Source organism: Myripristis murdjan, chromosome 11 (genome assembly GCF_902150065.1).
Source record: "Myripristis murdjan chromosome 11, fMyrMur1.1, whole genome shotgun sequence".
NCBI classification, from domain to species: Eukaryota; Metazoa; Chordata; class Actinopteri; order Holocentriformes; family Holocentridae; genus Myripristis; species Myripristis murdjan.
Window position 1 is genome coordinate 2417516 of NC_043990.1, and position 122101 is coordinate 2539616.

A 122101-nucleotide genomic window follows, 5' to 3' on the forward strand; every position below is an offset into this window, starting at 1 on the left:
CGCCGGGAGAGCGAGCAGACGCCCGTCGGCATCTGTGCTCTAAGGACCTGAGCCAGATCCCAGGACGGACTTCAACACACACCGCACTCGCTCCGGAGAGCGAGCCAAGTAAGAGGCTTAAGTCTGGGCAGAGTTAGCGAAAGTAGAGTGTTGATGAACTTGTTTTGTATTGTTGCTGCTGAACGTTTTGCTTGCACATTTGTTAGCATAGTTTGCCACTGTGGGTGAGACCAGTGAGCTGCATTTATCCCCTAAAGGCCAGAGACACTGCAGATCGAGCATAGCTTGTTTGCTGTTTCTCTGAGTGATAAAGGCAACTACTGCGTCTCTTCCCCCTACTACTAGAGTCTTCTACTTTTCTGTCCCCTATCTCTTCCCTTTTACTAACCCTGCATGTAACAGACAATTTGGTGACTAGCCTCAAGTTGAACACTCGCTCAGAAGCGTGTTGAGCCGGCAGCCACCATTAACCATTGTTCTGTTCAAACCTGGTGGTCACTCCCTCTGACCACCCCCCTTTTGGTGGCAACGTCCGCCATCTTCCTTTCCCTTTTTCTCACACCTCCCCCACTACACACACACACACACACACACTCACACACACACACACACACATACACACATATACACGCCCACACATACGCACACTCACAATTGCTTGGTGTACATAATTGTTGTTTCATAGAATAGCCGATAATAGATGTTTGTTCCCATAATCATTATTGATTTTGATTGATATTGTGAAGGTGAATAAACTCTGTTATACTGCAACGAGAAGTTGTTTGCCATTTTCTTGCACAGGTACTGTTTTAAGGGCTGGTTGAGAGGGTCAGTGTTCGAATTTAACCTTCAGCGTTCACTTTAGGAACCTGATATCTCTCAGATATCATATTCCTAAAGGAACACCCCTTTTTGTTGAGACTGTTCTTTATTTGGTTAATTGGTCCCTGATTCCAGGGTGGTGCCCCGTTATTGTTAAACAATTTTAGATAACATTTCGTTATCTGAGTAATCAATAATTATCTTAATAATCATCGATTACTCCCCATTTAACCAAACTCGCTCCTAAGGCCCAACAATGGCAACAAATACACTCCATAACTGAAAAAATAAAATTAAGATCAAGTTCACTGACAGGAATAACTTTTCTAACTCACTGATTTAAACCACTTCAGTATTTTGTTGAGAATTTATATTGATGATAGAGGATTATTATTAGTACTAATGAAGATGTGGCATGCTGTTCAAAGCATTAGTCTTGTAGAATGGTCGAGTTAAACACATTGAATGTTTTCATATATCACACCAATAAAAAAAAAAAAAAAAAAAAATACACAAATTGTCAGGCAGAATGCACACCCTTTTTCTGTTATTTTTTATTTTTATTTTTTTTGCTTTTTTGTAATGATATTGCTTCACATTCAAGAGTTTATAGAACTGTTTTTTGTAGACAATAAAATTACCTGACTCCATAAACTGTAAAATGAATTTTCCATAAAAATCAAACAGCAAACTTATTCTATTTTTCCTTTTCATTATCTTTCGTCCATATTAAGAGACATATAAGATGTCATTGTTACTTAAGCACCATTTAATTTTAAATATCAGGCTAAAGACTAAGGACCGAAAGAATGGAAGAATAAAAATCAAAGAATAAAAACCATAAAGAGAGAATAGAAATTGAATTTGAGTTTATGGAGATATTAATGGTACTTACAGTCAACATCCAGTCTGGTTCCTCCACCAAAAGTCCACCACAGTGATACAAACTCATTGAGCCGCCGTACAAAAACCTCTGCCTGTAGAGAGACACGGCTCTCTCACTTTGAAAACAACAAACTCACTGAGATCAGCCTCAGGCTTTAAAACTTAATAACTGACTGATATATTATCACTTACATTCAAACTATGTGAAAAATGGTCAATATTTATTTTTATTTATTTTTTTTGCAGTGAAACTGATTTCTTCACCAGTGAAATAAAACACATAAATTTCTCTCATAGTCTTTTTCATCATTTACAATTATAAAAGTAAAAAAAATTAAATCAAATCATTTTTATTGTCATTATGCAGTTTAAAAAACAGCACAATGAGACATACTTGTGCAACCTCTAACAGCCTCCAAACAAGCATATCTTACATGTGCACACATACACACGAGTAAGAAGCCCTACCACCATCATCATAATCATCAACATTCATCTCACATATCCATACACAAATAAATAAAACATCGTCAACAACAGTAAAAAAATATTACACAACCCAACCCCTTCTGCCTCCCATCACTCCAGCACATTGCACAGCCCCCGTTATATTGCACAGCCTCTGTAACAGTCTTCTGTGCACAGAGTCCCTGCTGCTTGCTGAGCTCTGTGATGGCCCTGGGAGCTGTTTTGCAGGCTGGAGGTTCGAGCTTTGGAGGCCCAGAAGGTCCAGAGTGGAGCAGGGAGAAGAGGTGATGCAGCGGGTGGGTGTTGTCCTGCAGGATGCTGTTTGCATGGCAGAGACAGCGGCTGTGTCCCAATTCAAAGGCTGTACGCTACCTAGGCCGTATTTGTAGGCTGCTTACGTCACGGCGGCGCGACAAGTGCTGTCCCAATTCAATTTTACTGCGCAGGGTCCTTCAAATGCAGCCGACAGATCCAGCCGATTTTTGACTAATTTGCAGGATACACCTCCACGATGCTTCGCGGCCGACATCACAGCCTACTTCCCAAGTTACCTTTCGGTCCAGTTGAATTTCTGGATCAGCCACCATTGCTGGAATTATTAAGCATGTTTTAGACCATCTTAATGTTTATATCATGACGTTTTGATAAGTTTTCATGCCTATAATTACCACCATAGATTCGGTTTAGCTGTTAACTGTATCCGAACAACGCCTGTAAATGCAAGTTCAGTTAGATGAGTTAGATAGGCATTTTGCATGATGTTTCCATAGCAACCATCAGTGCGTCAGGTACGTTACAATGTAGCCATGTGTACAATTACTTTAACTGGGATAGTCTGTTGCAGTTTGTGAGGTGTAACAATTATCTTAATTTGCTGCATATTCACGAAGACAAAATAAAATAAAATACATAAAACTACAGAATCAATGTTGTCCATCTTGAGAGCGTTGAAGCTGCTTATCGTTTTGTTTCATGCACAGGTGTTCACTGACACACCTCCGAAACTACTTCGGCATTTTACGCTGCATCACTCGAATGCGCTTCGGGAAGCCTCGATAATAATGACGTAGGAATCCTCCGCAGGCTACACCGTCCCAATTCACTAAACTTTTAGGTCCGGTAAACTTGATATCGGCACCTCCGTCAGACGCCTCCTACGTGGGCACCATAGGCTGCGACCTAGTAGTCATCTAGCCCTTCGATTGAGACAGACCCAGCGAGTCCGAAAGATGTCATCTAAGGAGGGCAGGGGAAGACCGATGATTTTCCCAGCTGTTTTGATGACTCGTTTTAGTGATTTCCTGTCATTCCTGTCATACTGCAGTGATGCAGTAAGTTCTTCTCTGTGCCTCCTGAAATCCTGAAATCCACAGTGATTTCTTTTGTCTTTTTGACATTTAGGGTTAACTTGTTTTCATTACACCATCCTACTAGCCTGTCGACTTCGTCTCTGTAGGCGGTCTCGTTGCTGTTGCAGGTCTTCCCCACCACAGTCGTGTCGTCAGCAAACTTTATAATGGTGTTTGAAGGGTGGGTGGAGAGACAGTCGTACTGTATCTTTACTTTATTTATTAGGTTGAAAGAAAGGCCAAAATAAAAGTACATTAATATAGTGTTTTTTTCTGCAGAAATCTGGGGAAAGTAGTAATGAGGCAGTATGTTAAAATGATGTACACATTCAGAAACATCCTGATGAGAGTAATGTGTGTCCCTGTTGGAGTGGGTCAGAGCATTTCCATAGAGAGCCACTTTGCATCAGCAGCACCATGCTCCAGTGCTCTGGGAGAGTTTATAGTCCTGAGAGTTGAAGACTGGATGACTGACAGCTGTCCTTCATGACAACAGAAGCCCCAGAAATCGTCCTCATCCAAACATGACTTTGAGCTCCATCCTCATCTGGACTCTCCTCTGCTGCTGCTTGACAGGTAAAGTCCAGAGAATCAAAGTCCTCTCCTCTATGAAGATCCGTCCCTCTGAAATGAAGCGGAGAAAAGCATGACGCTGCTTTGTGTTTTTGTCTGTGTGTCCTCAGAGTCCAGAGGCCAGGTCACAGTGACTCAGCCTGGAGCAGTGAGGGCTGCTCTGGGAGCCTCCGTCACCATCACATGTAAAACCAGTCAGGATGTTTACTATGATGGATCTGACTATATCTTAGCCTGGTACCAACAGAGAGATGGAGAAGCTCCTAAACAACAGATTTACTGGGCTAATCGTCGAGCATCAGGGATTCCAGATCGTTTTACAGGCAGTGGATCAAGGAGTGACTTCACTCTGACCATCAGTGGAGTCCAGGCTGAAGATGCAGCAGTTTACTACTGTCAGAGTCGCCACGATATCAACAGTCAGCGTCTGTTCACACAGTGAAAAAGCATCATACAAAAACCTCCCTCATTCAGACTGAACAGAAACTGAAGTGACTGCTGCAGCTGGAAGCTACTGCAGGGACTGATACAGTTAACTGAGGACACACACACACACACACACACACAGTTGATGAGAACATGTCATCTTGTTCATAGTGTCAGTGTCAGTTTTCCCTCTGAGTTTCAAACAGCCACCTCCCACCTCAACAAGCTGAAAGTTCCCCCAAATGAAGAGGACAGTTCCAGTGAAGAAGCCCAATCAGAAACATTAAAAGCACAACAACATGGAGCAAAGTGAGCTGCCCTGATGCCGACCCCCAAACCACTGCTGAATGACAGCTTGAAGTCTCTGAAAGTCCATTTTCTTATCATAGTGGAATGAATGGAACACAATGGCTGTAATAAAAGGGAGGAAAATGTTCTTAAATACCACTGCTTTTTTTGGGAAAAGATCAGCAGGAACATTTTGTAAATTTGGCAGTGAACATTCAGGGCCCTATCTTGCGCCAGACTCCCTAATCCCGTTATTTGCGGATTTAGGGTTGCGCAAGAGGCGTTCCCCTTTAAAAGTTGTTATCTTGTGCACCTCCCGCTATCCGCAAAACACCTGCGCTACCCGCTATATTATGCATAGGCGTGTTTTGGGCGTTACGCCAGTTAAACCAATCAGTGTGCCAGGTGCCATTGCCTTTAAGGGCAGGATGCGCTATCCTAAATCCTAAATCCTAAACCCGCGATGGAGAGAGGGAGGTAGATTTTCTCAGGGCTTCTACTGAGGCTAAAGCAAGTTGGCTTTATACATATTATATATTATATTATAGGCGAGTTAATTCGGGAGGTGGAGCCACATGTGTCCAAGTGGACGTGTCACAAGGTTGTACTGATTGAGTAAAATCCCCGGGCCACACCACACACACACAAGAGGCAGAGGGGGAACTATGTGTAAACTAATTTATTGACAAGGTAGATTGGGCAAATAAAATATGAAAAATAAAAATATAGCACAGCTGCTGGGTTATGATAAAACAATAAAACGTGCTGGCGAAAGTGTCCAATTAAAACAGTCTTTCCTCTAAACAGTCTATATGAGTAATAGACTCAGTCCATTCCGGCGGCGTCCCGGTATCAGTCCGACCGTGCGCGTGGCGAGGCTCCGTCGGGGCGCGCATTGAAGCCGCCTGGGCGCTCTCTCCTTACAGCCCAAACTTTAGGGAAAGCGGATAGCGGGTGGTCAGGACCACCCGCTATCCGCTATCCCTAAAGTGTGTGCGCAAGATAGCAACTTTAGGGATAGCGCATGAAAGACGCCCACGGACACACCTCCAGGCGCAAATGACGGAGTCGGCATAACGGATAGCGGGTAGCGGGTGGCGCAAGATACCGTTTAGGGATAACGGAAGTTCCTAAATCCGCAATTTGCGGGTAGCGGGTAGTGGCAGCGGATAGCGGGTGGCACAAGATAGGGCCCTCAGAGTCACTGGGATGGTCCTTTAAGGCCTCATGTCTACTTATGAGAAGATGTGAGCTCAACTGGCCAACTGTAATTGGCTGATCTGTGGTTCCAGCCAGGTAATGTCACCACCTGTTGTGATCTGCAGCAGATGACATCACCTGGAACCAGCCAATAGCATGTCACAGATTCAGTGTCCTGATGTCCGCCAGCAGATGTCAGGCCTCACACACATTTGGGTTTGGGGATTTTAAGATTGATTAATTTTTCTTTCCCTCATCTTTATCCACAGCTCAGAATTTCAGGTTAAAAAGTGAAATGTTCCAATCAGTATAGTATAACACAGCAAAGGAAGTTATGCTCTTTTCACTCTTTTCTGACATGTAAGTTGTTGACTTTTCTTAGTTTGTCCACAATGTGCAAAGAAAAGTGCAATAAAGCAGCTGTGAGTCAGACATCATGGTGAAAGCAGGAAACAATTAATGAATCATATGATATTAACCCTCCTATTCTGTTCATTTTGGGCTAACACTCATGAGGTTCCCGGTCACATGTGACCGGTAACATTGTATTTGATTATAAATCCACTATGATACATATTATCACCTAATGTTGTGTTAGATCTTTTTATCAACTTCTGCTCTTGTGAAAATGACAAGTTTTGAACTTCTATTTGCTATGTATGTGCTGTAGGCCTAATTTACCTGAGATCATACCATTCGTTTTTTAGGGAAAAAAACATTATATAGATATTATTTTGACTATAACAAATACTCAGATGAAACATATTGTAGTATTTATCACAGAGTACTTCATTTCAATGTTTTCCAAGGACACTGTTTTGAAAACATTTCAATTTTCTAAATAGTGGCAAAAAAATAGCATCTTTTGTGTTCCCGTCAGCATTGACCACTATGATTTAGCTAGTCATCCTCATGACATTTTCACATGGAAGCTGACCGTTCCTCTCAGGTGGGGATGAGGTCCAGGAAAAATGACCATTTTTGGACCGAAAGGTGACCACAACTTCAGCTGGGTCTTCTTCCTGACACCTGAGGTGTCAGGTGTCAGGTGACAGGTGTTGGCAGTTCCCGTGGTAGGTTCCCGTGAGGGTTGCCATGGAAGCCAAAAAGGGGCAAAGTTGTGTGTGTCTGTGTGTGTCTGTGTCCGTGTGTGTGTGTGTGTGTGTGTGTGTGTGTGTGTGTTTGTGTGTGTGTGTGTGTGTGTGTGTGTGTGTGTGTGTGTGTGTGCCTGCTCAAAGACACCTACATGTTGGGGTGTGGGAAAGAAGTCAGAGAGATACTTTCCCGTGGGGGTTGCCATGGAAGCCAGAAAGGGGTATAATGTGTGTGTGTGTGTGTGTGTGTTTGTGTGTGTGTGTGTGTGTGTGTGTGTGTGTGTGTGTGTGTGTGTGTGCCTGCTCAAAGACACCTACATGTTGGGGTGTGGGAAAGAAGTCTGAGAGATACTTTCCCATGGGGGTTGCCATGGACGCCAGAAAGGGGTATAAGGGGTGTGTGTGTGTGTGTGTGTGTGTGTGTGTGTGTGCCTGCTCAAAGACACCTACATGTTGGGGTGTGGGAAAGAAGTCAGAGAGATACTTTCCTGTGGGGGTTGCCATGGAAGCCAGAAAGGGGTATAAGGTGTGTGTGTGTGTGTGTGTGTGTGTGTGTGTGTGTGTGTGTGTGTGTGTGTGTGTGTGTGTGTGTGTGTTCACACACATCTGTGTCTGCTCAAAGACACCTGCATGTTGGGGTGTGGGAAAGGAGTGTGGGAATGTGTTTAACTCTATTTTATACACTAATTGTAGTCTTACCCATTCATTTCTAATGACCGGTCATTTGTGACCGGGAACACGATGGGTGTATACAAGTTAAATAAAACATTCAAAAATTAATAAAAATTCTCCAAATTTATTTTATGTGTTCAGATGCCATGTGTGAACAAAGTCATGGAACCTCATGACAAACAGATGAAATTAACTGCATTTTTTGGAGAGAAAACTTGTACACCGGTCAGATTTGACCGCGAACACAACAGGAGGGTTAAACATGTATGTAGAAACCTTTTTCCAACAATAAGTTTTGTTTCTCCACTAAAAGTCCAGAGAGCGACTGATTCATTGAAAACCTCATGGTTGTCTTGATGACACGGCTCTCTCACTGTGAAAGGAATGACCTGACCGACATTCATTTTACTTTGTGAAACCTAGCTGATATAATAAAGTTAAAAATATTTCAAACTGTGCCACAATAAATACAACATTCTTGAAGTAAACATGTCAAGCCAAATGTAAATATAAATTCACTTTATAAATTTTGTCAGTAAAGAGTTAATGGAGAGTAATGTGTGTCCCTGTTGGAGTGGGTCAGAGCATTTCCATAGAGAGCCACTTTGCATCAGCAGCACCATGCTCCAGTGCTCTGGGAGAGTTTATAGTCCTGAGAGTTGAGGACTGGATGACTGACAGCTGTCCTTCATGACAACAGAAGCCCCAGAAATCCTCCTCATCCAAACATGACTTTGAGCTCCATCCTCATCTGGACTCTCCTCTGCTGCTGCTTGACAGGTAAAGTCCAGAGAATCAAAGTCCTCTCCTCTATGAAGATCCGTCCCTCTGAAATGAAGCGGAGAAAAGCATGACGCTGCTTTGTGTTTTTGTCTGTGTGTCCTCAGAGTCCAGAGGCCAGGTCACAGTGACTCAGCCTGGAGCAGTGACGGCTGCTCTGGGAGCCTCCGTCACCATCACATGTAAAACCAGCCAGAATGTTTATGATGGGTATCGTTTAGCCTGGTACCAACAGAGAGATGGAGAAACTCCTAAACTCCTCATTTACTATGCTAATACTCGAGTATCAGGGATTCCAGATCGTTTTACAGGCAGTGGATCAAGGAGTGACTTCACTCTGACCATCAGTGGAGTCCAGGCTGAAGATGCAGCAGTTTACTACTGTCAGAGTTTCCACTATATCAACAGTCAGTATGTGTTCACACAGTGAAAAAGCGCCGTACAAAAACCTCCCTCAGTCAGACTGAACAGAAACTGAAGTGACTGCTGCAGCTGGAAGCTACTGCAGGGACTGATACAGTTCACTGAGGACACACACACACACACACACACACACACACTCACACACTCACACACACACACACACACACACACACACACACACACACACACACTCACACTCACACACACAGACACACACACACACACACACACACACACACACACACACACACACACACACACACACAAATTCACAAATACACACAAAGGACTGGTAGTGAGAATGTAGAAATTTGATGATAGAGCACCATTACAGGAATGCTGCAGGATGACATCCAGTTAAACAAACAAAAGCTAATAATGAACATGGTAAAGTTTTTGCTTCTTTGTGAGCTTTCTAGCACAACTTGAAATGTCCTCAACAAAAAAGGTTTGGAGAACAAAAGAATGTGTAGTCTGTATGGGGAAGATGGTCCTGGACTTACGCACACACATACACAAGGACACATATACACACATTCCTTAAATTCAACGCCATCGTTGGCCCCCACCCCCTCTCCCTCCCGTTTTCAGTGCAGCTCGTGGGTGCGGAGCACCGTAGTGGCTGCATACAGCCCTCGTCTGTGCTGGGACATCTCCCCCTTCCCTAATCCCTCCCCCCTTCCACATGTGCAATGTCTTGAGTCATGTTGTTTTATTATGTGCTCATTGTGCTGGGGTGTGTTTTTTTTCTAATGCCATGTTGTGCTCCCTTTGGAGCCCAGTTTGACATTTGACCTTTTTTTCCCCCCTCTTCCCTAATGTCCTCCTTTCTCATCTAATGTAAGGGGCGCCACGCAAGGTGGCTGACCCGAAGTTCTCCTGATCCTGTAACCCTGTACTTGTCATGTCTTTGGTGTCTCTTGGACGGGATGTAACTTAAATTGGAATTTCCCCTTGTGGGATTAATAAAGTGTACTTACTTACTTACTTACTTAATTATAGTAAATAAGTGACCTTTCCTCCCATAGCTCCCCCTTGTGGGGCGTCCCTGTGGATCACCTGGTAGAGCTCGTTCTTCATATTGTTATTGCAGTGGTCTGGGTTTGATTCTGGCTCAGGTCCTATGCTGCATGTCCCGCCCCCTCTCTCCTCTGTCTTTCTTGCCAGTCTCTACTGTCACTGTCCAGTGAAGCAGAAATGCCAAAGAACAACTGGAAAAAGGTGGGGAAAGAACACAAAATAAGTAAAGGTCCACTCTGTAAGATAATTGGTTTTTTGTTTTTGTGACTGTGGCCACAGTGGGATCTTGTCAGGACGCCTCCCAAGGCGATGAAATCAGGCAATCACCTGCTCAGGTCAGATGTGGTTTCTCTGTTACCTGGAAGGGAGACACGTCAAGAGGGTTTTATTCAAGTCTGTGTTTGAGCCTTTTCCAGAAACATAAGAAAAATCCAATTATATTAGAGTTAAAACTGAAGATCAAACTTATGTTACATCTTTTATGCCAATGATATCCGGCTTTATTCTATAATTCTACTAAACTTGCTGGTCCTGCTCTATAGTAGACCTCTTCCTAGGATTGTGGCATATTTTTAAAAGCTGTACAACAAGAATTTCTTAAGTCATCAAGGATCAGTGCCTCATTTTCAGATGAATCAAAGTCTAAAAACTCAGTTGAGACTTACTTCTTTAGCTCTGTAAAGTAGTCTGACTTGAGTGTCAAGGAAGGTGGTAGGCAGGCAGACTCAGCAGACATCTTGAAGTGGCAAAGGTGAAGTTTTATTTACAGTGCTCTCCATGACATAAATTAACCCAGGCAAAACAACAAACTCAAAGAAATGAACTTGGAAATAAACTCATGGCCAAAAGGACAAAAAGACACATGCTCACGGCAGCACGGCCTCACCTCCTTCTTCTTGAGAGACTGGAGCTCCTCTGAATTCATAGGGAGACTAATTCTCACCTAGGCTATCACAGCCAGCACCAAATCACTCGAAGGTAAACTCTCAATACCAAGTCTCAAAGACATCAACAATCCTTCATAGAAATATACACAAGCTTATTTACAATACTAAATGGCTTCATACCAGATAAGTATGCATCAAACATGACATCACAACATGTTAAACAAACAGAAAGAAACATTGCAACTAAAATGAAAAACCCTCCACATGTTTTGGCCCAATGGTGTCAGTCATGACATCACAAACTCCATAAAAGTCAGGAAATGCTGGGCGGCGCCCTCCCAACACTAATCCTGCATGGTGGGTCTGAACAAAGGAAAAAAAAAAAAAAAAACAATTGTAAGTGAGATTATTATTGTTGTGTAACCCTACAACAATAATAAAAGTAACTGAAACTAACTTAAGGTGGTGTGTTTGCTTTAATCTACTAATGTGCTTTGATGTAAATTATGACATAATGTCAACACAAACAAACCCAGGGTAGTGAGTGCTGCAATGTTATGAGCAATTGGTAACTTATAGCAAAATGAACACATGTATAAAGTAATATGGTGTAATGTGTCAGATGCAACTCTCAGTGACAAATGATGAGTGCAGGACAGATCTCACCCACTTTGTCACAAGCTCCTCTAACAACGTTGGTACAGTGCAGTGACAGCACAGTGCAGTTAAGGACAGTACATTGACAGTACAGAAAGGTAAATAGAGACAACACATAGGGATTTAGAATTAAAAGAAGAATTAAAATAAATGAATACATGAATAAAAGTTGATCTTTAACCAGCATTCACAAACACAAGTATAAGTAAAATTAAATTCATTCACATGGTCAGCATAATAATCTCACAATCCCATGTACATGATGATAATTTAGTCAATGCTCTGAGCATCGAAGTGGAAACACCATGACATGATGTGGACAGCTGCACTTCACTGACTCTGTGTTTTTCTGTGTGTGTGTGTGTGTGTGTGTGTGTGTGTGTGTGTGTGTGTGTGTGTGCGTGCGTGTGCGTCTGTGTGTGTGTCTGTGTGTGTGTGTGTGTGTGTGTGTGTGTGTGTGTGTGTGTGTTTGCATATGTGTCCTGCCTCTCTGCTCTCCACCCGTTAAGAGGCCAGTGTTGATCAGTGGCTGTCCAGGCCTTTCAGAGCCACTGACACGCCGGCAGCACAATGATGATGTCACACATTCTCCTGCTGGGCACCCTGGGGCTCCTTGTTCAGGGTGAGACTCTCTTCTGAAAACTTGGCTTCAGGATGCAACCAGCTTTACCACAATCATCTTCTGCTGTGATGGAGAAACACTGAGACCAGCAGCATTCACCTTCTTCCATCTGTTCTCCATGTTAAAGAAATCCTCCTCTTCTGTTTTCATATTCATCATCTTTCTCCAAGCTGTATTTGTCTCAATAACCCTTCTGCTCTTTTGGATATTTTCCAGATTCATCAGGAGAAATCACTCTGACTCAGTCTGCTGGATCTCAGTCTGTTAGTCCAGGACAGACTGTCTCTATCAGATGTAAAGCCAGTTCAGGTGTTAGTTATGATCTCCAGTGGTACCTTCAGAAATCTGGAGAACCTCCTAAGCTCCTGATATATAACGCTGCAACCCGTTACTCTGGAGTTTCAAGTCGTTTTAGTGGAAGTCAATCTGGGACTGACTTCACTCTGACCATCAGTGGAGTCCAGGCTGAAGATTCAGGAGTTTACTACTGTCAGCAGGATAACAGCTTCCCGTTCACACAGTGAAAAAGCGTCGTACAAAAACCTCCCTCAGTCAGACTGAACAGAAACTGAAGTGACTGCTGCAGCTGGAAGCTACTGCAGGGACTGATACAGTTCACTGAGGACACACACACACACACACACACACACACACACACACACACACACACACACACTGTATCATCTTGTTCATAGTGTCAGTGCCAGTTTTCCCTCTGAGCTTCAAACAGCCACCTCCCACCTCAACAAGCTGAAAGTTCCCCCAAATGAAGAGGACAGTTCCAGTGAAGAAGCCCAATCAGAAACATTAAAAGCACAACAACATGGAGCAAAGTGATCTGCCCTGATGCCGACCCCCAAACCACTGCTGAATGATCCAAACAGCTTATCACACACATAAACATCCATTCACTGACCACACAGCAAAACATCACATACACATCAGTAACAATGTATGCTGAGGCTAATACCAATAGTGCAATAAAATGTCTGTTAAACAGATTACATGTTACATTAGTGTTGTGTCACTGTTCAGCGTGGTTATGGCTGTGGGATAAACACTGTTCCAGAATCGTGTGGTGCGTGTTTTGATGGATCTGTATCTTCTGCCAGATGGCAAAAGTTCAAAAAGGTGGTGGGCAGGGTGGAAAGGATCCTTGATTATGCTGCGTGACTTCTGCAAACAGCAAGAGGTGAAGATTAATAGTGCCAGTCCTTTAAATTTAGGTAATTGTTCAAACTAGCACTCATTCCCATATGCTGATGATATAATTTTTTATTTTTATAATTGTGGATAATGAGAACAATGAGAGCAAGTTTTCTCCAGTAATAAAAGCAGTAACAAAGCACATGAAAGATGCTTGGCCTAATCACTGCTATGCCTGGTAAGCATTATTCTGAATTAAATGAAGCTTTCCTGAAATTGACAACCTCATTTACATTTTAAAATCTTACAGTATGTGTGCCAGCTGAGCTTAAAATCCACTTCTCCATCCCCGTGCTTTAATATCAGTGTTCATCAGGACAAAGGACACAACTTATTTGTTAAAAAGATTTTTTTTTATTATTATTTTAACATATATAGAGTATCAGCATTACAGCAAGAAAAATAAATGATTATTTAAAGATTTAATGAGAGAGAGAGAGAGAGAGAGAGAGGCATGAGGCAGAGTGCAGAGTGAGAGCAGCTGCAGAGTGAAACCAGTAGCAGAAGTCCCAGTGAGTCAGGTCAGTTACTGGGAACACTGGTCTCTCCTCAGTGTCTCGGTCTGCAGAGCCTGGGAGCCCTGGGTGGCCTCACAGGTGACAGAGCCCAGCTTCCTCCACTGGTCTGCAGTGAGCCTCAGGGTGCTGCTCCAGCTGTAGAGGCCGTCCTTCTCCAGCACCCCGGGGCTCCTGCTCTGCTCCCAGCTGCTGCTGCTGCTGCTGCCGTCCACCTTCCAGGCCAGCCTCCAGTCTGAGGGGAAGCCCTTGTTGGCCAGGCACATGAGCGTGGCCCTCCCCTGCTGCAGCTCCTCGCTGGAGGGGGGCAGCACCGTCAGGGTGGGAAGGGCGTCACCTAGGAGACACCAATCAGCTTAGAGGGCGGGAAATAAGCAGCTGGCAGTCAGTCAGCGGGCGGTTGGACACCTTTACTGTGTGAGAGTCCATTTTCCCCTTTAAGGACTTTCTGTCAGATGGTTTTTATGCTCCAGCAGCCACTCACTCACACCCTGTTTCACTTCCCTTTAAGAAGCCTCTCATGCACATCAGCACAGAAAGAGTCCTCATATGAACACAAATACATCAATACACATAACAGATAAAAATAAAAATGATTTGGCTACTCCATGAAAATTTTCACTCATCCGTTTTTCTATTTTTCTTAAATAATTTAAGGAATAGCAACAAACTTGAAATTTCACAGTTTAAGTAATTGATAATTATATCAGCACAAATAGTTTTTTGTAAAAACTCAAAATGAATGCACACTAAAATAGTGGCTGTTTTGAAGAAATCTGAACAAGAGCATCTTCAACTGAGATAAATATGTGTTGATGATTTTCAGCCAAAAAGAATTTGAAGCCAAAAAAGTTCTGTTCATCAAAACTGCCAGCAAGCCAACAAACACATAAAGTAAAATATCAAATCATTTTCATCCCATGTATTTAAAAAATGAGATGAAATTAAGAATCTGAACTGGGGCTACATTTTCACATTTTAATCCTGATCCCCACTCTGTTCAAATTAGTTTTCATTCAGCTTCACATGTCATGTAAAAATACTAAATGAAAATCAATATGGTCAAACAGTCTGAAGGAAACAAAGCTTTGCATTCAACTTTTCTAACTTTGAAGCTGGTCAGTTTTAAACATTTTTCACAATTTGTAATTAAAAGTCTAAAGAAGTACTGAGTCAAACTAAGCGGTTAAGGAGAAAAACAGGCAAGAAAAAACAGTGACTATAAGTGATGGAAATTAAGAAAATACATATTAAAACCAACCACTAACCCTCACATAGAAAAATAAAAGTAACCCAGCAACAGTAACACATTACATGATATTTAATATTTGTGCAGAAACTTACTTCCAACATCCAGTCTGGTTCCTCCACCAAAAGTCAACCACAGTGATACAAACTCATTGAGCCGCCGTACAAAAACCTCTGACTGTAGAGAGACACGGTTCTCTCACTTTGTCAGAGAAAGCAACAACTACAAGCCCTCAAGATGCCACTTTAAAGAAATAATCTGGAATAAATGCTTTCTCTTCTGGTTCCAATCAACTTTATTTTAATAATCTTAAATAAACTCAAATTAAAGAAATTTGATCAATCATTTGGATTCAGTTTTTCAAAGTCTCCTCTGATTTCACTACTTAGAGATCACTGTTGGCTTAAAATCAGATATTAACACGCAAAGTCAAGCACGGTAGTTTGTTTCATGAAGTGAAAATAATATGAAAAAATACACATTTTTCTCATGGATTGATAACACCATGAAATAATTAAACTTACTTCCAATATCCAGTCTGGTTCCTCCACCAAAAGTGTCACACAGTGATACAAACTCATTGAGCCGCCGTACAAAAACCTCTGACTGTAGAGAGATACGGCTCTCTCACTTTGAAAACAACAAACTCACTGAGATCAGCCTCAGGTTTTAAAACTTAATAACAACTAACTGATATATTATCACTAGCCATCAAACTATGTCATGTTTTGTAAGTTTTGTATTATTACTAATGATCAGACTATGTGAAAAATTATCAACATTGATTACCTTTATTTGTAATATTTTTGGCATTGAGACTATTTTCTTCACTAGTGAAATAAAACTCATTAATTTCTCTCTTACAGCCATTTTCATAATTTTCGTCATTCGCAATTACAAAAATAAAACATGATATCATCTTCATACGGTGATATCTTATGAGTGTGCTTCAAATACTTTCATGTGTGTTTAAAGCCTCTACAGGGGCTGAAGTACTGAGGCCAATAAAACAGATGACAAAGGACATGCCTGATTTTTATTTCAAGATAAGACGACATTTGACTTAACTGAGAGGTTTTTTAATCTACAGTGTTGAGGCTCAGCAATCTGGGTTGCCATGGTAACTGTTGCCACATCACTAAGATATGAGTCATCATTTCTAAAGGACCCCAGTGTGGACAAAATAGCTGCATTCATATGAAAGTGACAATGGAGCTGACATACACTCTGTGCTGTTCAGAGGACGACGTGTGTACAGACCAGCAGAATCACTTTGCTTTCCATGATAATTTATTATATCAAGATTTAAATGTTTGTAGCATTTTCATGCAGTTTGATCCCTGGCAATAAAACAGGGCTTCCTGTAAACATCAGAGTATCTACCTGAGAATAAATGTCGACAATGAAAATATATTCAATATATTGAAATCCAACAAATAAGTCTCATTACAATTTATAGGTTTTGTTGTTGATCTTTTTGTTGTCAACTATTTCTACTACATTTTTTGCATATTTCAGTTCTTATACTCAATGACCTAGTCCTTGATGAATTACTTTTTATGCTGCAGTGATGTAATTTGACCCGGGGCATCAATACTGATAATTCCCTTCGTGCTCCTGGTTAGTCATTATCGTCTTTGTCAGGTTTTATGAAGCCAGCTGATGAGGTTTGACTTGGTTGAACTCCTTTTGTGACCCAGGCTCCTGGACTGACATGCATGGAAACCAAGAATCTACATTTCTAGTTCACAGATAATATCAGTGAACACCAGCTTATTTGAAATTGAACACCAGACTCGCTTCACGCAGGAATCCAACTCCGATCTCCGAGTGGAAAGTCCTGTTTCGTTGTGTCCCATCCACCACAACAGCCACGCACCAAAAAAAATATTTTTATCACCAGCTATACTACGGCACGTCACCTCCCTTCCTGACACACCACATTGTTCTTATATATACGACTGTTCGAGGTTGCTTATTGTTAAAGTCAGAGATAACTATAGTTCATAATGAGCTGCTTGTACCTGAGGGATTGTTAACTGGTGGAAGACAGTCTCAAAAATACACAAATTGTTTGAGTGACTATAAATTATGTAAATGATCTTATAACACCATGCAATGAATTATCTTTGGTCAGGTGGTATACTGTTTTGTGCACTGTGTTTGAGTTTGTCTGAAAGTCACTGAGCTACAACAGTAACAAAAAGGACAAAAAAAATCCCTGCAATAAACACAATCTGTCTGATGAATGTAATTACAATTAAACATATAAAAACTGTGAAATTATGACTTTGTGTCTTTTGTGCGCAGTCTCTAGTGTTTTAGTGTCTCTGCAGCTGTTGAGTCAGATCAGTTCCTCTCCAGCTGAGGGAGGTTTTTGTACAACGTTGTTTCACTGTGTGAACGGTGTGCTGTAATCCTGTTGACAGTAGTAAACTCCTGCATCTTCAGCTTGGACTCCACTGATGGTCAGAGTGAAGTCAGTCCCAGATCTACTTCCACTAAAACGACTTGAAACTCCAGACTGAAGGTTTGTAGCATGATATATCACGAGTTTAGGAGCTTCTCCAGGTTTCAGAAGGTACCAGTCAAGCTCAATGCCAACACTTGTACTGGTTTTGCATCTGATAGAGACAGTCTGTCCTGGACTAACAGACTGAGATCCAGGAGACTGAGTCACAGTGATTTCTCCTGATGAATCTGGAAAATATCCAAAAGAGCAGAAGGGTTACTGAGACAAATACAGCTTGGAGAAAGATGATGAATATGAAAACAGAAGAGGAGGATTTCTTTAACATGGAAAACACATGGAAGAAGGTGAATGCTGCTGGTCTCAGTGTTTCTCCATCACAACAGAAGATGATTGTGGTAAAGCTGGTTGCATCCTGAAGCCAAGTTTTCAGAAGAGAGTCTCACCCTGAACAAGGAGCCCCAGGGTGCCCAGCAGGAGAATCTGTGACATCATCATTGTGCTGCGGGCGTGTCAGTGGCTCTGAAAGGCCTGGACAGCCACTGATCAACACTGGCCTCTTAACGGGTGGAGAGCAGAGAGGCAGGACACATATGCAAACACACACAACTATTTGAATGATCCTCCAGGGAACAGCGGACCCCCAAAACCTTGCTGAGAAGATAGAGGTGACTGTGAATAACAAAGGTCTTTCACATCTGAGCGGCAACAGAGAAAAACTGCTGAAGACAAGTGACTCATGACGAGGATAATGTGTTGAGAAACACCATGGTGAGAAGCTGGAATAGTGACTCCAATGCTGAAGGAACGGCTGGAGAAGCAGCTTGATTTAGGACGTGGAGGATTTGCCGTCAGTGTGAATGGAACCAGGGGCAGGTAGCTAGGTGAGCGCTTTCTGAGCTGAAGAGCAGATCAGAAAGAGCAGAAATCTCAGATCTTTAAAGGGAGAGGCAGTTTGCCAGGCTTTCAGATGGACTGAGAGACGGATACATCTGATGAATAAACATGAGGTGGGTGGGTTTGATTGGTCTCTGTCCATTTCAGAGAGAAGACCAGAACATTGTGAGGAGAACAACAGGTGGAATATGCAGGGGGAAGCAGACAGGTGGAACTCTATGGTTGAGGCTCTGAATATGGAAGATGTGAGAAAAGTGAAGGAGGCCAGCAGAAACTTGGCTTGAGTGTGTGGGCGTTATGTGGGTGGTGTCAACCTCAGGGAATAATGTTGATAGAAATGGAGAGAAGAAGCAGTGTTGAGAGAAAGATGATGGGAAGGCAAAACGGACTCCTGATGTTGGAGGCCTCTATAGAGCAGAGACATTTTGGGCCGTCTGGATGAGGCTTGGAGCAGCAGTCAGCTGTTTGGAGAAGAAGCTGATGCTCCTGAAGCATCAGGCTTTAAGGAGTTTCTGTCAGATGGTTTTTATGCTCCAGCAGTCACTCACTCACACACTGTTTCACTTCCCTTTAAGAAGCCTCTCATGCACATCAGCACACAAACATGATGGGAGCTGAAATACTTTACATTACACTGGAAATGAATAGAGCAAATATTAGATATTTTATTTTCAAAATTGGGGCTAAAATAGAGGAAAATCTGATTTTTAACACATTTTAAATTACTTTGTTAATTTGTTGAAAGAAAATTCAAAGTAAAAAGAAATTGATATCATGGTTGTTCTGCAGAAGTCTGGAAAAACGGAGCCATCATATATAATATTAAATTAATGTACACATTTAGAAACATCCTGATGAGAGTAATGTGTGTCCCTGTTGGAGTGGGTCAGAGCATTTCCATAGAGAGCCACTTTGCATCAGCAGCACCATGCTCCAGTGCTCTGGGAGAGTTTATAGTCCTGAGAGTTGAAGACTGGATGACTGACAGCTGTCCTTCATGACAACAGAAGCCCCGGAAATCCTCCTCATCCAAACATGACTTTGAGCTCCATCCTCATCTGGACTCTCCTCTGCTGCTGCTTGACAGGTAAAGTCCAGAGAATCAAAGTCCTCTCCTCTATGAAGATCCGTCCCTCTGAAATGAAGCGGAGAAAAGCATGACGCTGCTTTCTGTTTTTGTCTGTGTGTCCTCAGAGTCCAGAGGCCAGGTCACAGTGACTCAGCCTGGAGCAGTGAGGGCTGCTCTGGGAGCCTCCGTCACCATCACATGTAAAACCAGCAGGAATGTTGATGTTTCTGGAAGCAGCCACTTTTTACACTGGTACCAACAGAAAGATGGAGAAATTCCAAAACTCCTTATTTACTGGGCTAATACTCGAGCATCAGGGATTCCAGGTCGTTTTATAGGCAGTGGATCAAGGAGTGACTTCACTCTGACCATCAGTGGAGTCCAGGCTGAAGATGCAGCAGTTTACTACTGTCAGAGTGCTCACTATATCAACAGTCAGTGGCTGTTCACACAGTGAAAAAGCGTCGTACAAAAACCTCCCTCAGTCAGACTGAACAGAACCTGAAGTGACTGCTGCAGCTGGAAGCTACTGCAGGGACTGATACAGTTCACTGAGGACACACACACACACACACACACACACACGGTTGATGAGAACATATCATCTTGTTGATAGTGTCAGTGTCAGTTTTCCCTCTGAGCCTCAAACAGCCACCTCCCACCTCAACAAGCTGAAAGTTCCCCCAAATGAAGAGGACAGTTCCAGTGAAGAAGTCCAATCAGAAACATTCAAAGCACAACAACATGGAGCAAAGTGAGCTGCACTGATGCCGACCCCCAAACCACTGCTGAATGACAGCTTGAAGTCTCTGAAAGTCCATTTTCATATCATAGTGGAATGAATGGAAACCAATGGCTGTAATTAAACGGAGGATAAATTATATGTGAGTTCTTAAATACCACTGCTTGCTTTGGGAAAAGATCAGCAGAAACATTTTGTAGATTAGACACTGAACATTCAGAGTCACTGGGATGGTCCTTTAAGGTCTCATGTCTTCTTATGAGACGTTGTGAGCTCAACTGGCCAACTGTAATTGGCTGATCTGTGGTTCCAGCCAGGTAATGTCACCACCTGTTGTGCTCTGCAGCAGATGACATCACCTGGAACCAGCCAATAGCATGTCACCAATTCATTGTCCAGATGTCCTCCAGCAGATGTCAGGCCTCACACAGATTTGGGTTTGGGGTTTGGGGACTTTAAGATTGATTTATTTTTTCTTTCCCTCATTCATTCATTGAGCTCAGAATTTCAGGTTAAAAAGTGAAATGTACCAATCAGTATAGTATAACACAACAAAGAAAGTAATGCTCTTTTCACTCGTTTCTGACATGTAAGTTGTTGACTTTTCTTAGTTTGTCCTCAATGTGCAAAGAAAAGTGCAATAAAGCAGCTGTGAGTCAGACATCATGGTGAAGGCAAGAAACAGGATTTAATGAATCAAATGATATTAAACATGTATGCAGAAACTTTTTTTCAACAATTAGTTTTGGTTCTCCGCTAAAAGTCCAGAGAGCGACTGATCCATTGAAAACCTCATGGTTGTCAAGATGACACGGCTCTCTCACTGTAGAAGGAATGACCTGACCGAAATTCATTTTACTTTGTGAAACCTGGATGATAGTGTTGTAGTCAAGACCGCACCAACCGAGACCAAGACATTACCGAGACTAGAGAGTAGCAGCACAATGAAACGAATCTCAAATCTAAGGAAATTTGTTGTCTGACTACTTGTAAAAAGTACGCCATCATACTTTTTAAAATTGCATTGACCTGACAAGCAGTGATAAATATGTCATTTCATGAAGAAAGATTAAAAGAAAAAGGAATAAGGCCTAAATTAAATGAATTAAGTAGAAAAAAAAACATTTAAGCAAGGTTTCTTGAACATGGGTCTTCAACTTAAGCAATTTGAGAACATTTTGCATTTTAGTGCTTTGACAGCTATAGTTTGACTCATTTCAAGCAATTAAGGCTTTTTTTGTTTATATCTTGAAATAACATGTCAATCTGGATTTGTCAGGTGAATATTGCTTATAATGAGTGTAAAGAGATTCATACACCTTCATCTGAAATAAGATACACCTTCTTTTAGTTTTTGCATTAAAGACACAAGTAGATTTCCAAAGATGCAAAAAAGTAAGGGTTCGGGGTTTTTCAGGATGATGAAATTGAATACTGAATATAAAATTCCATTTATGAGCTTCCATTTATATTTTAATGAATATTTATTAGGCTAATAATGATTTTTAAGGAACCTTGCATGGATGCTATTTTTTTAACATATATTTCAGCATTATTACACGAGAGGGTGTGAAGTTACAATAATGACGGTCAAGCACACCCTCGAGTGTAATAATGCGATTATACAACTATTACCAACAAAATAAAATGTATAATCAAAATGTATTCATACTGTTGGCATTTTGCTCTCAAAGTTTTTTGATGGTATTCTCTCCACTTCAGCGGAAATACATGAGATCTGACATTAACTAGTCCTTGTCAGCCAGCCAACTTGGGATTATCGAAACTGAATAAATACCACACATAGCAACACAAAACTGCTTTGCTAGCTTAATCATATTGCAACTAGAATATTGGCTGGAAAACAACAACAACAACAACATTTTTTCATGGACTGATAGTTAAACTTCTGCCAACTTCTCAGTCATTTTTAATCTAACAGGTGCCGTGACAGCGACTCAGCAACACAGCTGATCTTTACCTACAACCAACTTATATTAACAGTTATATTTACATATAGGCCACTGCTTTCCAGTGTCAGCGCCAAAACAAACATCTGTCTTTTCATAAACTCACCAGCAGATGTTTTATTTCAGCTGGGGGTGTGTCACTCCTGAACAGAGTTATATAATTTCAACCCCACCTTTCAGGGGCCTTTGCTAATCACCTTTTCAGGTTATTATCAATTTACCTCTGAAATAAAGACCACAGTTTTCACAGATGTGCTGATTTATTAAATATGCCTTTCAATGTACAGATGCAAACAAATTGACAAATTAATTAAATCAATGGCCTAGGCAACTCATAAAGAATAAACAAATGAATCATGATTAATAGGCTAATTAATAACTGATAACTGATAACATTAACACATTAATAACAAGAAGAAAGTTATAGCCTGTACATCTCTGAGGAAAATCTTACAGGTACTGTCCGTGGTTCTGAATGCGCATCAGCGGCTACTGTCCATGGTGCTGAATCCGCCTCAGCGGGTACTGTTCGTGGAGCTGAATCTGCCTCAGCGGGTACTGCTCGTGGTGCTGAATGCGACTCAGCGGGTACTGTCCATGGTGCTGAATCTGCCTCAGTGGCTACTGTCCGTGGTGCTGAAACTGCATCAGCAGGTACTGTCCGTGCATTTCATTCTCTTTATTATAGAAATTAAAGCCCCATAAAATTCACGGATCCTCCATGAATTTTATGGGGCTTTAATTTGTTTAGCTCTTCTTTACTTACACCTGCGAAATCAGCTGTTTGCCCGGTGTTTTTCAGGTAGTCTTGTAGACATTTGACGGCCCTCTTCTGTCTTGTCTTCCTCGTTCAGCCATTTACCCAAACTTAGGTCTCCAAAGAAATCAAAATTGACAACAAAACGGTCCATTATGCAGACTAACAAAGCTGACAGTGGCTTTTGATGCAGGTTTCAGTGAGAAGTTCCGTATTGCCATAGAAACCACACAGACTCGGGCAATAAGCTATAGGCGGAGTAATATTTTCAGTGATGAGGTATTTTTCATTTGAGCACGGCTAGCCCTGCTGTCATGCTCATTTGAGCATATTCTAAATGTCTGATTGACCAGCCAGATTGCTCGGTTGGATCTACGTGTTGTATAATTTTTAAAAATCTCACGTACCCCCTGGAGTTCCTCCACATACCCCCAGGGGTATTCGTAGCCCCATTTGAGAAACTGTGCTGTAGGGTATATGCCCACATCAGCATAAGCACTGACATCTTCTGCTAAAAACACAACCATATAGGAAATCAAGTTGATCATATAATGATGTCCCTTACTGTATCGACCTCAGGAGCCATGACAGCTATGAAAAACTGTGACACTGCCATTTGGTTCCTGTCCGTTCTCATGTTTATTCTATGTTGATCCCCTCGTGCATGTTGCCGCACGTCAGCCAGTCCACCATGAGGCACAGAAAACACTTGCCAACACGTCTTGCAATTTGCCTTGTAGGCCTACTCGTTGCCACTGACGCTGTCAGGCCACGGGTTCTCCCTCTTTGCATCCACGTCTGTACTTTAGCAAACGTTTTTGCTTTTGGAGACGTGGTGGAGTGTCGGTTGTAGCCGACATCTTTAAAACACGCGGGTGCCCTGGTGCACGCAGTGCGCAGTGTCCGTGTGTGTAACTAGGCAACCCATGACAGGAGCGGGTAGGCAGGCAGACAGTCACAGAGAGAGAGACACAGCCACGGGAGGTGGAGGTCTATACGCTGTACCTCGCGTCAGCTCCTCACTAAGCGGGTCCTGCCACAATTACATTAGCTGCCTTTAACATTTCCTGTGTTTTATTTGGTTCATTATTCAGTGTTGATGTGTGTGTGACAGACGTGTATGTGGCATTTATGAAAATACGGGACAAATTGCGAAACATTTAATTGTCAATTTAAGGACCACCAAAATACCCTAATGGCCATGAAGAACTTATGCAACAAGAGAGAAAGCCAGCCAGAGTTTGCTGACATTTTTCATGGCAATTTCCCGGGACGCCAAACATAAGCACCGCTTCTCCAGCCGTCTTTATCCACTCTTGTGTTCAGGGGGCGTGTCACTCAAGGTGTTGCAAAGGCTGTGTGACACTAGGAAGGCAGAGGCTGCACTTTTCTTTTTTCTCTTATCAAAGTATTGAGAGCCTGGTATCGACCGGTCTTGATCAAAAATCCCGAGTCCGCCCAGTGCGAGACCGAGACAAGACCGAGTGAAAATGCCTTAGATTCCGGGACGAGACCGAGACCCTCAAAAAGTGGTATCGAGACCGGTCTCAAGACCAAGACCGATCTCGAGTACTACAACACTAGTAATTGTAGTAGTAGTGGTAGTGGTAGAGATAGAAGTAGTAGTGGTAGTAGTAGTAGTGCTGGTGGCAGTAGTAGTGGTAATAGTGGTAGTAGTAGTAGTGATAGTAGAGGTAGTAGTAGTAGTAGTGGTGGTGGCATTAGCAGTAGTAGTAGTAGTGGTAGTAGCAGTGGTAGTAGTAGTGGTGGTGGCATTAGTAGTGGTAGTAGTAGTAGAGGTAGTAGTAGTAGTAGCAGTAGTAGTAGTAGCACCAGAGGTTTTGGACAATAATACTAAACAAAAATTTCAAAGATAAAGTGTCACACCATTATTGGTTATGGATCACTCGAGGACTATAATAATGGCAGTTTTATAATGAAATCTAATTATTGTCATTGCTGAAGGGAACCAACAAGTTCAATGCAGTCTCCAACTGAACCACTAGGTGGCAGTAAACCACCTGACAATGCTTTGCCTCTGACAGCTGTATCTGAATGGCACCACTGTAAGCTGCACAATTTGCACATACCCACACATGTTTTTGCATGTTTGTTTTGTACTACAAATTCATTTTTTTTTTCTGTTGCTTCACTATTGATGTTTTTTTTTTTTTTTTTTTTTTTTTTTTTTTTATGGGCACAGTCTCAGTCACAAATGAAAGATCTCACTGGAAACGGGAATGGAACTTGACATACACGCTGTCCATCCTCCCTTTCCATCTCCCTGCATGGACTTTCTCACTCTTTTTTTTCCCTTTCTGCTTTATTTGACAGGCACCGTAGAGAGAGACAGGAAACTCGGGTTCGAACCGAGGCTGCTGGTTCTGAGGATCTTTCTCAGATGATTCAGCACTGGGAGAGATTTGATGAAACTGGTCATCAAGGTTTCTCCTCCCTCTCTGAGCTCAGTAACCATGGCAACAGACAGGCATCACTGCTCAACCATGGCAACAGACGAGTTTCACTGTTAAAAATAAAGGCTGAGAGCCACATGACCTTCAAAGTACCAAGGTTTTACTTACCCACTGAAAAATTTTGTTTACATTTACGCATTGGGACAAGAATGTGAGGCCATTTAGTCTTTTTTACCTCTTTTTTTGTGTGTGTGTGTGCAGAAACCAACATCTCACCATCGTTTACTGCAGTTGTGTTTGCCACTGAACGACACCAACAGACAGGCTTCACAATTGAAAACTAACTGAATATATTCTACTTCTACTACAGCAGGCTGTTGAAATTTTGATCAGAGAAAATCTTTATTTTCTATGATCCATTTCCATCGTCTTTAGTCTTTATTAAGAGCTTTGGAAGACATCAATTATCACACATAAAACCATCTTGAAAACATATTGAGTCATCAAACTAAACCAATGGAAATATAACTTAGGAATATTATTTATCAGGAGTTTATTGAAAATTATCCATTGATTAACGTCCTGATGAGAGTAATGTATGTCCCTGTTGGAGTGGGTCAGAGCATTTCCATAGAGAGCCACTTTGCATCAGCAGCACCATGCTCCAGTGCTCTGGGAGAGTTTATAGTCCTGAGAGTTGAAGACTGGATGACTGACAGCTGCCCTTCATGACAACAGAAGCCCCAGAAATCCTCCTCATCCAAACATGACTTTGAGCTCCATCCTCATCTGGACTCTCCTCTGCTGCTGCTTGACAGGTAAAGTCCAGAGAATCAAAGTCCTCTCCTCTATGAAGATCCATCCCTCTGAAATGAAGCGGAGAAAAGCATGACGCTGCTTTGTGTTTTTGTCTGTGTGTCCTCAGAGTCCAGAGGCCAGGTCACAGTGACTCAGTCTGGAGCAGTGAGGGCTGCTCTGGGAGCCTCCGTCACCATCACATGTAAAACCAGCCAGGATGTTTATGTTGGTACTGACTTTGATGATGATTTTAATGCTGTTAATGTAGACCTTCTATCTTGGTACCAACAGAGAGATGGAGAAGCTCCTAAAATGCTCATTTATGGGGCTAATACTCGAGAATCAGGGATTCCAGGTCGTTTTACAGGCAGTGGATCAGGGAGTGACTTCACTCTGACCATCAGTGGAGTCCAGGCTGAAGATGCAGCAGTTTACTACTGTCAGAGTGAACATGAAATCAACAGTCAGTGGCTGTTCACACAGTGAAAAAGCATCGTACAAAAACCTCCCTCAGTCAGACTGAACAGAAACTGAAGTGACTGCTGCAGCTGGAAGCTACTGCAGGGACTGATACAGTTCACTGAGGACACACACACACACACACACACACACACAAACACACACACACACACAAACGTGGATTGTGTTGGTGGTAATTTTTAATTTTGTGAATTTTAGTGTCACTAACAGCCACCTTCAACCTCAAAAAGGTGAAAGTTCCCCCAAAAGCAGAGGACAGATGTGTCTGTTCGTGGTGTGATCTCTAACTGTCCTCACTGAAATCCTCCATTTAAAACAATAGCAGTGAGCTCTGAGCTCCATGCACCAACTGTGAAAAGGTTTTTTTGACTCAGAGTCGGTACACAGGACATCCAGAGGTGAAAGTGGACCAATACAGTCCAGTACTTTGCACCACTAAAAGATTCAGTGCCAAAACAGGGGAAAGCAGCTGCCAAAAATACAACAAATGAAAATCAACACACTAAACATATAAAAATTTAGTGTAACATTAAAGACTTGATAATTTTTCATCCATAAAATATAAAACTGCATCTGTAGGCAATGTTTTGAATCTCTAAGAAGATGAAGAAAAGCTGGCGTGTTCAGTGTCAGTCATATGTGTGTGTGAGCGTGTGCGTGTGTTTGTTTGTTTGTTTGTTAGTGTATTTCTTTGAACATTCCACAATCGCTGCCTTTTGCCAAAAGTTCACAAGGAACTGAAAGGCAACCCGCCCGGCAGGCCTGTCATTTCAGCCAATGGCTCCCTGACTGAACCAGCCTCCCAGTATATCGACTACTTCATAAAACCCCTGGTCCCATCACTCCCATCCTACATCAAGGACACCAATCAGGTTCTGAAGAAAATAGATTCCCTCAAAACCATCCAGTATGATTTTCTGGTCACCTGTGACATACAATCTCTTTACTCCAACATTGTACACACAGAGGGTCTCCATGCCATGGAACATTTCCTCAGCTCACATGAACACCCCCACCCCCCCACCCCTCCCCACCACCCCTCCCCACCACCGCCACACTCTTTCATCACTGTGCGTGCGTGTGTGTGTGTGTGTGTGTGTGTGTGTGTTTACATATGTGTCCTGCCTCTCTGCTCTCCACCCGTTCAGAGGCCAGTGTTGATCAGTGGCTGTCCAGGCCTTTCAGAGCCGCTTTCCCTGTAGGACCACAGCTGCTCCAATAAATAAATATATTATGACAATAACCTGTGTGTGGTGGTATTCTGACACGTAGTGCACACTGGACTCAAGGCTGCTCTGCAAGCACATTTGTAAATGAATCCACATTTTGTTTGTTTATGTTTTATAACAATAATAATAATGTTGATTTATTCAGCACCTGTAGAAACAGAGTTTACAACTTTGCTTTGACAGACACAGCCGACTACCTGAATTTACTGAGGGACTAGGTTTTTCCATCAATGGATTTTTTCATCCCTGATGGCACGGGCAGATTCAAAGATGACAACGCCGGGATTCATCGGGCTCAGACTGTGAAAGATTTTTCTCATGAAACCTCGAGTTTCTCTCTGTGTCCGCCCTCTTTCAGCCACACACCGTATTTAACTTCCTCATTCATTCAGTCAGCAGGCGAGTTTTGGCGTGGCCTATTAGTTCTGCCATCTGTTATTTAAAAAATAATAATAATAATAAAAATAAAAAACAGTAAGTAGGCCTTTATTAGAAGTCCATTAGTAGATAGGTGGCGACTTTTTTCGCGAACATGGCATGTCCTTTTGACAACGATTCCGTGGATGAAGGTGCAGTGTTACTGCGCAGAGAATTAAATATTCAACAGGAGATTGTTATAAGACGGCGCATAGATGTTTTACCTGTTTGAACCATGTTTTTATATTTCATCTTAAGCTGCCACCAAGTGCGCTTCTCCCCCGCAGGATTGCACCTAAATGAAATAAATTAATAGGCTTCCGTTCAAGTAGTTTTCCCCAGTAATATTATTTTGATTGTAACGGACTCCATTTAAACTTGCGCATTGACCCGAGCAGCAGTGTTCTCCCACAACATGTTCAGACTCTTTGTATGAATGCATTAAGATTTCCAATTCAACTGGGGTGAAAAATACACCCCGACGGTTCCCCGTTGCCATGGTGACAAATCGGGGCTCCATTGACGCTGTCTTTTTATAGCTGTGGTGCACGCGCTTAACTCCAGGTGAAACTACTCCGGGTTGATCAAACAAACTCAGATCAGCTGTTCTGGAACCGAAAACTCAGAGTTTCCTATCTCAGAGTAGATCAACTCAGAGTTCGGGGTAAGACTCGGAGTTTGCTGAACCTGCTTCGTGAAACGGACCCCTGGAGAAGACTTCACACAGCAGGCCGACAATCTAGGCGAAAAATTAATGTAACTCCAGCGTGAAAGAAATGTCGTGGCATTGCATGAGCTCATCAAAACGATGCTGCAACAAAGCTAAAGGCGGTCCAATGAAATATTAGAGTGTGTGACTTTATTTTTCTGTCTAGGCAGTGTATATATACACACAAAACAAAATCATTAACAATTTGCATTTCACTGCAGTACCATGAGGCCACGGGTTAAATGCCAGTTTACAGAGTGTCTGCAAGGCACTGCACATGGATACTAAGGATTAACTTCCCAGCCAGGTAATGTCACCACCTGTTGAGCTCTGCAGCAGATGACATCACCTACGTTCAACACTATCCTGCCGCCCATACTGGAGTGCGGGCTCTCTGCACTGCAGGTGCCGGACTACACCTGCAGGTGGATCACGGACTCTCTGTCCAACAGGACTCAGCTGGTGAAGCTTGGGAAGACCATCTCCGAGCCAAGGACCATCAGCACCGGCTCCCTGCAGGGCTGTGTCCTGTCTCCCCTTCTGTTCTCCCTCTACACCAACCGCAGCTCCTCCAGCCACCAGTCGATCAAGCTCCTGAAGTTTGCAGATGACACCACCCTGGTAGGGCTCATCTCCTGGGGGGACGAGTCCGCCTACAGGAGTGAGATCGACTCGCTGGTGTCTTGATGCGCCGGGAACAACCTTGAGCTTAATGCCCTCAAGATGGTGGGAGTGATCGTGGACTTCAGGAAGAAGGACAAAGCCAAGCTGCAGTGGGTGATATGCTCGGCAGAGAGGGTGATTGGCTGCCCCTTGCCCTCCCTTGAGGCCCTGTTCAGGAGTAGGGCTTTGAGGAGGGCCAGGAAGATTATCGCTGACCCCTCCCACCCAGGCCACAGTCTTTTCGCCCTGCTCCCCTCAGGCAGGAGGCTGCGTTCATTAAGGACTGTGAAGGCCCGACACTCAAACAGCTTTTTCCCCGCTGCTATCCAGCTCCTCAGTGATGACCTGGAAACAGCCAATAGCATGTCACTGACTCAGTGTCGTAATGTCCGCCAGTACGTCAGGCCTCACACAGATTTGGGTTTCTGTCAGATGGTTTTTATGCTCCAGCAGTCACTCACTCACACACTGTTTCACTTCCCTTTAAGAAGCCTCTTATGCACATCAGCACACAAACATGATATGAGCTGAAAACCTTTACATTACACTGGAAATAAATAGAGCAAATATTTGATCACATTTATTGAAAATTTTCCATCCATATCAGTGATATTTTTTTTCAAGAACTAGAATAAAAAATAGAAGGAAATCTGATTTTTGAATACATTTTAAAGTACAGGTTGGGTTTCGACTGTGTTGAAAGAATGTTCAAAGTAAATATTGTGACCACTCGGCTGGATTATTGTAATTCACTTTACATGGGGGTTAGTGGATCCTTCATTGCCCGTCTTCAACTTGTACAAAATGCTGCTGCACGTCTTTTAACTGGCACAAGCAAGTATGAGCACATTTCACCTATTTTAGCTTCACTCCACTGGCTGCCCGTCCATTTTAGGATTCATTTTAAAATCCTTTTATTTGCTTTTAAAGCCCTGAATGGCCTTGCCCCACCCTACCTTTCCGAGCTGCTGCTCCCCTACTCTCCGAGTCGCTCTCTTAGGTCAGCTGACCAGCTGCTCCTGACCGTGCCGAAAGTTAGGTTAAAGCTCAGAGGGGAACGAGCTTTTGCCGTAGCGGCTCCAACACTTTGGAATCGATTGCCGCTGCACATTAGGCAGGCCTCCTCACTATCTCAATTTAAAACCCTTCTTAAAACCCACTTCTTTTCTTTAGCTTTTGACAGCATGTAGGTTTTATGATTTTATGATTTATGATTTTATATGTGCATGTTTTTTTTTTTTTGTTTTTTTTATGCTGTGCAGGCAGTGCATTTTACATTATTTTATTCTATTAAAATTATAATTGTATTATTACTTTATTTTATTTTTATTTTATTATTTTATTTTAATATTTTTATATATTTTATTTATTCTATCCTATTTTGTTTTATTATTATTATTATTATTATTATTATTTACTTTATCTGATTGTATTTTAATTGATCTTATTTTATTTATCGTGTTATCCTACTGTGTTTTTTTTTTTTACCTTTTTATTCTGCTTTTGTTGTGTTATTTTGTGGTGTTTTATCTTGCTGTGCAGCACTTTGGAAAACCTTGGGTTTGTTAAATTGTGCTATATAAATGAAGTGGATTGGATTGGATTGGATAAATATACACCACTACAGTGTTTGTTTGTTTTTTTAATCTGGAATGAGCAACAATGAGGATGCATGTTAAAATAACTGCTTATTGATTAATATCCCAATGAGAGTAATGTGTGTCCCTGTTGGAGTGGGTCAGAGCATTTCCATAGAGAGCCACTTTGCATCAGCAGCACCATGCTCCAGTGCTCTGGGAGAGTTTATAGTCCTGAGAGTTGAAGACTGGATGACTGACAGCTGTCCTTCATGACAACAGAAGCCCCAGAAATCCTCCTCATCCAAACATGACTTTGAGCTCCATCCTCATCTGGACTCTCCTCTGCTGCTGCTTGACAGGTAAAGTCCAGAGAATCAAAGTCCTCTCCTCTATGAAGATCCGTCCCTCTGAAATGAAGTGGAGAAAAGCATGACGCTGCTTTGTGTTTTTGTCTGTGTGTCCTCAGAGTCCAGAGGCCAGGTCACAGTGACTCAGCCTGGAGCAGTGAGGGCTGCTCTGGGAGCCTCCGTCACCATCACATGTAAAACCAGCCAGGATGTTTATGTTTCGGGCAGCTACCACCAATTAGCCTGGTACCAACAGAGAGATGGAGAAATTCCAAAACTGCTCATTTACAATGCTAATACTCGAGAATCAGGGATTCCAGGTCGTTTTACAGGCAGTGGATCAGGGAGTGACTTCACTCTGACCATCAGTGGAGTCCAGGCTGAAGATGCAGCAGTTTACTACTGTCAGAGTTACCACAGTGGTGGAGTGTTCACACAGTGAAAAAGCATCGTACAAAAACTTCCCTCAGTCGGACTGAACAGAAACTGAAGTGACTGCTGCAGCTGGAAGCTACTGCAGGGACTGATACAGTTCACTGAGGACACACACACATACACACACACACACACACACACACACACACACACACACGGTTGATGAGAACATATCATCATGTTCATAGTGTCAGTGTCAGTTTTCCCTGTGAGCTTCAAACAGCCACCTCCCACCTCAACAAGCTGAAAGTTCCCCCAAATGAAGAGGACAGTTCCAGTGAAGAAGCCCAATCAGAAACATTAAAAGCACAACAACATGGAGCAAAGTGAGCTGCCCTGACGCCGACCCCCAAACCACTGCTGAATGATCCAAACAGCTTATCCCCCACACATCAACATCCATTCACTGACCACACAGTAAAACGTCACATACCCATCAGTAACAATGTATGCTGAGGCTAATACCAATAGTGCAATAAAATGTCTGTTTAACAGATTACATGTTACATTAGTGTTGTGTCACTGTTCAGTGTGGTTATGGCTGTGGGATAAAAACTGTTCCAGAATCCTGTGGTGCGTGTTTTGATGGATCTGTATCTTCTGCGAGATGGCAAAAGTTCAAAAAGGTGGTGGGCAGGGTGGAAAGGATCCTTGATTATGCTGTGTGACTTCTGCAAGCAGAGCGAGGTGAAGGTTAATTGTGCCATTCCTTTAAATTTAGGTCATTGTTCAAACTAGCACTCATTCCCATATGCTGATGGTACACTTTTTTATTTTTATAAATGTAAATAATGAGAGCAATGAGAGCAAGTTTTCTCCAGTAATAAATGCAGTAACAAAGCATATGAAAGATGCTTGGCCTAATCACTACTTTGGCTGGGAAGCATTATTCTGAATTAAATGAAGCTTTCCTGAAGTTTGACACCCTCATTTACATTTTGAAATCTTACAGTATGTGTGCCAGCTGAACCTAAAATCCACTCATCCATCCCCGTACTTTAATATCAGTAAAGATCAGGAAAAAGGACACAACTTATTTGGTAAAAAGATTTTTTTTATTATCATTATTTTAACATATATAGAATATCTGCATTACAGCAAGAAAAATAAATGATTATTTCAAGATTTATTAGAGAAACAGAGAGAGAGAGAGAGAGAGAGAGAGAGAGAGAGAGAGAGAGAGAGAGAGAGAGAGAGAGAGAGAGAGAGAGAGACATGCGGCAGAGCACAGAGTGAGAGCAGCTGCAGAGTGAAACCAGTAGCAGAAGTCCCAGTGAGTCAGGTCAGTTACTGGGGACACTGGTCTCTCCTCAGTGTCTCGGCCTGCAGAGCCTGGGAGCCCTGGGTGGCCTCACAGGTGACAGAGCCCAGCTTCCTCCACTGGTCTGCAGTGAGCCTCAGGGTGCTGCTCCAGCTGTAGAGGCCGTCCTTCTCCAGCACCCCGGGGCTCCTGCTCTGCTCCCAGCTGCTGCTGCTGCTGCTGCTGCCGTCCACCTTCCAGGCCAGCCTCCAGTCTGAGGGGAAGCCCTTGTTGGCCAGGCACATGAGCGTGGCCTTCCCCTGCTGCAGCTCCTCTCTGGAGGGGGGCAGCACCGTCAGGGTGGGAGGGGCGTCACCTAGGAGACACCAATCAGCTTAGAGGGCGGGAAATAAGCAGCTGGCAGTCAGTCAGCGGGCGGTTGGACACCTTTAATGTGTGAGAGTCCATTTTCCCCTTTAAGGACTTTCTGTCAGATGGTTTTTATGCTCCAGCAGTCACTCACTCACACCCTGTTTCACTTCCCTTTAAGAAGCCTCTCATGCACATCAGCACAGAAAGAGTCCTCATATGAACACAAATACGTCAATACACATAACAGATGAAAATAAAAATTATTTGGCTGCTCCATAAAAATGATCACACATCAATAATGGCGTGTGTCCTTAAATATTTTAAAGAATAGAAATAAAATCTAATTTTTACAGTTTTTATAATTTACTGATTTGTCAGCATTAATTATTATTATTATTTTTTTTGTTAAAAGTCAAAGTAAATGCACAATACATTGTCTGTTTTAAAGAAATCTGAACAAGAGCATCTATAACTGAGATAAATGTTTGTTGAGCATTTTCAGCCATAATGATTTTCAAGCAACATTATTCTGTTCATCAAAACTGATTTCAGCCAACAAACAAATTATTTTCATCCCATATGTGAAAAAAAATATGAGATGAAATTAAGAATGAGAAATTTGGCTACATTTTAAGATTTTAATCTTAATCCCCACTCTGTTCAAATTAGTTTTCATTCAGCTTCACATGTCATGTAAAAATACTAAATTAAAATCAATATGGTCAAACAGTCTGAAGGAACCAAAGCTTTGCATTCAACTGTTCTAACTTTGAAGCTGGTATGTTTTAAACATTTTTCACAATTTATAATGAAAAGTCTAAAGAAGTACTGAGTCAAACTAAGTGGTTAAGGAGAAACACAGGCAAGAAAAAACAGTGACTATAAGTGATGGAAATTAACAAAATCCATGTTAAAACCAACCACTAACACTCACACAGAAGACTAAAAGTAACTCAGCAGCAGGAACACATTACATGATATTTAATATTTGTGCAGAAACTTACTTCCAACATCCAGTCTGGTTCCTCCACCAAAAGTCCACCACAGTGATACAAACTCATTGAGCTGCCGTACAAAAACTTCTGACTGTAGAGAGGCACGGCTCTCTCACTTTGTCAGAGAAAGCAACAACTACAAGCCCTCAAGATGCCACTTTAAAGAAATAATCTGTAATAAATGCTTTCTCTTTTCGTTCTAATGAACTTCATTTTAATAAACTTAAAATTTCCTCAAATTAAAGAAATTTAACCGATCATTTGGATTCAGTTTTTCAAAGTCTGCTCTGCTTTCACTACTTTGAGATCACTGTTCGCTTAAAATCAGATATTAACATGAAAAGTCAAGTATGGCAGTTTGTTTCATGAAGTGCAAATAATGTGAAAAAGTATATATTTTTCTCATGGATTGATAAGAACATGAAATAATTAAACTTACTTCCAACATCCAGTCTGGTTCCTCCACCAAAAGTGTACCACAGTGATACAAACTCATTGAGCCGCCGTACAAAAACCTCTGACTGTAGAGAGACACGGCTCTCTCACTTTGAAAACAACAAACTCACTGAGATCAGCCTCAGGTTTGAAAACTTAATAACAAATGACTGACATATCATCACTAGCCATCAAACTATGTCAAAAATTATCATCATTGATTACATATATTTTTGAAAATATATTTAATTTTTGGCAGTGAATTCTTTTTTTTCTTTACCAGTAACGTAAAACATGACAGTTAACATTCTTGGAGAAAACATGCATGTATCAACCCAAAACTACATGACATAACTTTGATCATTTTTAAAACTACAGCTTGAGGCTTTCCAACCTGGGTTGCCATGGTAACTGTTGCCACAGAGCTAACCTGCTGCAGAGCAGGTTTTGTCCAGGCTCACTGATCCAAACGTGTAAACCATCCACCCATTCAGTTGCTTCCCTACAGGATCCCGGTGTGGACAAAAATGCTGCATTCAAATGAAAGCGTCAGTCGACCTGCCGTACAGATTGTGCTGTTCACATGGAGACATGTGTGCAGACCTGCAGAAGCACTTTGCTCTCCATCATTTGTCATATCAGAGATGTATGTTTTGGTAGCACTGCACGGCGCTGTATGCCTCCTTAACATCGGCAGACAGGAAGTCCAAGGTCTCATCCCCTCTAATGTTGCAGGTCACGTTCTGGATGAAGTTCTTCAGGGTCTTGCAGCTTTTGACATGATTCAAATCTCCATTTATTATGAGGAGTGCTCTGGGATGCCGTGCGTGAAGGTCCGCTACGGTGGACTGAGTGACATCACCACTGCCGACGGTGAAACATACACAAGGAAAACAATGGCGGCTGAAAACACCTGAGGCAGATAGTTTGGCCTCAACCCCACAGCCAGCAGCTGAACATCAGGCATACAGATGTTTCCATATCAACATGCTCTGGATTGGACCACTTGGAGCCCATTGGCAGTAAAACAGGGCTTCTTGTAAACTTTATGGTGTAACGTCTCACCCTGCTTCCCAACTTATGTCTTTCTTTTTACCTTCATTGTTTTATTGTTGAAATCCTTTCAGACAACTTGACTTCCTGCCCTGTGTGTGTTCACTCCACTGTGATTATGCTGCCACGCCCTGATGAGTTTCACCTGTGTCCCATTACTTAGTGTATTTAGTCTCTGTGTTCCCTTCGCTGTGAGGCAGTCAGTCTTTGAATATTGTGTCAGTCACACCAGCTTTATCTGTACTGTGTTATTCTCTCAGTGTATTTTTGACCTGGCTTTAGTCATGGCCTTGCCAGACTCTGTTTCCCTGATGTTCTGCCTGTCAACCTGTGTGATGAACATCTGCAAGTAAACACTGTTGGCTGACTTTGTTCCAGCTGCTGAGTCATGTGACTGAGTCCTTGCCTGCCATCAGTCTAGTCGCTATAAGGAAAATCCTGCTGACTAAAGGAATAGAAAATGAAAGTATATACAGTATAAGTAAAGATCAATGCAATCCCACAAATAAACCTATTTACTATGGCTTTTATTGTTTATATCCCTGTTTTTCTATTGCTGCTTGTCATACTGTATTTATATTTTCAATGTCCTAGTCCTTGATGAATTACTTTTCCTGCTGCAGTGATCTAATTTTGCTTCAGGGATCAATATTTTAATTCTATTTCACCCTGTCTGGATCTGTCCATGCGACATGTGATGTCTTTCATATGAACCCGCTCATGAATAAATTAGAAAAACCTGGTTTGATGGAGCGCGTTGACAATGACCCTCACACCCCTGGTTTGCTGTGATCATGTTTGTTAGGTTTTGTGAGGCCAGCTGACGAGACGAGAGTTTGACTGATTGAACAAGAATCAACATCTCTCCTTCAAAGCTGATATCAAATTAAACTCACAGGAAGTAGCTGACGTCAGATCCAATTGTTTGAATGAAGAATACTTTGTATGTCTGAACTTAAAAATAGTTTCTAACTCGTATAATTCAGCACCACAAAAACATTTTTTGGGTATCTGTAGACGCAAGGAGTTGAAAAATACACAGGTTGTTTGAAGAACTATCATAGAATATGTTAATGCTTTTCACAGAACACAATAAATTCTTTATTCAGTTGATAAAAGTTTTGTGCACCGTTTCTGAGTTGTTTTCTGATGTCTGAAATGGATTTCTGAATACAAAAACAAAACAAAACAAAAAAAAAAAACAGTAAAACGTTAAATTTGATGTTAAATTACACACTCAAATTCTGTTCACCTCTTACTTTGTGTCTTTAGTCTCTAGTGTTTTTGTGTCTCTGCAGCTGTTGAGTCAGATCAGTTCCTCTTGAGCTGAGGGAGGTTTTTGTACGACGTTGTTTCACTGTGCTAACCCGCTGTTATCCTACTGACAGTAGTAAACTCCTGAATCTTCAGCCTGGACTCCACTGATGGTCAGAGTGAAGTCAGTCCCAGATCCACTTCCACTAAAACGAATAGAAACTCCTGACTGAAGGTTTGTGGCACGATATATCAGGAGTTCAGGAGCTTCTCCAGGTTTCTGAAGGTACCACTGGAGGTAGCTACTAACACTTGTACTGGCTTTACATCTGATAGAGACAGTCTGTCCTGGACTAACAGACTGAGATCCAGGAGACTGAGTCAGAGTGATTTCTCCTGATGAATCTGGAAAACATCCAAAAGAGCAGAAGGGTTATTGAGACAAATACAGCTTGGAGAAAGATGATGAATATGAAAACAGAAGAGGAGGATTTCTTTAACATGGAGAACAGATGGAAGAAGGTGAATGCTGCTGGTCTCAGTGTTTCTCCATCACAGCAGAAGATGATTGTGGTAAAGCTGGTTGCATCCTGAAGCCAAGTTTTCAGAAGAGAGTCTCACCCTGAACAAGGAGCCCCAGGGTGCCCAGCAGGAGAATCTGTGACATCATCATTGTGCTGCCGGCGTGTCAGTGGCTGTGAAAGGCCTGGACAGCCACTGATCAACACTGGCCTCTTAATGGGCACATATGCAAACACACACAACTATTTGAATGATCCTCCAGGGAACAGCGGACCCCCCAAACCTTGCTGAGAAGATAGAGGTGACTGTGAATAACAAAGGTCTTTCACATCTGAGCGGCAACAGAGAAAAACTGCTGAAGACAAGTGACTCATGACGAGGAAAATGTGCTGAGAAACACCATGGTGAGAAGCTGGAATAGTGACTCCAATGCTGAAGGAATGGCTGGAGAAGCAGCTTGATTTAGGACGTGGAGGATTTGCCGTCAGTGTGAATGGAACCAGGGCCAGGTAGCTAGGTGAGCACTTTCTGAGCTGAAGAGCAGATCAGAAAGAGCAGGAATCTCAGATCTTTAAAGGGAGAGGCAATTTGCCAGGCTTTCAAATGGACTGAGAGACGGATCCATCTGATAAATAAACATGAGGTGGGTGGGTTTGATTGGTCTCTGTCCATTTCAGAGAGAAGACCAGAACATTGTGAGGAGAACAACAGGTGGAATATGCAGGGGGAAGCAGACAGGTGGAACTCTATGGTTGAGGCTCTGAATATGGAAGATGTGAGAAAAGTGAAGGAGGTCAGCAGAAACTTGGCTTGAGTGTGTGGGCGTTATGTGGGTGGTGTCAACCTCAGGGAATAATGTTGATAGAAATGGAGAGAAGAAGCAGTGTTGAGAGAAAGATGATGGGAAGGCAAAACGGACTCCTGATGTTGGAGGCCTCTATAGAGCAGAGACATTTTGGGACATCTGGATGAGGCTTGGAGCAGCAGTCAGCTGCTTGGAGAAGAAGCTGATGCTCCTGAAGCATCAGGCTTTAAGGAGTTTCTGTCAGATGGTTTTTATGCTCCAGCAGTCACTCACTCACACACTGTTTCACTTCCCTTTAAGAAGCCTCTCATGCACATCAGCACACATACATGATATGAGATGAAAAACCTTTACATTACACTGGAAATAAATAGAGCAAATATATGACAACTTTCTTTTGTATATCAGTTGACATATATTAATTTATTTCAAGAAGTGGCGGTAAAAGAGAGGAAAATCTGATTTTTAAAACAGTTTCACTTACAATTTTTTTTTGAAAGGTGAAAGTAAAATTACATTAATATAGAGGGTTATTGTGGCAGTATAGTTTTTTTGTTTGTTTGTTTGTTTGTTTGTTTGTTTGTTTTTTGAGAAATTTGAAAAAGCAGCTCTCAGGCAGTATGTTAAAATGACATACACATCTAGAAACATCCTGATGAGAGTAATGTGTGTCCCTGTTGGAGTGGGTCAGAGCATTTCCATAGAGAGCCACTTTGCATCAGCAGCACCATGCTCCAGTGCTCTGGGAGAGTTTATAGTCCTGAGCAGGGACGGTTTTTGCTATGGGCAATGTGGGCAACCGCCCAGGGCGCAATCTACTTGGGGGCGCACAAGCGCCGTCCAAAAAAAAAAAAAAAAAAAAAAGTGCGTCCGCAAAAAAAAAAAAAAAAAAAAAAAAAAAAAAAAAAAATCGTTTCTAGACTAATATCGCTCATTTCCATGTCAAGTTGGTGCAGTGGGCGCTGAGGCGCCCCTACTATCACGTCAACTTGCTGCTGAGAGTCATGCATACAGGTCGTGTGTGTCAGAAGAAAAGGCAAGGGGGAGGGGGGCGCGGGGGATCAACTTGCGACTGCAGAGGCTGTGCGCAGGTTGTGAGTCTCAGGAAAAGCAAAGGGGAGGGGGGCGGGGGATAGACTAACCTCTGATATGAAAGATCCCAGGCCAAACAACACAAACTGCTGCTTCCAAATAAATTGTATTTCATTCATAAAATTAATATAGACCCCTTATAGCTACATGTAATTTATTGGGTTATGTGAAAATGCCAAACAACAACAACAACAACAAAAAGTCAATGGAGTATCATGGACAAAAGGCCAAAAAAAACATCAGGTGCCCAGCTCAGAAAGAGAAGGAGAGAAGAAGAGGAGAAACGTTCAAAAGATAAAGGTATGCAAGTCTCTATGTGTGACGTTAATTGTGAATGTAATGAAACAGTAGCCTATACCCTATTTATTAGCCTCTTGCTAATATGTTGCCACTTAGCCACAGAAGTTTTTTTTTTTTTTTTTTTTTTTTTTTTTGGTTTTTAGTTTTGCTGAACTAGCAACTATTAGAATTTTAGGCATCGCCCAGGGCGCAAAACTAGTCAGGACCGCCTCTGGTCCTGAGAGTTGAAGACTGGATGACTGACAGCTGTCCTTCATGACAACAGAAGCCCCAGAAATCCTCCTCATCCAAACATGACTTTGAGCTCCATCCTCATCTGGACTCTCCTCTGCTGCTGCTTGACAGGTAAAGTCCAGAGAATCAAAGTCCTCTCCTCTATGAAGATCCGTCCCTCTGAAATGAAGCGGAGAAAAGCATGACGCTGCTTTGTGTTTTTGTCTGTGTGTCCTCAGAGTCCAGAGGCCAGGTCACAGTGACTCAGCCTGGAGCAGTGAGGGCTGCTCTGGGAGCCTCCGTCACCATCACATGTAAAATCAGCCAAAGGGTTGAAAGTTGCAGCAGTGCCTACTGTTTATCTTGGTACCAACAGAGAGATGGAGAAATTCCTAAACTTCTCATTTACCTGACTAATACTCGACAATCAGGGATTCCAGGTCGTTTTACAGGCAGTGGATCAGGGAGTGACTTCACTCTGACCATCAGTGGAGTCCAGGCTGAAGATGCAGCAGTTTACTACTGTCAGAGTCGCCACTATATCAACAGTCAGTATCTGTTCACACAGTGAAAAAGCGTCGTACAAAAACCTCCCTCAGTCAGACTGAACAGAAACTGAAGTGACTGCTGCAGCTGGAAGCTACTGCAGGGACTGATACAGTTCACTGAGGACACACACACACACACACATACACACACACACACACACGCACATACATTACAGTTTAAAAGCCATTAATGATGTATGACTCTGAACTGAATGTTCAACCTCCTGAATGGGCAAAAAGAGTTCTTTCTTTGGAGTGACAGGATTTGTTCCTCTACAGAAATCACAATCTGATCCTACTTTTTGAAATGAGATTATCAATATGGCCGTCAAAACAACCTCATTATAAGTATCGATGACATTGGTGATTAGAAACAGGTCGAACTGCCAAAGGCACAAATTAGAAAATTATAGTCAGAATTCATGAGAATCTTCCTTGAGGAGCAGCATTTGTAACTCTAAGATAATATGGTTTATAACACACCCAGAGCTGGAGATACCATTGTGTTTTCTTAAATAGTTGTTATTGCTCCACCATCCAACAAAAGCCTGGTCCAGACTTTTCTCTTATGATCTGATGATGATGGTCAACTGGATGGACATGCAGTAGTCTATAATAATGTATTTTATGCAGGTCCAACATGTGGTTGATATGCATTTCAAACAGAATTGAAAGTTAGAAATTTTTTGAACTGCGAGTTGACAAGGGACTTAAACATTTAGGGAAAGCAGGACGGCTTTGATACAGGACAGCAGGTGTCTGGGTCAGATCTCTCACTGAGAGGGAGCAAACCTGAGGGAAACATCTGAGATAATTGTTAGATTAAAAAGAGTTACTGACTCTGATTTTTTTTATGAAAGACTCCATAATCCCAATGACAAGGCCAGTGTCCATTCAGCTTCAAAATGAGTGAAAATCAGCTTGTGATTTTGAAGGCCTCCCCATTTTCTCGAGACGATTCAGCAACAGGGATGGAGGTGACAGTATTAAACCTGTGGGGGGCGCTAGTGGGTTTCCAACAGAGTGTGGAACAAACAGTGAGCAGGGAAGTGTGCTGGTTCCACATGGACTGAAAAGCCACTAATTCATCTGTTGTACAGACACTGAGTCAGAGCAGAAGAGGAGAATGTGCTGGAAGACTGTAGAAGGAAACCTGAGCATCAGAAAATAAAGCCAAGCCACTGAAATACAGACAAGCAGCAAGAACAAGGAGACTGCTGAGGAAAATAACAATATGGAAACTAGATGAGAGCATGTTACTGACATGGTTTTAAAAATTAATAACTTAAAAATTTTTATTGAACAGCACTTTTCTACACTTAAATTGAACCTGATATCAATCGCATATGCATGAGGATTATTGAAATAGTCAAATCCCCCAGCACTGTGTGTGTGTGTGTGTGTGTGTGATCAGAAATAGTTTAAATTATACTGGACATAAAAGAGGCAAATTTTGACCATATTAATGATTACTTTATCTGTTTGAGTTAATATATTTTATCTCAAGAAGATGACGTAAAGAAGAAGATCAGTTTCTGAATGCCTTTTAAAGTTGGTGTTTGATTTTGTTGAAAGAATGATAAAAATAAATACACACATTAAACACAAATACAAATACAGACAAAGATATAATTAGGATTTTTTGGATATCCTGAAAAAGAAGGTACATAGTAAACTAATATCAATGTAAAAATGTCCTGATGAGAGTAATGTGTGTCCCTGTTGGAGTGGGTCAGAGCATTTCCATAGAGAGCCACTTTGCATCAGCAGCACCATGCTCCAGTGCTCTGGGAGAGTTTATAGTCCTGAGAGTTGAAGACTGGATGACTGACAGCTGCCCTTCATGACAACAGAAGCCCCAGAAATCCTCCTCATCCAAACATGACTTTGAGCTCCATCCTCATCTGGACTCTCCTCTGCTGCTGCTTGACAGGTAAAGTCCAGAGAATCAAAGTCCTCTCCTCTATGAAGATCCGTCCCTCTGAAATGAAGCGGAGAAAAGCATGACGCTGCTTTCTGTTTTTGTCTGTGTGTCCTCAGAGTCCAGAGGCCAGGTCACAGTGACTCAGCCTGGAGCAGTGAGGGCTGCTCTGGGAGCCTCCGTCACCATCACATGTAAAACCAGCCAGAATGTTTATGCTGGGAGCTACCACTATTTAGCCTGGTACCAACAGAAAGATGGAGAAATTCCTAAGCTGCTCATTTATGGTGCTAATAATCGAGCATCAGGGATTCCAGATCGTTTTACAGGCAGTGGATCAGGGAGTGACTTCACTCTGACCATCAGTGGAGTCCAGGCTGAAGATGCAGCAGTTTACTACTGTCAGAGTCTCCACATTATCAACAGTCAGCGGCTGTTCACACAGTGAAAAAGCGTCGTACAAAAACCTCCCTCAGTCAGACTGAACAGAAACTGAAGTGACTGCTGAAGCTGGAAGCTACTGCAGGGACTGATACAGTTGAGGACACACACACACACACACACACACACACACACTGTATCATCTTGTTGATAGTGTCAGTGTCAGTTTTCCCTCTGAGCTTCAAACAGCCACCTCCCACCTCAACAAGCTGAAAGTTCCCCCAAATGAAGAGGACAGTTCCAGTGAAGAAGCCCAATCAGAAACATTAAAAGCACAACAACATGGAGCAAAGTGAGCTGCCGTGATGCCGACCCCCAAACCACTGCTGAATGATCCAAACAGCTTATCCACGCTGCTGCTGGAACATCTGGACTGTCAGGATCCAAACAGATCAGGATGATCATTCAGTCAGCTGGATCAGGAAGCCTCATTTAGACAGAGGAAAGGCAAGAGAGACAAGAGCCGACTGAACCTGAATCAACATGTTAGACTGTTTAATGACAGGAAATGTATAAAAGTAAAGAGGCAAATTAAGACAAATTTTACAATTGAGCTCTGTGTCTATACAGTTATACACCCAAACACAGAAACACACACACACACATGCAAACAAACACACACATTTAGAGGTTTCAAAACAGCTGATGATGAATGCAGAATACTGAATCTCCACAGAACAAAAGAAATTCAAGTCTGATTGTAATTTCACTTATATGTTGTGTGTTATTGATGGTAAAAGAAAAGTTTCTATTAACATATGCCTATATATTTATGGTTAGAAATGTCTTGTAGTGGCATATTGTTGGTAGTGCAAAAGGCTAACTCATGAGAACTGAGATCTGAACTGAAAAGCCTTTGTTGTACAAAATGTTACCTGACACACTAAGAATATCTATTTTGTGCTGTTTTGCATTTCAAACAGAATGGGAAGATAAACATGTTGCTCAGTGTGAGTTGCTGCTCAGTCGGTTCACACTGGACCAGGTCTACTGAGCGGCTCTCCTTGCAGCTTCTCTTTGCCAGAACTGAAACGGGTAAAACTGCTTTCATGCTTCACATCCATGGAATTATACTCTTTAATCAACAACCTGATATGTTTTGGTCATTTCAAATCACTGAGCAACCCACACCCCCAATTTACAACAGCTGTCATGACTCAGCAGAATACCACACATGGATTTATCTGACATTTGAAAGAGCACTGTTTTCTGTAAGGATGAGGAAAATGGAGAAAACATTCAACTAAAATGAGACAATAAAAAAGAACGCATTGGAAAAGGAGAGAAACATCAAGAGGCCTTCAAACTCACACAACAGGGATTGAGGTGACAGGATTGAACCTGTGGGGGGCGCTAGTGGGTTTCCAACAGAATGTGGAACAAACAGTGAGCAGGGAAGTGTGCTGGTTCCACATGGACTGAAAAGCCAGTAATTCATCTGCTGTACAGACACTGAGTCAGAGCAGAAGAGGAGAATGTGGTGGAAGACTGTAGAAGGAAACCTGAGCATCAGAAAATAAAGCCAAGCCACTGTGTGTGTGTGTGTGTGTGTGTGTGTGTGTGTGTGTGTGCATCAGCACAGAAAGATGATATGATCAGAAATAGTTTACTTTATATTGGATATAAAAGAGACAAATTTTTCACAAAATGTATAAATTCGTCATCCGTATTACTTAACATATTATTGAATTACAAGAGGAGGTAAAGTAGAAGATCAGATTTTTAATGCATTTTTGAGTTCAAGTTGGCTTTTGGTATTGTTGAAAGAAAGGTCAAAATAAATGTACACTAATATAATTGCGTTTTTTTGGACATCCTGAAAAAGAAACCATCAGGTACATAGTAAATTAACATCAATCTAAAAACATCCTGATGAGAGTAATGTGTGTCCCTGTTGGAGTGAGTCAGAGCATTTCCATAGAGAGCCACTTTGCATCAGCAGCACCATGCTCCAGTGCTCTGGGAGAGTTTATAGTCCTGAGAGTTGAAGACTGGATGACTGACAGCTGTCCTTCATGACAACAGAAGCCCCAGAAATCCTCCTCATCCAAACATGACTTTGAGCTCCATCCTCATCTGGACTCTCCTCTGCTGCTGCTTGACAGGTAAAGTCCAGAGAATCAAAGTCCTCTCCTCTATGAAGATCCGTCCCTCTGAAATGAAGCGGAGAAAAGCATGATGCTGCTTTGTGTTTTTGTCTGTGTGTCCTCAGAGTCCAGAGGCCAGGTCACAGTGACTCAGCCTGGAGCAGTGAGGACTGCTCTGGGAGCCTCCATCACCATTACATGTAAAACCAGCCAGGATGTTTATGTGTGGAGCAGCAACAAGGAATTAGCTTGGTACCAACAGAGAGATGGAGAAACTCCTAAGCTGCTCATTTACTATGCTAATAGTCGAGCATCAGGGATTCCAGGTCGTTTTACAGGCAGTGGATCAGGGAGTGACTTCACTCTGACCATCAGTGGAGTCCAGGCTGAAGATGCAGCAGTTTACTACTGTCAGAGTCTCCATGAAATCAACAGTCAGTTTCTGTTCACACAGTGAAAAAACGTCGTACAAAAACCTCCCTCAGTCAGACTGAACAGGAACTGAAGTGACTGCTGCAGCTGGAAGCTACTGCAGGGACTGATACAGTTCACTGAGGACACACACACACACACACACACATACACACTTGATGAGAACATATCATCTTGTTCATATGAGTGTCAGTTTTCCCTCTGAGCTTCAAACAGCCACCTCCCACCTCAACAAGCTGAAAGTTCCCCCAAATGAAGAGGACAGTTCCAGTGAAGAAGCCCAATCAGAAACATTAAAAGCACAACAACATGGAGCAAAGTGAGCTGCCATGATGCCGACCCCCAAACCACTGCTGAATGACAGCTTGAAGTCTCTGAAAGTCCATTTTCATGTCATAGTGCAATGAATGGAAACCAATGGCTGTAATCAAAGGGAGAAAAATGATATGCTGATGATACTATTATTTATACTTCTAAGCCCTTCTCCTCACAGATCCAAGAATCACTACAACATGACTAATATTTTTCAGTTTTGGCTCTCAGAAAACAAACTTAACCAAACTAAAATGTGTGTCATGCTCTTTGGTTTTAGACAAAAACTTAACTCTGATTTAAATTCTTTGGTGTTAAACTATAATGATGGTAGAGTTGTCCAGATAGTGGACAAATATAAATATTTGGGAGTCTGGATAGACTCAAGACTAACATTTAAACCACGTCGATTATGTTTTAAAGAAAGTTAATTTTGATGTAGGGGTTTTGTTACGTTCTTGGCATTGCTTTACCCTTAATGTTAGAAAAAATCTTATATTACAACTGATCCTGCCTATTATTGATTATGCTGATATTGTCTATATGACTTCATCAAAAACTGATCTCCAACCTCTTAATGTTGCGTACAATAAACTATGTAGATTTATATTAGGATGTTCTTTTTTCACACACCATTGTTTATTATATAATACACTTGGGTGGCTTTCTTTAGAGAATAGAAGACAATTTCATTGGTTTCAGTTTCTCTTTAAATGCATTCATTTTAATTTTCCTTATTGCTTGAAACAATTTTTTTGTCCCATATGTCTGTAGTTACACATTGAGAAGTTCAGATCAGTGTCTTTATGCCGTTCCATTTGTCGAGAAAGAAATTGGAAAGAAAGCCTTTAAGTATCTGGCCCCCGCTACTTGGAATACTCTACCTCTCAATATTCGTGTGTTGTTTCCACTCCATATATTAAAAAATATGTTATTTACTTATTTACAACCTGTTTGCCAATGCTTCTGATTATAATTTAATTGTTACTCCCCAATCCTCATTCTATGTCTGTTATTGCGCTTTTTACTTAATCATAAAATCGAATTAGTTTAGGATAATCTAATCTGGTCTAATTTCTTTATTTTTCTTTTTCCCTGATTTAATTTTGTTTGTTGAGGTTTTAGTTAAGTGTTGTTTTTGTCTTGTTTGTTACTTATTATTTTATTTTGTCTTTCTGTTCTTTGGATTGTGCTGCTTGTTACTGTTTCTTGCTTTTGTGTGGGACCCCCTTGGAAACGAGATGCTGCATCTCAAGGGGTTATCCCACGGTGAATAAAGAATTAAAGAAAAAATTATATGTGAATTCTTAAATACCACTGCTTGCTTTGGGAAAAGATCAGCAGGAACATTTTGTAGATTTGACACTGAACATTCAGAGTCACTGGGATGGTCCTTTAAGGCCTCATGTCTACTTATGAGAAGTTGTGAGCTCAACTGGCCAACTGTAACTGGCTGATCTGTGGTTCCAGCCAGGTGATGTCACCACCTGTTGTGCTCTGCAGCAGATGGCATCACCTGGAACCAGACAATAGCATGTCACCGATTCAGTGTCCTGATGTCCTCCAGCAGATGTCAGGCCTCACGCACATTTGGGTGTGGAGACTTTAAGATTGATTTATTTTTTTCTTTCCCTCATCTTTATCCACATTCTGTTCAAGTTAGTTTTCACTGAGCTCAGAATTTCAGGTTAAAAAGTGAAATGTACCAATCAGTAGAGTATAACACAGCAAAGGAAATAATGCTATTGTCACTCTTTTCTGACATGTAAGTTGTTGACTTTTCTTATTTTGGCCACAATGTGCAAAGAAAAGTGCAATAAAGCAGCTGTGAGTCAGACATCATGGTGAAACCAGGAAACAATTAATGAATCAAATGATATTAAACATGTATGTAGAAACTTTTTGCCAACAATCAGTTTTGTTTCTCCACTAAAAGTCCAGAGAGCAACTGATTCATTGAAAACCTCATGGTTGTCTCGATGACACGGCTCTCTCACTGTGAAAGGAATGACCTGACCGAAATTCATTTTACTTTGTGAAACCTAGATGATATAATGAATTAAAAAAAAAATATATATATATATCAAACTGTGCCACAATAAAACACAACATTCTTGCAATAAACATGTCAAGCCAAATGTAAATATAAACTGTTTTTATTAAAATGTCAGTAAAGAGTCAGTGGAGAGTAATGTGTGTCCCTGTTGGAGTGGGTCAGAGCATTTCCATAGAGAGCCACTTTGCATCAGCAGCACCATGCTCCAGTGCTCTGGGAGAGTTTATAGTCCTGAGGGTTGAAGACTGGATGACTGACAGCTGTCCTTCATGACAACAGAAGCCCCAGAAATCCTCCTCATCCAAACATGACTTTGAGCTCCATCCTCATCTGGACTCTCCTCTGCTGCTGCTTGACAGGTAAAGTCCAGAGAATCAAAGTCCTCTCCTCTATGAAGATCCGTCCCTCTGAAATGAAGCGGAGGAAAGCATGACGCTGCTTTGTGTTTTTGTCTGTGTGTCCTCAGAGTCCAGAGGCCAGGTCACAGTGACTCAGCCTGGAGCAGTGAGGGCTGCTCTGGGAGCCTCCATCACCATCACATGTAAAACCAGCCAGAGGGTTGCAAGTTGTAGCAGTGCCTACTGTTTATCTTGGTACCAACAGAGAGATGGAGAAACTCCTAAACTGCTCATTTACTATACTAATAATCGAGCATCAGGGACTCCAGGTCGTTTTACAGGCAGTGGATCAGGGAGTGACTTCACTCTGACCATCAGTGGAGTCCAGGCTGAAGATGCAGCAGTTTACTACTGTCAGAGTCTCCACTCTATCAACAGTCAGTGGCTGTTCACACAGTGAAAAAGCGTCATACAAAAACCTCCCTCAGTCAGACTGAACAGAAACTTAAGTGACTGCTGCAGCTGGAAGCTACTGCAGGGACTGATACAGTTCACACACACACACACACACACACACACACACAGAGAGAGAGACACATGGTTGATGAGAACATATCATCTTGTTGATAGTGTCAGTGTCAGTTTTCCCTCTGAGCTTCAAACAGCCACCTCCCACCTCAACAAGCTGAAAGTTCCCCCAAATGAAGAAGACAGTTCCAGTGAAGAAGCCCAATCAGAAACATTCAAAGCACAACAACATGGAGCCAAGTGAGCTGCCCTGATGCCGACCCCCAAACAGCTTATCCCCCACACATCAACATCCATTCACTGACCACACAGCAAAACGTCACATACACATCAGTAACAATATATGCTGAGGATAATACCAATAGTGCAATAAAATATCTCTTAAACAGATTACATGTTACGTTAGTGTTGTGTCACTGTTCAGTGTGCTAATGGCTGTGGGATAAAAACTGTTCCAGAATCGTGTGGTGCATGTTTTGATCGATGTGTATCTTCTGCCAGATGGCAAAAGTTCAAAAAGGTGGTGGGCAGGGTGGAAAGGATCCTTGATTATGCTGTGTGACTTCTGCAAACAGCGTGAGGTCAAGAATAATAGTGCCATTGCTTTAAATTTAGGTCATTGTTCAAACTAGCACTCATTCCCATATGCTGATGATACATTTTTTTTATTTCTATAATTGTAAATAATGTGAACAATGAGAGCAAGTTTTCTCCAGAAATAAAAGCAGTAACAAAGCAGTTGAAAGATGCTTGGCCTAATCACTACTTTACCTGGGAAGCATGAGGCTTTCCTGAAGTTTGACACCCTCATTTACATTTGGAAATCTTACAGTTTGTGTGCCAGCTGAACCTAAAATCCACTCCTCCATCCCCGTGTTTTAATATCAGTGTCGATCAGGACAAAGGACATAACTTATTTGGTAAAATGATTTTTTATTATTATTTTAACATATATAGAATATCAGCATTACAGTAAGAAAAATGATTATTTAAAGATTTAATGTGAGAGAGAGAGAGAGAGAGAGAGAGAGAGAGAGAGAAAGAGAGAGAGAGAGAGAGAGAGAGAGAGAGAGAGAGATGAGGCAGAGTGCAGAGTGAGAGCAGCTGCAGAGTGAAACCAGTAGCAGAAGTCCCAGTGAGTCAGGTCAGTTACTGGGGACACTGGTCTCTCCTCAGTGTCTCGGTCTGCGCAGACTGGGAGCCCTGGGTAGCCTCACAGGTGACAGAGCCCAGCTTCCTCCACTGGTCTGCAGTGAGCCTCAGGGTGCTGCTCCAGCTGTAGAGGCCGTCCTTCTCCAGCACCCCGGGGCTCCTGCTCTGCTCCCAGCTGCTGCTGCTGCTGCCGTCCACCTTCCAGGCCAGCCTCCAATCTGAGGGGAAGCCCTTGTTGGCGAGGCACATGAGCGTGGCCTTCCCCTGCTGCAGCTCCTCTCTGGAGGGGGGCAGCACCGTCAGGGTGGGTCGGGCGTCACCTAGGAGACACCAATCAGCTTAGAGGGCAGGAAATAAGCAGCTGGCAGTCAGTCAGCGGGCGGTTGGACACCTTTACTGTGTGAGAGTCCATTTTCCCCTTTAAGGACTTTCTGTCAGATGGTTTTTATGCTCCAGCAGTCACTCACTCACACCCTGTTTCACTTCCCTTTAAGAAGCCTCTCATGCACATCAGCACAGAAAGAGTCCTCATATGAACACAAATACATCAGCAAACATAACAGATAAAAATTTAAATTATTTGGCTACTACATAAAAATTATCACTCATCAATAATCGTGTGTGTCCTTAAATATTCTAAAGAATAGAAATAAACTCAAATAATTTACAGTTTTATCAGCATTAATTATTTTTTTGTTAAAAGTCAAAGTCAATGCACAATACATTAGTGTCTGAAATCTGATCAAGAGCATCTATAACTGAAATAAATGTTTGTTGATCATTTTCAGCCATAATTATTCTCAAGCCACAAAATTCTGTTCATCAAAACTGATTTCAGCCAGCAAACACACAAAGTAATGTATCAAATTATTTTCATCCCATGTGTTAAAAAATATATGACATGAAATTAAGAATCTGTAATTTGGCTACATTTTCAGATTTTAATCCTGATCCCCACTCGGTTCAAATTAGTTTTCAATTAGCTTCACATGTCATGTAAAAATACTAAATTAAAATCAGTTTGGTTAAACAGTCTGAGGAAACAAAGCTTTGTATTCAACTTTTCTAACTTTGAAGCTGGTCAGTTTTAAACATTTTTCACAATTTACAATGAAAAGTCTCAAGAAGTACTGAGTCAAACTAAGTGGTTAATGGCAACCCCCACGGGAAAGTATCTCTCAGACTTCTTTCCCACACCCCAACATGTAGGTGTCTTTGAGCAGGCGCACACACACACACACACACACACACACACACACACACACACACACATACACACACACACACACCTTATAACCCTTTCTGGCTTCCATGGCAACCCCCACGGGAAAGTATCTCTCAGACTTCTTTCCCACACCCCAACATGTAGGTGTCTTTGAGCAGGCGCACACACACACACACACACACACACACACACACACACACACACCTTATACCCCTTTCTGGCTTCCATGGCAACCCCCACGGGAAAGTATTTCTCAGACTTCTTTCCCACACCCCAACATGTAGGTGTCTTTGAGCAGGCACACACACACACACACACACACACACACACACACATACACACACACACACACACACACACACACACACCTTATACCCCTTTCTGGCTTCCATGGCAACCCCCACGGGAAAGTATCTCTCAGACTTCTTTCCCACACCCCAACATGTAGGTGTCTTTGAGCAGGCACACACACACACACACACACACACACACACACACACACACACCTTATAACCCTTTCTGGCTTCCATGGCAACCCCCACGGGAAAGTATCTCTCAGACTTCTTTCCCACACCCCAACATGTAGGTGTCTTTGAGCAGGCACACACACACACACACACACACACACAAACACACACACACATGGACACAGACACACACAGACACACACAACTTTGCCCCTTTTTGGCTTCCATGGCAACCCTCACGGGAACCTACCACGGGAACTGCCAACACCTGACACCTGACACCTGTCAGGTGTCAGGTGTCAGGAAGAAGACCCAGCTGAAGTTGTGGTCACCTTTCGGTCCAAAAATGGTCATTTTTCCTGGACCTCATCCCCACCTGAGAGGAACGGTCAGCTTCCATGTGAAAATGTCATGAGGATGACTAGCTAAATCATACTGGTCAATGCTGACGGGAACACAAAAGATGCTATTTTTTTGCCACTATTTAGAAAATTGAAATGTTTTCAAAACAGTGTCCTTGGAAAACATTGAAATGAAGTACTCTGTGATAAATACTACAATATGTTTCATCTGAGTATTTGTTATAGTCAAAATAATATCTATATAATGTTTTTTTCCCTAAAAAACGAATGGTATGATCTCAGGTAAATTAGGCCTACAGCACATACATAGCAAATAGAAGTTCAAAACCTGTCATTTTCACAAGAGCAGAAGTTGATAAAAAGATCTAACACAACATTAGGTGATAATATGTATCATAGTGGATTTATAATCAAATATAATGTTACCGGTCACATGTGACCGGGAACCTCATCAGTGTTAGCCCAAAATGAACAGAATAGGAGGGTTAAGGAGAAAAACAGGCAAGAAAAAACAGTGACTATAAGTGATGGAAATTAACAAAATACACATTAAAACCAGCCACAAACACTCACACAGAAGACTAATAGTAACCCAGCAGCAGTAACACATTACATGATATTTAATATTTGTGCAGAAACTTACTTCCAACATCCAGTCTGGTTCCTCCACCAAAAGTCCACCACAGTGATACAAACTCATTGAGCCGCCGTACAAAAACCTCTGACTGTAGAGAGACACGGCTCTCTCACTTTGTCAGAGAAAGCAACAACTACAAGCCCTCAAGATGCCACTTTAAAGAAATAATCTGGAATAAATGCTTTCTCTTCTGGTTCCAGTTAACATCATTTTAATAAACATAAAATGACCTCAAATTAAAGAAATTTGATCGATCATTTGGATTCAGTTTTTCAAAGTCTCCTCTGATTTCACTACTTAGAGATCACTATTGGTTTAAAATCAGATATTAACAAGGAAAGTCAACTGCAGCAGTTTGTTTCATGAAGTGCAGAAAATATGAAAAATATGACAATATTTTTCCAATGGATTGATAAGAACATGAAATAATTAAACTTACTTCCAAACTCCAGTCTGGTTCCTCCACCAAAAGTGTACCACAGTGATACAAACTCATTGAGCCGCCGTACAAAAACCTCTGACTGTAGAGAGACACGGCTCTCTCACTTTGAAAACAACAAACTCACTGAGATCAGCCTCCGGTTTTAAAACTTGATACAACTGATTGATATATTATCACTAGCCATCAAACTATGTCAAAAATGATCAGTATTTATTATAGTTATTTTTAATATTTTTTGGCAGTGAAACTGATTTCTTCACCAGTGAAATAAAACACAATGATTTCCCTCATACCCATTTTCATGATTTTCATCGTTCACAATTATAAAAGTAAAACATGATATCATCAGCATACGGTGATATTATATGAGTGTGACTTCTGATTTATGTGCTTGAAATTCTTTCATGTGTGTTTAAAGCCTCTACAGGGGGCTGAAGTACTGAGGCCAATAAAACAGATGACAAAGGACATGCCTGATGTTTATATCAAGAGAAGACAACATTTGGCTGAACTGAGAGGTTTTTTAATCTACAGTGTTGAGGCTCAACAATCTGGGTTGCTATGGTAACTGTAGCCACATCGCTAAGTCATGAGTCCAAGGCAACTTCCTTGCGGCACTCCATTTTGGACTTAAGTTCTGACTCACTTCCATTAAAATAAACCATTTGTCCTCTTTCACTCAAATAACTTGCAATAGTTAACAATAATGCTGATGAAAACCCATAACATTTCAGTTTTGGTAACAATAATTTGTGGTCAAGAATATCAAATGCTGCCGAAAAATCCAGGAAAACAGCTCCTATCATTTTCTTTTGTGTGATTTCATTACACCAGTCATCTAATATTTGGGTCACAGCTGTTGCTGTGGAGGATTTTTCCCTATAAGCATGTTGAAATTCAGTAAATAAACTATTATTCGAAAAATATGACTGAATCTGCTCATACACAATTTTTGCCATAATATTACTCAAAATTGGAAACAAACTTATAGGTCGACTATTTGTCTCAGAAAACTGCAACTTTTTGTTTTTTTGGAATTGGTATTATCTTTGCTATTTTTCAACCCTGTGGCCATATATTTTTAGTTAAACATAAATTAATAACATGCGTTATCACTGGGGCCACTATAACAACAATAGGTTTCCATCAAGAAAATCAACCCTAGGTGACTTATTCTTGCAATCCATTAACAATAACTCAACCTTGGAAACTTTAACAGTCTTAAAATCAAAATTACATTCTTTACCTTCCATAATTTGGTCTATTAATCTATCTGCGAGGTCTGTTTTATTATGCTTTGCAGTACTTTTTAGCTTATCAGTTTTATTAATGAAATAATTATTCAAATGATTAGCAATATCCTTCGGTTTGGTTAAGAACATACAGTGTGTGCTGTTCAGAGGTTTTTTTGTTTGTTAGTTTTTTCTCCTCTGTGTGTGTTTCACATCACTGCCTGCAAATAATTCTATAATCTGAGTTTGACAGGTTTTGGTTTGAGCATTATAAAAAAGCAGTACCTTAGCCAGTCTGCTGTGTCAGTAGTCCTACGGAGTTACCGTAATGGCACTGTATATAGATGCAAAGCTCCGTTTATCCGGTTTCTGACATTTAGTTTATGTATGTCATAAACAGTCTAGAAGATATTGATATTTAAAGTAGGCGTGCCGAATCTTGTCGGCTCCGACATCATCGCTTTAAGAGACATCTTTGCTGTCTTCCCCGGGCTTCATGAACCTGCGGCCCATGCTGTGGGCTGCAGTGCGTCACTGTAGGCTAACGACGCTCACTTTGGACGGTACATGGAGCGCCTCACTGTCAGCACCCAAGTCCCGCCCCCGCCCTACTTCTGGCTAGTAGGCCTATTGTTAGTGTGGTTGAGAGCTGCGCTTCTTAGTCAAAATAGCCCAGAAAACTCACATGCAATTCAAAATTTTCTATCAGCCACTGGCTGGTGTGTGTTTTTGTTTTACACGGCAAACTATTTTTTTTTTCGCCGCCATTGGCACTTGGCGGGTGTTAATTTTATGCCCTGGTCATGCTAATATTAGCCTCTGTGGAGTGGGTGCGTGTATTTGGCCTCATGGTGTTGATGTTAAGCTAATAATAGCCTTTGAGTCTTTTCTATGTGTTTATGGCAAATGTTATATGTTAAATGTCATGTGAAATTTTGATTAATGCTGAAATATATGGTTATAAGGCATACAGGTTATATTTATTTATTTTGTAAGAGCTCATTTCATTTAATTTATCTGTCCTTTAGCTCTTACACTGTTGAAAGAAGAAGGATGTGAAGGAAGGAGAAATAGATTTGTGTTCAAAATAAGGATGATGGCTGAACATAAATAAAGGCTTCCTGAAACATCTGTAAGCTTCACCGTTGTCTGGCTGGGGTTCGCTATAATAGGCTACTGCTTTCCAGTGTCGGTGCCAGAACAAACATCTGCCTTTTCATAAACTCACTGGCAGATGTTTTATTTCAGCTGGGGGGGTGTCATTCCAGTTTAACATCAGCTCTGATTAATGTGGCTGAGCAGCAAAAGTAAAAAAAAAAGTAAGTAGTAACAGTAAAGCTGAACAGAGTTATATAATTTCAACCCCACCTTTCAGGGTTTTTGCTAATCACCTTTTCAGGTTATTATCAATTTACCTCTGAAATAAAGACGACAGTTTTCACTGATGTGTGGATTTATCAAATGTTCATTTCAGTGTACAGATGCAAACAAATTGACAAATTAATTAAATCAATGGCCAAGGCTACTCATAAAGACTAAACAAATAAATAACGATTAATAGGCTAATTAATAACTGATAACATTAACACATTAATAACAAGAACAAAGTTACAGCCGCACATCTCTGTGGAAAATCTTACAAGTACTGTCTGTGGTGCTGAATCTGCCTCAGCAGGCACTGTCCGTGGTGCTGACTCTGCCTCAGTGGGTACTGTCTGTGGTGCTGAATCTGCCTCAGCAGGCACTGTCCGTGGTGCTGAACCTGCTTCAGCAGGCACTGTCCGTGGTGCTGAACCTGCCTCAGCAGGTACTGTCCGTGGTGCTGACCCTGCATCAGCAGGTACTGTCTGTGGTGCTGACTCTGCCTCAGCAGGTACTGTCCGTGGTGCTGGATCTGCCTCAGTGGGTACTGTCCATGGTTCTGATACTGCTGAGGCATTTCGTTCTCTTTATTATAGAAATTAAAGCTAAAAAAAAAATTTTTTTTAAATAAAATTCATGGAAGATCTTGTTTAGCTCTTCGTTCCTTACAGTTGAGAAATCAGCTGTTTGCCCGGTGTTTGTCAGGTAGTCTTGTAGACATTTGATGGCCCAAGACATTGACCGGGCTGTACCGGCTTCATTTCCTGACCTCTCCAGCTGATCCAGCTCTTCTCTCGTCACTCTCACATATCTCGGCTTTTTTCTCTTCTGTCTTGTCTTCCTCGTTCAGCCATTTATCTAAACTTAGGTCGCCAAAGAAATCAAAATTGACAACAAAACGGTCCATTATGCAGGTGAACAAAGTTGACAGCGGCTTTTGATGCAGGTAACAGTGAAACGTTTCATGTTGTCATGGAAACCACACAGACTCGGGCAATAAGATATAGACGGAGTAATATTTTCAGTGATGAGGTATTTTTCATTTGAGCACAGTTAGCCGTTCTGTCATGCTAATTTTTGCACATTCTAAACGTCTGATTGACCAATCACATTGCTTGGTTGGATCTATGTGTTGTATAATGGTTGTATATGCATGCAAAACATTGTGTTGCTTTAAAGCCACCAACATGAGCAGAAATTCAGTTCATTTTGGGTCCGGATTCGCTTTTTTTCCCCTCTGGATTTTCTTGCATCCATGATAACCTGTGCGTGGGGCACACCAGCTAAATTGGCCGTGAAGGGTACAATTATTTTCAGGGCACTACGGCCAGAGCGAGGGGCAATGACGGCTATGGCTGTTGTGGCCGTGGTATAATTCCCACCCTGATGGTGACAATAACACGCAGAAACACCTGCAAAAGAATAGAGGACTTGCTTCACATGGGGATCGAACGCTGGTTGCCATGTTGAGGGTTCTGTGTAGGGATGATCTATTCAACTGTTAAGCCTGAGCTTCGGAGGAACTGAACCCACAATGTGGTATTCGGTTGAAAAAACAAAGTCCTTTAATACAATTGAATGAGGCACAACACAACAACAAAAAGATGACGAGGTCTCCTCGGAAAGGCGACCTCAGGGCACGGAGGGGCAGGCAGGGTCTAGAGGCAGAGCAAAAGAGTCAAAATAGGTTACAACAGAGCAGCGCAAAAATCAGAAGTAGGAGCCGGGATGTTACCACGCATGGTACAGGACGAATGGGCAAAGAATAGAGAGCTGAACCGGGGTTAAATAGGCTGCAGAGTGGTGGAGATGATTATCAGGATGAGATCCAGGTGCGTGTGAGGGAACAGGTGAGTGGGAAGAATCCAATGAGTCAACCACGCCCAGCCTAGAGGGAAAGACTGACAATAGAAACACAAGGGGAGGGGAAAACACATACAGACAGAGACAGGACAGAGGCGGCTCCTAACATTCAACAATCCTTATTGTTATTTAAATGAGCAGAGGAGGTCACTTAACTCTGAATCTATAGTTAAGTATGGGTTGTAATTAGCTGCTTGTACAAACAACCTGTGAGGTCTTTATTTGGTGGAAGATGACAAATTGTTTCAGGATCCGTAAAATAGATTATGGAGATGATCTTACAACACGATGCAATAAATTGTCTGAAAAATACCAAGAATAAGTGTATTAATTCCTTTGACCAACCATAAACACTGTGAATAAAGTACTACTTTCAAAAAATCTCTCTGAAAAATATACTTGCATAAGTACAAGCAAGAAGGACAAAGTCTCAAGTGTTTCAGTGTCTCTGCAGCTGTTGAGTCAGATCAGTTCCTCTCCAGCTGAGGGAGGTTTTTGTACGACGTTGTTTCACTGTGTGAACGGTGTGCTGTCACTCTGCTGACAGTAGTAAACTCCTGCATCTTCAGCCTGGACTCCACTGATGGTCAGAGTGAAGTCAGTCCCAGATTCACTTCCACTAAAACGACTTGAAACTCCAGACTGACGGGTTGTAGCAGAATATATCAGGAGTTTAGGAGCTTCTCCAGGTTTCTGAAGGTACCACTGGAGCCAGCCAACACTTGTACTGGCTTTACATCTGATAGAGACAGTCTGTCCTGGACTAACAGACTGAGATCCAGGAGACTGAGTCACAGTGATTTCTCCTGTTGAATCTGGAAAATATCCAAAAGAGCAGAAGGGTTATTGAGACAAATACAGCTTGGAGAAAGATGATGAATATGAAAACAGAAGAGGAGGATTTCTTTAACATGGAGAACAGATGGAAGAAGGTGAATGCTGCTGGTCTCAGTGTTTCTCCATCACAGCAGAAGATGATTGTGGTAAAGCTGGTTGCATCCTGAAGCCAAGTTTTCAGAAGAGAGTCTCACCCTGAACAAGGAGCCCCAGGGTGCCCAGCAGGAGAATCTGTGACATCATCATTGTGCTGCCGGCGTGTCAGTGGCTGTGAAAGGCCTGGACAGCCACTGATCAACACTGGCCTCTTAATGGGTGGAGAGCAGAGAGGCAGGACACATATGCAAACACACACAACTATTTGAATGATCCTCCAGGGAACAGCGGACCCCCAAAACCTTGCTGAGAAGATAGAGGTGACTGTGAATAACAAAGGTCTTTCACATCTGAGCGGCAACAGAGAAAAACTGCTGAAGACAAGTGACTCATGACGAGGATAATGTGTTGAGAAACACCATGGTGAGAAGCTGGAATAGTGACTCCAATGCTGAAGGAACGGCTGGAGAAGCAGCTTGATTTAGGACGTGGAGGATTTGCCGTCAGTGTGAATGGAACCAGGGGCAGGTAGCTAGGTGAGCGCTTTCTGAGCTGAAGAGCAGATCAGAAAGAGCAGGAATCTCAGATCTTTAAAGGGAGAGGCAGTTTGCCAGGCTTTCAGATGGACTGAGAGACGGATACATCTGATGAATAAACATGAGGTGGGTGGGTTTGATTGGTCTCTGTCCATTTCAGTGAGAAGATGAGAACATTGTGAGGAGAACAACAGGTGGAATATGCAGGGGGAAGCAGACAGGTGGAAGTCTATGGTTGAGGCTCTGAATATGGAAGATGTGAGAAAAGTGAAGGAGGCCAGCAGAAACTTGGCTTGAGTGTGTGGGCGTTATGTGGGTGGTGTCAACCTCAGGGAATAATGTTGATAGAAATGGAGAGAAGAAGCAGTGTTGAGAGAAAGATGATGGGAAGGCAAAACGGACTCCTGATGTTGGAGGCCTCTATAGAGCATAGACATTTTGGGCCGTCTGGATGAGGCTTGGAGCAGCAGTCAGCTGCTTGGAGAAGAAGCTGATGCTCCTGAAGCATCAGGCTTTAAGGAGTTTCTGTTAGATGGTTTTTATGCTCCAGCAGTCACTCACTCACACACTGTTTCACTTCCCTTTAAGAAGCCTCTCATGCACATCAGCACACAAACATGATAGGAGCTGAAAACCTTTACATTACACTGGAAATGAATAGAGCAAATATTCAACTTTCTTTTCTATATCACTGAATATATATATTTTATTTTCAAAAGTGGGGCTGAAATAGAGGAAAATCTGATTTTTAACACATTTTAAATTACTTTTTTAAAATTTGTTGAAAGAAAAGTCAAAGTAAAAATAAACTGATATCATGGTTGTTATGCAGAAGTCTGGAAAAAAGGACCCATCATATATAATATTAAATAAATGTACACATTTAGAAACATCCTGGTGAGAGTAATGTGTGTCCCTGTTGGAGTCAGTCAGAGCATTTCCATAGAGAGCCACTTTGCATCAGCAGCACCATGCTCCAGTGCTCTGGGAGAGTTTATAGTCCTGAGAGTTGAAGACTGGATGACTGACAGCTGTCCTTCATGACAACAGAAGCCCCAGAAATCCTCCTCATCCAAACATGACTTTGAGCTCCATCCTCATCTGGACTCTCCTCTGCTGCTGCTTGACAGGTAAAGTCCAGAGAATCAAAGTCCTCTCCTCTATGAAGATCCGTCCCTCTGAAATGAAGCGGAGAAAAGCATGACGCTGCTTTGTGTTTTTGTCTGTGTGTCCTCAGAGTCCAGAGGCCAGGTCACAGTGACTCAGTCTGGAGCAGTGAGCGCTGCTCTGGGAGCCTCCGCCACCATCACATGTAAAACCAGCCAGAATGTTTATGTTTCTGGAAGCACCCATATTTTAGCCTGGTACCAACAGAGAGATGGAGAAACTCCTAAACTGCTAATTTACTATGCTAATCGTCGAGCATCAGGGATTCCAGGTCGTTTTACAGGCAGTGGATCAGGGAGTGACTTCACTCTGACCATCAGTGGAGTCCAGGCTGAAGATGCAGCAGTTTACTACTGTCAGAGTTACCACTATATCAACAGTCAGCATGTGTTCACACAGTGAAAAAGCGTCGTACAAAAACCTCCCTCAGTCAGACTGAACAGAAACTGAAGTGACTGCTGCAGCTGGAAGCTACTGCAGGGACTGATACAGTTCACTGAGGACACACACACACACACACACACACACACACACACACACAGTTTATGAAAACATATCATCTTGTTGATAGTGTCAGTGGCAGTTTTCCCTCTGAGCTTCAAACAGCCACCTCCCACCTCAACAAGCTGAAAGTTCCCCCAAATGAAGAGGACAGTTCCAGTGAAGAAGCCCAATCAGAAACATTAAAAGCACAACAACATGGAGCAAAGTGAGCTGCCCTGATGCTGAACCCCAAACCACTGCTGAATGATCCAAACAGTTTATCCACGCTGCTGCTGGAACATCTGGGGCCTCATTTATAAACATTGCGTATGCACAAAACAGGGCCTGAAATTGGCGTACGCCACTTTCTACGCAAAGGTTGTGATTTATAAAGAAAAACTTGACGGAAAAATGTGCGGTCCTTCACGTAAATTCTGAACCATCCTTACGGCCTACGCACATCTTAGAGACAAGGGGAATTTGGCGGCGCAGACAGTGATGTGGTGAATTGAATCCAAACTGCATCATGATTTGTCTCTTATTCGTTTATTTACACTCTATATCAAACGTTAATTGTAAATCCACTTCATCACAAACATTCCAAACAGCAGTGATATTTGTGCCGGAGCTACTGAGCCATAACTATTATATAAGGAACTTGCAATTTTAAAAAAGAGAAGTCTATATTTTAATGAGTGTAACTGATGAAATTATTATCACTGGTTGGAGACAAATTACACAAATGACATTGAAGAATTGCAGCACATTCGCCTGTCACACTTCCGTCTTTAAATTATGCCAGGGTGGTGGATATCGCAGACTGAAATGTAAATTGTGACAAGTTCTGAGGCAAGCAGTCTAATTGCTGTAAACATATAAATACCGTGGTTACACTCGCCACTTTTGGCTATAATTCTGTGACATTATCCATAGGTCTGGGATATCGCAGTCGGCTCTAAGCGCAATAATGCCTGCCGTCTTGGATGGCATTGTTAATGTGACCAGTCGATATATCAGATTTCCCTACACTGTGGGAGAACAGGCCAAAAATAAAAAGCAATTTGCAGCAATGTCCGGTTTTCCAAATTAACTGCACTCATATTGCTATAAGGGCTCCATGTGACAATGAATGTGTATGTTTATAGAAAACATGTGCCTTCCATTAATATGCAAGTCATATGTGACCCCAACATGCACCTGACAAATTTAGTGGCACGATGGCCTGGCTCAACACGTGACTCCTTCATCGTGACACATAGTCGTATAGGGGACAGACTGCTGGCATATGCTGTGCGTAATTGCTGGCGTCTTGGTAAGTCAATAATAAAAAAAAAAAAACTTATTGTGGAAATTCTAACCATTCAAGCCTGACGTGCTGATGCACTCTTCCGCTGTAACCTGCAGCCTGCAGGTGACAGTGGCACTTCGATTTCTGTATCTGTAAAATTCAGTTTTTTCCGCCTTTCTCTCCCAGGTTGCCATGATTAACCGTAACACACCATTGGTCAGCTGGATAATTTACATATACATCAACATTCATGAGGTGCTTTGCATTGGCCATTTATGGTTGAATGTGGGCGTGTAGTGGGCGGAGGATGAGACGCAATCTTGTCCGCAAACTTTCAGGTGGACTGTGATTTATAAAGGGAAATTGCTTGCAGGTGTGCGTACGCATGGTGTAGGAGCCATGAAGTAACATATGATGAACTGTAATTTTGTGGTTTAAATTGGGGTTATTTTGGTTATTATATTTTGTTATTTTTTGTTGTTTATTTTAATATCACAGTAACTGGGTCACAGGGATATGGGTGGTAACCTCCTAGTTAATATAATCACCTGGGCACTGGCACGGCGGGAGATATAACAAAGAAAGAGGGTGAGTGACGGGAGAGGCCGTATTTTTTGTTGACCGCTGTTTTTGCTTTTGATCGCTGTGATTGTTTTTTTTTTCATACTTTGAGCACGTTACAATAAGTTGTTCTAATTCTTTAATAAAACTCGTTAAACGTATTTTTTGATCTCAGCGAATATTTTGTTTGTACAGCGTGTTGGACAAACAGCAAACACCCTAAGCTCAGCCTCTCAGCGATTTCTTTGTTTATGATAATAGTCGCTACACATGGTTTTATAAGTCTGAATTTTTTTAGGCGTATGCCATTTTCAGCTTTTGGGTGTACGTACACTTTTAGTATGGATCCTACACAAAGTTTTATAAATGAGGCCCCTGGACTGTCAGGATCCAAACAGATCAGGATGATCATTCAGTCAGCAGGATCAGGAAGCCTCATTTAGACAGAGGAAAGGCAAGAGAGACAAGAGCCGACTGGACCTGAATCAACATGTTCAACTGTTTAATGACAGGAAACGTTCAAAAGTAAAGAGGCAAATGTTTTCTTTACAAATTAACTGTGTCTATAAAGTTATACACCCAAACACACATAAACATGCAAACAAACACACGTAGAAGTTTTAAAACAGCTGATGATGGATGCAGAATACTGAATCTCCACAGAATAAAAGAAACTCAAGTCTGATTGTAATTTCAGTTATATGATGGGTGTTATTGGTTTTAAAAGAAAGGTTTATATTAATATATGCCTATATATTTATAATTAGAGACGTCTTGTTTTGGCATATTGTTGATAGTGCAAAAGGCCAAATCAGAGAGCTGAGAACTGAATTGAAAAGCCTTTGTTGTACAAAATGTTACCTGACACACTAAGAATATATATTTTGTGCCGTTCTGCATTTCACACAGAATGGGAAGATAAAAATGTGTCTCAGTGTGAGTTGCTGCTCAGTCGGTTCACACTGGACCAGGTCTACTGAGCGGCTCTCCTTGCAGCTTCTCTTTGCCAGAACTGAAACGGGTAAAACTGCTTTCATGCTCCACATCCATGGAATTATACTCTTTAATCAACAACCTGATATGTTTTGGTCATTTCAAATCACTGAGCAACCCACAGCCCCAATTTACAACAGCTGTCATGACTCAGCAGAATACCACACATGGATTTATCTGACATTTGAAAGAGCACTGTTTTCTGTAAGGATGAGTGAAATGGAGAAAACATTCAACTAAAATGAGACAATAAAAAGAACGCATTGGAAAAGGAGAGGAACATCAAGAGGCCTTCAAACTCACACAACAGGGATTGAGGTGACAGTATTGAACCTGTGGGGGGCGCTAGTGGGTTTCCAACAGAATGTGGAACAAACAGTGAGCAGGGAAGTGTGCTGGTTCCACATGGACTGAAAAGCCAGTAATTCATCTGTTGTACAGACACTGAGTCAGAGCAGAAGAGGAGAATGTGCTGGAAGACTGTAGAAGGAAACCTGAGCATCAGAAAATAAAGCCAAGCCACTGAAATACAGATAAGCAGCAAGAACAAGGAGACTGCTGAGGAAAATAAGAATATGGAAAGCAGATCACAGCATTTTACTGACAGGTTTTAGAAATTAACAATAACTTTATTGAATAGCATCCTTCGACATTTTATTAAAACATAACATTAACCTCATGTACATGAGGATTATTCAAATAGTCAATGCCTCCAGCACTGTGTGTGTGTGTGTGTGTGTGTGTGTGTGTGTGTTTGCATATGTGTCCTGCCTCTTTGCTCTCCACCCGTTAAGAGGCCAGTGTTGATCAGTGGCTGTCCAGGCCTTTCAGAGCCACTGACACGCCGGCAGCACAATGATGATGTCACAGATTCTCCTGCTGGGCACCCTGGGGCTCCTTGTTCAGGGTGAGACTCTCTTCTGAAAACTTGGCTTCAGGATGCAACCAGCTTTACCACAATCATCTTCTGCTGTGATGGAGAAACACTGAGACCAGCAGCATTCACCTTCTTCCATCTGTTCTCCATGTTAAAGAAATCCTCCTCTTCTGTTTTCATATTCATCATCTTTCTCCAAGCTGTATTTGTCTCAATAACCCTTCTGCTCTTTTGGATATTTTCCAGATTCATCAGGAGAAATCACTCTGACTCAGTCTCCTGGATCTCAGTCTGTTAGTCCAGGACAGACTGTCTCTATCAGATGTAAAACCAGTTCAGGTGTTAGTAACTGGCTCCACTGGTACCTTCAGAAACCTGGACAAGCTCCTAAACTCCTGATATATAAGGCCACAACCCTTCAGTCTGGAGTTTCAAGTCGTTTTAGTGGAAGTGGATCTGGGACTGACTTCACTCTGACCATCAGTGGAGTCCAGGCTGAAGATTCAGGAGTTTACTACTGTCAGCAGAGTAGCAGCTGGCCGTTCACACAGTGAAAAAGCCTCGTACAAAAACCTCCCTCAGCTGGAGAGGAACTGATCTGACTCAACAGCTGCAGAGACACTAAAACACTATAGAGGACTGGAAATGAAGGCACAATATCAATTCTAAGCACATGATTAGCACATATGAAACAAGCAATTTCATTTCACATTATAAAACATTTATTAACACTTTGTCACAGAAACAAAGTCTCAAGTAACAAATACTTGTATTCCCACTTTACTAAAGATAATTCATATTTACAAGTCTGACTTGTAATACTGACATATTGTATGATCTTTCAACATCAAGACTGGGAAGACTGGGGAAATTGATACAGTCCTAACACCACAAACTGAACGTCGTGTGCTTCATTCAGGCTAAAAGTTACTCATTGATGTCAGTGATGATATCATCACTGACATGAGAAAAATGGTTTTATAATTTGTATTTTAAAAATGATACACAAGTATTATATAATTCTCCCCCAAGCCATTGTTCTGAAGAAGGTTAGTCCGCTTTCTTCATCTAAAAACCAGGAATTGTTTAATATTCAGACACTGAATTTTTGGTGAAAAATAGTGGATGTTTGCTTGTTTTGTTTTTTTTTTATTCAGAATTTTGTGCTTTGTGAGAATTCTTTTCACTCTGTTTAGATTTACAATTACTTGTAAAATTTGCACAGGTTGTTTTGATGTCATTTCAAATGCTGCAAACTATTGAAAAAGGCACTTCAATATGTTTTAGGAATCACAGATAGTGTGATATTTGATATGACTGTCACCTAAATGGAAATAACCAGCCTAACATCAACCTGTGAACTAAACTCAGCACTTGTAATGAAGTTCATTGAAACAGAGCTGATTTGGTGAAAATATCTTTATTGTCTTAACATGGAGAGAATACTGACATGAATGCAAGCAAGAAAACATTATTATTAGAAGATATAATGATGCTTGTGAGAGAGAGAGACATGAGGCAGAGTGCAGAGTGAGAGCAGCTGCAGAGTGAAACCAGTAGCAGAAGTCCCAGTGAGTCAGGTCAGTTACTGGGGACACTGGTCTCTCCTCAGTGTCTCGGTCTGCGGAGCCTGGGAGCCCTGGGTGGCCTCACAGGTGACAGAGCCCAGATTCTTCCACTGGTCTGCCGTGAGCCTCAGGGTGCTGCTCCAGCTGTAGAGGCCGTCCTTCTCCAGCACCCCGGGGCTCCTGCTCTGCTCCCAGCTGCTGCTGCTGCTGCTGCTGCCGTCCACCTTCCAGGCCAGCCTCCAGTCTGAGGGGAAGCCCTTGTTGGCCAGGCACATGAGCGTGGCCCTCCCCTGCTGCAGCTCCTCTCTGGAGGGGGGCAGCACCGTCAGGGTGGGAGGGGCATCACCTAGGAAACACCAATCAGCTTAGAGGGCGGGAAATAAGCAGTTGGCAGTCAGTCAGCGGGCGGTTGGACACCTTTACAGTGTGAGAGTCCATTTTCCCCTTTAAGGACTTTCTGTCAGATGGTTTTTATGCTCCAGCAGTCACTCACTCACACCCTGTTTCACTTCCCTTTAAGAAGCCTCTCATGCACATCAGCACAGAAAGAGTCCTCATATGAACACAAATACATCAATACACATAACAGATAAAAATAAAAATTATTTGGCTGCTCCATAAAAATTATCACTCATCAATAATGGCGTGTGTTTGTAATAATAATTAATATTAATTAATTAATATTTTAAAGAATAGTAATAAAATCTAATTTTTATAGTTTAAATAATTTACTGTTTTATCAGCATTATTCATTTATTCATTTTTTTTTTTGTGAAAAGTCAAAGTAAATGCACAATACATTGTCGGTTTTAAAGAAATCTGAACAAGAGCATCTATAACTGAGATAAATGTTTGTTGAGCATTTTCAGCCATAATAATTTTCAAGCCACAAAATTCTGTTCATCAAAACTGATGTCAACCAGCAAACAAACAAAGTAATGCATCAAATTATTTTCATCCCATGTGTTAAAATAAATTATGAGATAAAATTAAGAATCAGAAATTTGGCTACATTTTCAGATTTTAATCCTGATCCCCACTCAGTTCAAATTAGTTTTCATTCAGCTTCACATGTCATGTAAAAATACTAAATTAAAATCAGTTTGGTCAAACAGTCTGAAGGAACCAAAGCTTTGCATTCAACTTTTCTAACTTTGAAGCTGTTCAGTTTTAAATATTTTTCATAATTTATAATGAAAAGTCTAAAGAAGTACTGAGTACCAAGAAAAAACAGTGACTATAAGTGATAGAAATGAACAAAATACATATTAAAACCAACCACTAACACACACATAAGAATAAAAGTAACCCAGCAACAGTAACACATTACATGATATTTAATATTTGAGCAAAAACTTACTTCCAAACTCCAGTCTGGTTCCTCCACCAAAAGTCCACCACAGTGATACAAACTCATTGAGCCGCTGTACAAAAACCTCTGACTGTAGAGAGACACGGCTCTCTCACTTTGTCAGAGAAAGCAACAACTACAAGCCCTCAAGATGCCACTTTAAAGAAATAATCTGGATTAAATGCTTTCTCTTCTGGTTTCCGTCAACTTTAATTGGAGGTCATTTTAAGTTTGTTAAAATAAAGAAATTTGATCAAACATTTGGATTCAGTTTTTCAAAGTCTCCTCTGTTTTCACTACTTAGAGATCACTGTTGGTTTAAAATCAGATATTAACACAGAAAATCAAGTACGGCAGGTTGTTTCATGAAGTGCAAATAATATGAAAAAATGATTCTTTTTCTAACGGATTGGTAAGAACATGAAATAATTAAACTTACTTCCAAACTCCAGTCTGGTTCCTCCACCAAAAGTGTACCACAGTGATACAAACTCATTGAGCCGCCGTACAAAAACCTCTGACTGTAGAGAGACACGGCTCTCTCACTTTGAAAACAACAAATTCACTGACATCAGCCTCAGGCTTTAAAACTTAATAACAAGTAACTGATATATCATCACTAGCCATCAAACTATTTCAAAAATTATCAATATTGATTACTTTTATTTGCAATATTTTTGCCAGTGAAACTATTTTCTTCACCACTGAAAAAAAAACACATTAATTTCTCTCATACAGCCATTTTCATTATATTCATCATTCACAATTATAAAAATAAAACATGATATCATCTTCATACGGTGATATCTTATGAGTGTGATTTCTGTTTTTGGTGCTTGAAATACTTTCATGTTTAAAGCCTCTACAGGGGGCTGAAGTACTGAGGCCAATAAATCAGATGATAAAGGACCTGCCTGATGTTTAGATGACATTTGACTTAACTAAGAGGTTTTTTTTTAATCTACACTGTCCAGTCTCAACAATCTGTTGAGACTCAACAGGTAACTGTTACAGCATCACTAACTCATGAGTCATCATTCCTACAGGATCCTGGTGTGGACAAAATCTCTGCATTCATATGAAAGTGACAATGGAGCTGACATACAGTGTTCAAAGGGCAATGTGTGCACAGACCAGCAGAATCACTTTGCTTTCCATGATAATTTATTATATCAAGATTTAAATGTTTTATTTATGTTATGTTATAATGTTATATTAATGTTATAATAAATATTAATAATAATAATAATGTTATATTTTCATGCAGTTTGACCCCTGGCAATAAACAGGACTTTCTGTATACATAAGAGCAGGGGCGCAGATAGGACTTTAGAACTGGGGGGGGACCAAGCTGTAAATACTTGTGTGTGTGTGTGTGTGTGTGTGTGTGTGTGTGTGTGTGTGTCACAACCACAGCTCAGCAACCACAAAGCTACTTCCTGAAATCAGGCAACAGGCTGCCGTTTGTAGGCCTATTGTAACCCAGGACCTGGGCCCCAAGTGCAAATTCACAAAAACAGCAAAGAAATGAACATTACAGAAACCTTAAATGCTACTGTGTTTCATCTAGCCAATGACAGGCAGAATAATAAGAATCACGTTATTGTCATAGTCAACAACAAAACTATGTATTAAGGTACAGATATCCTCTTTGACGGGTCGGGAATTGAACTCTCGGTATTATGCACGGCAGGCAGAAACTCTAACCGCTCAGCTATCAGGGCTTGTTTACATTATCATACTTTGGGCTCATGGTCCATTCATGTTGATAAGTTACGAAAAAATGCAAAGTCCGATTGGTTTGAAAATTGACACACCACTTCTTCTCCACAAGATGCACATTGTTCGTATAGCATAATAAAATAATGATAAAAAGAAAAAATAAAGATAAAAAAAGATCCGGGGCTTTTGAGGAAAGATGCCCCCCCACCCCCGCGCCTGATAACAATGTGTATGATAACAGAAGTACACACCGGGATGTTAATGGATCAGCTGTGCAGTGTTATTAACCGAGGATTATGTGGAAAATTGAACATCTTGCTTTGTCAACTCGGCAAGGATCTGCTCCAGGCTCCAGCCTTCCACCTTCTTGAATCGGTGTATTGTATACTGATCAATTTGGGGAGGGGGACGGATCGGGTCACTATAAATCTGGAGGGGACACTTCCCCCCCGTCCCCAGTGCCATCTGCGCCCATGCATAAGAGTATCTGGCTGAGAATGAAATTATATTCAATATATTGTAATCCAACAAATAAGCCTTTTTATGGTCTATGCCATTTATTGTTTTCTAGTTGTTTTCAACTATTCCTACTGCATTTTTTGCAAATTTCAGTTTTCTTCTTATATTCAATGACCTAGTCCTTGATGAATTACCTTTTCTGCTGCAGTGATGTAATTTCACCCCAGGGATGAGTAGTTTAATATTATTTCATCCTAAAATGTCCAATCTGGATCTGTCCATGTGGCATGTGATTGGCTGTTTGTTACAAACTCTGCCTCTTTCATGCAAACATGCTCAGAAATAAATGAGAAAAAAACTGGTTTGACAGAGTTGATAATTCCCTTCATGATCCTGGTTAGTTATGATCGTCTTTGTCAGGCTTTGTGAAGCAATCTACATCTCTACTTCACAGCTAATATCAAACTGAACACAGACTCGCTTCATGCAGGAATCCAATTCCAATCTCGGAGGTGAAAGTCCTGTTTCATTGTGACCCATCCATCACAACAACCATCTACCAAAACATGGATTTTTTTCACTAGCTATACTACGGCAAGTCACCTCACTTCCTGACACACCACATACGACCGGCAGAGGTCGCTTATTGTTAAAGCCATGGTTCATAATGAGCTGCTTGTACCTAAGGGATTGTTTTTGGTGGAAGACAGTCTCAAAAATACACAAATTGTTTGAGTTACTATAAATTATGTAAATTATCTTATAACACCATGCAATGAATTATCTTTGGTCAGGTGGTGTACTGTTTTGTGCCCTGTGTTTGAGTTTGTCTGAAAGTCAATGAGCAATAACAGTAACAAAAAGGACAAAAAAAATCCCTTTAATAAACACAATTTGTCTGATGAATGTAATTACAATTATACCTATAAAATCTGTAAAATTATGACTTTGTGTCTTTCTAACAAAGTCTCAAGTGTTTTAGTGTCTCTGCAGCTGTTGAGTCAGATCAGTTCCTAACCAGCTGAGGGAGGTTTTTGTATGACGTTGTTTCACTGTGTAAACGGGGAGCTGTTACCCTGCTGACAGTAGTAAACTCCTGAATCTTCAGCCTGGACTCCACTGATGGTCAGAGTGAAGTCAGTCCCAGATTTACTTCCACTAAAACGACTTGAAACTCCAGACAGACGGCTTGTAGCAGAATGTATCAGGAGTTTAGGAGCTTGTCCAGGTTTCTGAAGGTACCAGGCAAGCCAGCCACCAACACTTGTACTGGCTTTACATCTGATAGAGACAGTCTGTCCTGGACTAACAGACTGAGATCCAGGAGACTGAGTCACAGTGATTTCTCCTGATGAATCTGGAAAATATCCAAAAGAGCAGAAGGGTTATTGAGACAAATACAGCTTGGAGAAAGATGATGAATATGAAAACAGAAGAGGAGGATTTCTTTAACATGGAGAACAGATGGAAGAAGGTGAATGCTGCTGGTCTCAGTGTTTCTCCATCACAGCAAAACATGATTGTGGTAAAGCTGGTTGCATCCTGAAGCCAAGTTTTCAGAAGAGAGTCTCACCCTGAACAAGGAGCCCCAGGGTGCCCAGCAGGAGAATCTGTGACATCATCATTGTGCTGCCGGCGTGTCAGTGGCTCTGAAAGGCCTGGACAGCCACTGATCAACACTGGCCTCTTAACGGGTGGAGAGCAGAGAGGCAGGACACATATGCAAACACACACAACTATTTGAATGATCCTCCAGGGAACAGCGGACCCCCAAAACCTTGCTGAGAAGATAGAGGTGACTGTGAATAACGAAGGTTTTTCACATCTGAGCGGCAACAGAGAAAAACTGCTGAAGACAAGTGACTCATGACGAGGATAATGTGTTGAGAAACACCATGGTGAGAAGCTGGAATAGTGACTCCAATGCTGAAGGAACGGCTGGAGAAGCAGCTTGATTTAGGACGTGGAGGATTTGCCGTCAGTGTGAATGGAACCAGGGGCAGGTAGCTAGGTGAGCGCTTTCTGAGCTGAAGAGCAGATCAGAAAGAGCAGGAATCTCAGATCTTTAAAGGGAGAGGCAGTTTGCCAGGCTTTCAAATGGATTGAGAGATGGCTACATCTGATGAATAAACATGAGGTGGGTGGGTTTGATTGGTCTCTGTCCATTTCAGTGAGAAGACCAGAACATTGTGAGGAGAACAACAGGTGGAATATGCAGGGGGAAGCAGACAGGTGGAACTCTATGGTTGAGGCTCTGAATATGGAAGATGTGAGGAAACTGAAGGAGGCCAGCAGAAACTTGGCTTGAGTGTGTGGGCGTTATGTGGGCGGTGTCAACCTCAGGGAATAATGTTGATAGAAATGGAGAGAAGAAGCAGTGTTGAGAGAAAGATGATGGGAAGGCAAAACGGACTCCTGATGTTGGAGGCCTCTATAGAGCAGAGACATTTTGGGCCGTCTGGATGAGGCTTGGAGCAGCAGTCAGCTGCTTGCAGAAGAAGCTGATGCTCCTGAAGCATCAGGCTTTAAGGACTTTCTGTCAGATGGTTTTTATGCTCCAGCAGTCACTCACTCACACACTGTTTCACTTCCCTTTAAGAAGCCTCTCATGCACATCAACACACAAACATGATATGAGCTGAAAACCTTTACATTACATAGTAGAAAACAAATAATAAATAATAGATAGGGCAAATATATGATACTATTCAAAAACTTTCATCTGTTTATCAGTTCATATATCTTTATTTCAAGAAGAGGAAACAGAGGAAACATCAGATTTTTAACACATTTTAAAGTAAAACTATTTCTTTGATGATGTTGAAAGAATTTAAAAGTCAGTGTAAAAGTACAACAATATAAAGGTTTATTGTGTTAGTTTAGGGTTTTTTTCAGAAATTTGAAAAAGCAGCAATGAGGTTCTCAACATCCTGATGAGAGTAATGTGAGTCCCTGTTGGAGTGGGTCAGAGCATTTCCATAGAGAGCCACTTTGCATCAGAAGCACCATGCTCCAGTGCTCTGGGAGAGTTTATAGTCCTGAGAGTTGAAGACTGGATGACTGACAGCTGTCCTTCATGACAACAGAAGCCCCAGAAATCCTCCTCATCCAAACATGACTTTGAGCTCCATCCTCATCTGGACTCTCCTCTGCTGCTGCTTGACAGGTAAAGTCCAGAGAATCAAAGTCCTCTCCTCTATGAAGATCCGTCCCTCTGAAATGAAGCGGAGAAAAGCATGACGCTGCTTTGTGTTTTTGTCTGTGTGTCCTCAGAGTCCAGAGGCCAGGTCACAGTGACTCAGCCTGGAGCAGTGAGGGCTGCTCTGGGAGCCTCCGTCACCATCACATGTAAAACCAGCCAGAATGTTTATGTTTATAACAGCAACCACCTTTTAGCCTGGTACCAACAGAGAGATGGAGAAATTCCTAAACTCCTCATTTACTATGCTAATACTCGAGAATCAGGTATTCCAGATCGTTTTACAGGCAGTGGATCAGGGAGTGACTTCACTCTGACCATCAGTGGAGTCCAGGCTGAAGATGCAGCAGTTTACTACTGTCAGAGTGAACACAATATCAACAGTCAGTGGCTGTTCACACAGTGAAAAAGCATCGTACAAAAACCTCCCTCAGTCAGACTGAACAGAAACTGAAGTGACTGCTGCAGCTGGAAGCTACTGCAGGGACTGATACAGTTCACTGAGGACACACACACACACAAGAACACACACACATGTGCAGCACTTTGCGGATGAGAAGTTAAAACCTTGTTCACAATGTCTCTACCAGTTTCCCCTCTGAACTTCAAACAGCTTCCTCCCACCAGCAGCTGCCTTCCAAAGTCGCCTGAATACAGGTGAGCAGGTGAGGTGACAGATGACTGGATGAGGTTTGGGGCAGGAAGGTGGAGACAGGGGAGAGCAGGAGAGGTGAGGCGGATGACAGGACTGACACAAGGAGGGCTGGGAATACAGGAAGTGCAGGGAGACAAACACAACCAACAGACACAAAAGGCAAACACAAAAATAGAGTCAGGGGATGACTGGTGAACAAAAGAGAAAGAGACAAAACTGATCCAAAATCAGGAGATGTGACACCCAGAGTCTTTTTCCACATAGGAAAACAATTTAGCTTTAATACTTTTAAATACAAAGTAATATGATTTCAATGCATATTTTAGTGGAAATAATGAACATCCTAGATACAATATTCTCTCACCATCTTAGTTGATCATACCTGATTTAAACTACATTAAATTTTCTAAAATTCACAGATAAATATTCTTTGCTGTGTTTGTATGTGTACAGCTGTGTTTATGTTTGACCTCTGACCTTCTTAAAGTCTGTTTTCCATCCACTGAGCTGTTCCTTCTCAACCTTCAAGACTGTGATGACTGATTCAGTCCAAACACAAGCACACACTTTAAGTCACTTACCTTGCTTAAGTTATTTTTTAGTGCAGCCTTCATAAAATGGATAAAAGTACTATATTGTGCACAACAGGTAGTCATATTCAGAAATAAGTCACAGTCTTCAGGCTTCTATTTGAAATGGGGACACATGAAGGGTGTCCACTGTTACCACTTGGTTCAGGTCTTCAGTGGTTTGTAAAGATCCCTTTTATGTTGAATCCCTGTATGCTGATGACACCCTGCTTTTTATTTTGCATCCTGTTATATTTTCCCCTCACCATTGCAAATTTATTTTAATGTCCAAAAGGGGAATATTCAGTTTTTCATTTCCCTCCGACTTCAGCAACCATTGCAACAGATAGGCATCACTGCTGAACCATGGCAACAGACAAGTTTCACTAGTAAAGATAAATGATGAAAGATGTACCCTCTTGCTATAAACAGACTTTTTCTATTTATTAAGCTATGATTTCTGTATTATAAAAATTCTACAGCAGCGTCATGAGAACAGGAAACATTCGTCAGTCAGTCACAGCAAAAATCGATCAAGTTCTGCCACAATAAAACAACAGAGAAGAAATTCTTGGAAAAAAATGTTACACATATCAAGGTAAAATCAAACAAACAAAAAAAAAAAACAGCTCAATCAACATTTTGTTAAATTGATTAAATAGATTCATTGATTAACAGCCTGATGAGAGTAATGTGTGTCCCTGTTGGAGTGGGTCAGAGCATTTCCATAGAGAGCCACTTTGCATCAGCAGCACCATGCTCCAGTGCTCTGGGAGAGTTTATAGTCCTGAGAGTTGAAGACTGGATGACTGACAGCTGTCCTTCATGACAACAGAAGCCCCAGAAATCCTCCTCATCCAAACATGACTTTGAGCTCCATCCTCATCTGGACTCTCCTCTGCTGCTGTTTGACAGGTAAAGTCCAGAGAATCAAAGTCCTCTCCTCTATGAAGATCCGTCCCTCTGAAATGAAGCGGAGAAAAGCATGACGCTGCTTTGTGTTTTTGTCTGTGTGTCCTCAGAGTCCAGAGGCCAGGTCACAGTGACTCAGCCTGGAGCAGTGAGGGCTGCTCTGGGAGCCTCCGCCACCATCACATGTAAAACCAGCCAGAATGTTTATGCTTCTGGAAGCACCCACTATTTAAACTGGTACCAACATAAAGATGGAGAAGCTCCTAAACTCCTCATTTACTATGCTAATCGCCGAGCATCAGGGATTCCAGGTCGTTTTACAGGCAGTGGATCACGGAGTGACTTCACTCTGACCATCAGTGGAGTCCAGGCTGAAGATGCAGCAGTTTACTACTGTCAGAGTTACCACAGTGGTGATGTGTTCACACAGTGAAAAAGTGTCGTACAAAAACCTCCCTCAGTCAGACTGAACAGAAACTGAAGTGACTGCTGCAGCTGGAAGCTACTGCAGGGACTGATACAGTTCACTGAGGACACACACACACACACACACACACACACGGTTGATGAGAACATATCATCTTGTTCATAGTGTCAATTTCAGTTTTCCCTCTGAGCTTCAAACAGCCACCTCCCACCTCAACAAGCTGAAAGTTCCCCCAAATGAAGAGGACAGTTCCAGTGAAGAAGCCCAATCAGAAACATTAATATATGCCTATATATTTATGATTAGAAATGTCTTGTAGTGGCATATTGTTGATAGTGTAAAAGGCCAAATAAGAGAACTGAGAACTGAATTGAAAAGCCTTTGTTGTACAAAATGTTACCTGACACACTGACAATATATATGTTGTGCTGTGTTGCATTTCAAACAGAATGGGAAGATAAAAATGTTGCTCAGTGTGAGTTGCTGCTCAGTCGGTTCACACTGGACCAGGTCTACTGACCGGCTCTCCTTGCAGCTTCTCTTTGCCAGAACTGAAACGGGTAAACCTGCTTTCATGCTCCACATCCATGGAATTATACTCTTTAATCAACAACCTGATATGTTTTGGTCATTTCAAATCACTGAGCAACCCACAGCCCCAATTTACAACAGCTGTCATGACTCAGCAGAATACCACACATGGATTTATCTGACATTTGAAAGAGCACTGTTTTCTGTAAGGATGAGGAAAATGGAGAAAACATTCAACTAAAATGAGACAATAAAAAAGAACGCATTGGAAAAAGAGAGGAAAATAAAGTGGCCTTCAAACTCACACAACAGGGATTGAGGTGACAGTATTGAACCTGTGGGGGGCGCTAGTGGGTTTCCAACAGAATGTGGAGCAAACAGTGAGCAGGGAAGTGTGCTGGTTCCACATGGACTGAAAAGCCAGTAATTCATCTGTTGTACAGACACTGAGTCAGAGCAGAAGAGGAGAATGTGGTGGAAGACTGTAGAAGGAAACCTGAGCATCAGAAAATAAAGCCAAGCCACTGAAATACAGACAAGCAGCAAGAACAAGGAGACTGCTGAGGAAAATAACAATATGGAGCACAGATCAGAGCATTTTACTGACATGGTTTTAAAAATTAAAAAACTTTATTGAACAGCACTTTCCCATAATTACTTAAAACCTGATACTAACCTCATGTACATGAGGATTATGCAAATAGCAAGTGCCTCCAGCATTGTGTTTGTGTGTGTGTGTGTGTGTGTGTGTGTGTTTGCATATGTGTCCTGCCTCTCTGCTCTCCACCCGTTAAGAGGCCAGTGTTGATCAGTGGCTGTCCAGGCCTTTCAGAGCCACTGACACGCCGGCAGCACAATGATGATGTCACACATTCTCCTGCTGGGCACCCTGGGGCTCCTTGTTCAGGGTGAGACTCTCTTCTGAAAACTTGGCTTCAGGATGCAACCAGCTTTACCACAATCATCTTCTGCTGTGATGGAGAAACACTGAGACCAGCAGCATTCACCTTCTTCCATCTGTTCTCCATGTTAAAGAAATCCTCCTCTTCTGTTTTCATATTCATCATCTTTCTCCAAGCTGTATTTGTCTCAATAACCCTTCTGCTCTTTTGGATATTTTCCAGATTCATCAGGAGAAATCACTCTGACTCAGTCTCCTGGATCTCAGTCTGTTAGTCCAGGACAGACTGTCTCTATCAGATGTAAAGTCAGTACAAATCCTAGCTACCTCAACTGGTACCTTCAGAAACCTGGAGAAGCTCCTAAACTCCTGATATATGGTGCTACAACCCGTCAGTCTGGAGTTTCAAGTCGTTTTACAGGCAGTGGATCAGGGAGAGACTTCACTCTGACCATCAGTGGAGTCCAGGCTGAAGATGCAGCAGTTTATTACTGTCAGAGTTACCACTATATCAGCAGTCAGTGGCTGTTCACACAGTGAAAAAGGGTCGTACAAAAACCTCCCTCAGTCAGACTGAACAGAAACTGAAGTGATTGCTGCAGCTGGAAGCTACTGCAGGGACTGATACAGTTCAGTGAGGACACACACACACACACACACACACACACACACGGTTGATGAGAACATATCATCTTGTTGATAGTGTCAGTGTCAGTTTTCCCTCTGAGCTTCAAACAGCCACCTCCCACCTCAACAAGCTGAAAGTTCCCCCAAATGAGGAGGACAGTTCCAGTGAAGAAGCCCAATCAGAAACATTAAAAGCACAACAACATGGAGCAAAGTGAGCTGCCCTGATGCTGACCCCCAAACCACTGCTGAATGATCCAAACAGCTTATCCACACTGCTGCTGGAACATCTGGACTGTCAGGTCCAGATAAGGATGTTCATTCAGTCAGCTGGATCAGGAAGCCTCATTTAGACAGAGGAAAGGCAAGAGAGACAAGAGCCGACTGAACCTGAATCAACATGTTAGACTATAAAGCCTGAACTATGAAAGAATTGGCAGAAAATTCCATTTTTTTTTAATTGAACCCCTTATTCAGTCCTATAACAAAATGTAAAAAAAAAAAAAAAAAATTCAAAAAATATGTCTTTATATGATTTTTCTGTTGTATCATATATGATACATCAGGTATTAAACATAACACAATTGGTCACAGCAAGTTTTCTTTTTTTAACATAGCAGCAATATAACTATTTATTTATATGCACTTTAACCAGTTTTTGTCTTTCTTTCAAACATTTCTCTCAAATATGTTATTTTCATCCGTTTTTTACTTCGCTTTGTGATACACAAGGAAGCAGTTTCTGTCCTTGTTCAGGCACAGGTGGACGCGGCATTTCCCACAGTAAATAGAAGAGAAGTGATTGCCTGTGCAAAGCTGGTTTTCCATGTTGGGAAGTGATCAATGTTATCCTTTCGCACATCAGGGGGCACGCGTGGAGCCCTCCTTTTCCGAGGTGGTGGGGTTGCCACACATCCTGGTGGGGATGTTGATGGGGGTAAAACAAATAAAATTCAGGGGCTAATAACATTGATTATTTTATTTTGGAACAATTCATATGTGGAAATGGCAAGAAAAATGGTCAATTTCAAAAGAAAAACAATAAAATTGTTATGGAGCAAATGTGCTCCCAAATGCTTACTTGCTATTTAAAACCTGTAGTATCAAATATGATACACGCATTTTCAACACAGTTTACTGCACACAAAAATGAAAAGTTTGGCTTAATCATAAGTTTATTCAAGTCATCTAACCCTTTTCTCAAAATATTAGTAAATATTAGTGTGACGTCACATGATGGTGGAGGGAAGCCTCGCGGCTCCTCTCCGTTTGTTTGATTGTTTGTTTTAAAGTTTAGACATTCTTAAGTCTAGAACTCTTCAAACAGTCTTTTACCTTTTCTATCAGCCTAGCCTACGTTACTCTGTACAGGCGTTTAGTAACAAGTTTAGTAACAAGTTTTCGCCATGGCGCCGACCATCAAAGAGATCAAAGAGACTCTTGACTCTCTGGCAAATGATTTCGCAGCGTTCAGAACGGAGCAGCAAAAGATTCTCAGTTTGACAGAAGAAGTTAAGAAACTTCAACTTCAAATCACTGAGAAGAATGTTAAAATTGCGGCACTTGAGAGCCGGGTGGCTGAGCTTGAGAAGGAGGACACAGCTACACGTTTGGAGAAGCGGATAGAGGAACTCGAACAGTATACAAGGATTAATGATTTGATTGTTAGCGGAATTCCTATCAAACCCTGGAATTTTGCCGAGGCGGTGACGGGCCCACCAACGGAGGAGGGATTGTTGAACGAGCCCAGCCCGGCAGAGAACAACAGCGTGGAGAGACAGGTGACTGACTACCTCCGATCCAAGGGGATAGCGGTGGACCGGAGTTGCATCGAGGCTTGTCACCCTCTCCCCCGGGGAAAGAAGACTGACATTCCCGCTGTGATATTGAGATTTACACATCGGAAACATAAAGTGGCGCTGTTGAAGCAGAGGAAATGTCTTAAAGGCACAAAGGTTTACCTGAACGATCACTTAACAAAAAAGAATGGAGATATTGCCAAGGCGGCTCGCTTTTTGTACAAGCAGAAGAAGATCAAGTCCACTTGGACGGCAAATTGCAAGGTATTCATAAAGCTAAATGGAACGCCGGAAGAATCCAAGGTGATTGTGATCAAGGACATCAAAGAACTCGACAAGTATCAGTGATGGAGGATTATAAAACGGACAGTTACAAAGTAATGTTCCAGCGTGATTATAAAACTGACAGTCACAATGTAATGTTTCAGCGCATCGGACTGCATGGGAAAGTGACGGTGGATTGGGATTGCAATAATAAACCAACTGTGGATTGGAATGATAGAGCTGTGCAGTACGAAGGCCGGGAGGTCTGTCGGTCGCACATGAAAATGACTGTGAATTTGACTGTGGTCTGGAGAGATGATGGAACTGTTCAATGATGCCGCGGGACATCCGCGGAAATGACGCTGGACTGAAATGGCTGTAGGTTCTTCTGATTCACCCGAGCCTGCTGATCATAATATGTACGAATCTGTGAGTATTCTTGAGTTCAATTCAGCTGATAATATAGATCATAAACAGCATGAATTAGTAAATGACATACACTACTCACAAAAAGTTAGGGATATTTGGCTTACGGGTGAAATTTATGGAAAATGTAAAAAGTCCACGCTACAGTGATATTATATCATGAAAGTAGGGCATTTAAGTAGAAGTATACACTGGTGATTTCCTCATCTCAAACAATTTCTTGAAACAAAAGCCAACAACAGTGGTGGATATACCACAACAAAAAATGTCAATGTCTCAATAACTTGTCATGTGCCCTTGAGCATCAATTACAGCTTGACAACGACGTCTCATGCTGTTCACAAGTCGAGTTATTGTCTGCTGAGGCATGGCATCCCACTCTTCTTGAAGGGCGGCCCTCAGGACATTGAGGTTCTGGGGTACAGAGCTCCGAGCCTCTACACGGCGACTCAGCTGATCCCATAGGTTTTCTATGGGATTCAGGTCTGGAGAAAGTGCAGGCCACTCCATTTGAGGTACCCCAGTCTCCAGCAGCCGTTCCCTAATGATGCAACCTCGATGAGCTGGAGCACTGTCGTCCATGAAGATGAAATTAGGCCTGTGTTGTTCATGCAGGGGTACAATGACTGGATTAATGATGTTATTCAGGTAGTATGGGCTTGTCACAAAGTGTAGAGCAGTTCTGTACTGACCAGACACACCTGCCCACACAGTAACACCACCACCACCAAAGGCTCGTCTGGTGACAACAGTGGCTGATGCATAGGGCTCTCCTTGACGTCTCCAACATCATTGGCGGCCATCATTTCTGCTCAACATGAATCGGCTTTCATCAGAGAACAGCACTGAGGCCCACTGGTCCCTCATCCAGCGTAAATGCTCCCTGGCTCATGCAAGACGATGACACCTGTGCCTGGTGGAGTGGTCAGGTACCCTTGCAGGTCGTCTAGCACGCAGACCATGCTGATGTAAACGGTTTCGAATGGTCTGATGTGACACTTGGGTGCCTCTCACCTCCCTTAAATGTGCCTGGAGTTGAGTGGCATTCATCATCCGGTTCCACAGGGCACTGTTCACAATGAAGCGGTCATCAGTGTGGGATGTGGCCAAAGGACGTCCACTTCTATGCCTTTCTGTGACTCTTCCAGTCTCTCTGTATCTCTGTTGCAACCTGCTGATGACACTCTGTGACACTCTAAGCTCAGTGGCCACTTCCGTCTGAGAACATCCTGTTTGAAGCCTCGCAATGGCGAGGTGCTGCTGATCAATTGTTAGGTGTCGTCTTGGTCTCATGATGTGAAAATGTGAACAGCATGATGAGGACGACTGTTTAAATACCAATTCTAATTGAACCAGGAAATTTATTGGTCGATTCATGGATCAAACACCTGTTGTGAATTTTGCCGTTAAACTCCTTGTTAGAGAACAGCAACTTGTGCAAAAGGTACTGAAACACTGAACAGTTGGACATGTGCCTTCAAAAGTTTACAGAAGGTCACATTAAGTTCACTTGTAAAGGTTATAATGCATTTTAGGTTCATCCTGAAATTTCACCCGAAAGCCGAATATCCCTAACTTTTTGTGAGTAGTGTAGATCCGGAGGTCCACTTTTTCCAGAACATTAATGTAAATTGTGAATATTACTCTGAAGACAAGTTTAATTCTAATGTGACTGGTGAGGGGTTCTCAGTTATACATTTCAACAGTAGAAGTCTCTACAGCAACTTCTCAAAAATCAAAGAATGCCTTCAACAACTCAATCATACGTTCTGTGTAATTGCAATTTCGGAGTCTTGGATGCGAAATGATAGAGAACTTCATGAAGGATTAGATGGCTATGACTTATTATATCAAAACAGGGCACAAAAAAGAGGTGAGGGTGTTGCCTTGTTTGTGTTGTCTACTCTTAAATGTAAAGTTATTGCCAATATGACAACTGCCATTGACAATGTGATGGAGTGTATAACCATAGAAATCAATGTGGAGAGATCAAAGAACATATTAATTAGTTGTATTTATAGAGCACCAGGGACAGGTATTGACTTGTTTAACATGAAGATTTGTGAATTATTTGATAAACAGAAAGAAAAGGTGGTCTTGGTATGTGGTGACTTTAATATTGATTTAATTAAATCTGATGAGCTTTCAGCATCCAAGGAATTTGTTGAAGTTATGTTCAGTCTGTGTCTATACCCGTTAATTCTAAAACCTAGTAGAATAACAAAGGACAGTGCAACTTTGATTGACAATATCTTTACTAATGTAATTGAGGGTAGTGGATTATTGGTTACTGATGTAAGTGACCATCTGCCTGTCTTTGCTGTGTTAGAAATGAAAAATTTAAGAGTAAGTAAAAATAGGCACTTTAATTTGATTAGAAGGGAAACACCAGAGGCAATATTGGCTCTGAAAGCTGAACTCCGGAATCACCACTGGCAGGAAGTGTATGTGGACAGCACCAATGAAGCATATGATGCGTTTCTGGATTCTTTCATGTTACGATATAACCATTACTGCCCATTGATAGTAAACAAACAAAATCCCAAAAAGAAGCCATGGTTAACCAAGGATTTGGAACTGGCTTGTAGAAAGAAAAACAGGCTGTACAAGGACTTTTTAAAGTACCGTACTAAAGAAAAGGAGGAAAAGTATAAAATGTACAAAAACAAACTGACATCTATTATGCGACTACAAAAAAAAGCTTATTACAACCAATTGTTACAAAAGTATAAAAACGACACCAAGGCAACATGGAGAGTGCTCAATGAACTGATGAGGAAACAAAGTAAAAAAGATTTTCCTAATTACTTTGTTCGAAATGATAATTCAATCATTGAAAACATAGAAGAGATTGTCAATGAGTTTAATGATTTTTTTGTTAATGTTGGCCCTAACCTTGCCAAAGAAATTATGCCTACTGTTGAAGATGACATTGATTCATCTCTTGCAGCAAATTGCAACTCAATGTTCCTTGGTGGGGTTAGTGAAAGTGATGTTCTAGAGGTGGTCATGAAGTTTAAGAACAAAAAGTCAACAGATGGAAACAATTCTTCTTGTATTCTTGTGCCTTTCACGTATATATGCAACAAATCGTTTGAAACTGGTGTATTCCCAGAAAAAATGAAAACAGCAAAGGTAGTACCGATATACAAAAGCGGTGACAGTCATCTTATTTCAAATTATAGACCTATATCATTGCTCTCTCAATTCTCTAAAATACTAGAAAAAATATTCGTAAATAGATTGGATGGATTTGTCGAAAAATACAAATTATTAAGTGATCATCAATATGGTTTTAGAACCCAACGCTCCACTTCCTTAGCAGTAATTGATTTTGTAGAGAATATAGCAACAGCCTTGGACAATAAACAGTTCAGCATTGGCGTATTTATTGATTTAAGAAAAGCATTTGACACTATAGACCACGTTCTCCTTGTGGAGAAATTACAACGTTATGGGATTAGAGGTGTAACCCTACAATGGATAAGAACCTACTTAGAAAAAAGGTTTCAGTATGTCAAAGTTAACAACACCGAGTCACACCTCAGACCAGTGACCTGTGGTGTTCCACAGGGTTCTGTGCTGGGGCCCAAGCTATTTATTCTCTACGTAAATGACATTTTTTCAGTATCAAACATTTTGAAATGCGTCACATTTGCTGACGATACGAATTTATATTGTTCAGGAGGTAAATTGAATGAATTACTATCGACAGTGGAAAGAGAATTGGCCGTGCTAAAAAAATGCTTCAATAGAAATAAGCTCTCCTTAAATGAAAACAAAACAAAATTTATGGTCTTTGGGAGTGGGGTGGCTGATTGTGAAATCAAACCTAAGTTAAATGAAATTGAAATTGAGCGAGTTTACGATATTAAATTCCTGGGGGTCACTATAGATCACAGACTGTCCTGGAAACCACACATTGAATTTATCCGTGGCAAATTAGCCAAATCTGTTGGTATTTTGTATAAAGCTGGGGACCTTCTAAATGAAAAAGCTCTCCATCTGTTGTACTTTTCACTCGTTATGCCCCACATGACATACTGTGTTGAGGCTTGGGGAAATGTTTACAAAACAAATCTAGATCCTATTGTTAAATTACAGAAGAGAGCAATCAGAATAATAAATAAAGCTGGTTATCGAGAAACAACAAATCCACTATTTGTCAAGTCCTGCCTCTTAAAATTCCCAGATATAGTGTATAGTAGAACCCTTGAAATTGTCTTCCGTGTAAGATTAAAAACTATGCCGGAATGTATCCTTAAATTATTTTCGCTGAGAAAATCCAACTATAATTTAAGAGGATCTTGTATTTATAATGTAGGTAAGGCTAGGACGAATATTAAAAGCAGAAGTGTTTCTATTCTGGGAGTTAAACTGTGGAATATCCTTAGCGATGACCTGAAACTATGTAGCTCCTTACAGAAATTTAAATGTAACTTAAAACGCAAGTTGCTGCTTAAATATTCTGTGTAGGGTTGGGACTCTTCCCAAATTCTGTGTAAATGCCTTTGTACCTTTCCTCTGTTTATTCCTTGCTTTGTTTTTTTATTTTTTTTTCTCTTTGCCATTATGTGTGTATTTAGTCTGGTTTGATAGGATAAAGGATAGGCTAAAATAAGCCTTTGGCTTCCGCCTATTCCTATTTCGGCCTTTCATTTGTTAGGAATTATACAAGTATATTTATCTTATGGGATAGTCAAATTTCATTTAATGTGCTAGTATGCATTCTGTATTTTTGTTGCTACTTTTTGGCCGAAATAAACTTCAAACTTCAAACTTCAAACTTCAAGATATACAAGGTAAACGTACAAGAACACCTTTCAAACAAAATTTGATTGTTGATGCTAGCACCACCTGCGCACCACGTGAAGGCAGGCAAGTTGGGTCAAACCATCTGAGACTCTCTGAGTACTTGAAGTGCCAATGGTATGATCCAGGGTAAACAGGGGAAGTGTCCAAACGTATATAACAGTATTTTGGTCAAGTATTGATTAAACTGAAAACGGAATGCATTAATTAATAACGTGTATCATATATGATATGAATGGTTTTATAGGGTTAAGGACAAGAAATGTACAAAAGTAAAGAGGCAAATGTTTTCTTTACAATTTAACTGTGTCTATAAAGTTATACACCCAGACACACACACACACACGTAGAAGTTTCAAAACAGCTGAGGATGCATGCAGAATACTGAATCTCCACAGAACAAAAGAAATTCAAGTCTGATTATAATTTCAGTCATATGATGGGTGTTACTGATTGAAGAACAAAAGTTTATATTAATATTTGACAATATATTTATGACTAGAAACGTCTTGTAGTGGCATATTCATGATAGTGCAAAAGGCCAAATCATAAGAACTGACTTGAAAAGCCTTTGCTGTTCAAAATGTTAGCGGACACACTAAGAATATATATATTGTGCTGTGTTGCATTTCACACAGAATGGGAAGATAAAAATGTTGCTCAGTGTGAGTTGCTGCTCAGTCGATTCACACTGGACCAGGTCTACTGACCGGCTCCCCTTGCAGCTTCTCTTTGCCAAAACTGAAACGGGTAAAACTGCTTTCATGCTCCACATCCATGGAATTATACTCTTTAATCAACAACCTGATATGTTTTGGTCATTTCAAATCACTGAGCAACCCACAGCCCCAATTTACAACAGCTGTCATGACTCAGCAGAATACCACACATGGATTTATCTGACATTTGAAAGAGCACTGTTTTCTGTAAGGATGAGGAAAATGGAGAAAACATTCAACTAAAATGAGACAATAAGAAAGAACGCATTGGAAAAGGAGAGGAACATCAAGAGGCCTTCAAACTCACACAACAGGGGTTGAGGTGACAGTATTGAACCTGTGGGGGGCGCTAGTGGGTTTCCAACAGAATGTGGAGCAAACAGTGAGCAGGGAAGTGTGCTGGTTCCACATGGACTGAAAAGCCAGTAATTCATCTGTTGTACAGACACTGAGTCAGAGCAGAAGAGGAGAATGTGGTGGAAGACTGTAGAAGGAAACCTGAGCATCAGAAAATAAAGCCAAGCCACTGAAATACAGACAAGCAGCAAGAACAAGGAGACTGCTGAGGAAAATAACAATATGGAAAGCAGATCAGAGCATTTTACTGACATGGTTTTAGAAATTAATAACACACTTTATTGAACAGCACTTTTCTACACTTAAATAAAACCTGATATTAACCACATATACATGAGGATTACTGAAATAGTCAAAGCCCCCAGCACTATGTATGTGTGTGTGTGTGTGTGCATATGGGTGGGTGTGTGGGTGTGTGTTCAGTAATAGTTTACATTATACTGGACATAAAGGAGGCACATTTTTGACAATATTCATAAATTCATCATTTGTATGAGTTAATATATTTAATTTAAAGAAGAGGAAGTAAAAAAAAAAAAGGTCAGTTTTTGGATGCATTTTAAAGTTGGCATTTTGTTTTGTTGAAACAATAATCAAAATAAATGTACACAGATATAATTAGCATTTTGTGGACATCCTGAAAAAGAAGGTATTTAGTAAAATAATATCAATGTAAAAGACGTCCTGATGAGAGTAATGTGTGTCCCTGTTGGAGTGGGTCAGAGCATTTCCATAGAGAGCCACTTTGCATCAGCAGCACCATGCTCCAGTGCTCTGGGAGAGTTTATAGTCCTGAGAGTTGAAGACTGGATGACTGACAGCTGTCCTTCATGACAACAGAAGCCCCAGAAATCCTCCTCATCCAAACATGACTTTGAGCTCCATCCTCATCTGGACTCTCCTCTGCTTCACTCAGGGTGAGGAAAATCATTTTTCTGTGATGTGAAAATCATTTGGAGTGCAGCTGAGTTTCACCTCAACATCTCATGTCCAGTGTTTCTTCTCTCTCTTCAGGGTCTTTTGGACAAAATATTGTCTTGACTCAGCCAGCAGCCAAATCAGTCCAGATTGGTCAAACTGTCTCTATTGACTGTAAGGCCAATCCAGCAGCTACTCAGTACTCTGGCTCACAGTATTACCTGGCTTGGTACCAACAGAAACCTGGAGAAGTTCCTAAAGCGCTGATCAAAGTAACATCAGAGAAGTTATCAGGAATTTCCTCTAGATTCACTGGAAGTGGAGGAGGGAATGGAGTCGACTTCACTCTGACCATCAGTGGAGTCCAGGCTGAAGATGCAGCAGTTTACTACTGTCAGAGTTACCACTATATCAACAGTCAGTGGCTGTTCACACAGTGAAAAAGCGTCGTACAAAAACCTCCTTCAGTCAGACTGAACAGAAACTGAAGTGACTGCTGCAGCTGGAAGCTACTGCAGGGACTGATACAGTTCACTGAGGACCAACACACACACACACACACACACACACACACACACACATACACACACACAGGTATCCACATGTGTAAAGTTTGGATGATGTTTAGGCCTCCTCTAAAAATTCAGCGATAAAACAACCTGAAAAAGCCGACACTCTTCAGGAGGTCACCCACCAAAAAGGTTGAGAAGCTCTGGTCAAAGATATAAAACACCAGTACTGTGTGGATACTAATTAATACTCCCAAAAGTAGGCTACTATTAATTAGCAGTGACAATATACATAATATAATAGCAGAGGTAGCAGTAGCAGAAGATGCAGCAGCAGCAGTAGCAGTAGTAGTAGTAGTAATAGTAGTAATAGTAGTAGTAGTGGTGGCAGTGGTGGCAGTGGTAGTGGTGGTAGTAGTAGTTGCTGTAGTAGTAGCAGTCGTAGTGGTGGTGGTAGTAGTAGTGGTATTAGTAATGGTAGTAGTTGTAATGGTAGTCATAGTAGTCGTGGTAGAGGTAGCAGTAGTGGTAGCAGGACTGGTAGTGGTAGTAATAGAGGTGGCGGCAGTAACAGTGATTGTAGTAGTAGTAGTAGAGAGAGTAGTTTTAGTGGTGGTAGTGGTAGAGGTAGAAGTAGTAGTGGTAGTAGTGGAAGTAGTAGTTGTGGTAGGAGTAGTAGTAGTAGGAAGTGTAGTTGTAGTAGTAGTGGGGGTGGTAGTAGTAATCGTAGTAGTAGTGGTAGTCGTAGAGGTAGAAATAGTACTGGTAGTAGTAGTGCTGGTGGCAGTAGTAGTGGTAGTAGTAGTAGTGGAAGATGTAGTAGTCGTGGTGGTAGTAGAGGTAGTAGTAGTAGAGGTAGTAGTGGTAGTAGTAGTGCTGGTGGCAGAAGTAATGGTAGTAGTAGTAGTAGTAGTAGTAGTAGAAGTAGTGACAGTAGTAGTAGTAGTAGTCGAGGTAGTAGTAGTAGTAGTAGTAGTAGTAGTAGCACCAGTAGTTTTGGACAGTAATACTAAACAAAACAGAAGTTTCCACAATGAAGAATTTCAGAGATAAAAGTGTCACACCATTATTGGTTATGGATCACTCAGGGACTATAATAATGGCAGTTTTATAATGAAATCTAATTATTGTCATTGCTGTGGGGAACCAACAAGTTCAATGCAGTCTCCACCTGAACCACTAGGTGGCAGTAAAACACCTGAAAGTGCATTGCCTCTGACAGCTGTCTCTGAATGGCGCCACTGTAAACTGCACAATTTGCACATACCCACACATTTCCTTGCATGTTTTGTTTTGTACCACAAATTCATTTTTTTCTGTTGCTTCACTATTTATGTATTTTTTTTTTTTTTTTAATGGGCACAGTCTCGGTCACAAATGAAAGATCTCACTGGAAACGGGAATGGAACTCGTGTGTGAAGGACATACATGCCGTCCATCCTCCCTGTCCATCTCCCTCCATGGACTTTCTCACTCTTTTTTTTTTTTTTTTGTCCTTTCTGCTTTATTTGATAGGCACCATAGAGAGAGACAGGAAACGGCCTGTGCTCGGGTTTGAACCCAGGACGTTTTGGCTGCTGGTTCTGAGGATCTTTCTCAGATGATTCAGCAGTGGAAGAGATTTGATGAAACTGGCCTTCAAGGTTTCTCCTCCCTCTCTGAGCTCAGTAACCGCGGCAACAGACAGGCATCACTGCTCAACCATGGCAACAGACAAGTTTCACTGTTAAAAATAAAGGTTGAGAGCCACATGACCTTCAAAGTACCAAGGTTTTACTTACCCACTGAAAAATGTAGTTTACATTTACGCACTGGGAAAAGAATGTAAGGCCATTTAGTCTTTTTTATCAACATTGTGTGTGTGAGTGTGTGTGAGTGTGTGTGTGTGTGTGTGTGTGTGCGTGCTGAAACCAAAATCTCACAATGGTTTACTGTAGTTGTGTTTGCCACTGAACGACACAAACCGACAGGTTTCACAATTGAAAACTAACTGAATATATTCTACTTCTACTACAGCAGGCCGTTGAAATTTTGATCAGAGAAAATCTTTATTTTCTATGAGCCATTTCCATTGTCTTTAGTCTTTATTAAGAGCTTTGGAAGACATCAATTATCACATATAAAACCATATTGAACACATACATAGAATCATCAAAATAAACCAATGGAAATATAACTTAGGAATATTATTTATCAGGAGTTTATTGAAAATTATCCATTGATTAACATCCTGATGAGAGTAATGTGTGTCCCTGTTGGAGTGGGTCAGAGCATTTCCATAGAGAGCCACTTTGCATCAGCAGCACCATGCTCCAGTGCTCTGGGAGAGTTTATAGTCCTGAGAGTTGAAGACTGGATGACTGACAGCTGTCCTTCATGACAACAGAAGCCCCAGAAATCGTCCTCATCCAAACATGACTTTGAGCTCCATCCTCATCTGGACTCTCCTCTGCTGCTGCTTGACAGGTAAAGTCCAGAGAATCAAAGTCCTCTCCTCTATGAAGATCCGTCCCTCTGAAATGAAGCGGAGAAAAGCATGACGCTGCTTTGTGTTTTTGTCTGTGTGTCCTCAGAGTCCAGAGGCCAGGTCACAGTGACTCAGCCTGGAGCAGTGAGCGCTGCTCTGGGAGCCTCCGTCACCATCACATGTAAAACCAGCCAGGATGTTGCTGCTGTTCCTGTCAAAGATGATGATGGTAATGCTGTTAACGTAGACATTCTATCATGGTACCAACAGAAAGACGGAGAAACTCCTAAAGTGCTCATTTACGCTGCTAATACTCGAGCACCAGGGATCCCAGGTCGTTTTACAGGCAGTGGATCAGGGAGTGACTTCACTCTGACCATCAGTGGAGTCCAGGCTGAAGATGCAGCAGTTTACTACTGTAAGAGTGCTCACGTTATCAACAGTAAAGGAGTGTTCACACAGTGAAAAAGCGTCGTACAAAAACCTCCCTCAGTCAGACTGAACAGAAACTGAAGTGACTGCTGCAGCTGGAAGCTACTGCAGGGACTGATACAGTTCACTGAGGACACACACACACACACACACACTCTCACACACACACACACACACACACACAGTTGATGAGAACACATCATCTTGTTGATAGTGTCAGTGTCAGTTTTCCCTCTGAGCTTCAAACAGCCACCTCCCACCTCAATAAGCTGAAAGTTCCCCCAAATGAAGATGTAACCTATATGAATAGCAAATTATAAAAATGTGTTATATAAAGTAAATTTAAATAACAGTTGGACTAGAAATCAGAAGAGGGTTCGGCTCAGGGAGGAAATGAACAGTACTGAATCACACAAGATGCAATTTGGTGAAGAATGGTACCATGTATTGACAACAAAAAAATAAAAAAAAAAATATGCAACAACTGTTACATTGGGAGAATGGCCATTAAGCAAAACAAAAACAATACAATTCTAAATAAATTCACAGTTCACAACTTAATTCTTCAATTCTTTTTTTCCACAATTCATTTCATAGCACAAGCGGAATAACATACTCAACCCTTACTGCCAGTTAAGGCAGCTGTCCATATAAGTGTATAGTCCGAAGTCCGTGAAAGTTGTTTGTTGTGGTTTTAGTTATCAACCAGAGTTCCTTTAGAAAAAGAATAGAGTCCTCCAAAAGAAAAGTCCTTCCCAAAAGAGAAAAAAAAACACTGGCTGCAAGGAGCCTCCTACCAGGACCGGCAGGAGAGAAGTAGAAGCTTGGCTATGAAGTCAACAGTCCTGGTAGCTCGCCATCAACCTGGCCTGTGTATAGGACAGGATCCTGGGTTCATTATTGTGCACACATTTCATTGTATACTCATGTTAACAAGCATTCAACACAGAGTACACTTCCACTAAAGTGTAAAATAAATAATAAATAAAGTAAATAACAATTAAGAAAAATAAAGTAATTCAATCAATTCAGTTCATATAAGCTAGCTGCGCTAGCCGCTATGGCACTCATAACACTAGGCTAACCACGCTAGCCGCTATAGCCATGCTAGCCGCATCGTGTTAGCCGCACTAACCGCGAAGCTAACAGAGACAATTATTCAAACACTCACCAGCTTTTCTGGCCAATTCGCTATGAACAACCAAACACACTCGCTCTCGGCGGACCAAACACACTCGCTCTCGGCGGACCGGACACACTCGCTCTCGGCGGACCAAACTCACTCGCTGTCGGTGGACCAAACACACTCGCTCTCGGCGGACCGGACACACTCGCTCTCGGCGGACCGGACACAAGGCTCCTGCCGCAACTCGGCACACCTGTGGCTTAGCAAAAAACCCGCTATGCCACTTCCGCACACACCTTTATGCGGCGCTGACTGGCAGCACATCAGTCACATGACGCATGTGACTGACTGCATTTTGCATCCGGGTTACACACAACAATTAGTAACTATAGGCCAATATCAAATCTGCCATTTTTGGGGAAAATCATTGAAAGGGTTGTCTTCCAGCAAATCCATGCTTTTATGATGCAAAACAATCTTTTTAACAGATTTCAGTCTGGATTTCGGCCACACCACAGCACTGAGACTGTACTTATAAAAGTCTTAAATGATATTCATCAGAATACTGATGCATGCATATCCTCTGTCCTGGTATTACTAGATCTCAGTGCTGCATTTGATACAGTTGATCATAATATTCTACTTAGCAGACTGGAAAAGTGGGTGGGACTCACCGGCACTGTGCTACAATGGTTCAAATCTTACTTACAAGATAGGGACTTTTTTGTGTCAGTTGGTAACCATAAATCTGAGCGAACCACGATCACATGTGGGGTTCCTCAAGGGTCCATTCTCGGACCACTTCTATTCAACATCTATATGCTACCCCCAGCCCAGATTATGGAACATCACAACATCTCCTATCATACATATGCCGATGACACACAACTCTATATCTCAGTGTCATCACATGACTACAGTCCCTTACTCTCATTGAGTAACTGTATTCATCAAATCAGTGACTGGATGTGCCAGAATTTTCTCCAGCTAAATCCAGAAAAGACAGAAGTATTAATTTTTAGCCCAAAAAATGAAAGGGCAAAGATCAGCGCTCACCTTGGCTCTATGTCACTGACAGCTACGAATCAAGCCAGAAATCTTGGTGTTATTATTGACTCAGACCTGAACTTCAACAGCCATTTAAAGTTTATTACTAAATCTGCCTATTACGACCTGAAAAACATTGCTAGAATTAAGGGGTTTCTGTCTAAACAAGACATGGAAAAACTTATTCATGCATTCATTTTTAGTAGGTTGGACTATTGCAATGGCATATTTACCGGCCTTAACAAAAAATCAATCAGACAGCTGCAGCTGATTCAGAACGCTGCCGCCAGAGTCCTTACAAACACCAGGAAACTGGACCATATTACACCGGTCATGAAATCGCTACACTGGCTTCCTGTGAGTCAAAGGATAGATTTTAAAATCTTACTGCTGGTCTACAAAGCCCTGAATGTCTCGGACCAAAATATATGCTTGATCTACTGGTTCCCTACGAAGCATCTAGACCCCTTAGGTCATCTGGAACTGGCTTGTTGTGTGTTCCAAGAACAAGAACCAAGCAAGGTGAGGCAGCATTCAGTTATTATGCTCCTCACCTGTGGAACAAACTTCCTGTAGATCTGAGGTCTGCTCAATCTGTCAGCTCCTTTAAATCAGGGCTAAAAGCACTACTGTTCACTGAAGCGTACTGTTAGATTAAATACTTGCCTGTTGTATTGCCTGTACCTTTAAACTACACACTGTTGATTTATGCCTCCTCCGCACTCCAAGGATTACCTATTGTACTGCCCGTACTTTTAAACTACGCACTGTTTATTTATGCCTTTTATTTTTCTTACTTTGTTTCTTATCCTGACTGTTTTATTTGGGTTTATTGTTAAATCAGCTGCAAATGTCGGAGATTCCAGGGCTGAGGACTTAGTCCGGGCTGAAATCTCTAATAGGAGAGGTTTCAGAGTCTAAGGAATTAAGAGGTTGGGCTGTCGGCATCCCTGCGAGGGGTGACCGGGAAGTCTGAGTCAGCTACTTCTGTGACTCGACACTGGGGAGCAGGCTGTGAATTCAGATCTAGAAGGGAGACGTCCTGTGATGGATCTTTAGAGTTCATTACGATCTGAATAAGACCAGAGTGTGGAACCTGTGTCCGGCGGGACTGTAAGACTCTGAGTGAAGGACTCAAGAGCAAATAGTGTGCACGCATTGGGTGTATTATTAAGGGCGATGTCCCATACAAAAAAAAAAAAAAAAAAAAAAACAGACCCGACCAACCAAATTCCTGATGGTTCAGAGCCAGGGACAAGAGATCCTAGCTGAAATCTCTGACAGAGCCGGTTTTGAATTTAAACTCAAATTTTGTCTAGTTCACTTTCTGGTGGCAAGGAGTCGCGGGCGTGATATAGGCTATCACGGCCTGGACCCTTGGCCTATTGCCTTTTGGTGGCAAAGAGCTGCAGGGGTGATAAGGCCTATAACGCCCTGGACCCTTGGCCGTCTAGCTCAGGCAGTGTACTGAGCCTGTTGTTATTTTATGTTACTGTATTTTATTATCGCTATCATTCTAAATTTTTATTTCCCTTTTTATTGACTGTTTTTATTGTTTTAATTTATGTCTTGTTGCTTTTAATGTTTCTGTAAAGCACTTTGAATTACCTTGCAGAAACCTACTTCCACCATCTAGTCTGGTTCCTCCACCAAAAGTCCACCACAGTGATACAAACTCATTGAGCCGCCGTACAAAAACCTCTGACTGTAGAGAGACACGGCTCTCTCACTTTGTCAGAGAAAGCAACAACTACAAGCCCTCAAGATGCCACTTTAAAGAAATAATCTGGAATAAATGATTTCTCTTTTCATTAAAATAACTTAGATTAACTCAAAGAAATTTGATCAATCATTTGGATTCAGTTTTTCAAAGTCTCCTCTGATTTCACTACTTAGAGATCACTGTTGGCTTAATATCAGATATTAACATGGAAAATCAAGTACAGCAGTTTGTTTCATGAAATGCAAATAATATGAAAAAATGAATATTTTTCTAATGGATTGGTAAGAACATGAAATAATTAAACTTACTTCCAACATCCAGCCTGGTTCCTCCACCAAAAGTGTACCACAGTGATACAAACTCATTGAGCCGCCGTACAAAAACCTCTGACTGTAGAGAGACACGGCTCTCTCACTTTGAAAACAACAAACTCTCCTCAGTCTCAGCCACCAAAACTGACCAGCTGATGGAACAATCAGCTAAACTATCAAACTGTACCAATTTCAAACCTTCATTAATTTTTGCAGGATCTTGTTAAACTTGTAAAGTAATGTTCATGTCTCTCCAAGTCAATAAAACAGAAAAAAAACAGCCCAGACAACCTTTTCCAGGGCCACATCCACCAGCTCCTCCTGGGGGATCCCAAGGTCTTCCCAGGCCAGCTGGGATACATAATCTCCTCCCAGCATGTCCTGGGTCTGCCCCGGGGCCTCTTCCCAGGTGGTCGTGCCCAGAACACGACCAGGAGGCGTCTTGACTAGATCCCTGAACCACCTCAATCGGCTCCTTTCAATGTGGAAGAGCAGCGGCTCTACTCCGAGCTCCTCACAATATCCCTAAGGGTGCACCTGGCCACCCTGCAGAGGAAACTAATTTCTGCCGCTTGTACCTGTGATCTCATTCTTTCGGTCAGCACCCAGAGCTCGTGACCACGTGATGGTTGGAACAAAGACCGACCAGTAAATCGAGAGCCTTGCCTTGTGGCTCAGCTCCTTCTTCACTATGACGGTCCAGTACAGCGACTGTACAACTGCTGCCACTGCCACCTTTTCTGAAAGAGAACCATGGCCTTGGACTTAGAGCTGCTGATCCTCATGCTGACCGCTTCACACTTGGCTGCAAACTACCTCAGTGCATGCTGGGAGCTCACAGGCTGATGAGGCCAGCAGGACCACATCATCTGCAAAGAGCAGGGATGAATCCTGTGGTCACCAAAGTGACTGCACCCTGAAATCCTGTCCATAAAGATCACAAACAGTAGACAAGGAGCAGCCCTAAACTAAACTAAACTTGCTTAAATATAATTAATAATTATAATATAAATTGTATTTCTATCATTTCTAAGAATTCGTTTGAATTGGTTTGAAAAATCCTTGGTTTGTTAATATGGGAATCCTTACAGATATTGTTTGTCATGTCTTTTCTCATGATGGTCAGTTAGATCGAAATAACATTTTCAACACGGTGAATAAAGCCTAACTTGATGGAATATAACTGGATGAATGTGACATGAATATTGTGCTAATTCCAGCGTCTCATAGTCTCCTTAAGATCAGAGAGTTCTGCTGTGCCTGGAAAAATCCTCATGGACAGAGTGTTGTTCAGCTTCCTGACCTGAGGCTGAATGGAGCACAGCAAGATTTGTGTGTGTGTGTCTATGTGTGTGTGTGTGTGCATGTGTGTGTGTGGCCCTGGGTCGAGGGAGGGCCCTCTAACCTGTAAATAATGTGCTGGGGGCTTTGGAGATCATGTCGTCCTGAGCAGGAACAAGACACATGGTGGCGCTGGTTGGGAAGTCGACTCTCAGCAGGTTGGAGGTCGGCATGAAAAGGTCAAATATGAACAGAACTGGGTCCTGAGTCACGGAGCAGGATCAGTGATTGAGCGAGCTAACTTGTAGCTTCAACCTGGTTTAACAGGGTCACGGACGAGGCTCACCTCAAGCCCAGCTGGGTTGCCATGGTAACTGATGTCACAGGACTAACCTGCTGCGGCTCGGTTTTTGTCCAGGCTTTCTGATCCAAACAGGTAAAGGCTCAACCAATCAGCTGACCAATCTGCTGTTTGGAGAGATGCAGGGATCATTCCTACAGGATCCTAGTGAGGACAAAAATGCTGTTTTCAGATGGAGGAGACAGTTGACCTGCCATACGGTGTGTGATGTTTTTCTTTTTTTTTTTTTTTTTTTATTTAGAGAGGACAATGCACATTGATTAACATTACTGTAAATGCGCCAGTGTTAGCCAGAGGCTAGTTTACAACCGCAGTCCTCCGGCATGATGTTAAAGAACCATTAAAATATACAAAAACGGGACACAAGGGTCATAATACATAAAAACAAGGACACAGGAGACATAAAAATTAGAGTAAGAATACAACATATCCATGTAGGAAACAGAGACCGGCAGACAATGACACTAAAAGAGAGACAATCAATCATGCAATTAAATAAAATTGGCCAAGATGAACTGTCAGGGATGGATAAATGAGATGGAGATGCAGCAATGCAAAGACCAGAGCAGGGTTTCTTGCTGGAGTTGTGCTCAGTTGTGTGGTATGTTCAGAGGGAGACGCGTGAACACACCAGTAGAATCACTTTGCTGTCCATAATTTATTATGACAGATGTTTTAATGTTTGTTTCATGCAGTTTGCTCGCTGGAAATGATAAAATAAACATGAAATAAAAAATGAAAAAAAGTGTTCCTAAAAAAATATGCAATAAAGTATCTTTGATCAAGTATTGTGTTGTGCGATGTTTGAGATACTTGAGTTTGCTTGAACAGCCTAACCCTAACCCTAACTATAAAAGAAGTATTAATGTCTTACACATTGTCTTGAATTGATTAAAAAAAATCACCATAGGTGTTCTGACTTTGTGTCTTTTAAGGAAAGTCTCTAGTGTTTTAGTGTCTCTGCAGCTGTTGAGTCAGATCAGTTCCTCTCCAGCTGAGGGAGGTTTTTGTACGATGTTGTTACACTGTGTGAACGGGTAGCTGTAATGCTGCTGACAGTAGTAAACTCCTGAATCTTCAGCCTGGACTCCACTGATGGTCAGAGTGAAGTCAGACCCAGATCCACTTCCACTAAAACGACTAGAAACTCCAGACTGGAGGTTTGTGGCATAATATATCAGGAGTTTAGGAGCTTCTCCAGGTTTCTGAAGGTACCAGTTGACGTTGTTACTAATATGTGTACTGGCTTTACATCTGATAGAGACAGTCTGTCCTGGACTAACAGACTGAGATCCAGGAGACTGAGTCAGAGTGATTTCTCCTGATGAATCTGGAAAATATCCGAGAGAGCAGAAGGGTTATTGAGACAAATACAGCTTGGAGAAAGATGATGAATATGAAAACAGAAGAGGAGGATTTCTTTAACATGGAGAACAGATGGAAGAAGGTGAATGCTGCTGGTCTCAGTGTTTCTCCATCACAGCAGAAGATGATTGTGGTAAAGCTGGTTGCATCCTGAAGCCAAGTTTTCAGAAGAGAGTCTCACCCTGAACAAGGAGCCCCAGGGTGCCCAGCAGGAGAATGTGTGACATCATCATTGTGCTGCCAGTGTGTCAGTGGCTCTGAAAGGCCTGGACAGCCACTGATCAACACTGGCCTCTTAACGGGTGGAGAGCAGAGAGGCAGGACACATATGCAAACACACACAACTATTTGAATGATCCTCCAGGGAACAGCGGACCCCCAAAACCTTGCTGAGAAGATAGAGGTGACTGTGAATAACAAAGGTCTTTCACATCTGAGCGGAAACAGAGAAAAACTGCTGAAGACAAGTGACTCATGACGAGGATAATGTGTTGAGAAACACCATGGTGAGAAGCTGGAATAGTGACTCCAATGCTGAAGGAACGGCTGGAGAAGCAGCTTGATTTAGGATGTGGAGGATTTGCCGTCAGTGTGAATGGAACCAGGGGCAGGTAGCTAGGTGAGCGCTTTCTGAGCTGAAGAGCAGATCAGAAAGAGCAGGAATCTCAGATCTTTAAAGGGAGAGGCAGTTTGCCAGGCTTTCAGATGGACTGAGAGACGGATCCATCTGATGAATAAACATGAGGTCGGTGGGTTTGATTGGTCTCTGTCCATTTCAGCGAGAAGACCAGAACATTGTGAGGAGAACAACAGGTGGAATATGCAGGGGGAAGCAGACAGGTGGAACTCTACGGTTGAGGCTCTGAATATGGAAGATGTGAGAAAAGTGAAGGAGGCCAGCAGAAACTTGGCTTGAGTGTGTGGGCGTTATGTGGGTGGTGTCAACCTCAGGGAATAATGTTGATAGAAATGGAGAGAAGAAGCAGTGTTGAGAGAAAGATGATGAGAAGGCAAAACGGACTCCTGATGTTGGAGGCCTCTATAGAGCAGAGACATTTTGGGCCGTCTGGATGAGGCTTGGAGCAGCAGTCAGCTGCTTGGAGAAGAAGCTGATGCTCCTGAAGCATCAGGCTTTAAGGACTTTCTGTCAGATGGTTTTTATGCTCCAGCAGTCACTCACTCACACACTGTTTCACTACCCTTTAAGAAGCCTCTCATACAAATCAGCACACAAACATGGTATGAGCTGACAACCTTTACATTACACTGGAAATAAAAGGAGAAAATATTTAAAGATATTTAAAAATTTTCTTTTCTACATCAGTTAATACATAGTACTTTTTTCAAAAAGTGGGGCAAAAATAGAGGAAAATCAGATTTTTAACACATTTTAAAGTACTTTTTTAATTTGTTGAAAGAAAAGTCAAAGTAAAATTACATTAATATGTGTTGTTCTGCAGAAATCTGGAAAAAGAAGCCATCAGATATTAAATTAATGTACACATTTAGAAACATCCTGATGAGAGTAATGTGTTTTGCTGTTGGAGTGGGTCAGAGCATTTCCATAGAGAGCCACTTTGCATCAGCAGCACCATGCTCCAGTGCTCTGGGAGAGTTTATAGTCCTGAGAGTTGAAGACTGGATGACTGACAGCTGTCCTTCATGACAACAGAAGCCCCAGAAATCCTCCTCATCCAAACATGACTTTGAGCTCCATCCTCATCTGGACTCTCCTCTGCTGCTGCTTGACAGGTAAAGTCCAGAGAATCAAAGTCCTCTCCTCTATGAAGATCCGTCCCTCTGAAATGAAGCGGAGAAAAGCATGACGCTGCTTTGTGTTTTTGTCTGTGTGTCCTCAGAGTCCAGAGGCCAGGTCACAGTGACTCAGCCTGGAGCAGTGAGGGCTGCTCTGGGAGCCTCCGTCACCATCACATGTAAAACCAGTCAGGATGTTCATGTGTGGAACAGCAAACACATTTTAGCCTGGTACCAACAGAGAGATGGAGAAGCTGCTAAACTCCTCATTTACTATGCTAATACTCGAGAATCAGGGATTCCAGGTCGTTTCACAGGCAGTGGATCAGGGAGTGACTTCACTCTGACCATCAGTGGAGTCCAGGCTGAAGATGCAGCAGTTTACTACTGTCAGAGTCAACATTATATCAATAGTAAAGCTCTGTTCACACAGTGAAAAAGTGTCATACAAAAACCTCCCTCAGTCAGACTGAACAGAAACAAGTGACTGGTGCAGCTGGAAGCTACTGCAGGGACTGATACAGTTCACTGAGGACACACACACACACACACACACGGTTGATTAGAACATATCATCTTGCTCATAGTGTCAGTGTCAGTTTTCCCTCTGAGCTTCAAACAGCCACCTCCCACCTCAACAAGCTGAAAGTTCCCCCAAATGAAGAGGACAGTTCCAGTGAAGAAGCCCAATCAGAAACATTAAAAGCACAACAACATGGAGCAAAGTGAGCTGCCCTGATGCCGACCCAATTGTTGACATTTTAGTTTACGTCAGCACTTGCGCCCTGTGTAGAAGAGAAATGCATATTTTAGTTTCTTATGGGTCAAAACCAGAGATCACAGTTATGTTATATTCCTTCATGGTGATGATAACCTCCTGTTTTTTGTCATCCTGAAATGACTCCCCTGCTGCAGCTCCTCTCTGGAGGGGAACATCACCGTCAGGGTGGGGGAGACGTGACCCACAGAGAGAGAGAGAGAGAGAGAGAGAGAGAGGAAGAGTGGATAAAAGAGGTTAAGTTAGGGAAAATAAACTCCATCCTGTGGATTGCTGGAGGAGAACATGGAGGGCAGAGGAGGCTGCTGGTTCTGAGGATCTTTCTCAAATGATTCAGCACTGGGAGAGATTTGATGAAACTGGTCTTCAAGGTTTCACTTCCCTCTCTGAGCTCAGTAGCCATGGCAACAGACAGGCATCACTGCTCAAACATGGCAACAGACGAGTTTCACTGTTAAAAATAAAGGTTGAGAGTTGTACACTCTTGGTCCTATGCACAAAGTTTTAATAACCTAAAACATCAGAGTTAATTACAAATTATCCACTGGAGATTAAATCTTTTTACCACGAAGATTTCTTTGTGGAGGACAACATGTTGTGACAGACAGTTTACTACAGTTGTGTTCACGACTGAAACACGGCAACAAATACACTCCATAACTGAAAAAATAAAATGAAGATTAAGTTCACCAGGCAGCTGGAGGGAATGTGGTGAATTGTACACTAATGTTGAACATATTTTCTGGTTTTGCCCTGTATTGCAAATGTTTTGGAATAATGTACAGAAAGAAATCAATCACATTTTAGGAATAGCTGTTCATTTAAATACAGAATTTGTGTTGTTAGGAAGAACAATACATATTACTGCTAAAAAAAACAATGACTATTTGCTTATTATATTACGTATAACTGCTTTAATAACAAGTCACAAGATGCTGGCTCCAAAAACCATGTCCCACAACAGACAAATGGAAAGATACAGTTCAACAGATACATCAAATGGAAGTTTTCATGTACAAAATGAGGGGAAACTTAAAAGCATTTGAAAAAAGATGGTCTAAGTGGTCAAACTATTATTCTGCAAGAATGGATTAAGATATAGATGTTGCAGCCGTGATAATCCTGTTTGATGTTTGATTCGTTTTTTTTGTTTTGTTTTGTTTTGTTTTGTTTTGAAAGGTGGGTGTCAAAACTACATATGACTGAACGATAATAAATTGATAACCTGCAGTTTTATTTATTGATTAATCCATTGATTAATATCCTGATGAGAGTAATGTATGTCCGTGTTGGAGTGGGTCAGAGCATTTCCATAGAGAGCCACTTTGCATCAGCAGCACCATGCTCCAGTGCTCTGGGAGAGTTTATAGTCCTGAGACTTGAAGACTGGATGACTGACAGCTGTCCTTCATGACAACAGAAGCCCCAGAAATCCTCCTCATCCAAACATGACTTTGAGCTCCATCCTCATCTGGACTCTCCTCTGCTGCTGCTTGACAGGTAAAGTCCAGAGAATCAAAGTCCTCTCCTCTATGAAGATCCGTCCCTCTGAAATGAAGCGGAGAAAAGCATGACGCTGCTTTGTGTTTTTGTCTGTGTGTCCTCAGAGTCCAGAGGCCAGATCACAGTGACTCAGCCAGGAGCAGTGAGGGCTGCTCTGGGAGCCTCCGCCACCATCACATGTAAAACCAGCCAGCATGTTTATGTGTGGAGCGGCTACCACTATTTAGCCTGGTACCAACAGAGAGATGGAGAAACTCCTAAGCTGCTCATTTATCGGGCTAATAATCGAGCATCAGGGATTCCAGGTCGTTTTACAGGCAGTGGATCAGGGAGTGACTTCACTCTGACCATCAGTGGAGTCCAGGCTGAAGATGCAGCAGTTTACTACTGTCAGAGTTACCACGATATCAACAGTAAAGCTCTGTTCACACAGTGAAAAAGCGTCGTACAAAAACCTCCCTCAGTCAGACTGAACAGAAACTGAAGTGACTGCTGCAGCTGGAAGCTACTGCAGGGACTGATACAGTTCACTGAGGACACACACACACACACACACACACACACATAAAAGTTTAAAAGCCATTAATGATGCCTGCCTCTGAACTGAATCTTCAACCTCCTGAATGGGCAAAAAGAGTTCTTTTTTTGTAGTGACAGGATTTGTTCTTATACAGAAATCACAATTCTGTTCTACTCTCTGAAATAAGATTATCAGTGTCGCCCTCAAAAGAAAGCTAATGGCCAATATCGATGCACAGATATTTGTGATGAGAAAGACGTCCAACTGTAAACGACAGAAATGAGAAAATTATTGCCAGAATTTACGTGAATCATCCTTGAAAAACCCCATTTGTAGCTGTAAGATACTATTTTTTTACATCCAGTATTAGAGATATACTGTGTTTTGTCAAATGATTATTATTGCGCCACCATCCACCAAAAGCCTGCTCTAGACCTGTTTCATATAAAATGATGAATCAGTAATCCATAATAATGTGTTTTGTCCAAATCTGTTGCTGCTGATATGCATTTTAAGCAGAATGGAAAGTTAGAAATGTTTTTCTCTGTGAGTTGACAATGGACTTAAACATTTAGGGGAAGCAGGACGGCTTTGACACAGGACAGCAGGTGTCTGGGTCAGATCCCTCACTGAGAGGGAGCACATGGGCTGCTCTCCAAACCTGAGAGAGATAATTATTAGATTGAAATTATTTACTCTGTTTTCACAGCAGGAGATTTTTATATTTTTTTAGTTTGCTAGTAGCTGATTGAATTCCTAACAATCCAGTAATGGTTCACAGGCTTATTATTAACAGCTAAAGAGGAAGAAGACTCAAACATTCAAAGTTCAATGTTTTTCTAGATTTTTTAGGGTCTACAGGAGGGACAGGTGTTGCAAATCAGCATCCACTACAAACACTATAACACTAACACTGGAAAGCTGTTTTCACTTTGTCTGTGTACATTGTTTCAATTCCTATCAAACCATGAATAAATCAATAATAATCTGAGATAACATTTCCAAAGTATCTTTACTTGGCTTTCCTAAAAGTGTATCCTTTCTCAAACTTCTGATAAACGGCCAAACAGCTGCAGAGTCGGTCCTCCCAGCTTCAGCCCTGGACAGGTTTCTAAATGACAGCAGATCTGAAAACTCACCACAACAAGAGCTGGATCTGTCTTTGACTGTGAAGATATGAGAGGGAACATGTTTGCAAGGAAGAAGGAAATCAAGAGGCCTTCAAACTCAAACAGGGATTGAGGTGACAGTATTGAACCTGTGGGGGGCGCTAGTGGGTTTCCAACAGAATGTGGAGCAAACAGTGAGCAGGGAAGTGTGCTGGTTCCACATGGACTGAAAAGCCAGTAACTCATCTGTTGTACAGACACTGAGTCAGAGCAGAAGAGGAGAATGTGCTGGAAGACTGTAGAAGGAAACCTGAGCATCAGAAAATAAAGCCAAGCCACTGAAATACAGACAAGCAGCAAGAACAAGGAGACTGCTGAGGAAAATAACAATATGGAAAGCAGATCAGAGCATTTTACTGACATGGTTTTAAAAATTAATAACTTAATAAATTTTATTGAACAGCACTTTTCTACACTTAAATAAAACCTGATATTAATCGCATATGCATGAGGATCACTGAAACAGTCAAATCCCCCAGCACTGTGTGTGTGTGTGTGTGTGTGTGTGTGTGTGTGTGTGTGTGTGTGTGTGTGTGTGTGTGTGTGTGATCAGAGATAGTTTACATTATACTGGACATAAAAGAGGCAAATTTTTGACAATATTCTTAAATTCTTCATCTGTATGAGTTGATATATTTAATTCCAAGAAAAGGAAGTAAATGAATGCATTTTAAACTTGGCGTTTGATTTTGTTGAAAATATGATCAAAATAAATATAATAAATAAATGTAATTAGGGTTTTTTTTAGACATCCTTAAAAAGAAGGTACAAAGTAAACTAATATCAATGTAAAAACATGCTGATGAGAGTAATGTGTGTTCCTGTTGGAGTGGGTCAGAGCATTTCCATAGAGAGCCACTTTGCATCAGCAGCACCATGCTCCAGTGCTCTGGGAGAGTTTATAGTCCTGAGAGTTGAAGACTGGATGACTGACAGCTGTCCTTCATGACAACAGAAGCCCCAGAAATCCTCCTCATCCAAACATGACTTTGAGCTCCATCCTCATCTGGACTCTCCTCTGCTTCACTCAGGGTGAGGAAAATCATTTTTCTGTGATGTGAAAATCATTTGGAGTGCAGCTGAGTTTCACCTCAACATCTCATCTCCTGTGTTTCTTCTCTCTCTTCAGGGTCTTTTGGACAAAATGTTGTTTTGACTCAGCCAGCAGCCAAATCAGTCCAGATTGGTCAAACTGTCTCTATTGACTGTAAGGCCAATCCAGCAGTTACTCAGTACTCTGGCTCACAGTATTTCGTTGCTTGGTACCAACAGAAACCTGGAGAAGCTCATAAAGCGCTGATCTATCTAACATCAGATAGATTATCAGGAATTTCCTCTAGATTCACTGGAAGTGGAGGAGGAAATGGAGTCGACTTCACTCTGACCATCAGTGGAGTCCAGGCTGAAGATGCAGCAGTTTACTACTGTCAGAGTTTCCACTCTATCAACAGTCAAGCTGTGTTCACACAGTGAAAAAGCGTCGTACAAAAACCTCCTTCAGTCAGACTGAACAGAAACTGAAGTGACTGCTGCAGCTGGAAGCTACTGCAGGGACTGATACAGTTCACTGAGGACACGGGCACACACACACACACACACACACACACACACACAGTTGATGAGAACATATCATCTTATTCATAATGTCAGTGTCAGTTTTCCCTCTGAGCCTCAAACAGCCACCTCCCACCTCAACAAGCTGAAAGTTCCCCCAAATGAAGAGGACAGTTCCAGTGAAGAAGCCCAATCAGAAACATTAAAAGCACAACAACATGGAGCAAAGTGAGCTGCCCTGATGCCGACCCCCAAACCACTGCTGAATGATCCAAACAGCTTATCCCCACACATCAACATCCATTCACTGACCACACAGCAAAACATCACATACACATCAGTAACAATGTATGCTGAGGCTAATACCAATAGTGCAATAAAATGTCTGTTAAACAGATTACATGTTACATTAGTGTTGTGTCACTGTTCAGTGTGCTTATGGCTGTGTGGATAAAAACTGTTCCAGAATCGTGTGGTGCATGTTTTGATGGATCTGTGTCTTCTGCCAGATGGCAAAAGTTCAAAAAGGTGGTGGGCAGGGTGGGAAGGATCATTGATTACGCTGTGTGACTTCTGCAAACAGCGAAGAAGAAGATTAATAGTGCCATTCCTTTAAATTTATGTCATTGTTCAAGCTAGCACTCATTCCCATATGATGATGATGATTTTTTTTTATTTTATTTTATAATTGTGAATAATGAGAACAATGAGAGCAAGTTTTCTCCTTTAATAAAAGCAGTAACAAAGCATTTGAAAGCTGCTTGGCCTAATCACTATTTTGCCTGGGAAGCATTATTCTGAATTAAATGAAGCTTTCCTGAGGTCTGACACCCTCATTTACATTTTGAAATCTTACAGTATGTGTGCCAGCTGAACCTAAAATCCACTCCTCTATCCCCGTGCTTTAATATCAGTGTAGATCAGGACATAGGACACAACTTATTTGTTAAAAAGATTTTTTTATTATTATTTTAACATATATAGAGTATCAGCATTACAGCAAGAAAAATAAATGATTATTTTAAGTTTTAATGAGAGAGAGAGAGAGAGAGAGGCAGAGCACAGAGTGAGAGCAGCTGCAGAGTGAAACCAGTAGCAGAAGTCCCAGTGAGTCAGGTCAGTTACTGGGGACACTGGTCTCTCCTCAGTGTCTCGGCCTGCAGAGCCTGGGAGCCCTGGGTGGCCTCACAGGTGACAGAGCCCAGCTTCCTCCACTGGTCTGCAGTGAGCCTCAGGGTGCTGCTCCAGCTGTAGAGGCCGTCCTTCTCCAGCACCCCGGGGCTCCTGCTCTGCTCCCAGCTGCTGCTGCTGCTGCTGCTGCCGTCCACCTTCCAGGCCAGCCTCCAGTCTGACGGGAAGCCCTTGTTGGCCAGGCACATGAGCGTGGCCCTCCCCTGCTGCAGCTCCTCGCTGGAGGGGGGCAGCACCGTCAGGGTGGGAGGGGCGTCACCTAGGAGACACCAATCAGCTTAGAGGGCGGGAAATAAGCAGCTGGCAGTCAGTCAGCGGGCGGTTGGACACCTTTACTGTGTGAGAGTCCATTTTCCCCTTTAAGGACTTTCTGTCAGATGGTTTTTATGCTCCAGCAGTCACTCACTCACACCCTGTTTCACTTCCCTTTAAGAAGCCTCTCATGCACATCAGCACATAAAAAGTACTCATATGAACAGAAATACATCAATACACATAACAGATGAAAATAAAGATGATTTATCACTCATCCCTTATGCCAAGTTTCTTAAGTAATTTAAGGAATAGAAAGAAACTCAAAATTTCACAGTTTCAATAGTTTATAGTTTTTGTCAGTACAGATCATGTTTTTGTAAAAAGTCAAAATGAATGCACACTGAAATAGTGGTGGTTGTATAGACATCTGAATAGGGGGAACTATAACTGAGATAAACATATGTTAATCATTTTCAGCCAAAAAGATGTTAGAGCCACAAAATTCTGTTAATCAAAACTGATTTCAGTCAGCAAACACAAAAAGTAATGCATCCAATTATTTTCATCCTCTATGTGAAAAAAAATAGATAGAAATAGAATAGAAAAAATAAATGAAATAAAAAAATCTGTAATTTGGCTACATTTTCAGATTTTGATCTTAAGACCCACTAAATTCAAATTAGTTTTCATTCAGCTTCACATGTAATGTAAAAATACTAAATTAAAATCAATGTGGTTAAACAGTCTGAAGGAACCAAAGCTTTGGATTCAACTTTTCTAACTTTAAAGCTGGTCATTTTTCATAATTTATAATGAAAAGTCTAAAGAAGTACTGAGTCAAACTAAGTGGTTAAAGAGAAAAACAGACAAGAAAAAACAGTGACTATAAGTGATGGAAATTAACAAAATACATATTGAAAACAAACAACTAACACTCACACAGAAGAATAAAAGTAACCCAGCAGCAGTAACACATTACATGATATTTAATATTTGTGCAGAAACTTACTTCCAAACTCCAGTCTGGTTCCTCCACCAAAAGTCAACCACAGTGATACAAACTCATTGAGCCGCCGTACAAAAACCTCTGACTGTAGAGAGACACGGCTCTCTGACTTTTCAGAGAAAGCAACAACTACAAGCCCTCAAGATGCCACTTTAAAGAAATAATCTGGAATAAATGATTTCTCTTCTGGTTGTCATGAACTTAATTTTAATAAACTTAAAATGACCTCAATTTAAAGAAATTTGATCGATCATTTGGATTCAGTTTTTCAAAGTCTCCTCTGATTTCACTACTTAGAGATCAGTGTTGGCTTAAAATCAGATATTAACAAGAAAACTCAAGCATGCTAGTTTGTTTCATGAAGTGCAGATAATATACAAAAAATGAATATTTTTCTAATGGATTGTTAAGAACATGAAATAATTAAACTTACTTCCAACATCCAGTCTGGTTCCTCCACCAAAAGTGTTCCACAGTGATACAAACTCATTGAGCCGCCGTACAAAAACCTCTGACTGTAGAGAGACACAGCTCTCTCACTTTGAAAACAACAAACTCACTGAGATCAGCCTCAGGTTTTAAAACTTACAAACAACTGACTGATATATTATCATTTGCCATCAGAATATGTCAAAATTATCAATATTGATTACATTTATGTTTAATATTGTTTTGGCAGTGAAACTGATTTCTTCACCAGTGAAATAAAACACAATTTCTCTCATATAGCCATTTTCATCATTTTCATCATTCACAAATATAAATGTAAAGCATGATATCATCAGCATATAGTGATATCTTATGAGTTTGATTACGGATTTTGGTGCTTGAAATACTTTCATGTGTGTTTAAAGCCTCTACAGGGGGCTGAAGTACTGAGGCCAAAGATGACAAAGGACATGCCTGATGTTTATATCGAGAGAAGACGACATTTGACTGAACTGAGGTTTTTTAATCTACAGTGTTGAAGTTAAACAATCTAGGTTGCCATGATAACTGTTACAGCATTGCTAAGTCATAAGTCATCATTCCTACAGGATCCTGGCGTGGACAAAATTGCTTCACTCATATGAAAGTGACAGTGGAGCTGACATACAGTGTGTGCTGTTCAGAGGGCGACATGCACAGATAAATAAGGAAAATCAAGTCCAGGTTTTTTTGTTTGTTAGTTTTTTCTCCTCTGTTGTGTTTCACTTCACACAGATCAGACCCACAATCTGGATGTGTTGCGTGTGACCCTGCCTGCAAAAAATTCCATAATGTGAGTTTGACAGGGTTTGGTTTGAGCATTATAAAAAAGCACTACCTTAGCCAGTCTGCTGATTCCGTGTGATGTCTGTCTGGAAGTGAGCAGGAAGTGACAGGAAAACACAGCTGTCGGCCAGACAAAGATGCTTATCCCTGGTAGGAGATAAGGAGACTGCACTGAGGTGTCAAAAACACCAACAAGTCCTCCAACCTATGTGACCACAAAGGTTGTTTGTTCCTCACCTCTAATATAAACAACAGGAGCATTTCCTAAATTAGCGCCCCCTAGCAGCAGCAGGAGATATGCCGAAAGCCGTGGTATGTTAGAGTCAGAGTGAGGCTGAGATTAAACACAGTGGGAGTAGTTTTCCTATAAAACAATTTGTACACTCACATAAAACTAATCCACTCCATTATGACTGGTGAGCCACTAGCAGTGTGTGTTGGTGTGTGTGTGTGTATTGGTGTGTGTGTCTGTAGAGACCCTACCCTCTGACTGGATTTTCTTGTGTTGTTGACCTCGGGACTCGTTTGGGCGTCAGCCTTTGAACAGAGGGTGTGTCACTCCCAGCCAATCACAGCGCAGGGCAGTGCCAGATCGATAGCACCACATCCAATAGGAGACGACCAAGGCAGTATCATCTGCATACTTCATGAAATACCTATTTGGAAAAGTGCTAGTGCAAGAATTTGTGTATAAGATAAATAAAAGAGGAGATAAAACACATCCCTGAAGGGAGCCGGTAAAAGCGGTCATCTTATCAGAAAGTGATGCTCCTACTCCTATTAATGCTGTACTTGCTCCCCCTTGGATCTATTTTTAGAAAACACGGTGTCTCCTTCCATTGTTATACAGATGACAGTCAAATCTACCTGCCTTTACAGCGAAACAATCCTGACTCCTTAAAACCTTTGTTTGCATGCCTGGAAGATGTCAAAGCATGGCTGGCTTTAAACTTTTGAAATTTCAACAACAAAACTGAAGTCATGGTGTTTGGTCCCAGCAATGTACTTGTGTTTCCTCCTGGTGATCTGGGCCCCCTTGAATCTTTTGTGAAGCCAACCGCTACCAATCTAGGGGTGAAAATTGACTCTGACCTTAAAATGGACAAACAGATAAATGCTGTCGTGGGAAAGAGCTTTTTTCAGCTTAGGTCAAACCCTTTTTATCACGTTCTGTTTTTGAAATGGTTATGCATGCTTTAATGACATCCCATCTTGACTATTGTAATGCCTTGTATGTCGGCGTTAGTCAGGCCTCCATCTCCTGCTTACAGTTAGTCCAGAACGCTGCTGCTCGTTTGCTAACCGGTACACGTAAGCAAGAGCACATCACCCCTGTACTGGCCTCCCTCCACTGGCTTCCTGTGCCTTTTAGGATTGAGTTTAAAATTTTACTGCTTGTTTTTAAGTGCCTAAATGGTTTGGCACCCACCTATCTCTCTGACCTGTTGGAACCCTATGTTCCTTCACAGTCCCTCGGGTCCTCCGATCAGCTTCTCCTGGCCGTCCCTAAATCCAGGTTGAAGCTCAGGGGAGACCGGGCTTTCAAAGTGGCAGCCCCAAAGCTGTGGAATGAGCTGCCTCTGAGTGTTAGGCAAGCCCCCCACTCTGCAGGTGTTTAGAGCATGCTTAAAGACACATTTTTATTCTTTGGCTTTTAAAACATAGCCTGCGTGATTGTTCATGTGACACCATGTATGTTTTATGTTCTTATGTGTCATTTGTTTGTATGTGAGACCATGTATGTTTTATGTTCTTATGTGGTATTTGTTCGTTTTGTGTTATTTGTTTTTTTGTCTGCCCTGTCTTTCGCAGGGCAGACAGACAAACACTGACATCCACACACAGTCACACCTAGGGGCAATTTAGCTTCTCCAATTCACCTAACCTGCATGTCTTTGGACGGTAGGAGGAAACCAGAGTGCCCGGAGGAAACCCACGCAGACACGGGGAGAACATGCAAACTCCACAGGACCTTCTCACTGTGAGGCGACAATGCTAACCACTGCACCACCGTGCCGCACTAATTGACCAGTTTCACTAAATAAACGTTGTAGAAAGCAGATATGACTTATTTGACTTGATTATTGTGCATAAAGTCTCATAAATCTTAATTTTATGGGATTTTGTTGTTTTGGGCATGAAGGGGTTAATATATAAAAATGCACTAATTTCAAATCAAATACTTTGTACATATCCACTGTAATGTATAAGCACTGTAGAAAGCATATTTGATGCATTTAGATCAAGTATTTTGCATGAAACACCATAAATCTGTATTTTTCTGGGATTTTAGTGTTTCGGGCATTAAAGGGTTAATATCTAAAAATGCTCAAGGGATATCACTCGGCACCGTCTTGAATTCTTAAGAGGTGACCCCAAGCTACAAGAATCAGCTGAGAAAAAAACTTTTACCGACGCAACAAGGTTCTGCCAAAAAACACCCTTTGGCTCCTGGACTAAGATAGGGAGGCCTCTAACTTAAATTTGTATTTGTGTTTGTGCAGAGACAACTGTCTTTTAATCTCTCTTTGTAGCTCCCTTCTTGCATGCTCATCCTGGTTTCTATGAGCTTTCCTTTTTTTGGATAATTAGCTTCTTTACTTCACTGGACAACCAAGGCTTATCATTGGAATGAACTTTAAATGACTTAGTGGTTAACACAGAATCCACACAGAAATTGACATAGTGAGATACTGCCGCTACCTTATCATTGATGTCAGGGCTGTCAAAGACTTCCCATTAAGTACAACTGAAGCAGCCCTGCAATGCCATAATGCTTTCATTGTCCCACACTTTAACAGTCTTTATTTGAGGCTTTTCCCTCTCAAGCAGCCTCTTGTAAGCAGGATGGAGATAAACCACATTGTGGTTAGATGCTCCAAGTGGGGGAAGTGGGGTTTCCATGTAAGTGTTCTTCACAGTTCCAAAACATAATCAAGTGACTTTTTCTTCCTGGTGTGGCAATCAACATATTGATAATATGTGCGCCTTTTTAACAAACCTTTTAACAGGACAATTATTAAAATCTCCCAGAATGAACTTAGGCGCATCAGGAGAGAGTGCCTCAAGTCTTTGTGAAGTGTTAAAAATAGTTTCAGTAGCTTTATTAAAATTTGCCTTCGGGTGAATATACACCAAGGTAAAAAAGATCTGAGGAAACTCTCTGGGTAAATAATAGGGTCGGAGTGAGATAGGGAGCAGCTCTATATCAGGGGTGCACAGTTGCTCTCTCACCTTTACAGCCCGACACAACTTGTCCCTTATGAGGAGACAGGCCCCGCCCCCTCGGGCTTTCTCGGTAATGTATGGGTCCTGATCGGTTCTGAAGGCTATGTTGTTGCCCAGCTATGTCTCGGTAATTGCAAGGACATAAACAACCCGGGATCGAGTCGATGACAGCAGAAGTAGACGCTGAAATGTGATTGTGCAACAGTAGAAGGGTCTCTCTGCTGTAGCTGATTCCACGGGCTATGCCGCCTGGAGGGCGGTAATTGTCATTAAATCCTTGAGTAAAATATGTGTTTAAAAGTCCCAAAAACATGCAGATCATCCCCCATAAAGCAAGATCCATGATTGCTGTGACATACAGGAGGGCTCAAGTTGACAAGGGTTAGGGTCACTCAAACAAACATTAAACAAACGATGCCAAGCGTGAAGTGCCACAGAGCAGCACCCCCAAGTGAACTAGCGAGGTGAAATGAGGGGACAAATGCCCCTTTTCCACCAGAAAAAAACTGGTGCTAGTTCGGAGCTGGTGCTAGAGCCGGTGCTTAACTGGTGCCAACGAAGAACCGGTTTGCTTTTCCACCGGTCAAGAGCAAAGTGGAGCCAATTCAGAGCCACGTCATGATGCAACGTATTCTCATGAAACGGTTCGTATGATATCGTACGAAAAATAATGCACAAATTTCCGTGCATATTCCTATGAATTTCCAGCAGCACGAGCGATCAGCGTGCCTGCGCGAGCCCTGAAGCGAGAGCCTTAAGAAAAATGGCGGACATTCCTTTTATTCTCAGTGGAAAATGCAATATTTTAAGAGAGCTTATGCATTCAAATGCGTTTTGATAACATTTCTAGCGGGAAATGTGCATTTTATTTCCAAAATCTTCATTCAGTTAGTGTATATAATGTTTACTTTGTTAGTTATTACGAAGATTCTTTCAGGTTTCTATCGTTGCTATGGCTGTTGCTATGGACGCTGCTACCACTGTCGCTGATGTAGCTTCCGCTCGCCATGGAAATCTGGGGAGGGAGGCGTGGGGTTAACCTGCTCTCACAGAAATCCGTGAAATGAGCATGACCTCCTAGTAACGCATTGCGTGCTCCTCGCATGTAACCTGTTTTAATCGATTTCTATGGTTTTAATTCCGTGTGATCACCACACAAACGGTGTTCACTGGAAGTCGGCCAGGATCTGTGACGTCACGCTGTGGGTGGTAGTTCATAGATCCCGGAAGTGCAAATTTAATCGATATTCCGGAAAAAGGTCTGATTATTAGCCATAACGTCGTAACCATCCAAGGCAGACTTACCACGAGCTATGAGGATGTGTAACGATGGCATGTGCTTCAGCCGAGTCCACAAGTCCCGTATAATATCAACTTTATTTTAAGAAAACACGTTTTATTTGCGATGTCATATCACTGAGAAGCACTAAATTACCCATAATCCTAGTGTTTATCAGCGACGTATCTGATTTTACTTTCATCAATAAAGTCAATAAAGTGTAATAAAGTGCATGAAAGTTGATAATATGCTGATATGTTACGCCATTGAACACAACCCTTTCAGTCAGCGAAACAGAGCAGGTGGAAAAACCGCGGAAACACGTCAAAATAGCACTAACGATTTATATATATATATATTTTTTTTTTTTCATAACACATCTTTACTCTTGGTATAAACATAGGCTAGGGGAGACTGGGGTAAGATGAGCCATTTTTCATATTTAGGATCACTACATCAAGGCAATCATAGTTTTGTCCCTAACTAATATATCTGCATATATTTCAGGATGTTGTGCATCTCTTCAAACAAACAGAATGAGTGTAAACATAACTGTTTCCATAATATAGCATGTCCAAAAAAAGTGGTCTCGTGGCACAACTTACCCCGTGTATGGGGTAAGTTGAGCATAGGAGCGGGGTAAGTTGAGCCGTATCCCTACTCCCCCCCCCACCCTCCTCCCCACCTCCATCCCACCCAACCCTCACCTTCTCCCCCCTAAATAACAGTCACTTCTTCACATTCATGTGTATTTCTATTTATTAAACACAATTCAACAGGTACAATAAACAGCTGTTTTAACATGCCTTAAAGTGCGCTTGGGAAGAGAACATTAACAGCTGTGTTTTTGGAAAGAAAACACTAGAACACTAGTTTCTTGGTGTCCTTGCTGACATTAAGGTCAGTTATGAACATATAATGTAACACATTTGTGGTGGCCACCATTGGCCACCACATAGCTCCGCCCCTGGCTTTCACTCAATATTCCACCTGTCGAGGTTGCAGGGGAATACAAATTGCTCAGACCTCCTTGCTGTACCACCAACTCTGTGAGGTTTGGGGAGTTTTAGAGATTTAATATTTAACCCTTGTAAAGGCTTAAGGGGTCAAAACGGCCTGAGCGTCCGCGAGTCTTTTTTCCAGGGTCCTGTGGCGCGCCCATGCCTCGCCCTCGGCTCCGTGGCAGCAGTTGTGGCCTCCAGCACTCCCCCATGCCCCTGGACCCCCTGGCCTCGGCCCCAAATGCGCCGCAGGACGCAGGAGCCGGTGGCTCAACTTACCCCTACCGGCTCAACTTGCCCCTGGCCAAATGGCTCAACTTACCCCAGAGGTACCATTTTAACTTTTTTAGTCCCCACAGCTAAAATGGTGCACTTTTATGCTAGGTTTATGACCTCATGTTGTAGCCCATAGATACCACAACTGATGTATAAAACAAATTTAAAATGATCTGTTTTGGTCTTAACACAATTCTCATGAAACTTATGATAGACTAAATTCACTTTCAAGAGTAAAAAATGTTTTTTCGGAAATAAATGTCTAACCACTTTACCCATGTGGTTCTTACCTTCACAGACTCCATGAAATGATGCCTCTCTCCTAAATATTTGGTCACATGATCAATATTTTTTACCGTTTCCTAGCAACAGGGGGTGGCTCAACTTACCCGTTGGCTCAACTTACCCCAGTCTCCCCTACATGTTAAGGTTATGCTTTTGCTGTTGAAAAACTACCGTATGTATGTTTTTTAAACCTAATTTCAAAACTTTTCCCCTAACCCGGAAGAGGGGTACCAGAACTACAATTCGTGCAGAGTTGCAACACACAGAGGTGTCCTGCGCCATAGATTTTGTAGTTCTAATGTTATGTCTATTATGTGATGTTGTGATCACTAATTTTTCAATCTTTATTATAGTTTCTGGGTGTGGGAAGAACGCCTGTTTGGTCAGATTTTATTTATTTTTTTCTTAAGATAGTGGGCTCTAGTTTCCCGGCGCAGCGCGGGGTGGCGCAGTGAGGCGAACCCCGCGCAGAGCTAGTTTCGACCGGCGAAACGGCAGAGGCGGACAGTGTTCAAGTTTCGCAGGCGGAGGTTCGCCGAGATGGGAGTGGCGGCACAGCGGGGGGAGGTGCCGACAGATTCGGCTTGGCGCAGTGACAGTTTCGTGCCAAAAGGCTTCGCCGAGGTGCGCCAAAAGCTCGCCATCTGAAACCACGTCTACTTTCAGCGCAAGGCGGAGCGGAGCCAGCACAGTGGAAGTTTGGCTGGCTGGCGCACATCACCAAAACCTCACAATCAGCACAAACGGTGCCAATCTCCTTTGATCTGACATCAGTTGTGACGGGACAGTTGATATGGAGATATACTGTAATTGTAGATCTATATTTTCTAAGATTTTGTTTGAATTGGTTTAAAAAATCCTTGGTTTGTTAATATGGGAATCCTTACAGATATTGTTTGTCATGTCTTTTATCATGATGGTGAATTAGATCTTAATAACATTTTCAACACAGTGAATAAAGCCTAAATTGATGTAATATAACTGGATGAATGTGACATGAATATTGTGCTCATTCCAGGGTCTCATAGTCTCCTTAAGATCAGAGAGTTCTGCTGTGCCTGGAAAAATCCTCATGGACAGAGTGTTGTTCAGCTTCCTGACCTGAGGCTGAATGTGTGTGTGTGTGTGTGTGTGTGTGTGTGTGTGTGTGTGTGTGGCCCTGGGTCGAGGGAGGGCCCTCTAACCTGTAAATAATGTGCTGGGGGCTTTGGAGATCATGTCGTCCTGAGCAGGAACAAGCCACATGGTGGCGCTGGTTGGGAAGTCGACTCTCAGCAGGTTGGAGGTCGGCATGAAAAGGTCAAATATGAACAGAACTGGGTCCTGAGTCACGGAGCAGGATCAGTGATTGAGCGAGCTAACTTGTAGCTTCAACCTGGTTTAACAGGGTCACGGACGAGGCTCACCTCAAGCCCAGCTGGGTCGCCATGGTAACTGATGTCACAGAACTAACCTGCTGCGGCTCGGTTTTTGTCCAGGCTTTCTGATCCAAACAGGTAAAGGCTCAACCAATCAGCTGACCAATCAGCTGTTTGGAGAGATGCAGTGATCATTCCTACAGGATCCTAGTGAGGACAAAAATGCTGTTTTCAAATGGAGGCAACAGTTGACCTGCCATACGGTGTGTGATGTTCAGACGGGGACGCGTGTGAACTAGGGAAACAAATTATTGATTGTAGGCTGTAAAGCTGATCCACACGCTCCATGCAGCACGGATGAATGTCAGGTATTTAGGTGGTAATTCAGCAAAGTTGTGGGGTTGCTGCACTTCGAAGGTCCCGTGGCATGAAAAATGCAATTTTCATTGTTTTTTCGTATAAGGGAAGGTCTTGGGGCCACATAAATACTGTCCCATGCATTAAACCTGTGATAAATGGAGGAATGCACACAGCCCGTTCTTTGAATCTCTCCCTTTAAGACGAGCGAACAGCACTTCCTCCTTTTTGTGATGTCACACATAAGGCGACTCCGCCCACTTAAAGTAGCCAGCCCGCCTCCGCTCCCCAGGTAACAAGCTAACAAGTTAGCCACATGTCGAAGAAAAGTTGCTGCACCACAGACGGATGCAAGGAGACCCGTGTTTCACTGCACTCTCTTCCAAAAGAAACACACATTACAGACCAGCGGCTGATGGTCATTTTTTCCTGGGTCCCACAGGATTTTAGTCCAAATTTGCTCTTATGTTTGGCTCATTTCAGCGCTGACTGTTTTATCAACCTGACACAATACAATGCCGGTTTCACAAACTATGGAGTCGGGCTCAACGTCATCAACATCACGCTCAGCAGTAGCCATGACAATCATACATAATATACATCTATATAAGATGATAATTCTTATTTACCGGTGAGTACCATTGAGCAGCAAAGGCTTCAGTTACCTGCCTCTGATTGGCCCGACCATATATCACTCAGAAAACAGTCAGCCAATCAGTGGAGAGGTGCTGATTCTCTCTTCTGATTGGCTAAACAAAGAGCTCCGGCATAAAGGCAAGAGAGAGGAGCAGTGAAACTTTATTTAACAGACTCAAAACCACAAATACATCTTGCAGGGATATAAGCAGTTAAAATAAAACCCTGGAAAAGTGGAAAACATGGGGCCTTCAAAGTACAAACATATCGTGCATTTGGCATCTCGGTCATCATTCATCAAATTAAAATGGTCCCACACTACACTCCGTTTTGACTGCATCATGTTTGACTTGTTCTCTTGTGTGCGTGCCAGTACATCCAGCGTCACTTTTCAGTACAAAGGCACCCTTGCGTAGACTGGCAGGGCACTACTACCCCCTTCAAATGGACCACAGAATGTTCAATTAATTGCAATCAATTTGATTTAATCAAGTAAATTCTTATCGATAATCAATCGATTAATTGTTTGCATCCCTAGTGTGATCACAACAGCAGAATCACTTTTCTCTTTAAGTTAAACTGAAATACTTTATTATGCACTGTGTCTGAATTTCTTTAGTTTGATTGAACAACAGTATTTCTGAACTGAAAAAAAATCTGGAAAAAAAAAACAGAAAGCCCACTTTTAAAATGTGAAAAAAAAAAACAGTAAAAGAAGAAGCAATGTCTTACACTCTGTCTTGAAATAATAAAAAAAAAATCAGAACATCTACTCTGACTGTGTCTTTCTGACAAATTCTCCATAGTGCTTTACTTTCTCTGCAGCTGTTGAGTCAGATCAGTTCCTCTCCAGCTGAGGGAGGTTTTTGTACGACGTTGTTTCACTGTGTGAACGGGAAGCTGTTATCCTGCTGACAGTAGTAAACTCCTGCATCTTCAGCCTGGACTCCACTGATGGTCAGAGTGAAGTCAGTCCCATACCCACTTCCACTAAAACGACTTGAAACTCCAGACTGACGGGTTTCAGCGTTATATATCAGGAGTTTAGGAGCTTCTCCAGGTTTCTGAAGGTACCACTGGAGGTCATTAGTAACACCTGAACTGGCTTTACATCTGATAGAGACAGTCTGTCCTGGACTAACAGACTGAGATCCAGGAGACTGAGTCAGAGTTTTTTCTCCTGATGAATCTGGAAAATATCCAAAAGAGCAGAAGGGTTATTGAGACAAATACAGCTTGGAGAAAGATGATGAATATGAAAACAGAAGAGGAGGATTTCTTTAACATGGAGAACAGATGGAAGAAGGTGAATGCTGCTGGTCTCAGTGTTTCTCCATCACAGCAGAAGATGATTGTGGTAAAGCTGGTTGCATCCTGAAGCCAAGTTTTCAGAAGAGAGTCTCACCCTGAACAAGGAGCCCCAGGGTGCCCAGCAGGAGAATGTGTGACATCATCATTGTGCTGCCGGCGTGTCAATGGCTCTGAAAGGCCTGGACAGCCACTGATCAACACTGGCCTCTTAACGGGTGGAGAGCAGAGAGGCAGGACACATATGCAAACACACACAACTATTTGAATGATCCTCCAGGGAACAGCGGACCCCCAAAACCTTGCTGAGAAGATAGAGGTGACTGTGAATAACAAAGGTCTTTCACATCTGAGCGGCAACAGAGAAAAACTGCTGAAGACAAGTGACTCATGACGAGGATAATGTGTTGAGAAACACCATGGTGAGAAGCTGGAATAGTGACTCCAATGCTGAAGGAACGGCTGGAGAAGCAGCTTGATTTAGGACGTGGAGGATTTGCCGTCAGTGTGAATGGAACCAGGGGCAGGTAGCTAGGTGAGCGCTTTCTGAGCTGAAGAGCAGATCAGAAAGAGCAGGAATCTCAGATCTTTAAAGGGAGAGGCAGTCTGCCAGGCTTTCAAATGGACTGAGGGACGGATCCATCTGATGAATAAACATGAGGTGGGTGGGTTTGATTGGTCTCTGTCCATTTCAGTGAGAAGACCAGAACATTGTGAGGAGAACAACAGGTGGAATATGCAGGGGGAAGCAGACAGGTGGAACTCTATGGTTGAGGCTCTGAATATGGAAGATGTGAGAAAAGTGAAGGAGGCCAGCAGAAACTTGGCTTGAGTGTGTGGGCGTTATGTGGGTGGTGTCAACCTCAGGGAATAATGTTGATAGAAATGGAGAGAAGAACCAGTGTTGAGAGAAAGATGATGGGAAGGCAAAACGGACTCCTGATGTTGGAGGCCTCTATAGAGCAGAGACATTTTGGGCCGTCTGGATGAGGCTTGGAGCAGCAGTCAGCTGCTTGGAGAAGAAGCTGATGCTCCTGAAGCATCAGGCTTTAAGGAGTTTCTGTCAGATGGTTTTTCTGCTCCAGCAGTCACTCACTCACACACTGTTTCACTTCCCTTTAAGAAGCCTCTCATGCACATCAGCACACAAACGTGACACTAGCTGGAAACCTTTACATTACACTGGAAATAAATATTTTAAAAATTTCTGCTCCACATCAGTTCATATAGAGGCTATTACTTTATTTAAAGAACTGGAAGTTAAAAATGTGCTAAAAATAATGTTTTTTACTTTTCTAGTAGAAAATCATATTTATTTACTTTGAGAGCTCAGTGTAAATATACATTTATATATTGGCTGGAATATGAAACATTGAGGTATTATACGCAATATGAGTGAATCAATTTACAAACAGCCCAATGGAGAGTAATGTGTGTCCCTGTTGGAGTGGGTCAGAGCATTTCCATAGAGAGCCACTTTGCATCAGCAGCACCATGCTCCAGTGCTCTGGGAGAGTTTATAGTCCTGAGAGTTGAAGACTGGATGACTGACAGCTGTCCTTCATGACAACAGAAGCCCCAGAAATCCTCCTCATCCAAACATGACTTTGAGCTCCATCCTCATCTGGACTCTCCTCTGCTGCTGCTTGACAGGTAAAGTCCAGAGAATCAAAGTCCTCTCCTCTATGAAGATCCGTCCCTCTGAAATGAAGCGGGGAAAAGCATGACGCTGCTTTGTGTTTTTGTCTGTGTGTCCTCAGAGTCCAGAGGCCAGGTCACAGTGACTCAGCCTGGAGTAGTGAGGGCTGCTCTGGGAGCCTCCGTCACCATCACATGTAAAACCAGCCAGGATGTTTATGTTTATAACAGCAACCACGTTTTAGCCTGGTACCAACAGAGAGATGGAGAAACTCCTAAACTGCTAATTTACTATGCTAATACTCGAGTATCAGGGATTCCAGGTCGTTTTACAGGCAGTGGATCAGGGAGTGACTTCACTCTGACCATCAGTGGAGTCCAGGCTGAAGATGCAGCAGTTTACTACTGTCAGAGTTACCACTATATCAACAGTCAAGCTCTGTTCACACAGTGAAAAAGCGTCGTACAAAAACCTCCCTCAGTCAGACTGAACAGAAACTGAAGTGACTGCTGCAGCTGGAAGCTACTGCAGGGACTGAAACAGTTCACTGAGGACACACACACACACACACACACACACACACACAGTTGATGAGAACATATCATCTTGTTGATAGTGTCAGTGTCAGTTTTCCCTCTGAACTTCAAACAGCCACCTCCCACCTCAACAAGCTGAAAGTTCCCCCAAATGAAGAGGACAGTTCCAGTGAAGAAGCCCAATCAGAAACATTAAAAGCACAACAACATGGAGCAAAGTGAGCTGCCCTGATTTCGACCCCCAAACCACTGCTGAATGATCCAAACAGCTTATCCACGCTGCTGCTGGAACATCTGGACTGTCAGGATCCAAACAGATCAGGATGATCATTCAGTCAGCTGGATCAGGAAGCCTCATTTAGACAGAGGAAAGGCAAGAGAGACAAGAGCCGACTGAACCTGAATCAACATGTTAGACTGTTTAATGACAGGAAATGTATAAAAGTAAAGAGGCAAATTAAGACAAGTTTTACAGTTGAGCTCTGCGTCTATACAGTTATATATATACACACGCACACACACAGACACACACACAGACACACACACACACACACACACATGCAAACAAACACACACATATAGAGGTTTCAAAACAGCTGATGATGCATGCAGAATACTGAATCTCCATAGAACAAACGAAATTCAAGTCTGATTGTAAGATGGGTATTATTGGTTGTAAAAGAAAAGTTTCTGTTAACATATGCCTATATATTTATGATAAGAAACATCTTGTCTTGGCATATTGTTGACAGTGCAAAAGGCCAAATCATGAGAACTGAGATCTGAATTGAAAAGCCTTCGTTGTACAAAATGTTACCTGACACACTAAGAATATATATTTTGTGCTGTTTTGCATTTCACACAGAATGGGAAGATAAAAATGTTGCTCAGTGTGAGTTGCTGGTCAGTCGGTTCACACTGGACCAGGTCTACTGAGCGGCTCTCCTTGCAGCTTCTCTTTGCCAGTACTGAAACGGGTAAAACTGCTTTCATGCTCCACATCCATGGAATTATACTCTTTAATCAACAACCTGATATGTTTTGATCATTTCAAATCACTGAGCAACCCACAGCCCCAATTTACAACAGCTGTCATGACTCAGCAGAATACCACACATGGATTTATCTGACATCTGAAAGAGCACTGTTTTCTGTAAGGATGAGTAAAATGGAGAAAACATTCAACTAAAATGAGACAATAAAAAAGAACGCATTGAAAAAGGAGAGAAACATCAAGAGGCCTTCAAACTCACACAACAGGGATTGAGGTGACAGTATTGAACCTGTGGGGGGCGCTAGTGGGTTTCCAACAGAATGTGGAACAAACAGTGAGCAGGGAAGTGTGCTGGTTCCACATGGACTGAAAAGCCAGTAATTCATCTGTTGTACAGACACTGAGTCAGAGCAGAAGAGGAGAATGTGCTGGAAGACTGTAGAAGGAAACCTGAGCATCAGAAAATAAAGCCAAGCCACTGTGTGTGTGTGTGTGTGTGTGTGTGTGTATCAGCACAGAAAGATGATATGATCAGAAATAGTTTACTTTATATTGGATATAAAAGAGACATGTTTTTCACAAAATGTATAAATTCGTCATCCGTATTACTTAACATATTGAATTACAAGAGGAAGTAAAATAGAAGATCAGATTTTTAATGCATTTTTGAGTTCAAGTTGGCTTTTGGCATTATTGAAAGAAATGTCAAAATAAATGTACACTAATATAATTGCGTTTTTTTGG

At 41.8% G+C, this 122101-nt stretch overlaps 21 gene segments (V, D, J or C); 14 read left to right on the forward strand and 7 right to left on the reverse strand.

The window, feature by feature from the left end:
* Window positions 1-8505: 8505 nt before the first annotated feature.
* On the forward strand, window positions 8506-8987 carry LOC115367900 (Ig kappa chain V region K-25-like). The segment is given in 2 exon segments: window positions 8506-8557; window positions 8665-8987. Coding segments are annotated over 2 exon segments (375 nt in total).
* Window positions 8988-12114: 3127 nt separating this feature from the next.
* Window positions 12115-12690, forward strand: LOC115367563 (immunoglobulin kappa variable 3-15-like). The segment is given in 2 exon segments: window positions 12115-12166; window positions 12383-12690. Coding segments are annotated over 2 exon segments (360 nt in total).
* Window positions 12691-13849: 1159 nt separating this feature from the next.
* On the reverse strand, window positions 13850-18101 carry LOC115367543 (Ig kappa chain V region Mem5-like). The segment is given in 4 exon segments: window positions 13850-14224; window positions 15661-15696; window positions 17537-17836; window positions 18053-18101. Coding segments are annotated over 4 exon segments (711 nt in total).
* A 1437-nt stretch (window positions 18102-19538) lies between these two features.
* LOC115367901 (Ig kappa chain V region 3381-like) lies at window positions 19539-20029 on the forward strand. The segment is given in 2 exon segments: window positions 19539-19590; window positions 19698-20029. Coding segments are annotated over 2 exon segments (384 nt in total).
* An 11609-nt stretch (window positions 20030-31638) lies between these two features.
* On the forward strand, window positions 31639-32120 carry LOC115367902 (immunoglobulin kappa variable 4-1-like). The segment is given in 2 exon segments: window positions 31639-31690; window positions 31798-32120. Coding segments are annotated over 2 exon segments (375 nt in total).
* A 1244-nt stretch (window positions 32121-33364) lies between these two features.
* Window positions 33365-35190, reverse strand: LOC115367570 (Ig kappa-b4 chain C region-like; the record flags this gene model as incomplete). The annotated part of the segment is given in 2 exon segments: window positions 33365-33729; window positions 35160-35190. Coding segments are annotated over 2 exon segments (360 nt in total), but the record flags the coding sequence as incomplete, so codon positions are not given.
* Window positions 35191-37586: 2396 nt separating this feature from the next.
* LOC115367565 (immunoglobulin kappa variable 3-11-like) lies at window positions 37587-38135 on the reverse strand. The segment is given in 2 exon segments: window positions 37587-37867; window positions 38084-38135. Coding segments are annotated over 2 exon segments (333 nt in total).
* Window positions 38136-45357: 7222 nt separating this feature from the next.
* LOC115367903 (immunoglobulin kappa variable 4-1-like) lies at window positions 45358-46920 on the forward strand. The segment is given in 3 exon segments: window positions 45358-45409; window positions 45517-45783; window positions 46910-46920. Coding segments are annotated over 3 exon segments (330 nt in total).
* A 1578-nt stretch (window positions 46921-48498) lies between these two features.
* On the forward strand, window positions 48499-48989 carry LOC115367905 (Ig kappa chain V region 3374-like). The segment is given in 2 exon segments: window positions 48499-48550; window positions 48658-48989. Coding segments are annotated over 2 exon segments (384 nt in total).
* Window positions 48990-50206: 1217 nt separating this feature from the next.
* Window positions 50207-58882, reverse strand: LOC115367540 (Ig kappa chain V-III region MOPC 321-like). The segment is given in 4 exon segments: window positions 50207-50529; window positions 52907-52944; window positions 58323-58614; window positions 58831-58882. Coding segments are annotated over 4 exon segments (705 nt in total).
* A 1464-nt stretch (window positions 58883-60346) lies between these two features.
* On the forward strand, window positions 60347-60847 carry LOC115367553 (immunoglobulin kappa variable 4-1-like). The segment is given in 2 exon segments: window positions 60347-60398; window positions 60506-60847. Coding segments are annotated over 2 exon segments (384 nt in total).
* A 3768-nt stretch (window positions 60848-64615) lies between these two features.
* On the forward strand, window positions 64616-65191 carry LOC115367557 (Ig kappa chain V region 3381-like). The segment is given in 2 exon segments: window positions 64616-64667; window positions 64884-65191. Coding segments are annotated over 2 exon segments (360 nt in total).
* Window positions 65192-66041: 850 nt separating this feature from the next.
* On the reverse strand, window positions 66042-71362 carry LOC115367541 (Ig kappa chain V region Mem5-like). The segment is given in 5 exon segments: window positions 66042-66551; window positions 67996-68031; window positions 69651-69665; window positions 70813-71094; window positions 71311-71362. Coding segments are annotated over 5 exon segments (714 nt in total).
* A 1489-nt stretch (window positions 71363-72851) lies between these two features.
* Window positions 72852-73342, forward strand: LOC115367907 (immunoglobulin kappa variable 4-1-like). The segment is given in 2 exon segments: window positions 72852-72903; window positions 73011-73342. Coding segments are annotated over 2 exon segments (384 nt in total).
* Window positions 73343-75023: 1681 nt separating this feature from the next.
* LOC115367560 (immunoglobulin kappa variable 4-1-like) lies at window positions 75024-75493 on the forward strand (the record flags this gene model as incomplete). The annotated part of the segment is given in 2 exon segments: window positions 75024-75075; window positions 75183-75493. Coding segments are annotated over 2 exon segments (363 nt in total), but the record flags the coding sequence as incomplete, so codon positions are not given.
* A 14283-nt stretch (window positions 75494-89776) lies between these two features.
* Window positions 89777-90294, forward strand: LOC115367908 (Ig kappa chain V region 3547-like). The segment is given in 2 exon segments: window positions 89777-89828; window positions 89936-90294. Coding segments are annotated over 2 exon segments (411 nt in total).
* Window positions 90295-97084: 6790 nt separating this feature from the next.
* LOC115367548 (immunoglobulin kappa variable 1-39-like) lies at window positions 97085-97708 on the reverse strand. The segment is given in 2 exon segments: window positions 97085-97440; window positions 97657-97708. Coding segments are annotated over 2 exon segments (408 nt in total).
* Window positions 97709-99175: 1467 nt separating this feature from the next.
* On the forward strand, window positions 99176-99666 carry LOC115367910 (Ig kappa chain V region 3381-like). The segment is given in 2 exon segments: window positions 99176-99227; window positions 99335-99666. Coding segments are annotated over 2 exon segments (384 nt in total).
* A 1790-nt stretch (window positions 99667-101456) lies between these two features.
* LOC115367552 (Ig kappa chain V region 3381-like) lies at window positions 101457-101947 on the forward strand. The segment is given in 2 exon segments: window positions 101457-101508; window positions 101616-101947. Coding segments are annotated over 2 exon segments (384 nt in total).
* A 3885-nt stretch (window positions 101948-105832) lies between these two features.
* LOC115367538 (Ig kappa chain V-III region MOPC 63-like) lies at window positions 105833-118337 on the reverse strand. The segment is given in 4 exon segments: window positions 105833-106204; window positions 107210-107247; window positions 117775-118069; window positions 118286-118337. Coding segments are annotated over 4 exon segments (714 nt in total).
* Window positions 118338-119789: 1452 nt separating this feature from the next.
* Window positions 119790-120280, forward strand: LOC115367912 (Ig kappa chain V region 3381-like). The segment is given in 2 exon segments: window positions 119790-119841; window positions 119949-120280. Coding segments are annotated over 2 exon segments (384 nt in total).
* Window positions 120281-122101: the final 1821 nt, after the last annotated feature.